Genomic DNA, 144,179 nt, shown 5'->3' with positions numbered 1-144,179 from the left:
CAAGTCTTGTTCCTGTATTTCAAACTCTCTGCAGATGATGGCGATCCTACCCCTACCCACCGCCTCAGAGGTAAACAGAGACCAGCCAGAAAACCTCCCCCCAACACCAGTGATGGTGGTGACGGCCTCCGGAAGAGCCGGAACCCCTCCATGTGTGGGCTTCTTCCTGTCCGTTGGCTCCAGTTGGCCCGTAGTAGCAGCCAACGGGGCTCAGACCATTCCAACACACATCCAAAGATTTGGCTTGGCACGCTATTATTTGATCTTAAAATCCAAAAATACATGAGCAAAAGCAGGAAAGAGAGTAATTGCTTGTTTTCGTTTTGCTAGGATAGCCTAACGATTGAATTGGGCATCTTCGGACCTACGGATGAAGACGGAGGGAGGGACCTATGTTCTCCTGGGAAGTGACGGGAAGGTAGAATTTTCTGAGCCCTGGGTGAGGGCTCCATTCATAACAAAACAGCCCTCTCCTTTTCAGGGGTGTGGCGGGCAGAAGGAAGAACTGAGGCCTCCAAGCATTCTCCCCTGGAGCTTCCAGAAGGAGCGCCACCCTGCAACACCTTGAGTTTAGCCCGAGATGGCCGTGTTGGACTTCTCACCCACAGAACTGTAAGATGGGTTGGTGCTGGGTCAGGCCACGACATTTGTGGTGATTTGCTGCACCATGAATAGAAAACTAATACACGGGTTAAAAGATCATGGATGTCCGAGTCCTTTGGAAAATGCTCTCTAGATGGAAATCAGAAGTGCTCAGAGGTCAGGAGGGGTGTGGACGGCGACCGACTTGATATCACATCCCTGCAGGGGAATCTGTCAGACCCACCCACCCGACCTATTTGGGTCCCTCTATGGGTGGATAAAACTCTCAAAGACCTAGGTGTTCAAAATCTCCCCTCCTGTTCCCACGGAGGCATGTGCCATCGCCCCTGGCAGAGGGGAAGGTCACGGGTCAAAAACAAGGAGCCTGTCCCCTCTCCTCCCACTCTGGGAACCTTGGCCTCAGCCAGTGGTTCTCAACCCTGTTGCCACATGAAAATCGCCTGGCGAAGCTGTAACTCAGAGCTTGGTCTGTGGTGTGGCCCGGCCATCAGCATTTTTGAAACACTCCCCCAGGAGCGTCCAATCTGCAGCTAGAGCTGGGAGCGGCTGGCCAAGAGGGGCCACCTCACGGTCTGCGGGAGAGTCGTCTCTCTCATTCACAGGGACTCTGGGCTCCAATTTCTCCCAGCCTCTGCAGCCTGCTCCTCCCAGACGGGCAGGCTCAACCATAAATTTTAATTCAAAACTTTTCCTTTTTCTTATTTTCAAGTGCCCAAGGCCCTAAAAGTGGTGAGAAGCTTCTCTCGTGCTGTGACCTGCAGAAAAGCAGCGTTCCTCTGCAACAAGGTGCATCCTGTGTCGGCAGCCCCGCCCCCTTGCACACACGCACAAGCCCCCGTGCACATACACACTCGACTGCTTATTCTTTGCATCCGCGGATACTATTCTATCCAGTGTGAAGTCAGTGACTTCACTCTGCTAAACTCGTTGTGTGGCGGCTCCTCCTCTGGGGCCAAATGGAAAGAAAATCCAGATAATCGTGGATAATGTGAGCGCTGACAGGTACGGGCGCATGACTCCACCTGTACAGGCCGCCTCCCCGGTGAAACGCACATAACTTGTTACAGCACGAAGTCCTGCTGCTCTACGGCGGCATGAGCTCACCTGCATTCCCAGGGTGTTGTGTGTCTTGACTGGGCGCCTGACGCCGTGTGCCTGGGAGTGACCGAGCCCCCTTTTTCCAGCTGGCCTCCTGCCTGGAGTATTGGAAAACCTAAGCTGCAGCCTTGCTTAGCACCTGGAGAGAATGCGGGGTTTGGCCCCTGCCCTGCCCTGCGTGGCCTGAGCTTGGGAGTGGGAGGGTCCGTCCTCGAGGTCACATTGCCCCCAGGCAGTGGCCACTGTTGGCCCAGAAACCCCTCGGGAAGTCACGTGGCTCCGGTGAGCCAGAGAAATCCGATGCGGTGGGTGTGGGGCAGGCCCGAGGTTCTGCGTTTCTAACAAGCTCTCTGGGGATACTGATACTGCTGACTCCTGGACCACGCCTTGGGTAGCAAGTTCAGGGGGGGCTGGGTTCCAGCTGGCTCTGGGTCTAGGTCCAAACCCAGCTAGAGCTTCTGTGGGAAGATCTCTATTTTATAGGCAGAAAGGTACAAAGAAAGGGAGCCCAAGGGCTCGGTGGAAGGATGCACAGCGGTGTGACCACTCATAGCTGTGGCCGACAGGTCGCCATGATGTTGCTGCCAAGTGGTCAGCGGAGGTGACCCTCCCTTCACCCTCCCCCCACCCCTTCCAGCCTCCACTCTGCAGCCTGGTCACCAAACACCATTCCCTTGTTGGCTCCGTCTGTAGCTCCTGTGCACAGACGATCCCCTTCCAGTTGCTGGAGCGACATGCAGGCCCCCCCCCCACCGCCGCCCTGAGGTCACAGTCCACCTCTCCGGCCTCAGCCCCTGGCCCGCAGTCCACTCTCTCTCAGGCCCGAGCCCAGGGACACGCCGTCATCCTCAAGCCCCAGCGGCAGTCACCTCCCCTGTGTGGTCTCCCCACTTTCGGCTGGAATCGTTCTCCAGGCTCTGGGACACTTCGTACGCCCGCCCGCTCTGGAGCTTTCCTTGGGGTGCTGCAGCTGTCTCCCCTGCCAGCCTCTGAGCACCTCAGAAGTAGCACCCGCCAGGCCTATGGCCGGCAGGCAGTCAATGCCTGTTTGTAAATAGTGCGAGCATCTAGTCACTCTGGCTTCCGGCTGTGCGGAGACCTCTTTCCCTCACCAGATAGGGAAGTGCAGCCCGGCTCAGCGCTGGAGGACACACAAAGGGCATTCTCAGTCCAGGGGAGCAAGCAGGGCGGAGAATTCACTGCCCTGAGAGGAGAGGAAATGGGTATAGAGCTCTTTCGGTCACCCCAACACTCCCCCTAAGTCCCCTTTTCCTGAAAGAAAGTCCCAAGTCTGCGGCCCAGGCCCGGCATACCTGCCAGGTGTGCGGACACCTGTGAGCTCAGAGGATCCCTTGACCATGAGGTGTATCCCCAGAGGCGAGGTCAGACCCTCACCTGTAATATCAAACAGGTTAAACACATCTCTGCCGATACTCGAACATGTATGTACATAAATACCGAAGTAGAGGGATGGTGAATTCTAGACGTGACAGGATGCTTCGTAGGCATTAAATTCAAGATGTATTCATTTCAGTTTTGTATTTCACTCCCTCTCTTTGAAGGGGGGGTGTGGCTTAAACCCTTTCAGAGGGTCTGGGTCCTAAGTAAGCCCCATGCCAAGAGAGCCTCTGCAGACACGCCCGGCTGAGGGGCCCGGGGGTGGGGGGGCGGTGGGCAGGGAGGCAACACTATTTTCTTCTGTCGTCTTGGACAAGCATCAGGGCCCAGCTAATGTCTTTTCTGCCTCCAAGCTGGATTCTTCCTCCAAGCTCCCTCCTCTCCGGGAGGGAAGAGAAGGTCTCTTTAAGGTAGAGTAATGTAGTTGAAGCCAGGAATTCGGTGACGGCCACCGGGAAGCCACGAGGACCAAGAAATTCAACTTACGGTGTGCACTTTGCTTTGAGAGGGGCTCTCCGGAGGTGATGGTACAGAGGCTTCTTGGTGTCGCAGAGCCCGAAGCCCTTTCCAGAGGCCTGTGCTGTCCAGGGTGCTCACGCTCAGGGGCCGCCCCTCCCCCACCTCGCCCCAAGGGTAGGAGCCCCTCTAACCCCAGGTGTCTTCAATGCGCGGCCCCTGCCAGGCGCCCCAGGAAACACACCTGCAGCCTGCAGCCTCCTGACCTGGGCTGGGCCGGGCAGGTGCATGTTCCTGCAGCCTGCGCCGCTCCACATTCCACGGTGCCTCACCTCCGGGCTGGCTCAGACAAGCCGCTCCCCCCACCCCCAGCTCCGGATGCCCAGACAGAGGCCTCTCCCTCTCCTCTAGGCTGGGCCTAATTGCAACCTGGATGTGAGCGTCAGGAGGGACCGGGGAGAGCGTGTTAACCAGCCAGGAGGCTCCTGCTCTGAATTCTTTGGCAGTCGGGACTCCTGCACCAAGCGTGAGGCCGAGAATCAGAGACGGTGCAGGGACGGGAGCTAATTAAGCTGTAAACCATCCCCAGAGCCCCAGTGCATTTGTAATTATGCTCTCTGATCTCAGAAGCGCCTCGGGCGCTCTGGGAGAGCTGGGGGGGGGGCGGGGGGACGGAGAGCAGATGATTGAGAAGTTCATCGGGGCTTTTAGAATGGATTTTCACGAAACTGACATTTACACCGTTCTTGGAGAATCTGCTCCCTGAAAAGAACCATAAACCGTGCCTAATTCTGCCACGTGATCTGAGGAGCTCCAATCGGCTGGCCCCAGGGGGTACTGACTTGTTTTATGTAGGTCCGGGGACCCCTGTGTCATATGATTTCGGAAGCCCCCCTCCCTTGCTCCTGCCTGCGGAAATACCCCAGCTAAATGCACTGGTGCTGAAAATCGCGTAGCTCTTTAATTCTGGTGCTTTCAACATGGCCAAAAAAAAAAAAAAAAAAAAAAAAAAAAAAAAAAAAATCCAAACATTGTGCTTGCCTTATTGGAGGCTGTACCTCAGTAGGAAGGGAAGATGGGACCTCATCGCTATATCCCCAACCTATACTTTTTTAAAACAGTCAACAGACCAAAACATGACCTAATATTTAGATCTAATTTTTCAAGTGGGCAAACTGAGGGCCAGAAAGAACCGGGGACTTCATTGTATGTCACATAGGCAGAATGTGGCAGAGTAGGACTTGCATCCACGTCTGGCTTCCGATCTAACAGACGCTGCAGTTCATAAGAAATGGAGGAAAAAGAAAAAAAAAGCTGAGGACTCGTCAAGCGTCCTATTCCAGAGGCCGGTACTGAGCAGGGGTGCCACGCACAAAACTGGAGCCCGAACTCGGTTCGCATTATCACCTTTGGTCATTTCTTGATTTGTTGACTGTTAGAAAAATCCAGGTTGGGGACGTAGCCTCGCTCCAAAGGATAAATTACAAGCAGAAACGCTCACGCCCACGAGCTTGCATCTGTTAAGCACATCCCCGTGGGTCGATGGGCCTGGCTGACAATGGACTTGGGTCTGGGCTGAGCACACCCTCTCCCAGAAACCCCGTTCCCCAGACAGTCCCACATAACTAGCAGCAGCTCGTCCGTGCTCAGCCTTTGAAGAAAACCAGATAATACTGGGCTCAACCCAGTTTAGGCCGTGGCCATTTCTTTTAAAAACAAAGAGGGAGACAGGCAAAATGCCTGCTTGAATCCGTTCACCCTGCCCCTGCGGCCAAGCCCCAGGAATTCTGTCCTGGCCGGGAAGACTCAGGCCTCAGCACTTTTCCAAGCGGTGGGGACTTGGCCCAGAGTCTCCTCCCGTGATTCTGGTTCCCAGAGTGGCAGCAAGGCATATCAGCGGGAGCCGGGCCTCCAGAGCCTTCCAAACGTGTGGAACGAAGCTAGGGAATCTTGAGGCTTTTTTTCTATTTTTATTACAAATCATAAAATACAAACAACTGCTTTCTTCATAAAATTTTAATAAAAATTTAAGAGTTGAGGAACTCAGCCCGGTGCCTGGCCTAGAGTAAGCACCCCCAAAATAGTCATTATAAAAATAATACCTTTCTGGTTATAAGGGTAGCTCTGAATTAGCAAATAAACAAATTTGTAAAACGCCGAGAAGAACAAAGAACATAATTAAATGCATCTATAACCCAAACTCTCAGACATGGCACCTGGTGGATATATATCTATATCCTTCCAGAATTTTTTCTACCCATAAACTCAGTATGTCTATAATATAAACTGGTTATGTCGATCTCACACATCATAAATGGGATATATCTATTCACACAAGTGGGGCCGTGGCCTATGTGTTGTTTGACTGTGTTTTCACTTTACGGCATTTCATGAACTTCTTTTCATAGTAACAGTAGTCGCCTAATTCATTATTCTTCACATCTGCAGGGTATTCTGTTACCCATAACAGCTCTCCGATAAGCATCCTTGCATCCTTCCCCCACCTGCCTGATGATTTTCTCTAGATAATTCCCAGAAGATGAACTCTCAGAGTTAAAGATTTTAGGGACACGTGGGCCTCCCCTCCAGAATGAGACACCAGTTTCCTTCCTAACATCTTTTCAGGCGTCACCAATACATCGACACGCGTCCATCCTCACTATTCATGGATTCCATGTTTGCGACTTCACAAGAATTGTTCCAGAAAGTCTCTACAGAAAATACAATTCAATTGTTTAACTTGCAATACCCCTCGTATGTTGCAAGCACTCTCTAAAGACAGTGCGTGTTGAATGAGTGGGAAAAAAGTCAGAGGTTGTTATACAATTTGGACCCCAGGTCAGGATACTGTGTTTTCTTTCTCTTTCTTTCTTTCTTTTCTTTCTTTTCTTTCTTCTTTCTTCTCTTTTAACATGTATTTATTTTTGAGAGATAGAGGGACAGAGTGTGAGTAGGGTAGGGGCAGAGAGAGGGAGACACAGAGTCTGAAGCAGGCTCTAGGCTCCGAGCTGTCAGCACAGAGCTTGACGTAGGGCTCGAACTCACAAACTGTGAGATCATGACCGAAGCCAAAGTTGGACGCTTAACTGACTGAGTCACCCAGGTGCCCCAGGACACTGTATTTTCTATTTCTTCTTTTTTTAACCAGTATCTCTCCCTGTCCTGCCTTTAGCTGGTTCTTAACAGGCACTTCTCTGAGGCACAAGCATCCCTCACAGAAAAGCAAACTCCAGATCTCACCCCTGATCTTTCACCACTCATTAAATTTGAAGGCCACCAATGGCCTTGAAAAAAGTGGTGATGTAGCACGGATAATCATATTTTCCCAACGAAAGAGTGGGAAACAAGGATGTTTTCTGATTTATAAATCTATTTATGTGGAAGAAGAAAAACATTTGCAGAAGAATAATATTTTGTGACACATGAAGATTATACAGAGTTCAAATTTCAGTGTCCATAAATAATTTTATTGGAACATAGCCACGCCCAATCGTTACCCATCATCTATGGCAGATTCTGGTATATTACGGCGGAGTGGAGTAGTTGCTACAGAGAAGGGGCAGCTCACAAAGCCTAAAATATTTGCTCTCTGGCCCTTACAGGAAAGTTTCCCAACTTCTGGCCTGCAGGTAGAAAAGGATATTTGGTCACAACGTACTTTGAAGTCTATATGTGTGTGCACCCAGTCACCAGTGGTGCAAAAACTCTTTGGTTGATTTGCTCTCCAATTACTTGGCCTCAGAGCCCTTTTTAATCTTGAAAATCACTGAGGACCTAAAAGAAGTTTGGATGAATGTGGGTTGTATGTGTTAATATTTGCCATATTTGAAAGTAAACCTATGAAACATTAAAAAAATTCATTAACTCACAGTAACACCATAAGCCCATTACATATTAACATGCCTAACATTTTTATGAGCAAACAACTATGTTTTTCAAAACAAAAATGTCTGCTGAGAAGAGTGGCAGAGTTTTTACGTATTGGCAAATCTCTTTAAAATCTGGGTTAAGAGAAGACAGGCAGAGTCTCATCATTGCTTCTGTATTCACTCCACTGCAATATTACACATAGCCTCTGGAAAACTCCACCATGAGGGCGAAAAAAGACAAATAACATCTTAGCATTACTATGAAAATAGTTTTAACATGGTGGATCCTCGGAATGTTTCTTGGGGAACCCCAGGGGTTCCCAGGCCACACTTTGAGAACTGCTGGTTTAGAAACACAAGGGCATATATATGATAATAGTCGCAGGGTGAAGCCTCTAGGAGAGGACTGACTGACCTGGAGCAAAGAGGACCCCTTTGCCCCCGCTTCCAGAAAGATAACCAGAGTCTCAGACACGGAAAAGGTTAGGACAACCCGTCCTCTTTCCATCCTGCAAAGCTGGGAGACGACCAGCCGCTTACTTGCAGTCCAGCAGCCAAAGCCATGGGAGAAGGAGGGGTGGCTTCAGAGATGGCAGTTCCTCCTCCCGTGGCCCCCGCCTTCCACGAGCCTCCTCCGTCTTCCTTCCCATTCCCTCTCCTTCCTCTACCCTCTCCAGGAGCTGTGGGAAGAGAAGTGAGGTGCAGTGTCACCCTGGGTGGCATTGGGAAGGACCGGGGCAGTTCTCATTTGCATCTCCCACAGACGTGTCTGTCTGAGACCCTTCCGTTAGCTGGAGGAGTCACTTCCCTGGAGCCTGCACCTCAAATCACTTCCCAGGGCACCCACACCACCCACTGTGCCAGCGCCTCTGACACCCTTTGGGTGCAGCTATTTCCTCTCACGAGGAACACGAGATTCGGTCTTTTCCCGTGCTTGCTTTTGCTTTTCTCCCTTTTAAACTGTTGTCACTCCTCTGTGAAAACAGAATAGTCCCTATACTGAACCTGAGCACAAAAGGGTTCCGAGCACGAAGGTGCGATCTATCACGTGCTTGAAGCATGACCAGCTTCTTCCAATATGGCGGCACTCTGGTAAGAGTATTAGTCTGCATTTCCCGTCTGCTCACGAAGCACCATGGAACTGGTTGGAGCCCTGGAGACACTCGAGACTGCAGGCTGTACATCTTGATACTGCTCTTCCCCTTTCCTTTAATTCTAGAAGCCATGGTTTTAAGTGAGGCACAAGGCTTCCCAGTTTAGAGACAACATCTGCAAGCCTCCCTTGCATCCGGGGGTGGCCACAGGACTAAGTTTTGGTTCATGAGATGCACAGAGTGTGCCCTTTGCCTCTCTTCCTCCTTCCTGCTAGCTTCAGTGAGGCTCTGAAGCACCAGTGGACCATCTCGGGTTGTGGAGTGGAAGCCACTTTTTGAAGAAGGTAGAGCGACAAGTTAGAAGGACCTGTGTCCCTGACACTGGGCGATATGCCAGCCTGGGTGCCCATGCCGCCCCCTGCGCCAGCCCCTATGGAAGGAAATAACGATCTTTCCTTTGTTTTAAGCCACCACTTTCTGTTACAGTTCAACACAATCCTAATACAGACATCTAGGAGCCATTACTTGTAATCCTTATGACAACAGTACGACATCACCATTTTCCAATTGAGGCAGATAGAGATTATATAACTAACCCCAGGCCATATGCTGGATGAGGGAGGAAATGAAAATCCGAGCCCAGGCAGTCAGAGTTCAAATCTGGTGCTTTAGCAACTCTACTTGGCTCCCCAATAGTTCAATCAATGACTGGCCTTCTTCCTTTTGGGGTTGGTTTTCCGACTTCCTTCATTTACTGTTTACAAATATCTGTTACTGTTTGATACTAGCTTCTGGAGTAGAGCCGCTGGGTTGCCAGCTACAACATGAAGAAATGATACCTCTAACGATTATATTCTCAACTCTCCTGTGAACTTACAGGTGTATAGGCACACGTGCACACACACACACACACACACACGTGCACATGCAAGCACTACTGAGGATACATACCCATTGCAGGGTGAAAAGCCAGGTGTCCACCTAGCTCATCAGACATTGGCTTTTAGACTCTCTACACACTTATCATGATCCTGAGCCCAGAAATATATCCTGGTTGAGTATAAACTATATTTGCTGTACTTCTATTGTGTCCAAAGGAAACATCCTTTAGAGGCCACTGGCAGTCCCATGCTGATTTTCCCTAAATCAAAAGTTAGGTGGCATTCTTCCCACCAGCAGAGCAGTCTTGTACCCCTGTCCCCACGCCATGTGGTCCTCTGCTTAGAAAGGACCACTCAGCTAACCTTTCATGAGAACGTGGCTAGCTCCCAGTCCTATTCGTTAGGTTAGGCTATACTACGACAATTAATTGACCCTAAAAGTTGAGCGCCTTAACGTAACAAAGGTTTAGTCTGTTCCCAGTGTGGGGTGGCGAGAGACCAGGGAATATTCAAGGGTGGTAGTACTCCACATAGTCATGTAAAGACCCAGGCTAATGGTGGCCCCCTGCATCCTACAGCTATACTCTCTGGAACATCTGACCTCCACGATTACCATGGAAGGGGAAGAGACCACTTGGAAATCCGGCCCCCTCAGTTTCATGCTCCAACCCAGAAGTAACAGGCCACTTCCTCTCACAACCCATTGGGCAGAACTAGTCACGTGACCTGACCTCTGTCCAACGGGGCTGGAGGAGGGAACACGATAGATACATGAGGCGCTGGAAAGGTCTCTGCCATCCCATGTAAGCATCAACATGTCTACAATCCTGAGTCCTACTAAAAACATATTCTGAGTTCTTTCCTTAGTCTTTGGTGGGCACAGGTGAAACATGCTAAGCTCCAAATAATGAGAAAGCGCAGATGCGTAAGGACTTCCATGGGCTTCTCTGCCCTAGTGACAGAATACGTTAGGATTTTAATATCTGATGGTTAAAGAGCAATCGACAAGTGGCGCCTGAGAATTAAAACAGGATACTTTGTGGCCCGAGGAGAGATAAGTCAATTGGTCCATCTGGCTCTGTCTTACAGGCCGTGAGGAAACCTGGAGCACTGCCTGTGGTGCTCACCCACTCTTCTACCCACTATGGTCCTCCAGTAAGGATGGGAAGAAATACAGACACAGATTTATGGCCTGCGGAAAGAGATAAATCAAGAAAATGGAGCAAGAGAAACGTGCGTTATTATTTATATCCTGAGTTCTCCAGGACTAAACACATTAGATTTTTTTTTAAGTTTTATTTATTTTTGAGAGAGAGAGAGAGAGAGACACAGAGCACAAGCAGGGGAGGGGCAGAGAGGGAGACACAGAATCCAAAGCAGGTTCCAGGCTCTGAGCTTTCAGCACAGAACCCGACGCGGGGCTCGAACCCATGAATCAGGAGGTCATGACATGAGCCAAAGTCAGATGCTTCACTGACTGAGCCACCTAGGCGCCCCAAACACATTAAATGATATTTAGAGGTCTGAAGAGGAATGGTCAGCTTCTCTTTTTTTATGGTTGGCTCACTACAGCTGGTACCTGAGGCCCTAGCTGAACCAGGGGCGGGCTTGTTTTGGCTCTGGATCACGAATCAAGCAGACATTTACTCTGACCCTACCATGGGTCTGGTACAATGCCTACTAATATTTTGATGGTTGCAAAAGGAAAGTAGAGTGTGCTACAAGGCAGTAAGAGGGGTTTTGTAGTAAAACATGCCACTTTTGTAATGTGCACAAATAGCCCAGAAGAACTCGCCCTTCACACGAGTCCTTTTAGACGTTTGCACGCCTACGACTGAGAGCAGGTCACGGTGTCCTCTTTCGGAACTGTCTTCAGGCCCCGGGGAAGGACGCATATGAAAGCTGACCCCGTTACCACTGTAACGTCTCCTTTTCTGGTACTATTGTTATCCAGCAGAGTTATCTACTAGGTAGTTTACTAGAGTCGGCTTTCAATACCTTTTGTGTATCCTCAGAAATCAAATGCGTGGCTCAACAGAGGAAGGGTAACCGTGCCAATAGAATATCTAGAAAAATGTGCTATAGCCTCTGCAGGCAAATCCCTAGTCACATTATAAAACTCCATGGCAGGGGCGCCTGGGTGGCTCAGTCAGTTAAGCATCTGACTTCGGCTCAGGTCACGATCTCACAGTTCATGAGTTCGAGTCCCACATCGGGCTCTGTGCCGACGGCTCAGAGCCCGGAGCCTGCTTTGGATTCCGTGTCTCCCTCTCTCTCTCTGCCCCTCCCCTGCTCATGCTTGTGCGCTCTCTCTCTCCCTCTCTCTCAAAAATAAATAAACATTAAAAAATTAATGTTTTAAAACTCTATGGCGAGTTACATTTTCCCAAAAGCAATATCTCTCATCCCATTTCTCATTCTGTATACCTTTCAAGAGATTTACTCACCCACCAGGAGGTGGAGTCTACTCTCTGTCCACCTAAAAACCAGATGAGTTTTTGACTCGTAACCAACAGAATGCAGACACGTGATACTCTCTGACGTCAGCGTGAGGCCATAGAAGGCACTTCGGCTCTGCCACGTTGAGTCGAACACCATGTAAGCGCTCGCCATGTAAGCGCTCGACCATTTCTGTGGTGTCAATAGTCCCAGAATGGCCAACCTTAAGCTACCAAAGTGGTGAATACAGAGTTGAAAAGAGATGCCCACCGCGGGCGTGCTGACCATAGAGCTGGAGCAGACCCTGAATCAGGTCAGCTCTGCAGGGCCAACACGTGCTGCTGAATGGGTTTCATTTTTATTGATTTTTAAAATTTTTTCAAAGTGTATTTATTTCGAGAGAGAGTGCAAGTGAGAGAGGGGCAGAGAGAAAGGGAGAGAGAGAGAGTGAGAGAGAGAGAGAGAGAGAGAATCCCAAGCAGGCTCCATGTTTTCAGTGCAGAGCCGGACGTGGGGCTCGAACCCACACACCGTGAGATCACGACCTGAGCGGAAATCAAGAGTCAGACGCTTAACGGACTGAGCCACGCAGACGCCCCAAAGGTGTTTAAAGTTCCTTCCCATTTATGGGATGGGAGCCAGAACCAGGAAGACTGACATTTGTGGAGCTTTGTCTGCGCTTGCCTCTGGCCAAGATAGAGAATGAGAGTCTCTGGGTTCACGGTGGACAAACAGAACGGAAACCTCTGAGCAGCCCAAATGGACCCCTAATGTGACAGTATCTTTCCCCTGAGACAGAAGAATGTGGTGCCGATCAGATCCCAGGGTAGATATGCAGATGGCTGTGGGGGGTTAGGTCATCCGCTGTTTGGGGTTTTGAAGGTCCTGCCCCCCTAAGGGGAAAATCCACCCTGAAGGATGTGGCTAGTGAGGAGCAAGCTGTGAGGGGGCTGGGCCTGCTTTGTGAGAACACGGCCCCCCACCCCTACCTGGGAAAATACCCACCCCCCCGGGCCAACACCAGAGTCTGCGTGAGGGGGTCAGACAGGGAAGGTCTTGCTATTTTCAACAACTTGTTTTCGATCTTAAATTAATCTCTTGTATTTTGGGGGAAAAAAACACATGAAAGGAGAACATTAACATGGTGCCCGGTCCCCCACTCTCCCCGCTGAACACGTGGCATTGTTTGCATGAATTTGCATTATTGGCTTCATTTCCATTTTTGATGACCGCTTGGAGACACTTGGCATGATTGTCGACCGTGTGTATTTTTGCCGTTTACGGGTGTTCTTTTTCCTCTTAACGCTTGGGTCATGTTTTGCAATAGCCTTTCACGTAAAAGTACAATCCGGTGTGATATTTAGCACACACCTCTGCACTGGGTTACTGAGAGCCACATGAGTTCGTGTTTCTGTGGTCAAACACAATCGTCTCCTACTTTTGAACTTCCATCTCAGCTTTTGTATCTCCAAAGTCCCTCCCTCAAGATCCAAAGTGTACCTACGTCTTCCAGGCTTACGCTGTCCTTGCATATAACTCTTGAATGCATGTGGACTTTATTTTGAAATATAGGGAGAGGGGCGCCTGAGTGGCTCAGTCGGTTGGGCGTCCGGCTTCGGCTCAGGTCATGATCTCACGGTTCGTGGGTTCGAGACCCGCATCAGGGTCCGTGCTGAAAACTGGGAGCCCGGAGCCTGCTTCGAATTCTATGTCTCCCTCTCTGCCCCTCCCCTGCTCATGCTGTCTCTCTCTCTCTCTCTCTCTCTCAAAAACAAACATGAAAAAGATTACTTTAATGAAATATGGGGAGAGCTAAGGATCATCTCTCATTTTTTCCGCATGGTTGGTCCGAACATCATTTGTGGCGAACCTCCCTTTCCCCACGGATCTTAACCATGTGCTGATTTTCTATGTGCAAGTGTCTCTATTCGGGTCTGCGTGTGAGACGCTCTGTTATCCCCATCCATCTGCCGATGGTTTGATTTGGCCATTGAAGCTTTAGAATATCTTTGGTTCTCTTCTTTCCCCTCAGCAATATAATACTTTGAAGCACGGGTTCCACCTGCGTCTTTGTCACTAAATTATCTTGGGCACGCCGCTGCCACGCTCTGGAATTCGGCCACACCATCTGTAACACGAGGGTTCCAAACTGGACTCCCTTCCAGCTCTAACGCGGTACAGCCAGTGGGAGGCGACTGCATCCAAACCTCGCCGCCTTTGTTTCCCTGAAGCCCGCATCCGTCAGAACGTTCCGCAAGCTCTGAGTTCGGACATCTTCACATTTTTCCTGAGCCTTCTGACTTTGTGAACAGGCCCTTTCAAGACCCAAGGAGTAAAAGCGCCCCCAAAGCAGGAAGCAGATAAAAAGCAACAGCTATGCCGGAGAAGAGGAAAGTTGCGCGTGTGTTTTCTCCCTCTCGCTCTCATTAGGGTAACTTCTGACCGACTCAAACATTTGTTACACTTTTCCTGGAAACGTACAAGTTTAATTTGGAATACAGTCATGGAGAGAAAATTCTGCTCGGTGCAGAATGTAAAAATATGGTGGCTAATGAGTGGCACTGATTTCACAGGAAATAAGGAAGCAAAATACAAATTTTGGAAGAAAATAAGCAATTTCAAAATGTTTCCATTTGCTCCGAATCCAGCTTCATTGCTTCAAGGGGTAGTTTGGAAATTCTTCTCATGAAAGTGCAGTAAATATTACTGCAGACTGTCCTATTTTCTGGCCCGGAAGAAAGGGGTAGATATGACAGATTTCCTAGAACAACTTCTGGGAAATTTGTGTTGATGGTACTTCTGATTTAAAAAACTTTTTTTAACGTTTATGTATTTTTTTGAGACAAGAGAGAGACAGACGAGAACGGGGGACGGCCAGAGAGGGAGGGAGACACAGAACCCGAAAGAGGCTCCGAGCTGTCGGCACAGAGCCTAACGCAGGGCTCGAACTCGCAGACCGTGAGATCGTGACCTGAGCCGAGGTCGACGCTTCACCGCCTAAGCCACCCAGGTGCCCCGCTGGTACTTCTGATTTTAAAATGCTTCGCTCTTTCCTCCAGCAAGACTGCACCAAATCCTGCGACAACGTGCGACAGAGTGGCAAATGCCCGCTTCTTTACTTACACACAAAAAAGGAACCTTTTTGTTCTTTGGGTCCGTACTGCTTGGGTGTGAGTGGCTGTGTGTTGTGTGTGACATAGATTTTGAGATCGTTTCGGGAGATACCACAAAAGAATCTCCTTCCTCCCTGTTAGAAATTCCGATTCTACACCATTAATTGGCATTTTCAAAACACCAAGCACCAGGTTTGAAGTCTACAAATAAAATACAAGCCCAGATGCTGTGTTTACGCTTGCGTGCATTAACACTTCATAAGCAGTTCATTAAACTGATAACACTTGAAACAGTAACACTGGCTCTTTCAGACCCTCTCAGCCTGTAATTGTCCTGAGGCACCAAATGAACCCTTTTGAGGCTGGGAACCACAGGAATTTACATTCTTGACGTGTGTCTCTTAATTATGGACACCCTGGGCCCCGGCTGACTCAGAGAGGGCCGGGCTCAAGCCTGCACGCCCCAGTGACTACACACACAGGGACAGACCCAGAGGACTTGTGTGCCGGGGACACGGCCCAGGGAAACGGGCCTCAGGACCGGTCCTGGCCGCAGGGGCAAGGCTGTCTCACTACTTTCCTGAAACACCTCGGCCAGGTTTGCGCTGAGCCTCTCGTTAGAAACCAGTTTTCCAAGAACAAATCTCCCTGTTGATAAAGATCTGGGGAATGAACAGTCACCACCCTCTTGAGTTTTCCTTTCTCACTGCCCTAGCACTCGCTAGAAGTCGGAGAGCCTGGTGCGGTCTGGGACCCATCCCCCTGGCATAGACTTCTAGGCCCCTGGGGACTGTCTCATCAGAGGGGACATCTTGGCCGCCTTGACGTCCCCGTATCCGCGCACGGTACTCTTCCTTGAACAACGTAAGGGTTAACTGTCCTATTACCACTGTGCGAGCTCTCCGCACGCATTTCATTCAGTTCGACAACCCAGGGAGGCTCTACCTCTTTGGAATGATGACACCGAGGCCACAAAGGGATGATGGTATCAGTCCCCCTTGTACTCTGCCCAGTAAGCCTTTCCTAGCATCGCCTCCCACATCCTGCCAACTGGTGGGGACCTTATCACCCTCCCTTTGCAAAAGAGAAAGGGGAGACAAAGGGGAGGGGGGACTGAACTGGAACTCAAGTCCACCCGGCTCCCACGACCGGGCCAAGGCCTCTACGAGACAGTCCTCTCTGAGGACCCGGGGTGTGCACAGCAACTTAGAGGCTCTCTAAGCCCAGCTCCTGGGGCTTCACCCCCAAGGGCAGTGAGAACCAGGCCCCTCTCGCCCCTCCTGCCAGGCCAGTGCGTGCTGCCCTGAGTTCCCACGCCTCCTACCCTGGGAATGACCTCCAGCCCCACGGAACTGATGGTAACTGATCTGATGAGCAACTGATGGGTAACTGATGCATAACTGACCGGCTGCTGATTAACCTCAGCACGGGTTTCGCGAGCACCCTTTCCAGACCCGGAGGTCTACGGGCTTGGCTGCTCGGAGGCGGACACCTAACCGTGAAGCCCTACCCTGGAATCCTTGGTCCGGAGTCCGAAGCCAGCACGCTCCGGGACCTTGAAGCACGGATGTTCCGCGGCCGGGCGCACAGCGCCATCGCGTGGCCAGAGTGGGTAGCGCAGCTAGAACCTCCCGCTCAAACCTCCAGGACCAGGATGAGTTAGTCGGGCGATTCAGGATGGGGAAGGACCACTTCATCCTTTTGGGAACCTCCCCTAGTCTGCAGCTGTGGGCTCTGGCGGCTTGTGTGGCTGTAACAGCAGGGGGAACGGCCCCGTGCGGTCTTGCTCAGCGGAGACGCTGTGGTCGGTCCCAAAGCCTTCAGTGGGGAGAGCAAGTCACCCCCACCTCTCCTAGTGGGGCAATGGATTTCTTCCTCCTGAAAAAAGGAGCATGGATAGCCACGGCTCCCGAGAACCTTCTGCTCTTTCAAGGATATGTGGCTCTTCGAAACGGGCAAGGTCGTATTAAGGCCCACACCACTATTCATTCATTCGTTTTACGGTTCATTAAGTCAGCCAGCAAAAATGTAGTGAGCACTTCTCATGTGCCAGGACCCAAGATGCATGCCGAGGGTACAAAAGAGAACCCCAGGGTTGGCTTAGAATGTGGCGGGCCCTTTACCGGTCAGCGGAGGCCCCTGGGCTCCTTCTCAAACCATTTGAGAACACATAAGGAAAGATACACAGAATCACAAAGCAACCAATTATCCTAAAACACAGTCACCAAAGTATTTTTTTAAATTGTGAAATAGTCGTGTTCTTTGTTAATATATGATGTAACAAGGTCTACAGACCAGAGTGCTAACGGCCGTCATTTCATATAGTGAGGAGCACAAGTGACATTTCAAGTCAATTGCACCAACTGTAACGTGATGGGAAAATAGCTGTGATTCCCGTTAGTGACAAAGTCACCAGCACTGCTAATACGCTGGGACATATTGCCTGTATTCATAATTGAAGAAATGTTAAGTTGAAAACAAAGATGTAAATGCTTCCTCATCCGAGTTCCCGGAGCCCCTGGAATTTACCCATGTGCGGCTTGGTTAAGAAGCTGGTGAGTGAGCAGATAATAGGTAAACAGGGTGAGTGTGGATGGTGCTGAATGCTTCGCAGGAAATCAAGAGGGGGATTCTGGCGACAAAACTGAGGTGGGGGGAGTGGGTGCATGTCACATGCAATGGTCCCGGAAGGCCGGGAGAAGACATCCGTGAAGAGGCTCTTATAGAGGCAGGAGATGGCCACCAGGGGGCGCACTTTAACCCATAACCCGCGCATTCCGCAAACTTGACTCTTGCCTGCAGGACTGGTCTCCAACCTTTGCCCACAGTGCACTGCACCCCCGCCCCCCCAGTTCCTAAAGCCTGGTCATACTCGCACCCCTGCCTGGGCCCTGAAGGCATTGATTTTGCAACTTTGCCCCCCGGGGCAACCCAGCCATGAGACAACAGTGATCTGCCCTGTGGAATTGAACCCCTCAGAACTGAACCTTGAAGAAAAAGCTCAGGATCTGAGTTGTATTTGGGAACCAGGCTCCTTTAAGGCCTGGAGGTCCCCCGAGCCTTCCGGGTTTGTGATTCCTAAACCCCCTCAGCTCGCGGGTCCGGAACCTCTGTTCTCATCCTCGGGGTCCAGGCCAGACGGTGTCTTGGGGAGTGGTTGGTGAGCTTGGGGCCGGGTCAGAGGCGGCCTTTGTAGTTGGTTGCGAACCAGTGTGGCAGGCTTGCGGGGTGATGTCAGGGGCTGGCACCAGCAAAGAACAACTTTGTTGACAAGAAGATTAATTAGACAAATGTAGCGCCCATCAGTTACTGCCGCCCCCTCCTCAGGGTTCAGCTCTAGTCAAGCCTTTGCTGGAGGGTTTTTCTTCTCTCTCTCTCTCTCTCTTGTTTTCCGTCTTTTTAAAAGAAAGCTTAATCTTCTAACAAGGCAGCCAAAAAATAATTCAAGGCGTGCCACAGGAGCAAGTACATACAGGCAGGCTCTGAAGGGAAGGTTCCTGCCAGGCCTTGGGCTGGCCCAGCCTGGGAGCCGACTGGGGCCTCTTCCTCCTACCTGTACAGACCCGACCCCAGGAAGCATGTTGAGCCCTGAATCCTTCCTCACGAGGGGGGACGCCCTGTTTGTGAGCTCTCTCGGTCTCTCTTCCTCTCTGCCTTTCATGACCGCGTGTCCCCAGAGAGTGGCTCTGGCAGCCAGCCATGCTGGGTCTTGAGGACGTGAGGCTTCTGCCGTCTCCACCTCTCCTCGTTTCAAATGCCGTCTTTCTCCGGCAGGCACCCGTCCCATTGTCTCATTACGGGAAGCGACAATGAATCACCGAGTCGTGGTGGCCTCATTCATCATTCCACAAATATTCATCGAACCCGTTAAATGCCAGCATCGCTAGGGAGAGAGGGGTGATCTTGATACAGCAGGCCCTCCTCGCCTTGGGGGTGGGGGCCTTATATTCCTGAGAGGGAGATACAGCAATGAGTAAAATACACAAGTGAGCTAGTTACTGCCTGTGGTAAAGGCCAAGAAGGAGCTAAATGATGGGATGAGGTGGAGAGGGCTTGGAGGTGGCAGCCATTTTGGGAAGGGCGCCCCTGAGGAGGTGAAATTGCAGTGGAGGCTCCAGGAGGGAGGGAATCTGCCTGGGGAGAGCTGGTTGTTTTTCAGTCACAGGAGACAAGAGTCTCCTATTTACGCTTTGTCAATACCTGACGGTTGGATGAATGAAAAAATATTTCCAAGTTGTGCTTCTCACACTGTTAGCGAACATTGGAATCTTCTGGAAGACTTGTTAAAATTCAGATTTCCAGCCCCACCGATTCAGAAACGGTGGTGTGGGGCCAGGAAGCTGCACCTCAACGGCCCTCCCCTCCTGTGCACCCCAGCCGGGGAGATGGATGCGGGCTGCCGCAGGTCCCGGCCTGCCGAGAGGCTCTGCTCCCCGCCCAGCTGGTGGCCATGGCACAGCCCACCCCTTCGGCCTGAGCTGCAGTCCCTCCTCGGCCCCCTCCCCTGCTCAGCCCTGGATTGCTGCCATCTCTGTCCCGTCAGGCTCCCTGAGATTCGAGAAAGCCCTTGCACGGCTGTGGGTGCCCCAAACCAACCAGTGTAGCTTCAGCAGGCCTGTCCCGGGAGCTTTTGATAACCCAGGGCTTTCACTTCCCACCCTGCCCACAGCACCCAGGCCCGGCCCGGGGTGAGGCCCGTGTCCCACTGTTAGCGAGGCCAAGACCCCTGAGCACACCCAAGGCTCATAGCAGATCTGGCCTCTTTAAGGGGCCTCTGAAAGCCTCCTACGGTGGGGGGCAGAGCTGGATGGCCACTCAATTGTCCTGCCCAACTGTCACCCCTCCTAGAGATGCCCTAAAGCCCCCAGAGGGTCCCCAGAGCCTCCTGGGCCCCACATCAATTTTTTTCTCAGAAAGAGCTGAGGATCCCACCTGTGGGAATGAGCTTCGGTAGCACACAGGAGCCCAGGGCCTGATGAGGACACGGCCACGCTGAGGGGCCCCTGGGAGTGCAGGAGAGAGGCCGGGCCTTTGAGGAGTGGGGCGTGGTGACCCAGCGCCGAGCACTGGGTCGTCCAGGGAGGAGGAGCCCGCATTGCCACCCCTGAGGCTGTCTTGGCCTGAGGCCCCAGGGCGGGGGGGGGGGGGGGGGGGGTCGGGGCTGGGACCTGCTCTGGAGCCAGGCCCCTGTCTACTGGACAAGGAGCCCCGGGGCCAAGATGGGACCTTCATCCTGACCTTCCAGAGTTCATCTTGGGTACCTGGCACCCTGAGCCAACCCTCGGTCTGTGTGGCCCTCTCTCCCTGGGTTCATTCTCCCGTGGGTAACAGAGCCAGGATGTGTGGGTGGTGGGGATGCGGGCACGGACAGGGCTTGGACATGTGGGACGTGCATCTCACACACGAGACAAAGAGCTGGGGCTGGGCTGAAGCCCAGCTCTCTGCCCTGCATGTTCTGATAGGCAACTCTTGAGATTTCTTTTTTTTTTTTTTTTAGTTGTTTTAATGTTTATTCTTTAAAAAAATTTTTTTTTCACATTTATTTATTTTTGACAGAGAGACACAGAGCATGAGCGGGGGAGGGGCAGAGAGAGGGAGAATCCGCAGCAGGCTCCAGGCTCCCAGCTGTCAGCACAGAGCCCGACGTGGGGCTCGAACTCACGAACCACGAGACCATGACCTGAGCCGACGTTGGAAGCTTAACCGACTGAGCCACCTGGGGGGCCTTTAGATTCCTAAAGTCAAACCTGGCCTTCCAGATGAGGAGGAAGATTCATTTATCGAGGTAGAATAACACATGTCTTACCTAACAGCTTATTTTAAATACCCTGTCAGTAATCGGCACAGGGCACGGGGCCTCCACTCTTGCTCTTGTCCTGGGCATCTCAAACGTCAGGGAGCTCAGAGACAGTTGGAGGAAGTTGCCAGAACCAAGGAATGCTCCTCATGGAGGCTGGGCGATTCTGAGAACAGAGACAGGAAACTGCCAGTGTTGGTCAGGCCTCTTTTCTTCCCTGCACCCTGGTTTCACCGCAGCGAGTCTCCCGGTGTGGCTGGGGAAGACCAGCCCGAGTCTCGTGGGGGCCTGATTAACATGCAGATTCCAGGGCCACCTGCCCCCCACCCCCACGCCCAGACCTGATGAATGAATGGGGTCTGGTGACTCAAAGTCTCTGGGGATGGGAGAGCCACCGCCCCTCATGGGCCCACACCGGCAGATGCACACTTGGAAAAGGAGCATGGGGCTCTCTGAAGACCAGCCGGAGGGGTCTGATCCCAGACTGGGATCATCTGCTGTCTCGAATAGATGTTTGGGGACCCCCCAGAGACCCGTGACAGGAAGCCGGCCCTCAGGCCACCTGGCCTGGTTCTTTTCTAGGAGGGAATGTAAAACTCACAATGGGATGGAATGATAGGCCTGTGCGTTATCCTGAGCCTGCCACAATGTGTGGCCCTTTCTCCCTCTCCAGGCCTCAGTTTCCCTGCGTGCAGGACTATAAAGGCAGTTTGATATCATCTGACTTGAATAAATAAACTGCCATGTAAGGCATCAATTTACCGGTCCTAGTCACGAAAGAGAGCACACATAGATTGGGACATTTTTGGTTTCTTTGGCCAATGGCTTTTGGAGGGCTGAGGGGCCAGACAGATCTGATCAAACAGAAGGCACTTCAGAATTCCGTGGAGGGGTTGAGCCGCCCAAATAACGCCATTTCCGGATCTCTGCCGCCCTCTGCTGTCCAGTGCTTGCGAGGACACACTGACAAGGCAGCCCGGAGCCACATTCCAAGGGGTTCTTGGAAGGGACAGCGGTGTCCTCCAGGGCTGCTGCCTCCCCATCAGCCGGGCAGAGTCCTCTGGCTCACAGAGGCTTCGCAGGTGGTGCCGGGACCAGCGGTGGCTGCAGCACCACCTGGGAACTGGCTAGAAATGCTTTTCAGGTGTCCCCCGAGACCCTGTGTATCAGAAACTGTGGACGGGACTCAGCATTCTGGTAAATTCCTCCAGGTGATTCTGATGCACACGCTAAAGGAGGAGCTTCGCTTCTCTTTGGAAACAGAAGCCCAAAGGAGAATGGGTGTATATGTATATATGAATTTATTTATATTTACATGTATTTTGTACTCATATCGTGCATCTTCAAAATTAAAATGAGACATGAAAATGTAGTTTGACTAGTTTGTTTTTATTTCGTATTTGGGTAGGTCAGTGCTGTGAGAACATTAGGATCCCCACATCACACAGGCGGGCTCAGTCTGAGCTTTTGCAGAGAATGAGACTCCTGGGGGACAAGCATGTAGGAAGTTTTCTCTAATCTGGGTGATGCATGTGCCACTGCAGTGAGTGACAGAGAGCCTCTGCTGTCCAGCAGGATTTCTGGGTCTCAGCAAGACCCATCTGATGGCCGACATCATCAGCGACAGGGATATGGACTTTCAGAGACAGTCTTGATTTGAATGCATTCATTCCCTCGTTTAGTGACTGTTTATTGAGCACTAACCATGGATTCTAAAGACGGAGCCAGCCGTGTGGCATTGATTCCTGCCCTTGTTGACGTAGTCCCATGGGGAAGACCAGAACTAGCACAGAAGAATGAAGTCGCTGAAATTAATTGGTCACAGCTATAACGAAGCACTGTGATGGAGACAGTCCGAGGGCGCCGCCTAGTGACAGGGAGAATTATAAGGCAGTGGGATTTTCAGAAGGAGGTGGCCCCAGCGCTGTGAGGGAACCTAGGACACCTCAGCCTCCGCCTTTCCCTCTGTGGGCTGCAGGGGGTGCCCCGAGAAAAGACGTCGCAGAGGCTGGGGGTTGGTGGCCTGAATCTTTCTACCCCATCAGAATTAATTATTAGTCATTATGGGACAATTTGTATTGTTTAAAAACTTTAGAAAATGTGGATCATACAGAGAAGGTGAACATTTTATTTATTTTTTTTCAATGTTTATTTTTGAGACAGAGAATGAACGGGGGAGGGTCAGAGAGGGGGAGACACAGAATCTGAAGCAGGCTCCAGGCTCCGAGCTGTCAGCACAAAGCCCGACGCGGGGCTCGAACTCATGGACCGCGAGATCATGACCTGAGCCGAAGTCGGTCGCTCAACGGACTGAGCCACCAGGCGCCCTGAGAAGGTGAACATTTTAAACCACCAATGATCCCATCATGCAGACATAACAACTGATAAGAGTTTGTTGTAGAGGCTTTTAAGTTTATTTCTTTTGAGAGAGAGAGAGAGTGAGAGAGAGAGAGAGAGCCAGTGGAGGAGGGCCAGAAAGACAAGAGAATCCTAAGCAGGCTCCACACTGTCAGTGCAGAGCCCATTGCGGGGCTCGATCCCACAAACTGGAATCGTGACCTGAGCCAAGATGGAGTCGGATGCTTAACCCACTGAGCCACCCATGTGCCCCAGCTTGACTTTATTTATGTAAACATATGTGATATTACATTGCATTATATCAATTATACTAGCCATCATGCTATATATTGTTTGGTACTTCACTTTTTTTTTTTTAATTTTTTGAGGGAGGAGGAAAGTGTGAGAGGGGAGGGGCAGAGAGAGAGAGGGAGAGAGAGAAAACCCCAAGCAGGCTCCGCACTGTTAGCTCAGAGCCCAACTCGGGGCTCGAACCCCACGAACCGTGAGATCATGACCTGGGCCGAAGTCGGACGCGTAACCAGCTGAGCCACCCAGGCGCCCCAGTAATTCGCTTTTCAAATGGCCAGTGTGGCCTGGTGTTCTTCCTTTCTGCCCTCCGTCCACCTGTGACTACCACGCTGTAGCACGTGGCCAGGCAAGGTGCCTCCAAGGCTCATTTCACTGTGACACCTGTCAGGTCGTCCTCCCACGGCTCCCAAGCATACCCTGAACTGAAGGGGCTTGTCTTACTGAAAAGTCACTTTAAGAAGAAGGTGGCCCTGGGGCGCCTGGGTGGCGCAGTCGGTTAAGCGTCCGACTTCAGCCAGGTCACGATCTCGCGGTCCGTGAGTTCGAGCCCCGCGTCGGGCTCTGGGCTGATGGCTCGGACCCTGGAGCCTGTTTCCGATTCTGTGTCTCCTTCTCTCTCTGCCCCTCCCTCGTTCATGTTCTGTCTCTCTCTCTGTCCCAAAAATGAATAAACTTTGAAAAAAAATTTTTAAAAAAGAAGAAGGTGGCCCTGTTCTGGGGCTTTTGTGTGAACGTGATCCTTAACTTTCAGAGGTAACTTTCAGAGATAACGATGCCCCGAGGGCCAGGAGAGCACAGACTTGGGACCTAGGAGGGACAGGGAGACGGGGTCACACTGGGAACCAGAGCTGCCTGGAGCCTGGGAGGGGAGCCGAGAGGTGGTTTCGGCGTTCAAGGCCCAGTCGCCTCCGTGAGGGGCATTTAAGGCGTCATTGGTAATAAGGACCAAAACCTCCTTTCTGCAGGCTGTGCCCGTCATCAGTGAAGCCACGTGCCAGCCCTGCGCCTTGGCCCAGACACGGCCTCCCCCCTAGGCTCTGGTGACAGCAGGGCAGGAGTGAGGAAGGGCCTGTTGGAAGCCGCGCGGGAACATTTGCTGGGGAGCCAGAGCAAGGACATACAGAAAGGCCTGGGGGCAGGAGGAAACTCAGAAAGCCCGCCTGGGGGTGTGCACCTCACTCCGCGGCCTACCAGCTGCTTGTGGAAATTCGCATGTCGCCAGCAGCAGCCTCCCCGACCTGGTGAACGCGGGGAGATGCAGATCTCGGGGCAAATTGCAGGATCCGGGCAACGCGGGGCAAGAAGGACACCGCTCGGGGCGCCTGATGCCACATCTCATGCTCTTGTCCTGTCCCTGGGATGGGTCTGGAGAACGGGCCGAGAAGGCCATGGAGGGACGGATGCACCCCTACGGTGGCAAGATGGCCCGTTCTCGGCCATCAGGACCGCTGGGGTACGGAGGGGCCGTCACAGGCGAATCGGCTTTCAGCCACCGTCACTCCAACGGAGGGATAGGAGACGGATAAGGAAAGTAAGCTCGATCCCGACCGCACAGGGAAATGGCTGGGGGCTCTGGGCACAGCTCACGTGTTCAGGCGCCCCCTCGGTCCTCCAGCTGCACGACGCTGTGTGTTCGTGCCTAGTTTTCAATTTGCTCATACACTTCAGGAGACCAGGAATGAGGCAGAAACACCTGGGGCGCATGCTGGCGGCCCACGTGTGCCCAGGTGGGGCCACAGGTCGTGCAGTGAGACCAAGGTGGTCCTAAGAGTTGAGCGTCTTTGCTTACGAACATAGCGAAACTACAAAATAAAGCACGGTGCTGGTTCTTTCTCGGTTTTATGATTACAAAAGTCAAAAACTGTCGGCACAGGAGTTGAATTTGGCCCGGGGTCGTATTTTGTCTGGCTTGGATTTTTTTTTTTTTTTTTTTTAATCAAGCCAACACTTAAAAATCTGGATATTCTATGAAGTGTTTGGCCTTCCAGCTTCTTCTGAAAGATCAGATCTGACGCTCAGGGCTGGGGTTCTTCTGCACCAACAGTCAGCTGGCGCTCAGTGGCTGCTACTGATTTGCTTTCCGGAGCCTGCGGCCCCGGCACCCCCCGCACACAGGGTGGGCTCGAGCGCTGCACCCTGTCTGTCTCCCTCACACTCATGACTGCTCGCCTGGGCAGTGTTTGACTTTCTGACTTGTTCTAGAGCCTGTGGGTCCCAAAACATAAAAATGTTTTGGTGCCTCTGGACTTCCTCCGTATTAAAATCAAGCAACATGAATCAAGTTGTTCAGGGGCTCTTTGTGCATCTGATTCTAGCCCCTGAGTCAGCGACGCTATACGTTTTCATCTTGCAAATACGATAACCACAAGCAACTCTAGGGAAAAAGTTGTGGATCCCAACACTATTGGTCATTTCCGAGCACCCCGTTAGACACCGTACCTGTCCCTTTGCTCAGGAACGGAAGGTGAGCATTGACGGAACGGAGGGGAGATCTGACCAGGACGTGGCTTCTTTGCTGAATGAGGAGGAAGGCGCCTTATCTGGCAGTTACGCCCAAGCTCGTGGTGGCCTGCAGCCCAGTCCGTGGAGGCACCAGGGCCACTGGAGTCTTACCGTCTTTTCCAAGAAGTGGCCAAAATGGATTTTTTTCTGTGTTTAAAAGGGGCGACAGAGAGGCTGTGAACCCAAGTGGAGGTTTCAGTGGACAGCCTGGGGGTCCTGAAAGGCTCACTACACTCTAAAAATAAGAGTCAACCAGAAGTAGACTCAAAGCCCAGTTTGGGGTCACCTCATTTCCCAACTGGATTAAGTTCAGGTAATCTGGCTGGCGCATCTCACCTGACTGCCTGCAAAAAGCAAAAAGTAACCAACCCCCAGAGGAAGACAGCCCCATCCACAGCTCCAAGTTATACCAAAGTTTTTTTATATACAATGTCCGACAATCAAAAATTATCAGGCAGGGGCGCCTGGATGGCTCAGTGGGTTAAGCGTCCAACTCTTGATTTTGGCTCACGTCATGATCTCACGGTTCGTGAGTTTGAGCCCCGCGTCAGGCTCTGCACTGTCATCGCAGAGACTGGTTGGGATTCTCTCTCTCTCTCTCTCTCTCTGTCTCTCTGACCCTCCCCTGCTCTCTCTCTCTCTCTCTCTCTCAAAATAAGTAAATAAACTTAAAAAAAAAAACTATCCAAAAATGATCAGGCATATTCAAAGGAGCATCGGTAAGGCTGACGACTGGTTCCTCTGTAGAAATAGTGGATGCCGGAAGACGATGGAGTATGTTCAAAGTGTTGACAGAAAATCATCGCCAGGCTAGACTCCGCGGCAAAAATATCCTTAAAATGATGGAGCTGAGCAATGATTGTTTAAGCTGGGTTATGGGTACACAGAGGTTTATTTCATTGTTTTCTCTACTTCTGGAGGCTTGACATTCTCCAGAAAAGAAATGGAAGCAAAATGAAAGACAATGAAGGTAAACAAAAGCTGAGAGACTGCCTTACCATTAGACACATACTAAAGAAAAGAGTGGAAAGTGTTCTTCAGGCGGAGCGAAAAGGATCCCAGATGGCAGCTGGCAATTCAGAAGGAGCAATAACGATGTGGGCAAGTCTGAATGGATATTGACCACATAAAATAATAATTATGTCGTGAGGAGGTTTGAAATATACATAGAATTAAACTACATGATAACAATAGCTCACGAGCCGGAAGAGGGATAAACGGCATTAGAATGTTCTAAGGTCCTTTTCACTGTCCGGAAGGTGGTAAAAGCATTCATTTATGTTAGACTTTAATAATGAGTCACGATGAATGCTGTAATCCCCCGGATAATAATGAAATGAGAAGAAGAGAATATATAAGTAACAAGTGGGGAAATGGAATATTAAAAAAACACTAATCCGAAAGAGCAGGGAGGAGGGGGAAAGGGTATAAAACAAGTAGGGGAAAGGACAAAACAAAGAGTCAAGATAACAGATTTAAACTGCATTGCATTAAGGAACGGGTGATATGTAAGTGGTCTAACACTCCAACTGAAGGAGTAAATAAAAACCAAAGCCCAGGGCGCCTGGGTGGCTCCGTTAGTTAAGCATTGACTTCGGCTCAGGTCATGATCTTGCAGTTCGTGAGTTCAAGCCCCGCGTCGGGCTCTGTGCTGACAGCTCAGAGCCCGGAGCCTGCTTCGGATTCTGTGTCTCCCTCTCTCTCTCTCTGCCCCTCCTCCGCTCATGTGCACACGCACGCTCTCTCTCTCTCTCTCATTCTCTCTCTCAAGAATAAATAAACATTTTAAAAAAAGAAAACAAATCCCAACCCCATGGTACTTAGAAGGGATGCTCGGTGTATGTAGAGGCACAGAAGGCTAAACATCAAACAGTACAGGCCCAGGGAAGGAAAAACAACGTAGATGTGCCAACAGCAAGCCCGGAGGACTGTGAGGCAAGAAGCGGTGAGCAAAGACCCAGTGGCTATGCACCCGACAGCCTGTCATGGCGGTAACCTCACCCTCTAGTGAAACGTGGTTTGTGCCTGTCCCAGACCCTGACTCATCATGAAGAAGCAGGCGTATGGAAACCTGGACATGCCTGGCGCTGAAGAAAATGCCGGAGATGCTGGAGCAGGGCCTACGGCCCAGTGGAGGAGACAGACTGAGGGATGGGGTGTTACGGGGGAGAGTGGCAGGTCTCGTGGTGAGCTCAGAGGTGTGAGATGGGGCGGGGGGCCCTCGGCTGTCAGGACAGGTAGACGGGCGAGGCAGGAAAGGTGTGTGAGACAGCAAGAGTGACGCCATGATGGTGTCGCACGGTCAGAAGCCACCAGTACGTCAGGCTGGTTGAATGTGTCATCGGGTGCAGGTGGCAGGTGCCGAGTGGCCCTGCCCTGGAGAGGAGAGGTGGCCTGGCCCTGGGTTAGGGAGGACCTTTCGTGTCATCTGAAAGTGACCAGTCTGTGGAGAGAGACCTGGTGAAGGGTTCTGGGCTGGAAATCAGCATAGAACACTGATTTACGGGGAAGACGAGAGGGGCAGAGTGTTGTTTTTTTTAAACTTGGAAGAGAAAGCCCTGGCAGGAAAGAAGGAAGGGAGGGACGTCCTCACTGCTGAAATGCAGGAGAGCACAATCAGCGAGCAGCAGGCAGAACATGGAAAGAACCTGTGATCAAATAGGATTCGGAATCCCAAAGTCCAGATCCTTCGCCTAGACGAGCACAACTTGTAGCTGGCATATTGAAGATCCTGAGAAGGTCTGCAATAAAAAGAACTTATTTAACCATATTCATTTTGGCATTTCCCAAACTTACTTCATTCTGATGCTTTTAAAAATGTTTATTAATATTTTGCAGGACATTACAGTTCCAAAAAAACACAGACTGGGATACATTGACCAAAAAAAAAAAAAAAAAAAAAAAAAATCTTGACTCCAGAAGCCTGGAAAGCTAAACCCACAGAGATTCCTACCTCTGGAATCTTCCCCAAGCCACAATCGTGGGTCTGGATGGCTTTGACTGCCAAGCAGACTTTCCTGGGCTGTGGGTTTTGGAATCACTGGTGCCCGAATCCTTGTGATCAGCAGCGGGCAGCAGAAAAAGCCAGCAACATGTGGCGGGAGCTGCTGCAAACAAGGGGGCGGATGCAGAAGGCAGAGAGCCTGGCCGTGCAGATCTGGCTGAAAACCAAATTTCTAGGTCCAGAGGTGCAACTGACAGCCATTGCTTTTCTTTTTAGAAAGCAGACGCCGAGAGAAACACGCAAGCTCCAGGCCCTCCGCCAGGAGACTCGAGTCAGAATTCCTACTTTTCTAGGGAGGAGGGTGTGCCGGCCCTGTGACGTGAAGTCCCTGAGGAATTCTGGGTCCTCAGTCTTGGTCAAAGGCAGGGTAGTCATGTCCTAGGGCCACCGTAACAAGTCACCACACGCTTGGTGGCTGAAAGCAGAATTGTGTTTTCTCACAGTTCTGGAGGCTTCCTGGCTTCTGGTGGCTTCCGGCACTCCTTGGTGTCCCTCCACTGGCAGCTGCATCTGTCCAGTGTCTTCCCAGGGCCATCGTCTCTGTCTCTGTGTTTCTGTGTCCTCTCCTCCCCTCCTCTCCCCTCCCCTCCCAGAGACACCAGTCATGGAGTGATGATCTAATCACCAAGGACTACAAAGACCCTGTTCCCAAAAAAGGATACATTCTGAGGTTCCAGGTAGGCATGAATTTTGGGAGACACCATTGAGCCTCTGCAGGAGGGCTGGCGGTCCCACCAGCAGGCTGTGTGTGTGGCTCGGGCGCGGGAGGATGGCCGCAGGCTCTCTCTCTGCTGGGATCCACTGGGTTCAATCACAGTCTGAAGGTCCAGGAGTCCAGGGGCCGGCTGCCCATGCTCCAGGCATGGCAACTACTTTGCAAAGAGCCACGGGCCGCTCACCTCCCAAACGTGGCCCCTCCATTTCCCTCTATCCCGACCACTCTATTACAATCGAGTTAGCACAGGGGTGCCTGGGGGGCTCAGTCGGTTAAGCGTCTGACTCTTGGTTTCGGCTCAGGTCGTATCTTACAGATCGTGTGATCGAGTCCCGTGTGGGGCTCTGTGCTAACGGTGTGGGGACTGCTTGGGATTCTCTCTTCTCCCTCTCTTTCTCTGCCCCTCCCTGGCTCGCACTGTCTCTGCCGGGTTTGCTAACTGAACCCAGCCTGACCCCGGATGAGGAGAGCGTACAGGATTCCAGCTCAGCTGTGGATGGAACCCTCTAAGATCCCCTCATTCACTCGGCTGGCCCAGTGCACGCAGTGCAGCCTGAGGCAGCAGACAGGCCTGTGTCTTACATCCCAGCTCTGTCGCTCACTAGTCGGGTCACCAAACTGTCCCATTCTGCACCATGCTGGCTTTAGCATCCAAAATCCAGTGTCTCAGAAAATTCCCCACTGGGGAACAGTCCAAGACAGAGGGCCACCCCAGTTGTCCTCAACATCTCTGATTCGTAGTTTGCCCTTCTGTGAAATGGGACGAGACTGTCTACCGTGAAGCTGTAGAATCGGAGCACGGCTTGGCTCGCGCGTGCAGGTGGGAACTTGGCTTCCGGAAGCTGAGAGTCAGGGGCTCCCGGGAAGGCACTCATTCTCCAAAGCAGACCCACCAGGGCTGCCCAGACATTTACCATCCCCGACCCACGTGACCCAGTAACGAGACCCAACATTCGCCGTGCTGAGCTCTGTGCCAACAAGGGAAGTGCTGTCACGGTGCTCACTGCGCTGATGATGAAACTGAGGCACGGGAAGGCTAGATTAACGTGTTTAGGGGTCACACGACTGGCTGATGGCAGAGCTGGGATTCAGAGCTGGGGTGGGCTTGGGGGTGAGTGGGGCGGGTGCTGCCGAGAGGGGGCAGGGCAGACCCAGGTGGCGGGTGACAGAGTTCAGGCCGTCCCCCCATTCCCGTAGAAACTGAAATATTGGCTTTTCAGGACAGAGGTGGCTTGGTACCTACAGATTTCAGAAAATACAAAACAATGACACATCATTTTCCTTTCTCGAAAGTGCTTCTGTTTTGTATTCATTGACCAGAGGATGTCGTCAGACTAAACACTCCAGTTAGTCAGTTTTCAGGGAATTGCATTTAATTAAAACACCATGTGCATTTGCTAAAGGACATGAAATGTGACGAGAAAAAGGAGCCCTGCTGCATGTGCCAGGAAACATGGAAAGTTCCGGAATGTGATTACTCCACACCTGCCGGTAACCCTTCTAGAACACTCTGCAGAGTCTAGGGGGCTGCCCGAGGACACGGTCAGGTGGGGAGGCTCTGGAAGGCTGCCCTGAGCTCCATAGCCGGGTAGGGCTTCGTCCTCCCTGGGCCAGAACCTTCCTTGGGGACCTAAGTGTGTGTCTGTCCCCCCATCACATGGGCTGTCTCCACCTGGCACCAGCTTGGACTTCAATGCAGTCCCCTCTCTGGCTTTTCCCAAAAAGCCAATCACATGGAGCATACAGTGGATTTCCTAATTTTAGATTCGTGAGGTCATGGGGTCAGGGCCGATTGCACAGGCTGTGGCATTTCTGAGAAAAATCTCTGTTTCATGTGTCTTCTCCCAGGGCAGCTGGATGACATCGGAGGCAGGGTGACGTGGGCCTGCGGTCACTAGACAAAGGCAGGGTGAGTGGGCCTGCGGTGCCCAGCAGCACGTGAGAGTGATATGGAGTGACATCTGTCAGCAGCCCACGGCTTGGCCCTGCCCCGAGGCAGGGACTGCTGGAAATGAGCCCTTCAGACCAACTCCCTGTTGCTGCCGTGATGGAAGAGCAGCTCCTGGGCTCATCCCCTCAGGCGTTCCGAACTTCCTGTCCCCCTTGCGGGCTCGCTGGGCACTTGGGCCAGGAAGCCTCTGCATCTGTCCTCTCTGGGATGACGGACGTGGGGCCCCAGCATACTGTCATGCTCATTAAAGGCTCACTCACCTGAGAAAGAGTGTCGGAGTGAGTGCTTGGAGAAGGGGCAGAATCCTGACAAGGGGTGGCAGTCCCCCACTCCTGGGCCCTGCTCCTCTGCCTGGTTTCATCTGGAGCAGGACAGGGCAGGCCAGTCCCGGTCCTGAGTGCCTCGTACCCAGGAAGGGGGGCAGGGCTCCCACTCAGATGGGCGGAGGCAGATCGCGGACCTCACATGGCCCCCCCTGGTCTGAGGCCCTACGACCCTGGCATGCGGTGCCACTAAGCACAGGATCCTGAGTAGGGGACACAGGGCAGGCACCCAAAGAGCACCTTAGACAGGGAGGAGAAGACACGCGCTGTCAGCTCCTGCTAGGACGAAGGAGCACCTCCTTTTCCTCTACCTCCCTGCCAGGCCCTCTGTATTATGCATCCATTCATTCAACATTTATTTATCGATGGTTCTCTGTGTGCTAGACCCTCTTCTGGGATCTGAGGACTCAGGAAAGAACAAGAGTAACCCAGTCTTGCCCTCATTGAGCCTGCAATCCAGTGAGCAAGCCGGGTCAAATGCACACAACGCTGGGGTTTCTGGAGATAAATGAAGCGGGTCAGGGAATAGAGAGAGATGGGGTGCTAGTTACAGGACCTGGCTCAGGGTCGGCCTTTCTCATAATGAGGTGATTTGAGTAGAGAGAGGAAGGAGGAGACAGAGAGCCATGCAAATGCCTGGGGAAGACAGCTCTGGGCCAAGGGCACAGCAACCACAAAGGCACAAAAGTGATGAGGCGGGGCCATGATTCCCGATTGGCACGGTCAAGGTCAGAGATGTGGACAGAGAGGTAGGAAGCCAGGGGCTAGATCAGGCAGCGCCTTTTAGAGTCAGGCCCTGGTAAGGACTTTGGATTTCACCCCAAGGGTAGCGGAAGCCCCTGGAGAGATGTGGCCAGGGCCGCATACGCTGAGAATACGTGTCCAGAGGGTCACTAGCTGCTTTGCGAACAGAAAGCGGGGCTACCGGTGAAGCAGGGAGCCGTCAAGGCTGTTGAGTCCCCCGCCTCCACACCTGAACTTCCTTCTCACGTGCAGTTGGCTGGGTCCCACTACCGTGGTCTGAGGACCCCAGCAGGTTCAGGAGGTCCTGCCCCTTCCTCCTGGCCCGTCTTTCCCTCTGTCCCTGGCTAGTGATGCCCGCAACGCTCCCTGGGCCCCGACTCCGCCCACCCAACCTGGAGGACCCATTCCAGCACTCCTGAGAAATGGAACCAGCCACTTGTGCTGGTTCCAGGGCCATTTTCATGACCACACCTTTTCCTGTGCTGTTCTATGTGCCTGGGCACTCCCGGCTCGTGCTTGCTGGTCCTAATTCTGCCCACCGTTCAGGGCCGTGCTGATACCACCTCATGGGAGCTTCCAGGGAGTTGGCCTGCTCCCCGTCACCCCTGGGCCCTCTGCACCCGCAGCGCACCGCCCCTGCTCTGTCTTCCGTTGCGGCATCGTGCCCTTTCATGGTCACTCCCCATGGATTCTGTCCAGCCCCTCCCTGGTGAGGGTGAACTTGCCCTGCTGCCCAGTGCTGCCCTTCACCTCTCTGCCCCCTCCAGCCCAGCCTACCTAGTTTTCCAGAAGTATCCGGTGGTGGCTGTGCCAGTACTCAGAGGGTGGTGGTTCCCACGGGGAGAGACAGAGCAGGGGCAGCAACAGAGGATGGGGACGTAGGAAGAGGCTTTGGAGTCTCAGGCAGACCTGTTGCGTGTGGATTTTCACGACTGCTAGAAGCTGGCAGAGGTTTCTAGAGGTGCCTCAAGAGACAGAAGGCAACCCAGCGGGCACCACACGAAGTTCTTTCCACGAGTTTTCCACAACGCTAGAGTGGGTAAAGGCAGAGCTAAGTCAGGAATCCAGCCTTCCTTCTTTCCGTCTGAATCCCAGCTCCTGCCCAGGTAGCGGGGCTCCGGACGGTGAGGGAGAGCGAGCCACGCCATCCATCCTCAGCGAGGTCAGGCAGCTACACGGCAGAGCACGCTGTCCCAAGCTCCACTGTCCCCTTTGCCCCCACATTCAGGTGCTGGGCACGATCACCGAGTGGGTTCAGAGGTAAAGAGGTTCGGCAGAGTTCCTCTGCCGGCCAGAGTGTGGCTCCAGCAGGCCCTCTGAAACGTGTCGGCACTTCTCAAAGCACAAACTTAGATTCTTACCATCACCTGAACTAACCTACTTTGGAGTCTTGCTAGAACATTACCCTCTGGGACGGCTTCCTAGCTGCTTGACAGGACACAGTCCATTGTCCTTGGCCTGCTCTTGGCAAAGACCGGCCACTTAAGACGAGAAAGGGCCTGTTGTTCGATTAAATTCCCCACTGACATGCACGCTGGAAGACCGCTAGGAAGCAAACGGTCTGTAGAACTGAATGTTGTTGTTGGACAGGTAGTTACCAAGAAAACCCTCCGTCATTCCCTACAAATCAGCCTGAGAAATCTCATTTCTTGGGCCTCCCTCCCTTCCATAACGTGTTTGTGCAAATTCCGATTAGCCGATTCCCTCCTGAGCTTTCCACTTGATTATATTGCAGACTCGTCCATTTTCCACTTCTGGTTACTGTCCCACTTCCCGGTTCATCCACGTGGATGGCAAGCCCTAGCCATCAGTCACTGCGACTCCTTTGACCCAGGACTCTCTCCCCAGGACGATCTTCATAAATGTGTGCACCCTATGAATTCACATCAGCAACAGCAGTACCTACCACTGGCTTAGGACAGAAGTATTTTTCATCTTCTACCCTGCCTCAAGTATTCTGGCTAAAAAATGATGGTGAATGTCAAAAGACTAGAGTGAAGTGAGGGTCTTCCTAGGGAAGGACACGTTGGGAGGTATCTGAAGTAAAACTGCGATTTGCTTTGAAATGCTGATAGGTCAGCGCGCCTGGGTGGCTCAGTCAGTTAAGCGGCCTACTTCGGCTCAGGTCATGATCTCGCCGTCCGTGAGTTCGAGCCCTGCATTGGGCTCTGTGCTGATAGCTCGGGGCCTGGAGCCTGTTTCAGATTCTGTGTCTCCTTCTCTCTGACCCTCCCCCATTCATGCTCTGTCTCTGTCTCAAAAATAAATAGACGTTAAAAAAAAATTAAAAAAATAAAAAAAAATAAAATGCTGATAGGAAACGGCTCTTGGATTTAAACTTTTATATCTACGGACGCCTTTAGTCTCAGAATTGTCAGGAGTAAAACTAAGGTCACCCCAGGTGGTACATGTCGTATGTAGTTTCCCAGATCCACCACCATGGAGATCTGGGCCCGTAGAGGAGCCAGATGGGAGGGAGCCCAAACAGCTTTCTGTAAAGAGGTTGGTTCTCGTGCACCCGGTCACAGAAAAATCGCAAAGGGCTTCATACTGATCCGTGACCAACAAGGCAGTGGGACACCTGAAATTTCATCACAAGGAAGCGCTTGGGTCCTTGAGTAGGCATGGGCAAACTTTTGCCCATGAAGTGCCAGATATTTAAATATTTTAGGCTTTTCAGGCCATATGGTCTCTGTAGCATCTACTCAACTCCACTGAATGAAAACAGCCACAGACAACAGATGGGCAGGACTGTGTTCCGATAAAACTTTATTTACAAAGCAGGCAGTGAGCAGGCTGGTCTGCAGACCCCTAACCTAGAGGAACGGTTCCAGGGAGAGGCCCCTTCCGGATGACCCTGCCTCCTCCCCCAGCCTCCACCATCAGCCCACTTTCCTGCAGTGTTAAGAATACCGTTAACTGCAAAGGGAAAACTGACCTGAGCTACATTTTGAAGGTAGTGACTGAGGAAGGTCTTTTTGTCCGATCTTAATTCTCCACTAGCAGTTGAAGCCCGTCTTTCTGAAGCAGTACATCACAGGGTTTTGAAGAGCCCTCTTCCGTAACTGCACTTGGCTGTGCTAAATATAAATATGGAAGCCGGGAAAGCTAAAAATCAACCCAAATTACCTGAAAAATGCAGAATGTCTTTCCTTCCCTGACATTTAGAACCGTTATCTTACCTGTCTGACTAGGTCTTTATTTCTCAATATCCCTTAAAAAAAAGAAGGGGGCTGCGATGGTGTTTATTTGGCCTTTTCAGGCGAGAGAGCCAAATGCTGAAGGTAAATGCTTCAAAGTGCCAGAAGGGACTCCCGTGAGAGCTTCAGAACCACTGGAAATCCTGAGTGAGACAAAAGTGAGGCTTTCATGGGGTTATTTTCAGTGGGTCCTGCATGGCTGAAAAGCAAACAAACCGAAGGACCCTCTAAGGACAGGAAAGACAGCGGACAATCTGCTCCCCAACGTGTCCTCCAGACCTGCCTGGCTACTTAGCTGCCAGCAGCTCTCAGAAGCGCGTTCCCAAGACTCAGCTTCTTCGCTCCCCTTCTTTTAAAACAGCAACACCTCGGGGCGTCCGGGTGGCTCAGTCGGTTAAGTGGCCGACTTCAGCTCAGGTCATGATCTCACGGCTCGTGAGTTCGAGCCCCGCGTCAGGCTCTGTGTTGACAGGTCAGAGCCTGGAGCCTGCTTTGTTCGGATTCTGTGTCTCCCCCTCTCTCTCTCTGCCTCTCCTCCGCTCACGTTCTGTCTCTGTCTCTCTCTCAAAAGTAAACATTAAAACAAACAAATAGTAACACCTTCAAGGGTCCTCAATCTCAAGTGCCGTTTCATTTTACTGGAGAGTTCTTTCACTCACAAACCGTCTGGAGTCCATCAAATCAGTTACAAGAATGTGACCCAGAGCCCTGCTGGCTGGAGGCCTCTCCCGGCCGTGCCTCTGCCCTGCAGGACCCCTTCTGCTGCACGGTGACAAGTTCGCGCCTCAGCCTGACGTGGGTCACGTAGCGCCGCTGAGAAGAACGAGCTATCATGGATGACCACAGAGCCCAGGAGTCCCCGAAACAGGACACTGTCCTCACGAGAGGTGGCGTTTCCGGGCAGTAACCAGCCGGGAGGGGAACTGGTTTCATACCAGCGTCTATTCTGTGGATTTCTGACCAGGAACGGCAGTGAGGGACGGGAGGCTCGTACAGATGCCACTCTGGTGTCGATTTCAGAAGAGCGAAATGTCCTGCTACCACTTGCAAAGCAATGGACGTACCTGCAGCAAGGCTGCGGGGAGGCCTACAGCATGCCACGGTCGGCAGAACATCAGCCACGGAGCAGGAAGAAGGGAAGGGTGAGCGGCAGGCAAGGGCCCTGCAGGGGCCAGCCGGGAGGCAGGGGTCACCCAGGGGCCTTCCTCCCGCCTCCGCTGGCCTGGCGGCCGAGGGGAGGGCCAAGGCCCAGACAGTGCTCCTGTGGGCACGGGAAAGGGAGGCGCCTGCAGCCCCGAAGCCACTGTCGCTCTCGTCCCAATTCCGGCTGCGGGTTTCATCCTGGGAAGCCTCCCTCGTAAGGCCCCGGTAACACCATGCTCCTGAAGATCCTTCGTGAAAAGATAAGCGGAAGTGCAGGCTGACGATGAAGGTGATTCCTCCTCATCAGCTCTTGACCCTGAACGCGCAGCAGAGGTGAGTGTAGCTAAGGGCCAGCTTCCAGCCCACAGGGTCACCAGGGAAAGGGGAGCCCAGGTTCTGTCTGGAATGGGACTTTCAGGTGGATCTTGACAGACCTGGTCTCCGTCTTGTGAGGAGTAACGACTGCCACTCTACCCAGCTGGACTGTGACAGACCTCGGGCCCTCGGCCGTCCCTGATTAACGGGTTCTCCCCGCGCTGCTGTGCCTGGCCGTCCTCTCCTCCATCCCCACAGGCCGGCAGCGCCCCATTACTTAGTCACTGGCCTCGAATCCAAAGCATATTTAATTTTCAAAATGCCCCACTCTGGAGTACGATTTCTTATTTTTCCTCTTGGCTTAGTAAGGCCAGCATTCTTTTTCCCTTTAGCTAGCTGATGGCCGAATAAACACAATATATGGGGGCAATCATTTAACTAATAATATACAGAGAGTGGTGTTTGCCCATGGCCTTTAGGTATTCAGATGTAACCTGCCTACAGGACAAATGGATGGATCCTGTATTTCCTCTAGAACCTTCAGCCAAACTGCCAGTCTCGGAACAAGCATTCCTTTTGACAGGCCCGTCCTCCCCATGGATTCCAGTTCCTTGTCGGAGGGGCTCAGATTGACCTCTAAGGGCAGAGGCCATGATTCTATCTAAAAACCATATGTGGACATCCAGGAGGGATGACAGGAATGCCACCCCCTCTCCTCACCTCACCGAGAGCTGCACGCCGAGCCCTGCTCCCTCTGGAAATCAGAGCAGATCTGCCCAGGGGGCAAGGGCTTGGTCCAACCCTGCACCACACTCCCAGATTTCCTACTCCAGTTTCTCTGGACTCGGCCCGCAGCCTGGACTCTGCAGGGTAAGCACCTGGACTGACTCCTGAGAACCCAGCACAGCCCCTGGCCTCGTGCACCGCAGCTCGGGGAACACAAACGCCTGGCTGCAATCTCTTTTTTATTTATCATTTCTGTAAGTCACAGACAGCAATAATTTATAATTGTCACATCTCACGTATGTCAGTTATTGGACAAACACAAAGACAGAAAATTCAAGCACAGATACTTCAAAAAGGAGGTTAGCGTCATGCATCAGAGAAGGAGTTAAAATTCAAAATACCCAAGATTCCACATCCTAGAATAAAACATAAAGCTTAAAATTTCCCTGTGAGCCTATTAGCCTAAAATTACAAAGTTTAGCAACTGCCTAAAGCAGAGAATCAACCGTTCTATGTTCTCAAGGTAAGAAACAAGGAATGCTTTGGTAAAGTCATCTTTACTGTTTAAATATTTCCGCTCTGTCCCTTGAATGACTGTGTATAAACACAGGCACAGCACATATCTGAGAATTAAGTCTCACAAACTCTCTATTAGATTTTCCAAACATCTTTACATTTAGTCAATGAGAAAAGCAATTCAGTCACTTGAATTTTAAGTTTAAAAAAATTAAAAGTATTTCCAGGGACTCTTAAGGCTGTCTCCAAAAGTATAAAATGTTATATACCCTTTCGAAATCTGAAGCGTTCACATCTTTTTCTGAGATCAACACGGGACGTGGAAGTGGCCCCTAACAACACACATGCTCATTTGCTGCTGTGCACGTGAGCAGCTCCCGGGGACCCTGGCAGGGACGGGGTCCTCCGCAGTCTGGATCGTGACCGTGAGCACGGCCAGACCAACCTCCTGCCCCGCCCTGCTTACGAGGTCAGGTTCCCCAGCACAGATGGACTTGTCACTCTTCAGTCCGTTCTAGCTTGGGGGATTCCAGCTCCTTCAGTAAATCGCTGCCAGCTGCTCCAGCTTTGGAAGCAAAAAGAACCGCTCCCTGTTTGAAACCGAGGTTCTTCAAACTTCGGGCATAATCTGCATATATAGCAGAGATGAGTTTCTGTAAACCACAGTTAAGGAAAAGAAGGGCAGAAAAGGCTGTAATTATATTCCACCAAGCTCCCATGGGCAGGAAAGAAAGACCAGCTCCGTGGGGGGCTGCTCAGAAGGGACAAGGGTGCCCTCAGGAGGGCGCAAGTGCAGACACCTGCTTGGGGGAGGCGAAGTCTGAGTACAAAGCTATTCCTTCTAAGGAAGATCCAACTAAATCCTCCTAGACTCCCTCAAAGCCTAACGCAGCCAAAGACTAGAAGAAGAAAGGTAAGATGTAAGTGTACACCCTGTGGCATCCGAAAGGCCCAGAGGTGGGTGGTTTGGGGGCAGATCCAGCTTAGGAGAGAGGTTCTGATGATAAAGCCCGCCCTGAGGCAGGAGCTCTGGCTACCTGGGGCGGGGGGTGGGCGGGAGGAGGGGGGGGGGGCGTTCAGACAGCCCTGTTTCATTGCGCTCTGACATTCCAAATGGCCCCTTCCAACTAGAGCCAAGTTCACCAGTGCCTGGAGATAGGATGGTGAATAAGTTCAAGTTCAGTTTCATTGTCTGTAAAAAAAAAAACATATACATATATATACACAGAAGACCAAGTATCTGGCAGAAATGAGGCCACAATGTAGTAACTCAAGAGGAGGTGTGATGAGAGCAAGCAGGGCTCAGCCAACACGAGCTCAAGCCCAATCTCTTCAAAGAAAAACAAGTGACTCATGTGAGGTCAGAAGTAAAAGTTCCTGCTAATACGTGGGCCACCGTGACTTGCCTGCATGACGCACATCTCTGAAGTGCCATCATGGTTTCCCATTAGACTGTCGCTTTGGGTAACAATATCTTTTTTACCTATTCCAGAATATATATTCCCAGGTAAATATACACGTTTTATTCCACGGAGTGCACTCTTTTCAACAGCACTACTTTAAAGTAGCACCACGGCTCCTGGACCTGTCCTCAAGTATTTCCTTTAAGTTCAAACAAGCCTTCACAGAATGTGGAGTCCTGTCCCTTTCCAGTCCTTCCTGCCTCCCCGTCCATCTGACAGCTGATGCCAGCGACGCAACCACCTTCTTCCTGACCCTTCCCTCCCATCCTCCCTCCTTCCTGACTTCGGTGGATCTGAGTACGGACCTTTGAGAAGCCCACTCAGCCACTTGCCTCCCCTCAGCATAATCCACCCAGTGAAGGATATCCGTGTCCTCGGTGACTTGGATCACACCATACTTGAGACAGGCTTCCACAAACAGGGCAGCTCTATCGAAGTATCTCATGCTGCTCAAGAGAACAAAGTGAGTTCAAGCTTTGGGATTTACGGCAGTTGGGGGCAGACCTACCCAAGGGTGTATTTCCGTACAAAGACTTGTTGTGCCCGTTCTCCCTGGAAACCTAAGTGCCAGTAGGTTATACTAGCACCTTCCAATCTCTGGCTCATAGAGGAAAGCAGGGGACAATACTCGTATCCCCACCCCCAGGCTCTTTTTAATTAACATTTACAAAAACTGTGAAATAGTTGAAATACACACGAATCTACAGAGATAAGACAAGCATCCACATATCCACTGACCAGATTTAACAAGGAATTTTTGGCCATATTTGCCTCAGCCTCCCTTAATTTTAAATGTCCTGGAAGGGATACATATTATTTTCGGATATTATTTTGGGACATCTCCCACCCACAACGCTGACACCCTTCCTGCTGCTCTCTGGCCTTCATTTTAGTTACACTATTCAAAGCTGAATTCTCTGAAGACTTCTTTTATATTGTTTTACTTTTTTTTTTTTCTGTTTATTTATTTATTTTGAGAGAGAAAGCGCATGCATGAGTGGGTGGCGGCAGAGAGAAAGGAGAGACTGAATCCCAAGAAGGCTCTGCTCTGTCAGCACAAAGCCCGACTTGGACTCGAACCCACGAATCGTGAGATCATGACCTGAGCTGAAATCAGGAGTTGGACGCTTAACGGACTGAGCCACCCAGGCGCCCCTTTTATATTGTTTTTAAATACATGGTACCTGTTAGGTCTGGCTACTATGCTGGCGGGAGCCCAGAGCTCCCAGGCCCAGTGAAGACGGGTAAGCATGGACTGTTCCATTCCTGCAGGGGTTCATAAACCTAACCCGTAAGCTTCTCCTTTCACCCCGCACGGCGAGTGCTCCACCCACACCGCAGAGCCTCAAAAGAGCACGAAGCTATCAGTCACCCCGACTTGCCACAAAGCACTCTGGGTGTACCTGTGAAGGGTCTCGGCCACGCTGTAGAAGCAGCCCAGGGAGAGGAGGACCAGGAGGGCCTTTGACTTCTGGTTGACTTGTGGAGAGCAAAGGTGGTCCACCCACCTCTTTAAAACATCGGCACACTCTTCGGAATTTAAACGGACCTGAGAAAGAGGCCCACGTGAAAAACAAAGACATCCTGCGCTACGTAGAGAAAACTGTCACGTGATCAAAAGGGGATCTGTTCCTAGGAAGCAAACTCGAGGCCCGGCTCTGCCAGCACGCTGCCGCTCACCATCGACAGCGGTGGGAAGCCCAGCCTGAGGAGCGGAGGGCCCGGCAAGGCCCCGGGGCCGGGGCTGGGCTCGCACCCCGGCGGGGAAAGGGGCCAGCTGCTTTCGCTTAACTGCTACCACAGCGATCCATTTTTCATTAAGAAGCCACGGAATTCATACTCCTAAATAGGAGCACGGGAGTTGCAAGAAAACATTCGCACAGCAGCTCTGCAGCCAAAAACCGCTTCTAAATGACAAGGCCGAACTTTCTATCCCAAACGCTCAATGCACCTCCTGGGGTGACCTACTTTTGCAAGCCAGGCGGCCCGGTTCCACTCGCCGTATGTCTGCAGGTAGCGGCAGGCGTCCGCGGCCTTGTCGATCAGGCAGAGCAGCTGCACGCCCTCTGGAAGACAGAACGGCAGCCGCCCCGGGTGAGCCGGCGGCCCGTCCTCGACAAGCCACCACTGGACCTCATCTGGTCTCACGCATTTTATACCACTGCAGACGTTCTTCACTCACATTTCAATGCAAAATGCTAACGGAGAGTTTTACAACGTTACCACGCGAGGATGGGGGGGCGGCCAGCGCCAACACAGTGCAGGAAGCAAACGGGGAGAGCGCGGGGCTCCCGCCCTCGCCTCCCCTGTGGCGGCCGGACCGCTGTCCCGGGAAGCGTTAGCGGTGCCCCTTTCCCACCTAAGACGTGTTCCGGTTCAGATGATTATGAGACACGGTCATCGTATAAAGAGCTAGCAATCACTGCCTATTTTTCTCCAGCATATATCAAAAAGCAAGAACTGCCTTCAGAATCCAATGCTCTGCTGGGAACAGGCTGGATTTTCGGGAACTGAGCACCACACCCCCACGGTGTGCCTTACCTGCCAACTTGCCGTTGGCAATCATGTTGGTCGCCACCAGCTTAATGGTGCTCTGGGAGGGGCCTGACGAGGTGACAGTTGTGACCAAACAGGCTTTCAGTGAGTCACAGTAATAGTGCTGGTTATCCGCACTTGTCTCCAATAGCAACTGCACAGCTCTGTCTGTCTAATGAGAGAAACCGTTCTTGTAACTATGAGACTGTTTTCTTCCAACATCATCTTACCGAATTTATAATCTGGAACACTAAAGTTTACAGCTTAAAGAAGACTTTTATTTTCAAAACTGGCTGGTCAATGCTGTGTTTATGCACAAAAACAACAAAGTCTCCCACTGCTTCTTTGAAATAAAGGCAAAATCACAGTCTGGCTGATGCAAACGCTCAAGAAACTGCTTACTTTAGCTTTGCATCTGTCAATTCTGAGACACAAAACCAGACCACACCCAAACAGTTAGGTCTCATCGGACATTTATAGAAGTCAACATTCCAAGCTGGTCAACTACAGATTTTTGCTTTCTCACAGGTTTTGTTGGTCTTATTTTGAAAGACAGCCTAAATTTACATGTATACTTTCAGAGAAATACTCTGATCTATCTACCCATTTGTGTGTGTGCGTGTGATCTAACGTAATACTCTGAAATACTAATCAAAGAGCAGCTCCTTGAAACACGAACGAGTTATAAAAGTTGACGTACCTGACCCAAGAGAAGTAGCTGGTCTGTACATTTCCTTGTATGATCATAAGTTGACCGCTTTACTTCCTGGAGATTAACCCTTTCCAGCTGAAATTTCTAGAGTAGAAAAAAAAAAGAAAGAAAATTGAGCCTGGATTATAAGACTTGAATTAAATTTTACCATACTTAAAAAAATCATTTTATAAACCCTATTTTGACTTCTGACGTTATTAGATAATCAACTTCATAGAAATCCAACCATTTAATAAGAATTTGATTAGGAAAATTGTTGACATGAATTCTCATTTGTGTGCAAGTTTGCCCATTTACAGAAACCGGGCGTCGGGTGGAGCTGGGTGAAAGCCCTCTCAAGTACTGAGTACTGAAGTACTGAGTACCAAAGTACTCTACTGCAGTGAAAACATGAAACCACCTTTTTATACACAACACGGCAAATTCAAGTCAAGCGAAAGAAATATTTGTTATTTATAGAAAATAAAATGAGAGAAATTAAAAAGAGTCTTCTAAGTGAACAATTTTAAGAAAACAAAGGCTTAATAATAAAATTCTAATGCGTATTTAAAGACTCAGTAAGCATTTATGAGCTTTTCCAAGCCGGAGTCAGGCCTTTTTTAGGCAGGGGTGCCAACGGACGCATTTCTGTTACACGATTTCAACTTAGCTGGCACGTTTCTCGAGTTCAAGATACTCGCAAAGACCTAAGTGATCAAGATGAGAGCGTCACAGAGTTTAACACACGAAACAGAATACCTGGAAATAGGCATTTTCACAGAGTATGTCATAACATATATCCAGCGGGTTGTTCACTTTGTCCCGAGGGGAGGCCTCTCCAACGGCTGGGCTGCGCAGGGACGAGCTGTGCAGGTAGTGTGCGGCGACGGTCCAGAAGTGCAGCTCCGACTCGTCGCCGTACAGCCTGAGAAGGGGGACACCGAAGCCGCGCTGAGCCCACACGGCAGACGTGGGTGTGGCCAGGGGCTCCCCCAGTAGCCTGGGGAGCCAGGAGCCTGGCGCCGTCAGGTGGAAAACCATCTGGGACACCGGCCTGGGCCGGGCGGGGAGAAAGAGGGAGCGGCGCCGTGTCCAGCCCCGTCACTGGGCCTCCCACAATGTAGGTGCCTGCGCACACGGCCCCTCCGTGCCCCAACCTCCCGCTGTGCCGCGGGAAGATGGGCGCCATGGTTCCGAAGCCTGGGCAATGGTTCACCCAGTTTGCCATTAGCACATGTTTTAATCTGGACCAGAGCTTCACATTAAAGAAATTAAAGAAATTCCTCTGGGAAAACTGGCTAAATAAGGTATGGAAATAGTTGCAATTTATTCTCTGGGGAATGGACGGAAGGGTATTTTTGTGCAAGTGACAACTCTGGTACAGTAAGGAAGTTACAGGTTACTGCTTCTAAATACAATTTATCAGCGTATTTGAGGACATACCCTTTGTGCCTGATACTTTAAAACATGTATTTTTAAAAAATTTTTTCATGTTTTTTATTTATTTTTGAGAAAGAGAGACAGCACGCGAGCAGGGGAGGGGCAGAGAGAGAGGGAGACACAGAATCCGAAGCAGGCTCCAGGCTCCGAGCTGTCAGCACAGAGCTGGACACGGGGCTCGAACTCGTGAACCACAAGATCATGACCTGAGCCAAAGCCGGACGCTTAACCGAGCGAGCCACCCAGGCACCCCTAAAACATGTATTTTAAAAAGCTGTCCATAGGAGGCGATCTTTTCAGTAGAGAAGGCCTAGATCTCATGTTAAAAATGTAATTGTTTTTCCTATTTGTATTACTTGTTTCAAAGTTACTTGTAAATCAAATCTAAAGGATGAACTGATATGCCGTTTTATAGTCTGAAAAGGTTTGGTCTGAAACAAAAACCCTTAATAAGAGAAATGAGTTCATCTGAAATACTCTTGTCTCTTACACAGAGCGTTTCAGTGTTACCTTGAAACAAGCAGGCATCTCTGCAATAGAGTGAATTCCGGATCGAGCAAGAGTTTCTTTATGTCACTGCAAACAAAAATCCAGACAAAGGCAAGGTAAAATTTTTGAATCAAACAATAAAGGAGATAAATCACTATACTCTTGAAAGGGGAAATACACTCAGTACTGTTAATCTACTTAAAGTTTTGTTATTCCTTAAATTTTTTGTTCTTTTTGAACTAGGTAGTATGCCTAGAAGGAAGTTGCTTTGCCAGGACACTGAAGTTACAGATGCTTTAGAAGGCACAGAGTGTGTCTGGGCTTAGAGAACTAGAACCTGTCAACCACAAGGGCGTGATCTCTGACTCTGGCTTACACCCTGGCAACAGGTCAACTCATGGTTTTGAAAACAAGAACAGATGTCTAACAATAGGAACGAGGTCACTGTTGATAAAATGGTTTGCTAATCATCAGAAACAGTATACACTTTAGGAAAGATACATTCAGAAACTGTTCCCAAAAAATACATAAGGAAAAAAAGCCAGGTTTTTGTAAGTTGGTTTTTCTAAAATAGCCATATATAGAATATTCATAAATCAGGGGAGGAAAAGAGGTTCTTTAAATCTTTTCTTTTCCACTGAAACACAAATGTTAACTTTTGGATGCAGAAAACAGTAATTACTTTGAATCTGGCGTCAATAAAACATGGTAAATTTATTACATGTGATAGATTCTAAGATTGCAAAAATGTATCATGTTTTACCAAGAACTCCTGGCGGACCCATACTTTTCCACTTCCTTTGCAATGTTATTCCCAATGCCAATTAGAGGGTACTTCTAAATGCCCTCCCTCCAGGGAGCACATTAGTTTCTCAGAGTTGTACACGCGCAGCACTGGACACAGAGAACTTATTTTAGAAAAGGCAGCTGCCACACAAGAACCACCCTGTGCGTGGCCTCTAGCACGAGGCTTCGCAGGGCACTGCAGGTGGAGGTGGGCGGAGCCACAGAGGTCTCAAGCCGCAGCCTCCACCCTGCCCTGACCTGAGACCACAGCAACCTGATGCTTATAGACTTGGCGAAGGTAGATGTTGTCCCTGTAACTATTGACTAACTATGTTTCTGCAAAACAAAGATCCTCAAGGGAGATAAACCTCTGTGAACAGAACGGTCTCGCCTTGGGGCTACTATTTTCTAAACACAACTTACTTTAACTTCAAAAAGCCTAAATTATACTATTTTCCTTCTCCTAGTCTTATCTTTTCATAAAACGTAGCCGGAGTGCTTACTTTGACAATGAATTCAGCTGTTCTTGAAGGAGACTCTTTATTTCTTCATTTTCTGGATAATCACTGTACAGAAAAGATTGTGAGTCAGCTCATGCTGTTACACATGTAATACAACCATGTATTTCTTCACCAGAAAAAAAGTTGTGCCAATAAATACCCTTTGCAGTAGCTGGTTTAAAAAGCTGGTTTCAGACCAAACAGCAACTACTCAAGAACCTATCAGCCACCTTTCGTGACTGCTTTTAGTTTTAGTTAAAACAGAACAAACAAACAAAAATGAGTAAAGAAAGTCTCATTGGCTTTCAAGAAACCAGAAAATTTATCAGTTGGCTCTAAAAACAATCATTTTAGATTCATGTTAATAAGGAACCTAGCAATGACTAAAGGAATTTGTTCTTTCTGCTCTGCAAAATGGACATTCACTTCTGCAAGGAGATACTTCTTGGAGAATAGATACCCATCACATTATTATTATTTTTTTTTTATTCCCCTAACCCCTGCCTACCTGTGCACTCGACATGACAGAAGTCCAATAACACTCGCAGATTTAACTAATAACCATACTACTAGTTACCGTATGTTTTTGGAGTGAGGCAGGCGGGGACATTCATAAAACATACAATACCTCTGCAGTAAGCCCATTCTTGCTGCTTTTAAAGTGGATTTGAAGCCTGGCTTCAAATTCCTCTTGGCCTAATTGGCCATCTTCACACTCATCATACATCCCACACTCCACATTTGGACCACAACCAGAGAGCTGCTCGTGTACCCAGCCCCCCCCCCCCCCCACCACGCTCCCGGAGGGTGGGGACGAGAGGCACATCAGGGATTGTTCCAATGTGTCTGCCTCAGCTTGTCTTTACAGGCTCCCGCTGTACTGATTTTCAGGGTGCCCTTCAACCCCAAGGAAATTAAGAAAGGAAAACAGCAAGTGGTAAAAACTTACACATGAGAAATGTCCAGAGAATATTGTCCGTTCCACGGCTGGTGTAATAAGAAAGCTTTCAAGGCAAGAGAGGCCCTTGGAATAAGGAGATAGGGGCACCACACAGGCTCTAGACAAAAAAAAAAAAAAAAAAAAAAAAAAAAAGAAAAAAAAATAAAATTAAAAATAAATAATAATAAATAAAATAATAAAATTTCTTTCAAAATTTTGTAGTTCTGCTACAAAGCTTCAGCTACAGCAGTTTACAGAGAAGTCAACAGAGAACAAAGTAGAAATGTGGTGGCAGCTGAGAGAGGGTACTCAGTGTAATCACTGCTTAAAGACAAGCAGGCTAGGAGTGGGGAGATTCTCTTCATTCAAATGATTAATATCTCTTTTTCCCCTTTTTAAAATGTAACTGTCCTTGTATGGTATGAAAACACTGATCTTAAGTGAATAAAAGATTCAATGTAACAAAACTCAACCGACATTAAGAAACCTCATTATTTTGAAATACTAAAAACAGTACTTACCTGTGTCATCTGATACCATTTGCCATCTTTGCTCTTCTGAGACTATTAGACAACATGGCCCATCAACCTTGAGCCTGTCACTAAAAGCCACCTCTGATCAAAGGCATTTTCAGGTCTCACTTCTAAGGGCAGCCCTTGAACAGAAGGATCATCTTCCTAGACCACGGGCCCTAGCATCCCCTACGGGCAACAGCTGGCTGACTTAGGACACAACAGAGATTTGCCTGTTGTTCAGCACGTTCTAGCCTAAAGAAGCAGAAGCCCCAGGGCCTGGTGTCTACGCAGCTGTGCGGCAGCTAACTTACACAGCCTGCTGGGTCGGACACTCGAGCGAATACAGTTCTTCGGGACTTCATTTCAACTTTAATGAATTAACCTTAATTAATTTCAACTAACTTAAATTTAAAAACTAATACTTGATTCGGTCATCGGATAACTTTTAAATCTATTAGGAAGAAGATGAATAGCTTCGTGGCCACTTTTTCAGTTGTAAATTTTATAGAATCTAAAAACAGCTTAAGTATTTCTGCTGAAAATTTGTCCTCTGAATTAAGATAAGTTCTAATGTAAAATACATACTGGATTTTGAAAACTGAGCACTCAAAAATGTGAAATATCTCATCAGTAATTTTTTAATTTTTTTTTTTAACATTTATTTATTTTTGAGACAGTGAGAGACAGAGCATGAACAGGGGAGGGGCAGAGAGAGAGGGAGACACAGAATCGGAAGCAGGCTCCAGGCTCTGAGCGGTCAGCACAGAGCCCGACGCGGGGCTAGAACTCACGGACCGTGAGATCATGACTTGAGCCGAGGTCGGACGCTTAACCGACCGAGCCACCCAGGCGCCCCTCATCAGTAATTTTTAATACTGACTATATGCTGAAAAAATTTTGGATATGCTAGGTTAAATAAAATTTTTATTAAAATTAATTTTATCTGTTTCTTTTTACTTTCGTTAAAGTGGGTACCAGAAAATGTAAACTAACATATGTGGCTCACATTACATTTCTACTAGTACTGCTTTAGAAAACTTCATTCTATGTTGTTAGCTAAGAATTAAATCAGAGATAAAATACCTTGTGTGGACTTTTCAAAGTCAGAACATGGTCAGAAATATTTCTTTATAAAAATTTTTTTAAGTTTATTTTTATTTATTTTGAGAGAGAGATAAAGAGCAAACGGGAGAGGGAGACAGAATCCCAAGCAGGCTCCAATGCTGTTTGCGTAGAGCCCCACGCGGGGCTCAGATTCACAACTGTGAGATCACGACCTGAGCCGAAGTCAAGAGTCGGACACTTAACCAACTGAGCCACCCAGGAGCCTCTGGTCAGAAATATTTGTAATACTACTTTTTTTCAAACCCAAGAGTTTTAATATTGACTCATTAAAATCACTTAAACTGCAGTCCATATTCAGAGGACCTCTGTTACTTCCTTATCCTGACAGGTATATTCCTTGTCAGAAGCCCAGCATCCATCCAAGGCTCCTGCCTGCACTGGCTTCTCATGTCTCCTGAGTCTCCCCTAATCTAGAACAGTCTTCTCACCTTTTTGTTTTTGGTCTTACACAATGTTTTCATTTTGGAAAAGTCCTGGCCCATTCATTGTCTTAGGAACTGGTCTCCATTGTGATTTGTGTGTTTTCTGAGCCTCAAACTCTGGTCAAACATTTTCGGCAAGAACGGGATACAAGGGATGTTGTATACTTCCCACCACATTCCATTGGAGGGAGCATGTTGGCTGGCCTCCTGTTAACAATGAATCTGATCATCTAGTTAAGGGGAACTCATGGGCTCTGTCGTAGTCAAGGCACGGTTTCCTCTTTACAATTAGTAGGTAACATGGCGGGTGGGGTGCAGCATGGGGAGATACTGTGAGACCGAATTTCCCATTCCCTTCCACCCAGTGGTCTGACACCCACTGATGACCCTGGCTTGAACCAACTATACATTAGGAAGGGGAATTGGTGATTTTCTAGTTCCATCTTTCTGTTTACATTTACCAACCAGCATTCTTCTACAAATAGAAGCCTTCTCTTCTTGCCCACACCCGTTCCTCTTTCTCTTTGAATATTACTAGGAAATAACGGATTAAAAAAAAACAAAACAATACAGCTGTTATTCTTTGCAATGTTCAGACAGCCCCACATTTGGTAGTGGAAGCCCCTAAATGCTAGTTTTTATATCTTTATGACAGGTTCTCATTAGTCTTTCAAATCCTTCCTTAGTTTCTGGCAACACACAATGTCCCAGACTCATCTTGTAACTTTCTTGCCTCTGTCCTGGAATAAACTGTCCAAGGAGCCCTGGTTCTTTTTAGTTGGGAAATGGAATTTATAAACCAAATCTGGGTGCCAGGAACGCTCACTGCCATCTAAATGTCATTGCTTCTAGGTGTGAGATCAGTATACAGAACCAGGATATGAGGAAATAAGGAAATAACATTAAAATTAAGGAAATCACATTAAAAAAAGAAAAAAGTCACGAATTTATACTGGTATCTCCAATGCAGATCCACTCCTGGAGGGTTCTTCCTCCGCACCCCCCATTCCGTGTCTGTATCTCCCTTTTCCCTCAATAGGAACCCTGGTTCCCCTAAATTGCATTTACTGGCCTGTTCCAGCTGATAATATGCACAAAACAGTTTCAGAATGACTAGTGCCACTGTCAACGAGTGGACTGGTGCCACCACCCAGGGCAAATTCCTTTGCGGCTCTTTGTCCCCAGTATGAACCACTAAGGTGCACCGGGAGAGTTCTGGCTTTCAGTTATTTGAACTATTCTTACCAATTTGTCATATGGTTTGGTTGAATGGTTTGTGTTCAATTCTAGAGTTTGCTTTTTCTTTCACCCTTGTTTTCATTTTGTGGTTGACCTCTGAACAGCATGGGTTTGAACCACACGGGTCCACTTACAGGTGAATTTTTTTCAATAAATACAGCACCATACTGCAAATGTATTTCCTCTCATAAGTTGACAAAATTATGATTTCACGAAAATCTCCTATGATTTTCTTAATAACATTAATTTCTTTTCTTTAGCTTACTTTATTATAAGAATACACATATAATACATATAACATACAAAGCATGTGTTAATCGACTATTTAGGTCATTGGTAAGGATTCTGGCAACAGCAGGCTATCAGGAAAGTTTCTGGGGAGTGAAAAATTATACTTGGATTTTCAACTGCATGAGGGGCCGACAGCCCTAAGCCCCATGCTGTTCAAGGGTCACTTGTATTTTCTGAGTACGCACAACATTTACGTGATTCCGAACTTGAAACTACATAATATTAGTATATTCACTGAAGTCTCACCCATCCCGATTCTCTCCATCTTTCCTTCTACCTCCTATTACTGCTTTTACTAATCATGTTCTTTAGATCTTGGATCATTCTGCGTTGCTGTTGTTTCTGTAAAATAAGCAAGTGCAGAAGCAGACCGCACACACCTTTACCCTGGCATTGTTCACCTACCCATCCCCTATCACTCCACATCCGTTCACAGAGACAGCCCTCATTCTAGTTTACTGCTAGACTATCCCATTGTGCACATATTCCCAAATTTATTCTCTCCAGAATTTTGCTATGGTCACAGGTATGGATGGACACATCCAGGTAAATCATTAGTAGTGGAACTGCTGAGTAAAAAGGTAAATATACGTGCACTTTTGTGAACTACTGCCCAATCCCCTCCTCCAGGGAGTGCTCCGTGAGTACTGCACGAGTTCCTGGTTTCCTCAGATCTGCAAGAGCATGTTTTCAAGCTCTCAATTTTTATTGATCTGACAGTTGAGAAGCAGATTCTTAGTGTAATTTTAATTTGTATGTTTCTTATTAGGAATAAAGTTGAGCATCTTTTCATATATTTAGGGCCATTGGTATATATATTTTTTCTTCTCTGTGGATAGTCTATTAAGGACTTGGAAATAACTTCTAGAAATACCTTCTCCCAGGTTGTAATTTGCATTTTGCTTTGCTGATAGTTTCTGTTGCTATGAAGTTTTTAAAATTTTTCCATTCGGTAAAATTTATCTTGTACACCCAGGTTATTAAGGGAGGAATGTACCTGGTAAGAGTGAGACTCACCTACATACCTACAGAACCATTAAAACCAGCACCGGAAGAGACGAGCGTGGGTTTACTTATTAGCACACTGTCTCTACTCATCCTTACTAGACACCCACGTAATCCTCCAGCTCTCAAGTCGGCCCCTGTCACTTTCAGACGGTAGTGGCTGCTGGCATTAGGTTACAAAATGTTTGGAAATAGTCCATGTGAGGACACAAAGACTTAACGGTACAAATTAAGCTTGGAAACAGAGGAAGTTTCCAGGTTAAGTGGTAGTTTCTTCACTTGATCTTAGCCAAAAGGCCGAGAAGCGATAGTGGTAGTTTCTTAATCAATGGACAATGAAAAGACACAAGAGAATATTCTTAAAAAGCAGCACTCCACAGTTTTTACGTAACGTGAGCAAGACAACCTTTACCAAGCCAGGGCAAACGGAGGGAAACGTCTGGTTTTTAAAAACAAGTGTGTCATTTCTCCGAAACGAAACATTGCTGATGGCATCCCAATGGGGGTGAACAAATTGCAAGTGAACTCCACTCCCTCCTACCTTTCTTCTCAAGGGCAAAGATCAGCCATGAGAACACAACAGGTGACCATCTCGCAGCTGGAGAAAGTCAGCTACAAGAGCTCGTTCACGTCTAGAAATGACAGCGTAGAATGAAAAGGCGGCTCCGCCCTCACACGTTCTGCTTGGTCTGGGCTACAGCTATCGGGGTGTCAAACAGAAGCACGCCCAGACTCTTGGCTGCCTGTGTGACAGCGGTGCAGAAAACACTGAAGAGCTGAGAAGAAAAGCAGGAGGAAGATCGCTCCCCCGCCAAGCGGAGGTGGCAAATGGCAAGGCGCGCAGGCGGTCTGGGAAGGAGAGGACCCTGCCCTGGTGACTTTTTCACTATGACGCAATGAGGGGGGGAAGAAGGGACACAAAAAACACTACTGACATTTTGGGCGGGACCATTCTTCATCGTCCAGACTGTTCCATGCACTGCATGCTGTTCGGTAACCCCAGACCTCCCCCCTGCCCCCGCAAGTCATGACACATTTCCAAATACCCCAAAAGAAAACCACTGGAAATGACTGGAAAGCAGAGGCAGACGAAGAGGCAGGGTTTGGGCATAAATCTGACTGCAGAAAGCCTCCTTCTATGTGTGCTCCCTCGGGGAAAAGCGTGTCGTCCAGCAGTGGCCCGAGCAGCCGGGAGGAACCGGACTGCGGTCTCTAACACCACACCGACGCCTTTCAGGGTGTGTGGAAACTGCATCCAACTGGAATGTCATTAAACAAGTCCCACACTCTTGGATTCCTTCTTGACGCCGCTAAAAAAAAGTCTTACGATTTTTTTTTTAATGCCATTTTATGACCCTGATGAATAAGGCAGCAAAGATTCTCCAACTCAAAAACAGGGCCCCCCGTCTTCTGTGTTTGTCAGACCTTCTCGCTTATTGAGGTGGGGAGGGCTGAGACAAATGTAAACGGGGGGACAGGGGGAGAGGACTTTCTAAGCTGTTCTAAGAAAACCGACAAACCTGAACCAGTAGGATATTCTCCACTTGTTATTAAGGAGAATTAAAGACAATTTATTAAGTATATCACTGCATATGACCTAAAATGATTTTTCATCCCATATTAAGAAGCCCAAACTGTCTTTCTAATTCCCCAGAATAAGAATATATTAAACATAATTTTCCCAGACCATATCAGCATGTATCTGGAGGTAAACACAGAGACCTCTTCTTGCTAACTCCGTATTTACACTGCCACCAGTTTTGATTCTTTAATGTGTATCGAATGTTGTTTAAAGGTCAATATTGACCTTTCCCCATTACTATTTTAAAGACTTTCCCTTTCTGGCTGAGGGTACATCACTAGAGATTGGATAGGAATGATTTAACGATGGGCTCCGATTCTGTAGTCACTTTAATTTAAGAAAGAGCTACCTTGGCTTTGGTAGACTCGAATTTTAAATTAATTGTGACTGAAAAGTTTTCAAACATTTGGATTATACTGGTGCACCTCTTTAACCTACAACTAGTAACTCAATTAGAAAGAAAACCATCTCGAAGTTCCCTCGATTTCCGCAAGAACTTGAGGTGTGTTACGGAAGGAAGGAGGGGATGGTCGCCCCTCTGCGGAGCTGGCAAACGTCTCAAGGACAGATGCGGGCATGCAGTCCTCAACCCCTGGCTTCAGCAGGTGGCCATCACAGTCACACAGGAGGAAGCGGCGGTACCGAATCCACCGGCAGGGGTGGGGAAGCGACAAAAACAAAGCACACCTAACAGAACTTCGAGGGAGCCCGGCCAGCATCCGCAGCACGCTGGGAGCACCTCAAGCAGGAACGCAAGGTCCAAGGGCAGGTTTCAAAACACTGTCTCTGAATGTGCCAAAGACCGACCTTCCAGAGGTACAGACAGTTCCCAGAGCTGCCAGTTCTAGGCTGAAACTCAGCAAATGACCAAACAAGTCTCTTAGGAAATGCTCTACAGATCAGCAGCCTGGAGTGCACACCGCAGGGATGCCTGGAGAATACTTAATGCAGGAAGTTTCCTGCTTCGCTCCAATTAGGATCAGAAGGTCTGTCTCCCTCCAAAAGCACATTCCAAGGATGAACGCTGTACTTCATTGGACACAAGCTGCCTTTCAAACCGACAATCCCATTCTTTTTTCAAAGTCACAGAGGTTATAGTTACTAAAATATTCTTCATTCTGATAAAAACAATCTAAAAATAGGTATGATAGAGCAATCATCTAATTTTATTTTGACTGGCCATTTAACCTATCTTAAGATAGGTATCAAAATTCATGACAGAACACTGTCTGTCCTTACCAAAGTACCTTTTCTATGATACATGCTCGCCCCTTTCTTTTCTAACATGGTTTGTTTTCTCCCTTCCTTTCTTCCTTCCTTCTTTCTCCCTTCCCTCCTTCCTTTCTTTTTTTCTTTCTCTTTCTTTCTTTCTTTCTTTCTTTCTTTCTCTCTCTCTCTCTCTCTCTCTCCCTCCCTCCCTCCCCCCCTCCCTCCCTCCCTCCCTCCATCTCTCTGCCCAACATGGGCTCCAACTTGAGAGATTAAGAGTCACATGTTCTACCTACTAAGCCAGCCAGGCGCCCCCAGTGATATATGCTTGCAAAAGATATCAAGCTCATTAGGAAAAAGCCAGCAGCACCTTACCACTAGATTCACTTCCTCTGATGAGTTCTCCTGAATTCTAAGTGTATCATTTTTATGTAAACATCTTTGATCTTTTGACAAAGCACTCTGCAAAGGGTCAAAGAAGGGGCACTTGTCAAACCAGAGGCGGAGAATGACTGGCATCTGCAGTTACAGAGTCCAGCGCTTACTCAAGCTTGAAGTTAATATATTTCCTTAAACTCAGATGGTTAGAAAGCAAGACCGAAAAGAAACACAGGCAGCTCTGTCTTTGGAAGAGAGCAGCCTGGACGAAATAAAGGCGTTCCATACCGGTTAGCTCTTGTTCATCCATTCTGAAACATGTGGACTTCATAGACATCTCCAGGACTCGGATACACCCATCATCTGATGCCAAGATCACTTTATCTGAAGTACACCAGTCCACATCCAATATCCGAAAGGTCACGTTTCTTCCGCTTCTTAAACTGCTCACCATCTGAACCTACAAGAGTGAATTTGGTTGTCATTTTCAGAAAGAAAAGGAAGATGTTTATCACAGACGATGCCTGTGGCAAAGACCAGCGAGAGTTAAAACCGAACAGTTGGGGCGCCTGGGTGGCGCAGTCGGTTGAGCGACCGACTTCAGCCAGGTCACGATCTCACGGTCCGTGAGTTCGAGCCCCGAGTCAGGCTCTGGGCTGATGGCTCAGAGCCTGGAGCCTGTTTCCGATTCTGTGTCTCCCTCTCTCTCTGCCCCTCCCCCGTTCATGCTCTGTCTCTCTCTGTCCCAAAAATAAATAAACGTTGAAAAAAAAAAAAAAAAAAAAAAAAACGAACAGTCTTTGGCAATCTCCTTTCCACATGCAGGTTGCATTTTAAAGATTCCAAAGACAGTGATACCATTAAAAGCGAGAAAATGGTTTTGAGAAGCTTGCTAAACCCATTACACAGGCTTCATTTCTACATCAGAAGGAGGGAGAAGAATACAGCTCCTGTGGCCAGCAGCTTGGTTGGAGGGCCCCTCCCGGGGCTGAGCCCACCTCTTTCGTGTCCCACACTTCCGCACCATCGCTGTACATTGCTATTAGTTTTTGGTTTCCTTTACCAGGGGCAAAACGAATCTTCCTCACCCAGCTGCGGTGTGTAGGTATTCCTCTGAGGACACACAAAAACAAAATGCCAGTATGAAGCAGGGTAAGATCTCGTCACCAGAAACTATGTCCAATGACTCTTTCTAGGTCTGTTTTTGACAAGGTCTGGTGACACGAGAACCACTGTGCTTTCTGGGACAGGGGTCCCATCCGACGGAAAGGGTCTGCCTTTTCACAACAACTCGAATAATGTCTCAGCAAGCACTTCTGCCTGCATACTGAATGTCTCCAATGAATGACCCAGAGCTTGGCTCAAGGCCCTTCCTCCCAAGTTCAGTGACAAGAGACCCAAGGGTGCAAGCGACACTGGGTCATGTTTAATGATCCTACTTACCACGTCACAAGCCTCCAAAGGAAACGTAACAAGAAGCTACTTTTTTTTTTAATCAAATAATATTGCATTCTTGAATCATACCTGGATACTCTGCCTTTCAAGTCCCAAAAATTTAAATTTCCATCCATATCTCCAAGAACTAATGTGTCACCTTTCCAAGCGATGCAGGTAATACTACCCATACTTCCCTAGAAAACAACAGCAACAAATCCACATGGTTTTCACTACTTAAGAGCCATCAAAACAGAGAAATGTTTTTACCTAATGTGATAAAATAATACAGGTATTTTAATTAAAACTTCATTATAAACGGTTTTGCTTTAGTATGAATGCCATCAAATACTAACAGACTTCGGACACTAAAAGTGCCACCCACCTAGTTCATCAATTTCAACTATGAAGAAACAGGAGATTTCAATTTGACAGACATTAAGTTATCCGAACTAAATTTATAGAGAAAAGATATCTTTTAAGGAAGAAATTCCTCATAGAAAGCAAATTAAAAGAAATAAAGAGAAAGAAGAAAACCTTTTCTAGAGACCTCTTGTCTCCAACTTATCATTCACTGCAAAAGGATAAACCAATCTATTCCAGAGGAAACTACTCAAAGCTGTTTCATAACGGATTGTGCAGTTTTTCTACTGAAAAGGGGACCCAGAGCTTCACGGATACCTTCAGGAATAATGAAGGTAAAAAGATACTGTAGATTAAAGGCGTCTGCACAATCTGAATTCACAGAAAGCTTTGCAAAGAAGGTACACATGGAAACTCAAAATATAAGAAGGTAACACTATTGTAGTAACTCCGAGGCGGGGGAGAAAGGAGCCTACTGCTCTAACAGACGCACAGAGGCAGTGTGACAGAGACCCTAGGAGTCCAGGCTCTGGAGTCAGCTGCCTGGGCTTGGATCTGAGCTTTATCACTCATATCTGTTGTGTGTTTTGGGGCGCATTCACTTAATCTTCCTGCCTCTTGAATTTATTACGGATCAAGTAGGTTAAGCTCATGAAACTTGAGGAGTTCCTGTTACTATTAATGAATTTCTACAGGAAAGGGCTCAAAACAATGCCTGCTACACAGCAGTCAATACATGCTACTATTAAACCATATTATTGCTTATTTATTTCTCCACTTATTAAATCTGCTTTTACAGCTATAAAACAAAATAAAAATAAAAATCCACATGCTTAGTTCTCATGCTATCCATAGTAGGAAGTAGAAAGCTCAAGGTTTGCCAAATTGACTATTAATAGACTGGCCCACACGTCAAATACTGCATAAATCCTAGTGGTAGTCAAGAAATAAAAGAAAAAGACTGGATTAAAAATGAATTATTTTAGGGGCACCTGGGTGAATCAGTCGGTTAGGCATCCAGCTCTTGATCTCAGCTCAGGTCTTGATCTCAGGGTTGTGAGTTCAAGCCCTGCATTAGGCTCCATACTGGGCATGGAGCGTACTTTAAAAAAAAAAAAAAAGTATTTCAAAGAATTCAATAATAAAAAACTTAGAAAGTTATGTTAAACAAACAGAATTCTATATAGCATGAAGCAACACTGCAAGGTCTTATTAAAAAATTTTTAATTAAGAATTTGCCTTTAGGGGCACCTGGGTGTCTTAGTTGATTAAGTGTCTAACTCCTGATTTCAGCTGAGGTCGTGATCTCACGGTTCATGAATTTGAACACCACATCGGGCTCCATGCTAGCAGTGTAGAGCCTGCTTGGGATTCTCTCTCTCTCTCTCTCTCTCTCTCTCTCTCTGCCTCTCCCCCATGCTGTCTCTCAAAAATAAAGAACTTTAAAAAAAAAAAAAAGAATTTGCCTTTACTATTTAGTTTTAAAAACTTTCACATTTTATAACTTTACTTCCTAAACTCTAAAAATTAAAACGTAAAAGTTTAAAATTTAAGCTCAGAAATCAAATTAGAATTATAAGTGAAGATATTAATACAACCATATAATTAAACAATCCAGATCTTTCTACCTAAGAGTTTGTTGGTGGGATACGAGCCATATGGAATACCAAGGTGCTTTCAGAGGATGTGGCATAAAGCTGCTTTGTGGCTCCAAATAATCCTGAGAGAACTAAATGTAAGATTAAAACTCAATAGACTATTATTAGCTGACACTGTTATGTTCCTGTATATAAAATGCGATGTTCCAAAGATCAGAAGTAAGGCTGGCCACAAAGCAGGGACACTCATTCTCTCCCACTGTTCCAGTTTTGTGAATAAAGGCAATCAACTACAGACACTCCAGAATTTAAAATATGCCAAACTTTCCTTTTCTTTTTACCGTCTGTATATACACTATAGTTCTGGGGCCAACTGAAAGCAAATGTTATTACTTCACATTTAGGAGGAAGGTAATAAATATTGGATTAAGACAAGCAAACAAAACCCTGCCTAAATTCTATATTAGTCCCTAGAAAATATTTAAATTCCAGAGAATAAAAATGATGAGCCAATTCCTTGTGTATTATTGAGAAGATGCTCAAATCCCTTTCCCTAACTGCTCTAAACTGCTCTAAACTACATACGCATTTCACCGGAGGCCGGTCATTCCATGAGAAAGTGGCTTCTAGCCATGGAATAGAAGGCTCTGGCAGGCAGATGGAGACTTGCTATACCCTTACTTTAGACTTCCACAAAAGGAGACAGAATCTTACAAGTCCTGAGGCACAATTATCATCCTGAAAGGAATACTTTTAAGAGGGAAACTTGGGTCTAATGTCCAAAAGTTTTAAACTTTTTCTGGGGTAAGGAGGAACTGGCATCTCAATTACCGGATCGTTTCTATATCCTCATCGCAAGCGTGGAGCAGATTAGCAGCAGACGGAACTGCCTGCGAGTGGCACTAGCAGCGCTGAGATGGGGCCTTCTCTGAGCTTCTGGAGGAGGAACCTTCTATTTTCTAAGACAGCAAACAGACTCCACAGGACAGCTACATGACACTGCAAGTCTTCCGTCTGCACTCCTTAGTGGTCTTTCATTCTATATGCTTAAAGTAAGTTACCTTTCTGTTATGACTACCAAATATCAATCTTTCACACTCTCATTACCACTTCCATCCTTTCAAACTAGTGACAATTGGAAAAATTTCAAAATAGGCATTACTAAGTCTCAGGTATGACCTGTTCTATATAACAGTAAAAATGAAACTGGTTTGAAAAGTACTTTCACATGTTAGTTTCCATTTCTAGGAGAGAAGGTTGTTTGGCCTCAACTCTTCTGTTGTTTACAAGGAAGATGTGGCAGCAGTCTCTAAGAGGTCCCACTAACCCTGCCTTGAGGACTCATGTCCCTTGGCAGTCACCTCCCATGATGAACAGGACTGACCCGTGAACCAACAGCACACTGAGGAAATGATGGAGTGTGATCGCCCAAGGTCCTAAACACTGCAGCTTTCTCTGTGTTCTCTCTTGGATCACTCGCTCTGGAGGAAGGCACTCAACCCTATGGAGAGGTCCACGTGAGGAAGAACAGAGGCCACTCGTCAACAGCCTGCATTATTTTGCAATGGCCCTGTGAGTTAGCCATCTGGAAATGGACCTTCCACCCTGGCCACCATCCTGACTACAACCCATGAGACTCTGAGTCACCTGCAAAATATGACGGTTGGCATTCAACTAAAACATTACATTTTTAGACAACAACTTTAAATGAATAGAGGTATTTTATGCCATCATCTCATCCCTCCACTTAACCATTATAATAGTATTAGTTAACAAAAACATTCTCTTAATCTATTCATTAAGAACAACCTATGAGATGCATGCGGACACAAACTGTGAACTACAGAAGCTCTGAGGGTCTCACAAGGTCATAGAAGGATATACATAAATTAGCAAATATTAATAATACTATTGCACTTACAACCTGATTACTATTACCCCAAAATAATGCTAGACTGTAAGTCAAATCCTTCAGGGTAATGCCTGAAATGGAAAGAGGAGAGATACTGGAGTCAGACGACAGACCTGAGTTTAGAACTGCCATGTCGCTAAGCTGGGTAATGTTGGGAAAGTTACTTATTCTCCCTCAGTTTTGTCACAGATAAAATGGAAATAATTCCTCATGGATTATTAAAGGGATAAAAAGTAAGTAACACGTAGTAAGTATTTATGCTAAGTAGTTACAATGTTATTCTCTAGCAGTACGGGACAAGTTTATTATCAATGATACTATCTCCTTAAATAGTGAAGTTTATTATTTACATTAAACTTTTCTGAAATAGTTTCACAACTTAACTGTGGCTTCCCTGGCTATGGAATCAACAGAATCTTTGATCAGAACTCTCAATGAAGATTTAACCAGGAGTTGGACTCACATCCGGTGGAATCCGAGCACTATCTTTCACGGAGTTTCCTTCAACCGTGAGATGATAAACTTGGCCGTCATTATCAGTAAACACAAAATGTTCTCGGGCAGAGATGTTCTGGCTGAGTTCAGATTTACTTTCTGCCTCCTGCAACAAGCTTTGGAATAGAGAGAAGTAAGATAAAGGTATTTCTTTTCCCTAGAGTGACAGTTAATTAACTTGCCCAAAATATAGATGCATTAACAAGAGGTCCAAAATGATTTCAAAGAAACAAACAAACCAACAAACCACAAGAAACAAAAAAACAAAACAAAAGGCTGAAACGGATCTTTGCCCAGCTAATAATATAGAAAACACAAATTAGGGGCGCCTGGGTAGCTCCTGATTTCAGCTCAGGTCATGATCCCAGGGTTGTGGGACTGAGCCCTGCTTTGGGATCTCTGCTTAAGATTCTCTCTCTCCCTCTCCCTCTGCCCCTCCCCCACACTCACAGGCTTACTCTCTCTTAAAAAAAAAAAAAAAAAAAAAAAAAAAAAGAAACCCAGAACAACAACAAAACACAAATGACTCCCAACTGGTCACACTATGAGAGAACACTTACCCCCCCCCCCCCCTCCCCAGAGGCATGCGGTCATCCAGACCTCACACAAGGAACTTCTTCACCATTTCTGCTGCAGAACACTCCTCAGCAGAAGAGAGGCCTTACCTCGACCCATCATTCTTTCTGAAGTTTTTTATTTGTAAAATTGATGGGAATGGGGATGGGGACAGTCCATAAATCTAGAATTCTCTCTGTATTTTCTTTGGTGTACATAAAATGAAAATATGATGTATCTAGATGTTCATGCTACACTCATTTGAATTTCAGCAGCTGAAGTTTATGGAACACATTCGCTAATGGATGCTGACACGTGGATATTACTGGCTACGTTACTGACCGCACTAAGAAATGAAATAATAGAATTCACTCAGTCTTCCGGGTATGCACTGAAGCACAACAAAGTATGTTCAAAAGCAGACTGCACCTTGCTGCTAGAGATGCCTTTGGGTGACACTTGTCAAGTTCCCGAGCATGACACTGGTATCCCAAATGACCAAGGCAGGAAAGAGCACACCGCACCTGATCACGGATGATTCGACGACACTCAGCTCTGTATCTGAGACCACAGTCTGGCGGGCCATGGCCTCTCGGGTGGCCAACTGTTTCTTTCTCAGGCTCTTCAAGTTGTGAGATGGTGACCACTCCTGGGAAGCAAAGACAGGCACACCTAGAAATGCTCAGTTTACTTCAGTCAAAGAATCCTTCCAGAACAGCTGGGCATGCTCGCCACTGCCTGGCATCACTTCTTATTACTGCACATGAATTCACAATTTGTTCTGAGGTTTTATCTGTTTACACAAAGGTTGAATGAATGCATTTTAATTAGTGCTTAAGGCAGATTTTAATAGTCTACCTCTTACCTCCTTCTACCTCTAATCTTTAATGAGAGCTTAAGGTTGAAGAGTTTAATGGCAAACTTCCGAAAGGTCTAACTTTTTGGTGCTTTCTTTTTCTTACAAAATGAAAATAATAAATATAATTATGGGATTTCCTCTTCCCTACTTCTACCTCTCCCCTGCAGGTGCACAGGGCGAGATTCGTGTTCCTCCAATCATGGCCCACTGTCATCCACAGATCCACCTCAAATCTCTGATTTTATTTACTTATTCTTTTGCATTCCCACCTATTCTGATGCATTCAATCTAATATCCTCTCATGTGCACAGATTCTTCATGGTAGTCATTTTCCATGCATGTATTTGTACCTTAGATAAATAGGACCGCGTCCTATCCTGCCCTGTTCCTAACTCTTCTCATTTAGCACAATCTAAGTCCCACCTCTGTGTCTTCTGCATGCTATCCAATACTCCACGAGTGCATCCGCCGATTTTTAGTCTCTCTGTTCTCTCAGCAAAGGATACCCAGACTGCCTCCAAACTCTCACGACAAATAACACTGCAGTCAGTACCCTCACAGAAGCTCCTTTGTGATCAGGGGCTGAAGAGCCGGCACACAGGGGATGTCTGTCTGCCCACGCGCAGTCGGTCTGCTCCGCAGAGCGCCTCACTGATCTGCTTTCCCACCAATAGTTGCATAAGGATTCCTGTGTCCCATACCACACCCGCATCTGGTTTCCCAGTTTTTGCTAGTCTAAGAGTTATACCATGGCTATTTTGTTTTGCCCATCTTTAAAAACAGATGAGTTCGAATCTTTCTTCATATGCTTCTTGGCCTTTCAGGTTTCTCCACCAACCGCTCCCGTCCTGCGGCCATCTTTCCACGGGGGTTCCTGTCCTGTCACTGTATAAGTGCAGGACTTCCCACGATCCCAACCCCCTACAGGGATTAGTTGGTCCTTTGTTGGTTGCAGACACCGGTAAATTTCTTTTTCCAACTGGTCTTCTATATTTAACTTTGACATTAGTGTCCTTCATTGAATAGAAAGCATCAACCTTGACATAATTAAATGCATGAATTTTTCTTTTTTTGCCTTTTGGTTTGAGCTTCTATTGTCCTTTCCTGCTTCCAGGACACAAAAATATTCTTCTTTGTTTGACTATATTAATCTTACAGCTTTACATTTTTACATTTAGGTCTTTAATCCTGGAGAGCCCACTTCTGAATAGAGTATTAGGTAGAGATCCAGTATTTTTCTCCATAAAGTGAGACCACTTTCCCAATACTGTCCTCCACTTTTTTCAAGGCTGAGTTAGCTGTTATGATTTTTATCCTTTCATAAATCTTTTGGAGTATGTTTATCATGTTCCTCAAAACATTTAAGTAAAATTGTAATGGGAATTCCACCAACGTAATATTATCTTAACCGAACCAAGAGAATAAGAGTTATCTCCAGGTATTTAGATCATCTTCTCTTGAACACACATTTTTAACAAGAAAATACATGGCAGTAATGACTTCAATTCGAGCTAAAGAAAAATACCCACCACACACACACATGCCTATGTCCTTCACGCATGAAGAACATTTAGTTCTTCAGCTGGAACTTACCAAAGCAGTCACTGCAGGGAAGTTTTTCGACATCTCTCTCAGAATGGTACAAGTCCTAACATCCCATAACTCCAGGGGTTTATCTTTGAATACAACTGCCAAATACTGCCTAAAATAAACAAAATTACTAAATAAGCCCCTTATTGCAAGATTTTCACCATAATACATATAAAAAGTTGAGTAAATCAGAAAACTCACATGACACATTCTAAATACAGACAATATAAATTAACATTTAGTTCTCATGGTTAATAGTCATAAGAAGGTAAAACCCTAAGATGACCTTTGAGAGCCATACAGCCAAACTTACGTAAGGAGCCCAGCTCAGAAGACAGAATAAAAAAAGGCACAAGTTCATATCCTGGTGAAACAGTTTATAGTAATATGGTAACCCTCCCAAGATTTAATTTTCTGGCACGTGACATGAGAATACCCCTACCCAACCCAATGAATTGGTATGAGGATTATGGTAAAAATTAAATGAAAAAGTAAAAGTTTTCATAAAGTTTCTATCATGCTGACACTGAGGAAATGTGAGAATAGAAAGACCCCGACATTCAGTGCAGCCAAAGACTTATGTTCTCTTGCTCAGGACAAAGTTTGCCACTTGATAATTATGTGGCCTCAGACAACCCATGTAATCTTTTGGAGTTTTAGTCTACTTATCTTTGTAATGGTGTTAATAACACCTGTCTTACCTCCCTCACTGAATGCTCTAAGAATAAAAAGGGGGAGGGGAGGGGAAAGCGCACACGAATTAATTTTATAAACCATGATGGACTATACAAATGAAATATGTTACACTTTTTACAACGTCTAACATAAAGGCATCTAATGGCTTGTATGTAAATAACTAATATAAGACAAAATCTGGTGAATGCTATAAAGATTCACTACGAAAGAAGAGATTTACTTTGACAATCAGGAAATGGCATTCCAGGCAGAGTGACAAATGTGACAAATGGCCAAGACAAGAAAGGACACAGAGCGGGGGAACATGCTACCTGAGATGCAGAACGTGCGACAGCAATCATGGGAGAAAGACTAAAGTGTGAATTTTGGATCACATTACAAAAGACTTAAAACACTTGAGTATGTCAGACTAGGTTATAAAGAGATTTATCTTGCAGAGAATAGTTGATCACTGAAGGCTTTAGGATAGGAGGGATAAAGTGATCAGTTGCTTTAGGTGTATTAACTTAGCAGGTGTATATAGAGTCAAGACTGGCTGGAAACAGGAGAGACTGGAGTCTAAATAGTTTAACTGAACAATTCTGAAAACTTTCAGTCTCAGGACTCCTTTACATTTTTAAAAGTTACTGAGGACCTCCCACAAAGAACTTTTATGTGGTTTATAACAATTGACATTTTGCATATTAGAAATGAAATCTAAGAAATTAAAAACTATCCTTATTAACTCATTTTAAAGTAAAAAAATAGAAAATAGCAAGGTGGTAGATTTCAACATAAGTCACATTGATGATTACATTAAATAGGAATAATTTAAACACTGTCATTTGAAACACAAATTACCAAATAGAAAAACAAGCCCGGACTACATGCTTTCTAGAAGAAATCAACTTTAAATGTAAAGACATAGGTAAGACACAAGTAAAGGGAAGAAAAAGATACACCATGCAAACTTTAGTCAAAAGAAAGCAGGAGTGGCTATACTAATCAGACAAATCCGATTCTGAATAAAGAATAGGACCAAAATAAAGAGGATATTTCATAATGATAAAGAAGTCAATTAATCAAAAGGACATAATAGCAATACCAAATATGCATGTACCCAAGAGCAGAGCTTTAAAATATCTAAAGCAAGAACTCAAGTTCTTCAAAAGAAGAATACATCCAGAACAAAGTTCATTTCAACACTCATCTCTCAGTAATAGAGAGAAAAGCTGGCAGAAAATCTGTATGAATGTGAGACTTGAATAACTACAAACCAATCTTTTCAAGTGCATATGGAACATTCACTAAGACAGACCACATTCTGGGCCACATAATAATCACATTAAATTTATAAGGACTAAAATAATATAAAATATGCTGACTCTAATCAAAATCAGAAATTAACAGAAAGATATCTGGCAAACCCCTAAATATGTTGAAATTAAACAATGTATCTCTAAATACCCACAGAAATGTTAAAGTATAAGGGCGCCTGGGTGGCTCAGTCGGTTAAGCGTCCAACTTCGGCTCAGATCATGATCTCGCAGTTTGTGAGTTGCAGCCCTGCATCGGGCTCTGTGCTGACATGACAGCTCAGGGGCTGCTTCAGATTCCGTGTCTCCTTCTCTCTCTGCCCCTCCCCCCGCTCAATCTGTCTCTCAAAAATAGACATTAAAAAAATTATTACACAGTGAATTAAAAGAAAACTCATCACATCAAAAAGTGTAAGGTACAGAAAAAGTAGTGCTTATGTAACATTAAATGCTCATATTAAATTTTAAAGAAGAACCTTAATTCAATCATCTACAGTTCTATCTTTTTTTTTAAAAAAAATTTTTTTTTTTTCAACGTTTATTTATTTTTGGGACAGAGAGAGACAGAGCATGAACGGGGGAGGGGCAGAGAGAGAGGGAGACACAGAATCGGAAACAGGCTCCAGGCTCTGAGCCATCAGCCCAGAGCCTGACGCGGGGCTCGAACTCACGGACCGCGAGATCGTGACCCGGCTGAAGTCGGATGCTTAACCGACTGCGCCACCCAGGCGCCCCTACAGTTCTATCTTAAAAGGGCGAAAGATTTATACGATCTGAAGAGAAACCAGAGTATACAGTTCTATCTTAAGAAACTAGAGAAAGAACATATTAAGCCCAAAGTAAGCAGGCAAAAAAAAAGATACCTATGGCATTCGATGAAACAAAAACTAGAAAACCATAGAGAAAAATTACAGAAACTAAACGAGTTTTTTTGAAAATATCAACAAAACTGATCACTGTAATTCACTAATATCAGAAATGAAAGAGCCATCATTCAGGTGAAACAGACATTAAAAGAATATCATGAACAAGTTTTAATCAATAAATTCAACAATTTCATTGAAATGGACAGATTTCTTGAAAGCCACTACCAGAGTTCATTGGGGAAAAACAAAAAAACAAACCCTAAATAGTTATATATTGATGAAAGAACTGAATATGTATTTAAAAGCTTTTCCACAAAGAAAGTTCTAGGCCCAGGTGGGTTCCCTGGTGAAATCTTCCTATTTAAGTAAGATATAATACCAATTCTACACAAATTCATCCAGAAAAAAAGAAGAGCAAGAAATATTTCGCAACTTGTTTTACAAGGTCAACATCACCCTGATTCTAAAACCAGACAAGGATACTACATGAAAACTAGGTCAGTATCTTTCATGAGCACAGATGCAAAAAATCTTTAATAAAACATTAGCAAATCAAACCCAGGAATATACCAGAATATTAGCAAATCAAATGCAATAATATATCATGACCAAGAAAAACTTATCCTAGGGATGTAAAGTTGGTTTAACATGAAATAGAGGTCCATGTAATTCACCATATTAGCTGACCTAAAACAAAAACCACCATCATGGTGATGTCCATAAATGCAGAAAAAGCATCTGACAAAATCCATCACCTACTCAATACAAAGTTTCAGCAGACTGGGAATAGAAAACTTCCTCAATCTAATAAAGGGCACCTACAAAACATCTACAACTAACATTTTACTTAATGTTGAAAGACTGAACACTTTCTCTGTAAAATCCAGAAACAGAACAAAGATGTCAGTTCTCATCATTTCTATTCAACATTGTACTGGAGGTCCTACTCAGTACAGCAAAGCAAGGGGGGGGAAAGGCCCATACTCCAGAAAATAGAGATATAGAAGTGTCCTTACTGGCAAACGACAGGGAAGTATGTCTATATAGAAAATAGTATGGAATCAACAAAAATGCTACTAGAAATATTACTGAAAGATATTAAAGCTGTAAATAAGTGGAGAGAGACACCATGTTCATGAATCCCAAAACCTGTTAAGATGTCAATTCTTCCCCACATTGATCTATGGATTCAATGCAATCCCAATCAAAATCCCAGGAAGCTTTTTTGGGTAAAATTGATAAGCTAATTCTAAAATTTATATGGAAATGCAAAGATCCTCATAAAGCTAAAGCAATTTGTTTTTTTTGTTTTGTTTTATTTTTTTTTTTTAATTTTTTTTAACGTTTATTTATTTTTGAGACAGAGAGAGACAGAGCATGAACGGGGGAGGGGCAGAGAGAGAGGAAGACACAGAATCGGAAGCAGGCTCCAGGCTCTGAGCCGTCAGCCCAGAGCCCGACGCGGGGCTCGAACTCACGGACCGCGAGATCATGACCTGAGCTGAAGTCGGACGCCCAACCAACTGAGCCACCCAGGCGCCCCAAGCTAAAGCAATTTTGAAAACTATTGTGGACAGCTTACTCTTTCTTTTTTTTGTTCTTCTGATTGGTTTTCATTCAGTCTCTATGTTTAATAATCTTGCTTAACATGTATTTTCTCTTGGAATGAAAAACTCAAAACTTACTAAAATTAAAATTATAAGGAAAGAAAATCAGTTCTTTCACTCAACAAACCCATGCTGAGATAGAAATGCGTAAGAATTTCATTAGGTAACAAATAACATTTTCTTAGTGGGTGATAGGTATTTACAATAGAGCTATAGAAGAAAAAACAGATTACTGGTTTTACCAATCTAATGAAATGTTATCTCATCTTTTTAAGTAGAAATTAAAAGCAATAGGGGTGCCTGAGTGGCTCAGTTGGTTGAGTGTCCAACTCTTGATTTCAGCACAGGTCATGATCTCACAGTTCATGGGATAGAGACACACGTCAGGCTCTACATTGACAGCACAGAGCCTGCTTAGGATTCTCTATCAGTCTCTCAAAATAAATAAGTAAACATTAAAAAAAAAAAATAAATTAAAAGAAATAGCAATTTAATTTTGTGATCAAAATATTTTCTTGGATAGAGCTGCATAGCACCATTTATTATCATTAAGAAATTCTATACGTACACTTTCTTCAAGATTAAAAGAAATTTTTAAGATTCCATTGTGATAACACTAGATTTTTTTTGGTTCATACTTACTTCAAATGAGATACTTTAATCATTTCGATGGGTGACTCATCATTGCCTCGTTCACCGCGAAAAGCAATGCTCCTACCTTTATTGCAAATATTAAAGAAAATGTAAAAAACCAGATAAAACATGTAAGACACAAGAACTTATCCACACCAATGGAATCTGATCTGGGCTGCCTCTACTCTCCCATTCATTCTTCCACTTGCTTCTAAGTTGTTTCAATTACTCTAAATTTAAAACATATTCTTAGAAGTATTACAAGTTAAAGACAAATTAATATATTACTTGTATTCAAATATCTATTTTATACAAATATATTTTCCTTTGTTGTAGAGTTTTTTGAATACCTTCGGTGGTTTCTTACAGTTATATTTTAGAAATTAAGAAATCAATTTCTAAAGTTTCAACGCATTTATGGTAAAGGAATTGTCTACTATAAAAACTACTGGTATATTTAAAGTAATATAAATATTTTCGTGCTCACAAAACTAACTAGTGGGGAAAACACTCTCTAAATTGGTACTTAAGATTCCTTGTCCCATGAACAAAGCTCAACTGAAAGACTTTGACATGTTCCTGTCAAAAGCTCTCTACGCACTGAAATTGGGGAATGATAAGAATTAGTTAACTGCCAAAGAAGCTACGTGGTTTTCCGTAATTAAAAAATGCAAATTCTACTTTATGTTGGAACAAATATATTTTAATAACTTTCTCACATTTGTATTTACATTAAACAAAAGAGAGAAAGTAATCAAAGACAAGTGAACGCCTGCATGCCTCCCTCCTCCCCAGTGCCATCAAATGAGATCTCCCTCTTCTTATTTGCCAAACACCCCACATCCTTTCCTGACTCTGCTGGTCTGCTGCCCTCCTTTAGAAGACAAGACTAAAAAAGTCAATCGTCTATGAAGTCAAATATCCCACTTAAGCAAGTCAGTAACTATGACTTAGAAATTTGTTCGTGAAAAATAAATACGTGAAAGAAAGATTTTAAGTTAACTAACAGTCTTGAACTTGAGCTGACCGGGGGGAAAAAATGGGAAAAAAATGAATGACACTAGAAAACAGCATTTCACCCCCAGGCTACCATGTAATTAGAGAAACCCCAATCTGGGGGCAGGGTTTACTAGGCAGGCCACTTCCAATGAGACCAGAACACTGAACTGATTCCAGTGGGGCTAATTCCCTGAGGTTTAGTAACATACTCTGATAAGTAAGAACAACCATACCCTGGAGATACATACGGAGAATACAAAGAAACAACTATATACTTGATTTACCGCACACACATGTACACACATACGTATCTTAGGGTTAAACCATCTACATATATATTCTCATTGCCACACCATTTTAAAGAAACTCAGGACTATTTTGTTAAGAATTCTATTTGAAATCATGCATGTGCCATAACATAATTTGAAACTCTCACCTTATTCTTTCTTCAAGTTCTTCATTTTGAGATTCACTGGGTTGTAGGTTTTTAAACAATTCTGAACAAGTTACTTTACTGGAATGTTTCCTATTGTAGTCTTTAAACTCCCAAATTTCCCCATTCAGTCAGCCAGAGACTACCAAAAGTTTTAAATATGAGCACTTAACAACAATCCTTACCTACAAATTTATAAAGGTTTTCCTACAAAGGCCGAAAGTTATAAAAGAGAATCTAATAAAGCCTAATACAAAGATTTATTTTAAAACTGTACTTCTGGGGGCACGTGGGTGGCTCAGTCAGTTGAGCGTCCGACTTTGGCTCAGGTCACGATCTTGCAGTCTGTGAGTTCAAGCCCCACGTGGGGCTCTGTGCTGACAGCTCAGAGCCTGGAGCCTGCTTCGGATTCTGTCTGTCTGTCTATCTCTGTCTCTGTTTCTCTGTCTCTCTCTCTGCCCCTCCCCCACTCATACTCTGTCTCTCTCTCCTTTAAAAATAAATAAAACATTAAAAAAATTAAAAAAAAATAAAACTGTATTTCTGGTTATCTATAACAATGTACTTAAAAGTATAACTGATACCGTATTTAATTATGAATTTGTCTGTTCAGGCTAATGGTATGCCATTTACCATGCATTTATGTTAACATAATTTGCATACAAACAAGTCTTTCTAGGGCAATTACTACAGACAAAACAACAACAAAATGAATATACAAATACAGAATACAAGAAAAAAACTCCAAGTTGAAAGAAACTTTTTTGGAACATGTTTTATAAATAGCAACATCTTTGATCAGTATGAAAAACCATTTTCAATCTTTTAATAGACTAAATACACAAACCTGTTGGAAGATCAACCAGCTGAAGTTCATTTCTCACTAATCCCATATTGTTCGGTGTTGACGTAGCAAAGGAAAGAAAACCAGTCAAACTTGTCCATTCGATACCCCTAACGTGAGAAATTAAATAAAGTTTAGTGAAATAAACTTTTTTGTTCCTAAGACCTAAATTTTCAAGTTAATTAAAAAATAGTAATATTAGGGGCACCTGGGTGGGTCACTTGGTTCATCTCAGGTCAGTTGGTTCACCTCACGGTTCGTGAGCCTGAGCCCCAGGTCAGGCTCTGTCTGTGCTAACAGCTCAGAGCCTGGAGCCTGCTTCGGATTTTGTGTCTCCCTCTCTCTCTGCCTGTTCCCCCAGCCCCCTGCCCTGCTTTCGCTCTCTCTCTCAAAAATAAATAAACGTTAAAAAATAAAAAGGAATAATATTAACATGACCTTTCATTTGAGCCTAATTACCATACATTTCCAATATATGTGAAATTATTTCCAATTAAAACTTTATCTCCAAATGAAATGATAAGATAGTTCAGTTACCAGGATTCATAGCAGCATTAAAATGACTATTAAAATGTGGCAAAGGAGAGAGTCACTTATCACAGTAATTTGCAAGAATTCCACTGCTTAAGGAAGAGTGGTACGGAAATATTCTGAGCAATCTCTATCAAAGTTAACACCAGCATTCTTTCACAGGGCTAGAACAAACAATCCTAAAATTTGTATGGAATCAGAAAGACCCCAAATAGCCAAAGCAATCCTGAAAAAGAAAACCAAAGCCTAAGGCATCACAACTTCGGACTTCAAGCTGTATTACAACACTGTAATCATCAAGACAGCATGGTACTGGTACAAAAACAGACACATAGATCAATGGAACAGAGCAGAGAACCCAGAAATGGATCCACAAACATATGGCCAACTAATCTCTGACAAAGCAGGGAAGAATATCCAATGGAAAAAAGGACAGCGTCTTCCGTAAATGGTGTTGCGAAAACTGGACAGCGACATGCAGAAGAATGAAACTGGACCACTTTTTTACACCATACACAAAAATAAACTCAAAATGGATGAAAGACCTAAACATAAGACAGGAAGCCATCAACATCCTAGAGGAGAAAACAGGCAACAACCTCTCTGACCTCGGCTGCAGCAATTTCTTACTTGGCATGTCTCCAGAGGTAAGAGAAATAAAAGCAAAAATGAACTACTGGGACCCCAAGATAAAAAGCTTCTGCACAGCAAAGGAAACAATCAGCGAAGCTAAGAGGCAATTGACAGAAGGGGAGAATATATTTGCAAATGGGTTAGTATCTAAAAATCTATAAAGAACTTATCAAACTCAATACCTAAAAAACAAATAATCCAGTGAAGAAATGGGCAAAACACATGAATAGACAGTTTTCCAAAGAAGACATCCAGATGGCTAACAGACACATGAAAAAATGCTCAACATCACTCACCATCAGGGAAATACAAATCAAAACCACAATGAGATACCACCTCACACCCGTCAGAATGGCTAAAATTAACAATTCAGGAAAAAACAGGTGTTGGCAAGGATGCAGAGAAAAAGGAACCCTTTTGCACTACTGGTGGGAATGCAAACTGGTGCAGCCACTCTGGAAAACAGTATGGAGGTTCCTCAAAAAATTAAAAATAGAACTACCCTACGACCCAGCAATTGCACTACTAGGTATTTATCCAAAGGATACAGGTGTGCTGATTCAAAGGGGCACATGCACCCCCATGTTTATAGCAGCACTATCGACAATAGCCAAAGTATGGAAAGAGCCCAAATGTCCATCAACTGATGAATGGATAAAGAAGATGTGGTATATATACACAATGGAATATTACTCGGCGATCAAAGAGAATGAAACCTTGCCATTTGCAACTATGTGGATGGAACAGCGTGTATTATGCTAAATAAAATAAGACAATAAAATAAAATAAAATAAAATAAAATAAAATAAAATAAAATAAAATAAAATAAGAAATAAAAAGATCGTTATGATCTCACTCATATGTGGAGTTTAAGATACAAAACAGATGAACATAAGGAAAGGGAAGCAAAAATAATATAAAAACAGAGAGGGAGACAGACCATAAGACTCTTAAATACAGAGAACAAACTGAAGGTTGCTGGTGGGGTGATGGGTGGGGGGATGGGCTAAATGGGCAGGGGGCATTAAGGAGGACACTTGTTGGGACAAGCACTGGGTGTTATATGTAAGTGATGAATCACTAAATTCTATTCCTAAAATCATTACTACACTGTATGTCAACTAACTTGGATTTAAATTTTAAAAAGTTGTAAAAAATTATAAAAAAAAACAAATATTCTGAGCCAGACTGCTTTTAAAGTTGGGTACACTGAAGAATTTCATCAAATCTCCTAGTTGGCTAGGAGGCAGAAATTCCTGAAGCAAACAATTTGAACTTAGCTGTTAGATTTGGAAGCGGCTTGCAGTTCCAAATGGTTTATTAATTAGAGAAAAGCACAAAAGAAAAATCTCAAAGAAACGAGAAGACAGCAACCTGCCAACCAGAGGCCTGGAAGTCTCCTTTATGGGGACTGACAGGAGGTGAATCCACAGTTTCTCCCACTGACATCATCTGCAGAGTGCTACCACCATGGCTTATAGAGAATGGAGGTGGGGGCAGGTGGGGAGCCACAGGACAAGTGCACGGTCAGAATCATAAGAAGGAGAAGGAGAAATTTTGCACTACTGCCCTACCTTGGTTGCAAGGTCATAGAGGCTGGCTGGGAGGGACGTCTAACCTTTGTCCTATATGCAACTGCTCATCAGCATTTATGGGACAATTGTTGTTTAACAACATATCATCTATGACTGCTTTCCTGATATGACAGAACTGACTAGCTGTGATAGAAATTTTATGGCCTGCAAAGCTTAAAATATTTACTATCTGGTCCTTTAGAAAAAATGCATGCTAACCCCGATCAAGTTTATCCATATCTACTCCAATTCGAAAGCTATTGTTAGATTTAGCATTACATGCTGTTTCGAACAGGTCTCTCATTTGCGCATGAAGATATGATGGCTTCCTGCATCATATCCAAACTCCTATGTAACTTCCGAGGCCATCCAGCCATTTGCTCATCCTACCAAATTTATCTCTCAATCCTCTGAATCTTGTCTGCTACTTTAACTACAGTAACTTTCCTCACTGACCCGTGTGTATCCACCGATTTGCCCTCCTCAGAGGGGCAAAGATGGTCCCAAAGGAGCTGAAAATAATATTTGTTAAACCAAGGAACTGCCATAGTTATCAAAGATTATAACTCTTTAAGTGTACAATTGTGCTGAAACACTCAAATCAGGCGCTTAAAACTGAGTGCCCTTAAGAATTTCCGTGCCTTGAGGGCACCTGGGTGGCTCAGTCGGTTAAAAGTCCAACTTCGGCTCAGGTCACAATTTCACTGATTTCTGAGTTCGAGCCCCAGTCAGGCTGTCAGCACAAAGTCTGCTTTGGATCCTCTGTCCCCTTCTCTCTCTGCTCCTCCCCCTCTCATGCACACGCTTCTCCCTCTCTGTCAAAAATAAACATGAAAAAAAAAAAAAGGGGGGCACCTGGGTGGCTCAGTTGGTTAAGCGTCCGATTTCGGCTCAGGTCATGATCTCACAGTTCGTGAATTCGAGCCCTACATCGGGCTCTGTGCTGACAGCTCGGAGACTGGAGCCTGCTTTGGATTATGTGTCTTCCTCTCTCTGACCCTCCCCCATTCATGCTGTCTCTCTCTTATTTCTGTCTCTCAAAAATAAGTAAATATTAAAAAAAATTAAAATTAAAATTAAAAAAATGTCCATGCTTGGCCTGAAAAGACCTCTCTCCTTCCCTCTTCAAATACTACTTGAGTTCAAATCCTGGCTTCAGCACTTCCAGCTCTGTGCTCTCTCTACACCTTACCTGTTATTACTGCAGGAATAATAACACTGTGTACATAAAGAATGCCTGGCACACAGTAAGCGCTGCATGTATTAGCAATTACCATTATTATCATTACTATTCTTATTTCCAGATCTGAGTCAAGCCCTATTTTCTTCGTGAATCCTCCTCATTTACTAAACTCAAACCACACCTATACTGAACACAATATAAATTTGGTTAATCATTCACTGAAAAGCCTCATTGTCTCATGCTTCTCGTTCCCTTCTCTAACATGTCACAGTACTCATTAAGTTTCTACTTAGAGTGAACAAAAGAAGTGAGAAATCATCTTGGACTTACGGTGCTTTGTAAGTCTGGCAGCTTTGAGCAGATCTGTTCACCGACAAACCTAAGACACACTCTCCAAGGCTCGTTGCTGGCTATCTGAACACCTATGCTCCAGCAGTGATGCCACGACCTTTGGATACCAAGAATCCCGGTCCCCCTTCTTCATTCATTATTTTTACAGAGGTACCTGTGAAGTACCCAGTGTGTACCCGTGACTGTGCTAGGTGCTGAGAGTACCGCTGTGACATGAGTCGGGCTTTCTGGAGCTTATGATCTAGCGGAAAAAAAGACATTACGTAAGTGTGTTCTCGATTCCTTATTACAAAAGACAGTGGGACGGAGTTCCACAGAAGCTTGTAAGAATCACACAGAATCTGGTCTCTGGGGCCTGCCGAGACCCAGAGGGCAAACAGGGTGCTGCCTGAAAGTCTAAACAACTTGAGGAAATAGTGCCACTGGCTGAGAGACACTGCCCCGGATTGTACTCTTTGAAGGGAGGCACCACACCATGCCCCTCCATGTGACAGGCACTCAGTCCGTTCTGTCGGATTAAATGAAGGATATCCGAGGAAAGCCAGCGTTCCTCCTTATGACTGTACCACATGCATTCGGCCTGTTTTCCCCACTGTTTACAAGACATCCCAGTGCTGAGCGTAGAAGAGAACACGGAGTGGCTGCTTACTCGTAATCAAGCACTGTGAGCTTGTTGCCTTTGAGCAGAGTCCAGCAGCAGCTTTTCTATCTGATTCCTACTGATCAACTGAAGAAAATAAAAATCAAGTTGGACTTCAAAGAAAACTAGATAAGGGCGGGATTATTTCTCAACAGAAAAGAATGAAAACTCTTGTCAAACAATAGTGAGCACCACACTGCTCTCAGGATTAGAAAGTTGCTGTCTGGGTTTAATTGTACACTGAGCTCTATTAAAAACTCCTAAGAAGAGCAGTTCACTTTCTGACTCAATCTAGGATGGTTCTGCTGGGATTAACCAGTGAACAACTGTAACCGTAGACTCTGTCACTAGGTATCTGGGGTTCTCCCGGGCCTGCTGCAGAGGCTACTTCTTGACAGTTAGGTGACTGGCAGTCATGGGGGTGGGGAACACCCACCTCGGGAAGGCCTTGAACTTCTACAATGCCAAGAAACTAACTTGTGCAAAATTACAGACAAAACAGAGATTATTATTTTACTTTCCAAAAATCACTCAATTTGCTCAAAGTAATAGTCAGTCAACGTTCTGAAAGTCATATAAACCGCTGTTGTAATAAGTTTTGACACTGAAAATGGTATTGTGCTTTATTATTATAAATGTGGCCTACTGGACAAAGGCACAAACCAGTAATCTAAAAAAACCTGCATGTACTACTTATTTACTCCTAGGTTTCCTCCCCTGGACATAAGCATCAAGGTTTTGTTTACAGGAATACAGAAGATGCTCAGTACCTATCAGTAAAGCATAACTGGCTAAAACATCATGGCTTTAATTTCTTTTTATGTTTATTCATTTTTGAAAGACAGAGAGAGAACACAAGCAGGGGTGGGGGAGAGAGAGAGGGGGACACAGAATCTGAAGCAGGCTCCAGGCTTCAAGCTGTCAACACAGAGCCTAATGCGGGGTTTGAACTCACGAACCGTGAGATCATGACCTGAGCTGAAGTCGGATGCTTAACCGACTGAGCCACCCAGGCGTCCCAAACATCATGGCTTTAAAACAACACACAAACAACTACCTGCAGTTAGGCAGTCCCTCTCTGCCCGTGTGTGTGCATAAGATTCAAGTTTTGTAAGAGCAAGTGGTTTTTAAAACACATTTAGTACAAAGTAAAACCAACTTTCTAAAAGTTGGCCTAAATGTGCATATGAATATCTAGAATTATTAGGTTTATTGCTAATAAGTTCAGCAATTTTTATAACACATGTGTGAAATTTTCATAATGGTTTTTAACTGTAATACTATAATTGCATTAATAGAAACACAAAGATGGAAGGATTTTAGCATCCTCCTGCACGTGATCTCCGGATATAAAATGTGAGTTATTTTCAAAATGGCAATTAAAAAGGAAAATTCATATTAAAAAATGGAGGGGTATCTGGGTGGCTCAGTCAGTTAAGCGACCGACTCTTGATTTCGGCTGAGATTATGATCTTACGGTTTGTGGGACTGAGCCCCACATGAGGGCTCTGCACTGACAGCATGGAGCCTACTCGGGATTTTCTCTCTCCCTCTCTCTCTGCCCCTCCCATGCTCGAGCTCTCTCTCTCAAAATAAATAAACTTAAAAAAAATGGAGCACATTTGTGTGATCATTCACAAATCAGCCTGAGTAGCACATCCATTATTTGGTATTCCAAGTAACACTTTATAATTCAGCATCACTCAATAACAAACATTATCACAGCATGTGTAAGTCATGTACTTAGTGACATATACCACATGACTAATCCAGGATAACAAATCTCGTTTAAAACTAATAGCTTGATCCCTCCGACGGGTCTGCCTCCCTCCTGTTGCCGCAGGGCCCCTCCCGCAGCGGACCACCAAAGGCAAAGCGAGCTGAGCCTGCCCCTCCTGCCCCTGTGCACCTTGCAGATCCACCCCGGCTAATACGCCAGATCCCATCCAAGCAGCACCACAAGCCTGGCAGTGTGCAAGTAGCCCAGACAGGGGCCACACCACTCCACAGTGAGTCCTGTCTCTGGGAGAGGGGAAGCTAAGGTACACACCAGTCGGACTGTGGCCCCAGCAGTGGGCTGGGGACAGACATCAGGTCTGATTGCGGCCCCGCCCACCAACGCAAGTAACTCCAGACAGCATAGAGGAAGAGCCCTGCAGTTCCGCGCCACTCCAGGGACTATCCAAAATGACGAAACAGAAGAATTCTCCTCAAAAGAAACTCCAGGAAGTAGCGACAGCTAACGAACTGATCAAAAACGATTTAAGCAATGTAACAGAAAATGAATTTAAAATAATAGTCATAAAATTAATCGCTGGGCTTGAAAAAAGTATAGAGGACAGCAGAGAATCTATTGCTACAGAGATCAAGGGACTAAGAAACAGAAAGGAGGAGCTAAAAATGCTATAAATGAGCTGCAAAATAAAATGGAGGAGACCACAGCTCGGATTGAAGAGGCAGAGGAGAGAATAGGTGAATTAGAAGATAAAATTATGGAAAAAGAGGAAGGTAAGAAAAAGAGAGATAAAAAAATCCAGGAGTATGAGGGGAGAATTAGAGAACTAAATGATGTGATAAAATGCAATAATATATGCATAATTGGGATTCCAGAGGAGGAAGAGAGAGAGAAAGGTGCTGAAGGTGTACTTGAAGAAATCATAGCTGAGAACTTCCTTAATCTGGGAAGGAAAAAGGCACTGAAATTCAAGAGGCACAGAGAACTCCCTTCAGACGTGACTTGAATCGATCTTCTGCACGACATATCATAGTGAAAATGGCAAAATACAAGGATAAAGAGAAAATTCTGAAAGCAGCTAGGGATAAACATGCTCTAACATATAAAGGGAGACCAATGAGACTAGTGATGGATCTATCTACTGAAACTTGGCATGCCAGAAAGGAATGGCAAGAAATCTTCAATGTGATGAACAGAAAAAATATGCAGCCAAGAATCCTTTATCCAGCAAGTCTGTCATTTAGAATAGAAGGAGAGATAAAGGTCTTCCCAAACAAACAAAAACTGAAGGAATTCATCACCACTAAACCAGCCCTATAAGAGATCCTAAGGAGGATCCCGTGAGACAAAGTACCAGAGACATCACTACAAGCATGAAACCTACAGACATCACAATGACTCTAAATCCGTATCTTTCTATAATGACACTGAATGTAAACGGACTAAATGCTCCAACCAAAAGACATAGGGTATCAGAATGAATAAAAAAACAAGACCCATCTATTTGCTGTCTACAAGAGACTCATTTTAGACCTGAGGGCACCTTAAGATTGAAAGTGAGGGGATGGAGAACTATCATGCTACTGGAAGTCAAAAGAAAGCTGGAATAGCTTATATCAGATACTTATATCAGACAAACTAGACTTTCAATTAAAGGCTGTAACAAGAGATGAAGAAGGGCATTATATAATAATTACAGGGTCTATCCATCAGGAAGAGCTAACAATTACAAACGTCTATGCGCCGAATACGGGAGCCCCCAAATATATAAAACAGTTAATCACAAACATACGCAACCTTATTGATAAGAATGTGGTAATTGCAGGGGACTTTAATACTCCACTTACAACAATGAATAGATCATCTAGACACAGGATCAATAAAGAAACAAGGGCCCTGAATGATACATTGGATCAGATGGACTTGACAGATTATTTAGACCTCTGCATCCCAAAGCAACAGAATATAATTTCTTCTCGAGTGCACATGGAACATTCTCCAAGATACATCACATACTGGGTCACAAAACAGCCCTTCATAAGTATACAAGAATTGAGATCATACCATGCATACTTTCAGACCACAATGCTATGAAGCTTGAAATCAACCACAGGAAAAAGTCTGGAAAACCTCCAAAAGCATGGAGGTTAAAGAACACCCTACTAAAGAATGAATGGGTCAACCAGGCAATTAGAGAAGAAATTAAAAATATATATGGAAACAAATGAAAATGAAAATACAACAATCCAAACGCTTTGGGAGGCAGCAAAGGCAGTCCTGAGAGGAAAATACATTGCAATCCAGGCCTATCTCAAGAAACAAGAAAAATCCCTTGGGGTGCCTGGGTGGCGCAGTCGGTTAAGCGTCCGACTTCAGCCAGGTCACGATCTCACGGTCCGGGAGTTCGAGCCCCGCGTCAGGCTCTGGGCTGATGGCTCAGAGCCTGGAGCCTGTTTCCGATTCTGTGTCTCCCTCTCTCTCTGCCCCTCCCCCGTTCATGCTCTGTCTCTCTCTGTCCCAAAAATAAATAAACGTTGAAAAAAAAAAAAAATTAAAAAAAAAAAAAAAAAAAAAAAGAAACAAGAAAAATCCCAAATACAAAATCTAACAGCACACCTAAAGGAAATAGAAGCAGAACAGCAGAGACACCCCAAACCCAGCAAAAGAAGAGAAATAATAAAGATCAGAACAGAAATAAACAATATAGAATCTAAAAAAACTGTAGAACAGATCAATGAAACCAAGAGTTGGTTTTTTGAAAAAATAAATAAAATTGATAAACCTCTAGCCAGGCTTCTCAAAAAGAAAAGGGAGATGACCCAAAAAGATAAAATCATGAATGAAAATGGAATTATTACAACCAATCCCTCAGAAATACAAGCAATTATCTGGGAATACTATGAAAAACTATATGCCAACAAACTAGACAACCTGGAAGAAATGGACAAATTCCTAAACACCCACACACTTCCAAAACTCACACAGGAAGAAATAGAAAGCTTAAACAGACCCATAACCAGCGAAGAAATTGAATCAGTTATCAAAAATCTCCCAACAAGTAAGAGTCCAGGACCAGATGGCTTCCCAGGGGAATTCTACCAGACATTTAAAGCAGAGATAATATCTATCCTTCTCAAGCTGTTCCAAAAAATAGAAAGGGAAGGAAAACTTCCAGACTCATTCTATGAAGCCAGTATTACTCTAATTCCTAAACCAGACAGAGACCCAGCAAAAAAAGAGAACTACAGACCAATATCCCTGATGAATACAGATGCAAAAATTCTCAAGATACTAGCAAATCAAATTCAACAGCATATAGAAAGAATTATTCACCATGATCAAGTGGGATTCATTCCTGCGCTGCAGGGCTGGTTCAACATTCACAAATCAATCAGTGCGATACATCACATTAATAAAATAAAAGATAAGAACCATATGATCCTGTCAATCGATGCAGCAAAAGCATTTGACAAAATTCAGCATCCTTTCTTAATAAAAACCCTCGAGAAAGTCAGGGTAGAAGGAACATACTTAAACATCATAAAAGTCATTTAAGAAAAGCCCACAGCTAATATCATCCTCAATAGGGAAAAACTGAGAGCTTTCTCCCTGAGATCAGGAACACGACAGGGATGTCCACTCTCACTGCTGTTGTTTAACATAGTGTTGGAAGTTCTAACATCAGCAATCAGACAACAAAAGGAAATCAAAGGCATCAAGATTGGCAAAGATGAAGTTAAGCTGTCACTTTTTGCAGATGACATGATATTATACATGGAAAATCCGACAGACTCCACCAAAAGTCTGCTAGAACTGATACATGAATTCAGCAAAGTCGCAGGATACAAAATCAGTGTAAAGGAATCAGTTGCATTCTCATACACTAATAATGAAGCAACAGAAAGACAAATAAAGAAACGGATCCCATTCACAACTGCACCAAGAAGCATAAAATACCTAGGAATAAACCTAACCAAAGATGTAAAAGATCTGTATGCTGAAAACTATAGAAAGCTCATGAAGGAAATTGAACAAGATATAAAGAAATGGAAAAACATTCTGTGCTCATGGATTGGAAGAATAAATATTGCTAAAATGTCAATACTACCCAAAGCTATCTACACATTCAATGCAATCCCAATCAAACTTGCACCAGCATTTTTCTCCAAGCTAGAACAAGCAATCCTAAAATTTGTATGGAACCACAAAAGGCCCCAAATAGCCAAAGTAATTTTGAAGAAGACCAAAGCAGGAGGCATCACAATCCCAGACTTTAGCCTCTACTACAAAGCTGTCATCATCAAGACAGCATGGTATTAGCACAAAAAACAGACACATAGACCAATGGAATAGAATAGAAACCCCAGAACTAGACCCACAAACGTATGGCCAACTAATCTTTGATAAAGCAGGAAAGAATATCCAATGGAAAAAAGATAGTCTCTTTAACAAATCGTGCTGGGAGAAATGGACAGCAACATGCAGAAGGATGAAACGAGACCACTTTCTTACACCATTCACAAAACAAACTCAAAATGGATAAAGGACCTGAATGTGAGACAGGAAACCATCAAAACCCTAGAGGAGAAAGCAGGAAAAAACCTCTCTGACCTCAGCCACAGCAATTTCTTACTTGACACATCCCCAAAAGCAAGGGAATTAAAAGCAAAAATGAACTATTGGGACCTCATGAAGATAAAAAGCTTCTGCACAGCAAAGGAAACAATCAACAAAACTAAAAGGCAGCCAGTGGAATGGGAAAAGATATTTGCAAATGAGTTATTGGACAAAGGGCTAGTATCCAAAATCTACAAAGAGCCCACCAAACTCCACACCTGAAAAACAAATAATCCAGTGAAGAAATGGGCAGAAAACATGAATAGACACTTCTCTAAAGAAGACATCTGGATGACCAACAGGCACATGAAAAGATGCTCAACATCGCTCCTCATCAGGGAAATACAAATCAAAACCACACTGCAATACCACCTCATGCCAGTCAGAGTGGCTAAAATGAACAAATCAGGAGACTACAGATGCTGGAAGGATGTGGAGAAACAGGAACCCTCTTGCACTGTTGATGGGAATGCAAACTGGCGTAGCCACTCTGGAAAACAGTGTGGAGGTTCCTCAAAAAATTAAAAATAGACCTGCTCTATGACCCAGCAGGAGCACTGCTAGGAATTTCCCCAAGGGATACAGGAGTGCTGATGCATAGGGGCACTTGTACCCCAATGTTTATAGCAGCACTCTCAACAATGGCCAAATTATGGAAAGAGCCTAAATGCCCATCAACTGATGAATGGATAAAGAAATTGTGGTTTATATACACAATGGAATACTACGTGGCAATGAGAAAGAATGAAATATGGCCTTTTGTAGCAACACGGATGGAACTGGAGAGTGTTATGCTCAGTGAAATAAGTCATACAGAGAAAGACAGATACCATATGCTTTCACTCTTATGTGGATCCTGAGAAACTTAACAGAAGACCATGGGGGCAGGGAAGGGAAAATAATGTTAGAGAGGGAGGGAGCCAAACCATAAGAGACTCTTAAAAACTGAGAATGAACTGAGGGTTGATGGGGGTTGGGAGGGAGGGGGGGGTGGGTGATGGGTATTGAGGAGGGCACCTGTTGGGATGAGCACTGGGTGTTGTATGGAAACCAATTTGACAATAAATTTCATATTTAAAAAAATAAATAAATAAACATTAAAATAAATAAATAAATAAATAAATAAATAAAATGAGATAAAATTAGTTTGCCATGGCTTTATAAAAAAAAAAACAAACTAATAGCTTGCTGATAAACTAGCTATTGAGTCTTTATTAAAGATTTCAGTGTTCAGAAAAAAATGAAAATGACCTGATTTTCCAGAAGCAGGTATATGAATCCCAGATCAGTCAACATTTTTATCTTGTTGCCAAAATGTGTGCTACACGCATTTTTTTAGCTGGAGACGTAGCCCATGTACTATAAATAAAGGTCAGTTCTGAAGCCTGAAACGCCCAGGTTAAATTCCATCTACTGTTTCACACATTACAATACTGAGTTTTTTCTGTAAGATGGGAATAAAAATAGTGCCTACCACATAAAGTTGTAGTGGGGATACAATGAAATGGTCATGCAAAATATTAGCACTTAATACAATCCTCAGAACACGTTGTGATTAAATGGAGAGTCTGACTGGCTGGTGTCACCCACAGAAGGAAACACTACACAAAGGCAAGGGTGAAAGGGAATGTCAAGAGAAGAAATGCTGACAAGAAAGGGAGAGAGCAGATATTAGCAGTGGCAGAAAGGTCTACCGGAAGAAAAGACGAACAAGAGCCTGAAATGGGCCAAACTCAGACCTGTGTCACTGCACCCGACACCCTAGTGATTTCTAAAGACATTACGACTCCACGGAAAGGTATTTAAGGGGCTGCTGGAGGGCACAGCATAAGGTGGCAACCGACAGTCATTTGGGCTGCACCACAAACAACACTTGAAGGCAATGTAAGCTTTCCTGGAACTTCCATCACAATCAGAAGTGGTGATACTTAAAGGGTTAACCCTTCCCCATTTGGAAAACACAATTAGTCAGAATAACGTGTTCACTAAGGGATCATACGAATTTTAACATATGCGTGAGACCTATAATTACATAAAGTACAAAGGACAGAAAATAGCCTTTCTTATGTTTGTTAAAAGATCAAAAATGGTAGAAATGTGATAAATTTATATTATACATGCATAACTTCACAATCCATCTTTGCTGGGGCAAAGAAAAGCAGTCATGCCATCAACAAAAGAAGCTATCTGGGTGCCTGGGTGGCTCAGTCGGTTGAGTGACAATCTCACGGTTCGTGAGTTCGAGCCCTGCATCGGGGTCTGTGCTGACAGCTCAGAGCCTGAAGCCTGCTTCAGATTCTGTGTCTTCCTCTCTCTCTGCCCCTCCCCCACTCATGCTCTGTCTGTCTCTGTCTCAGAAATAAACATTTCCAAAAAAATTAAAAAAAAAAAAGCTACGGAGTAGATAATGCGCGCACATTAAAACAGGAAGCAACCTTCTTCCCTCAGACATCTCTGAATGCACAGAACTCATAAAACACATCACCTCTCAAAATGAAAGAAGAAATGCCATACAGTTTGGTCCTTTCCTCATGGTGTTGAAACAAAAAACAAATCAGATTTGTTAAGAGTTAAAACAACTTGATTCAAATTTTTCAGGAATAGTCTTACTGATGGATCTCTATAGACATGAAAAACAAATAATAGAAATATGAACAAGGAAACGCAGTGATATCTAGTGAGAAAATATCCTAGACTGTAGAAATAAGATGCAGCCATAAAAGGTAGAAAGAAAATTTCCCACTGCATAATACCCTTTCACAAAGCAAACAATTAGTGCTCAGCCTTGATTAACATAACCATTACTCTAAACCTGAATAATCGCTGTTCAAAGTTTCCAGGCAAATAATCACCTCTGCAGAGGATTCAATGTAGAAAATTCTACCAGAACTTTTTTCCAGTATTCTTATATTTGTGATGTCAATGTCACAACGACATACTCACTTGACTTCACATGAGTGGACGCTTAACTCTTTGTGCAGCAGCCCACTGGTGAGATGGTACACCAGGACAGAACCATTACCTGTACCTATCGAAATGATGTAAAAGAAGGGTATTAATCTAATGGGAGTTCCAGATCTTTCCAACAAGTCTTTTCTCAAGATTTTCATCATTTTATAAATTTACCTTTTCTAAAAGGAACCCAAGCGATGAGTGAAGAAAGAGTTAATTTCTCTGTCTTCTCTCTTCTCAAAAAATCTTACGTGGTCTGAATCCTACCTAAATCCAGGGATAGGTTTTTACAGAAAGACTTCAGAACTCTAACTCAATACACACAGGATTTGAAGAAGCATTTTGCTGAGCTTTTTTATACATGAGAACTCATACTTTCTGAGATTTGGAGTGTTTACTATATAGCTGGTCCTCAAAAAGGCAACCTAGCAGAACTCATTAAGCAGGACTTTTGCATTCTTCTTTACAAAGATTTTTTTGTTTTGTCTTTTACATTACATAAATCATAGAGATGGTCAAGTATGGCGGTTCACTGTGGATTACAAGCCTGAGGTCAAGCTCTGGCTCTGTCTTACAGTCTTACAAATCACCTACCTATACTAATCTGTGTTCTTATTCCCATAGAAAATCTATGTGCTGGAGAGTAAATTAGAAGACATATTTTAAACACTTAGTATAGTACCTAGCACAAACTAAGTACTATTTCTGTTATCAGTGTAAATTTGGTTTATAGTTATTATTATGCCTAATGCTTTTCATGGTCTCAGGTAGTGTGTGTGTCTAAAATTTAATTTGAAGGGACATGGCCATACTTAAAAAAGTAAAGTTTCAGTCCTTAAAATGTTTTTATAAATGAAGCCAGAAAAGTCAACAGTATAACTTGTTGGCCAATCACTTTCTCACTGCACATGACTTAAAAAAATGAATGGATTCATGCAAAGTAATCGAATGTAGAAATAACAGAAAAATAATAATAAAAGAAGTAAAAATGCTAGGTAAGCTCCAATTTTAGCTCACCTGCTGAATAAAGCTTCATTAAATATTTTATAAAACTATTTTAGGAAAATACACTATCATACTTGGGTGCATTTATCATCTATTCCACAATAATTAGTCACTTCTAGTGCTGAGACAATATCTAAAAAATTACTAAAATCTTTCAATTAACAGATCTTCATAATAATCAAATGATTTCTATATTCTGCAAGTTTTGATGACGCTGAACCTATGATCTAGCGCTGAGACACTAGCGCTGAGACAATATCTAAAAAATTACTAAAATCTTTCAATTAACAGATCTTCATAATAATCAAATGATTTCTATATTCTGCAAGTTTTGATGACGCTGAACCTATGATCTAATCTTCTAGGGGTGCTATAGGAGGAAGAATTCCACAGTGGAACTCTGCCTCTTTTCCCCTAGTGACTCTACAAAAGCTTAGGCACTTCTTTATGTTTTTTCCTTTTACTTTGTGATTGTATTAAACTCAATAAATGACTTGACTGTCACGACACACCAGTACAATAGAGCTTCTTCTACAACAGAAATCTCAGATCCTGGGGCGCCTGGGTGTCTCAGTCGGTTAAGCATCCAAATCTTGATTTCAGCCCAGGTCATGATCTCACGGGTTTGTGAGTTTGAGCCCCACATCAGGCTCTGTGGTGACAGTGTAGCGTGTGCTTGAGATTCTGTCTCCCTCTCTCTCTGCCCTCGCCCTCTCCCCCCCCACCCCCTTGCTCACTCGCTCTCCCAAAATAAATAAAAATAAACTTAAAAGAAGTTGTAAAAAAAAATTTTAAAAAAGAGGGAAACCTCAGATCCCGACTCAGCTCTTATTATTTAGCTGTGCCAAGAAGTAATTTTCTCCAAGAAATTGACCAAATCCTATTTCACAAATTAGGTATACTGACACTGTACATGCACGTCCATATAATGTACACTGACAAATTCCAATTAAAATTTCTATAAGAGGCTTAATAGTTTCTGAAGCAAAAACTAAATATTTGATTTACATAAATGTGGACACATGTACACACAGACTACCAAACCTTAAAACGCAAACCACTTTTGGAAGACAGTGATAGGAAAAATGGGAAAATCAGAACACTGACAAATAGAATTACTCCAGTGAGCCTTCAGTACTCACAAGTCAACTGTTAGCTGAGACGCTGAGACATCCTAGCAACAAAATAACTGTGGGTCAGGTTTTCATTTTAGGATAAAAAAAAAAAAAAATCACAAATCGTGTTACAGGCCCAGAGTGAAAGCCAGAAGCCAACCAACAGCCTCTTAAGAAAAAATGTTGACAATTTCAAATGAATATACTTTTTGAAATTAGAGAAATGGACTTTAACCTTATATACTTAATAGCAAATTAAAATTTGCTTTCCTCTATAAAGGAAGTTAGGTTACTCACATTACTATAAGTTAATGTGACAGCAAGTTGAAACCCAGACCAATTTTCTATCTATACTACAAAACTTTGCAATTTCAACCCAAAAGGCAAATCTTATTTTAGAGAGACCACAGTCACTTTAAACAACATTTCATACACAATTCATACCAGATGAAGAGCACTGCTATCATTAAAATACTAGCTGTGATTATGTTATTCATTAACAAAAACCCAAAACAAAACGACATGCACAGAATAAGCCTTGGGTAGTCCAAAAGAAGACAAGGAATCTGGATTCAGCATCACACAGGGATTATCCTCTTAACATTTCAGAAAGATACCCATTGTGTCAGGGGCTCTATCACCCAGGGTCAGGTGGAGGAGTGAACACTGCGATCAAAATGAATGAATAGGGGTGCCTGGATGGCTTGGTAGGTTCTTGGTTTGGGCTCAGGTCATGATCTCACAATTCATGAGTTCTAGCCCTACATTGGGCTCCACACTAACAGCGCAGGGCCTTCTCAGGATTCTCTCTCTCTGCCCCTACCCTGTGCTCACACTCTCTCTCTCAAAATAAATAAACTTAAAAAATTTTTAAATTAAATTAAATGACTAAAAAGGGTGGCTTAAAAGGACAGAAAAAAAAAAAATGTTAAGTTTATTTTTATTTTGAGAAGAGATAGAGAGCAAGCAGGGAAGGGGCACAGAGAGAGGGAGACAGAATCCCAAGCAGACCCCACGCTGTCAGCAGAGCCTGATGCGGGGCTCAGACTCACACAGTGAGAGATCATGACCTGAGTCGAAGTCAAGAGTTGGACTCTTAAGTGACCGAGCCACCCAGGCGCCCCAAGAAGCAAAATACTTTAAGATGTGTATATACGTGATTTCACTGGGCCTCTTCGTCCTTATCCTCAAAGGAAGGATTTTCCAGTAACCAGCAAACTTAAATGTCTTATAAACGAAAGGAGGCATGAAGGACTAAAAAAAGAACAGGTCCAATACGCACCAACAGCAAGCAGTGGCTGATACACCTTGATGTTTTTTGTGGTCAGCGGTGGGCACATGCGGATGGCGAACTGAGGTGAGGGCAGCCCTGAAAGCAGTCCCGTCAGCAGGAACCTGAGGTGCACTTCCTGCAGAACGGGGCTTTTAGGATGCTCCTCCCCGGCGATGGCGCTTTGTCCTGATCGGTAATCAAAAATACAAACATATTCATTATAACGTATGCTGAAAGGTAAAGAAACTTTTCAGTGGAAATACTCTTCAGACCTACAGGGTATCACGCAGCACCCGAGGGGCTACAGCTGAACAGTGGTTCTGTACTTGGCTATGGGACTTAAACCGCACCGTCTACCATCTCAGAGGACAGACCACTCCGGAGTACTGCTGTCCGGACTTCAGGGACCTGTCATCTAAGAAGCATGATTTCAGCCTGAGTTCCGGGTACGAGGACACCAAACAAAGCCAATGAGGGGACCTGGGTTCGAGAGCAGCTTCTACGGAGTGGGATATTGCAGTACATTCCCACCTTACCTCCTGCCTTTTTAAAGGGTTGCTTTTCAAACTGATGCACTTGCTCAAGTATACATAAAATAGTAATCGCCAACTGCAGGTTCAAAGAACCCATCTAGATTTCTAATGGGAAATCTTAGTGTGTCAATGTAATTATAAAATTTAAGCCTTATAACTAAATACTTCATATATGAACATATAAAATAACACATATAAATAAGTTATATACGTTACATACAAACATGAGAATATATGTTAATATATGGTATAAATAATGTGTAAACTGTCATGGTTGACAGTTAGATGGGCATTATTTTCAGATATAGCATTTATACTTAGGTTATTAAGTCTCAAACTAAATAGATTCGGTAAAACCATTTTAACAAAACGTGAATATGAAGAGTACAACAAAATCAAGACCACTCACTAAAAAGAGTATAATATACAAATTTTCTTCCTATAAACCACTACTGAATACTGGGACATAGTCGTCAAGAACACATAAGAAAGGATACATGAGTCCACGTGGGTGTGTGTAGACACATACATATACATATGTATGCACACACCACACATACACTGTGAAAGGGGAAAATGTAAATAATTACTGTAAGTGGATGATGGGACTCTGAATGTTGACTATAACTTTCTGAAGCTATAAAGTCGTTTTAATAAAGCGACACTTTAAAATTCATAAGACGTACAGGAAAAATGGCCATCAATTTAATCCAAACAAAATGATCCCTTAAGATCAGTGATACAATTGATATCAGCCTTTGGTAACAAAAAACAGAGTCTAAAGGAATGTGAAGTTCAACATATAGGTACCATGTTTACCAACCCTCTGTAGCTTGGAGTTGACTTCTGAGAATGGCCATATTTTTCTTCAAACTTCTCCCATAGAGGCAATTCACAAGGTAGGGCAGATTAGGTCTTAAAAAGCAGCAGGCTTTACCCAATGAATATAAATCAGGCCTCTGTATTTAAATGAATTGCTTTCAATTATCACTAAGGACATAGTGAATTTCAAATTAAAAGTTTAATTAAAAGTTTTAATTAAAATGTTTTCAAGTAACAAAGCTTTATTTATTTAATGCTTTTAAATCAACTACATTGTCAGGAATTGTATACAATCCGTATCCTTTTGTCTCTTAAAAAAATGTAATTTATATCACTTAGATACCTAAACAGCATGAAATTTCAGCCTCCTGTGGGCTTCATATTACTGATTAGTTCTATGCATGAGTGTTTATAATTCTTTTCACTTTAATATTTTATATTAAGTGAAGACAAGGTCAATTAACTCAGCAAACTGTGTTACTGACAAAATGAATTCTGCAAAACAAGTATGTGTCTAAACTTCCTCATATGGATTATGTTTGGAAGATGAGGAGAAAGAATTTTAAATATACAAGTTAGTGTCATTGAGCAAAAGGATTTTGCAAATGGGAAGAATCGTGAGAAAAGCAAGGCCTGGAGAAGTCAGGTCTTGCCTAAGATCACAGTAGAGCAGCCAGGACTGGAGGTCATGGCCAAGGAGCAGATTCCAGACCAGGTGACTGGGCTCACATGGGGGCTCTTCCACTTACTGGCTGTGTGGTTTGGGACAAGTTTTTTAAATCTCTCTGGGTCTCAGTTCCCACTTACATAAAATAGAAATAAGAATAGTATTACCCACCTTGCAGGGTTATTAAGGTAACATGCAGGGCATTTAGCACAGCACCAATAAATGTCATCTCTGATTTAAAAAAAAAATTTTTTTTTAAACTTTTATTCATTTTTGAGAGACAGAGCACAAGTGGGGGAGGGGCAGAGAGAGAGTGAGACACAAAATCCGAAGCAGGCTCCAGGCTCCCAGCTGTCAGCACAGAGCCCAACGTGGGCCTCGAACCCACAGACCGTGAGATCATGACCTGAGCTGGGTGTCAGATGCTTAACCAACTGAGCCACTCAGGTGCCCTAAATGTCATCTCTGATTAAAAAGATTAATAAAGGAGGAGTGCCTGGGTAGCTCAGTTGGTTAAGCATCTGACACCCAGCTCAGGTCATGATCTGATGGTCCGTGGGTTCCCCTGCTCGTGCTCTGTCCCTCTCTCTCTCTCTCTCTCTCTCAAAAATAAATAAATGTTAAAAAAAATTTTTTTTAAAGATCAATATGGTAATGTTCTTTCTAGTATAATCATCATCAGCATTTAAAAAAAACCTACTAAATAGTATCAATTTTACAAATAACGGTACAGAAAATCCTTTATGAGCCAGAGCCACAATTTTCAAAGAATTAGACATCAAAACTCCTTGGCATAGTTATAATTTCTAGTTGTACAATATTTGAAATCATAAATCCTCATTCTTCCTCTAGTATACACTGACCCTATAATACTTAAATAACTCTGAAACAATATTTTATCTGTAATTAAATATTTGTTGAAAGAATCCCCAACATGAAAATTTTAAAATGTACATCAAAATGTTTAAAATAACCTTTTTCTAAAACTGCTCACTTTGTTCCTTCAACAAATGTATACTGCACATCTTGAATGTACAAGGCTCTTTGCTGAGTGCTCAGGATACAAAGTGGAATCAAACACTGACCCAAACTTACAGGGTTTATAATTTACTGGAGGAAACAAAATCACTACAATCAACCGACCACTGTTAGGGACCACAAATGAAGACCATTTAGGTCAGGCTAGGGAGACTAAAGAAAGCAACACTCAAGCTGAATCTTGAATTAGGAGTAGCAGAAAGGGAGAGAAAGAAAGTATGTGTTCAGAGTGAAGGGACCAGCCAGCATGAAGGCCCTGGGGAGGTAGGGCAGGACTCAGCACAGACTACATCTGGCATTCGGAGACCTAATGTCATCCCCTTCATTTAAATCAGAATCTCTCATGAATGAACATTTTCTAATTCTAATAACTGTAATGCTCATCTAGGCTTTTATGCTTAAATATTTCATACTCTCGGATTTATTGAGGGAAGAATGATTCCACATTTTAGTTTTCTCAAGTATTAACTTTGACTTTATAATAATTGCAAACCAGAGACTATTAATTTTGCCCTTCAAGAAGAATACCTAACCTAAACGTTAGAGGAAAGAAAATAGCTTACCAATCATGTTGTCTAAGGAGAGGTCTGGGAGTTTATTCTGTAGCACTCCTACAGGAATTCCACAGAAAGACACTGGTGAATATAAAGGTGACACACCAGAACTACTGCAAAGACATAACAATTACATGATTTCACATATTTAAAACCGACGTCACATTTCAGTAACTCAAATTACCATTTTCGGATCATGGCATTCTACCCACTTTTACAGTACTTATTAATCTTACCCATAGGCAAATTTCCCTGGCAGATATACACAATTCCCTGATAATCTAAAGTCTGAATTCTCACTTTAAAAATATTTTCTGTAGGAATAAAAGTCCCTGCTATTTTCATATGACTCTGGTAATCTTTTAAAAAGAGGAAACAAACCAGAAAATGATCCCGTTGATTCATTTACCTGTTCCGTGAGCTTCGGTTACAAACAGCAGACTTTAGCTCCCATATCATGACCCTGCCGTCACTCACAACGAGGGCAGCTGCATTCTCATTGATAGGACAACACACCATACTGAAGGGACGCACGGTTTTTGTCACCCTGATGGCATCGCATTGGCTTCGTAAATCATAGGTAAGTTCCTGGACAGGATCTGGATCTTAACACAGTATTGTTTTCTTTTAAATGTTTCTTTTAAATGTTTTCTTTTAAATTTTCTTTTATTGTTTCTTTTAAATAGAAAACAACCGCAGCAGTATCACTATTTAGTTCAAATCAAACCGCAACTAAAAAGAACATCATTCCTTCACTAGTGCAGAGTCTGTCACACATGCCTTCTCTCTTTACAATTACTACTAATTTCAGAATACAAATATAATTCATTTAACGACGGTCTACACCAAGTTTAATTTCCAAAATAAAAACTATAATCAATATGGCTTGTTTTTTAATATTTTTAAAAAAGGAAATAACTTTGAAAAAGGATCAACAGTGATATGATTAAGTAATGTACAGTACACTATAGAGCATCATAATTTACAGTGGTCTATATAATGAGCCCGAAAATAATGGCTCTCTACAAAAGATGTGAAAGTCACCTTTGCCTTTATGTATACATCACTTTACAAAACACTGCTTTCATTCTCCAGGAGAAGACTGAAAATGACAACTGAGTACCCTGGTGACTTATTAACCCATGTCATTTTACAATGGAAATGCCTAAAGCAGAGGTGAAGTCAGGGAGTGTAATGACAAAGGTATTTTACTGGGTCTACTTGTGCTGAAGAAAAATTCACAAAGATAATACCTACTTGGCTCATGGATACAACTGAGAAGGAATTACAAATCATTACTTTCTTTGCTGTGTAGGACGAACACTATTGTAACACCAAGAGATGAATCTTGGGCTTGTGCTTTTTTATGCCCCTATTATGACCATATTCTACTTTTTTTTTTTTTAAGTTTATTTATTTCGAGAGAGACAGAGACAGCATGAATGGGAGAGAGGCACAGAGAGAGAGAGAGAGAGAGACAGAGACAGAGAGACAGAGACAGAGAGAGAGACAGAGACAGAGAATCCCAAGCAGGTTCTGTGTTGTCAGTGTGGAGCCCGATCCAGGGCACAACCATATACTACCTTCTCAAGGCCAGGATTACCACTAACTCTATGCTTTGGCTGGTATCTGCCACATGAAGGTTTATGAAATTCTAAAGAAAAATACATTAATATTATCCTGAGATATAAACTCACCTGGCTCCTCATTTGAAGTGGTAAAAATGCTGTTATAAGATCTTCGAACACGTAAAGTTATGCAACCATTTTCATGTAGGCAAAATAAACCATCTCGTTGAAAGCAGGGTATTACCTTTAAAAAGATAATATAATCATTTTTAAAAACACAATAGATTAAAGAGTATATACTGGGAAGCTCAGAACTCATATTTAGAGAATATGGGCAAAAGAAAAATAAAAGGAAAACAAAAATACACACATAATCTCCAAGCTTTAAACTAAATGAACATTCAAAAACTCCACTTATATACATAAAAAATTTGTCTTTGTCTAGGTAACTTAAATAGTTCAATACTTATCTCCAGACCAGTCAGAAGAATTTCTAGGGTAAATCAAACCAATTGAAAGTGTAGAAAAATCGGAACATATGACAACATTGTTAATTTCTAAATAAACAGAAAAGAGAAGGTGGAACTAAGGACATTTCTACGATTATGTTTTTTCTTTCTATAACATTCATAATCAACTTTTGGGGATGTAATTTATAAATCACAGATACCTGCAGAAATGGAACTCCCGTTCGTTCTATTGCAATCACACCCACTGTTTGATTCACCTCAAGGTCAAGGATTAAAATCTCCCGAGGATAGAGTAACAACATGTGATTTCTTTTGGAAGGCAGATATGCCAACTGAAGGCAGTCATTGAGAGTTATAAATTCAGCACTGAAAAAAGTAAATGTATTTTAGGCATCAAGAAATGAGTCAAAGACTTTATTCATATCAGAAAAAGCTAATAAAATACTGAATTTTGTCCTTTCCACAGAACTGTCAATATGAATGTACAATTGTTTCCTGAAATGACCAACAGGGACTAGCATCTAAAACTATTTCTCTACTATGTGCCCAAATCCAAATTTATGACAACAATATTGCATAGATTAGAGACATTTCTAAATTTCTGAGAAATGTAAAGTACGAAGTCTGTAAGACGGTAGGTGACAAAACTGTACTGGCATTCATAAGAGAGTTTTATTCACTTATTTAAAAGTTTTAAATTTTGTTTACTTTAGAGAGAAAGAGAGCATGAGTGAGGGGAGAGGGGCAGAGAAGGGGAAGAGAATCCTAAGCAGGCTCCATGCTCAGTGTGGAGCACAACACAGGGCTCGATCCCACGACTCTGGGATCACAACCTGAGCCGAAACCGAGTCAGATGCTCAACCGACTAAGCCACCCAACCGCCCCAGTAGTTTTATTTTTATTTTGCAATTAGAAGCACCAAACAGGGGCACCTGGGTGGCTCAGTCAGTTAAGCATCCGACTGCTGACTTTGGCTCAGGTCATGATCTCACGGTCCGTGGGCTAGGGCCCCACATCGGGCCCCGTGCTGAGAGTGAAGCCCGCTTGGGATTCTCTCCTCTCTCCCCAGCTCGTGTGCTCTCTCTCAAATATTTAAAAAAAAAAAAAAAAAAAAAAAGGTACCAGACAGACTGCTGAAATCAAGACTCAGCATCAAAACAAAAATAATTCGGCCAATTAGGGCCCCTGGATCAGGAGTCAATGAACTATCTGTATGGCCTTGGGCAAGTCACTTCCCCTCTGCCTTCATTCACTTTTAAGTAGTCTTAAATCTTTTTTGAAACAAAGAAGGGCATCATATTCACTTATCACAGCATTTTCTTCTGTGTAAATAAAATTAATAAAACTATATAACGATTGCAGAAGACTGTTCAAGAGACTCAAGAATCATTTTAGTCGTTTGTGACTTGCATATATTTAATCACAACTCTTCATATTAAACATATTTAAATAGGAATAAACATAAAATTATGTGCTGTTTTCCTTTTCTATAATGATTAAAACATTTCAAATTAAAATAAAGTTAGACTAGAGGACTAGAAGAGGGACACAGCTTGCATTAAAATCCTGGCTCTGCCATTTCCTAGTTGGGCAAGCTTGAGGAACATATTTCAAACAATGTGGAACTCAATTTCCTCACTTATAAAATAGGCACCGTAATGCTGCCCAGAACTGTAGTTGGGTATGTAACGATGGATGTGAATGTACCTGGAATGGTTCTATTTGAAGGGACTAGGAATTCATTTCCCCAAATCATAACATAAAACAATTCAGACTTCAAAAGATGTATTTATAACACAGAATCAAACAAAAAAAAAAAAAATAGAAAATTCTCTTAAGGCATTTAAGGAACAATCTTAAATTATTTCGGCACAGGGTGGGGGATAATTTAGTGAATGTAATCAGCCTATGGCTGAATACATAAAAATGATACTTATATATAAATTCAGAATATATTTGTAGAGCTATTTGTATTTTAGCATATATTTTTCAGGTAATTAACCATAAAATCTAGAGAGAATAATTTTAGCACATTAAAAATAAGAGCCTTTTTAAAATGAATGCCAAAAAACTGCCAAAGCAATAAAAATATAACAACAATCATAGCTCTCTAGGGAAAAAAAGGACTAAAATCTATTTCTAATGCATAAAATTAGCTACTTAAAATAAAATTTTATTCCGTTCCAATTTCTGAGATAAACAACAGGTAGCATTTACCAAATAAATGCTTGCTAAGTATCAGCCACTACATTAAGTACTTAAGTTACTGTATCTATTAATCCTTACAACGACCATCTAAAATCCTTTAGAACACTGTTTTAGAGATTGGGAGACTGAAATCTGAGCAACATTAAAGAACTTTCTGAGTCACACAGCTATACTGTTCCCTAGAATCCTGGTCCTTTACCAGTATAGGAAACATCTTCACATGTGTAAGAGAAACACACGTATTTTAGCAGCTAATGAGACTGCACGGCATTTATGTCAGGAAAATATATTTAAAATGAAAATCCAGCTTTTCCCCCCAAATTTTTAATGTACTCAACAGCCAACTTTAAAATCTTCATCTTATACTTGCAGAGATAAAAAAAAAACTGAAGTCAAAAACTGTGATCTGTAAAAATTAGTGGGGGAGAGGTTAGCACAATGAATAGAAATGAAGGAACCGTGTTTAATGCAGAATCTCCTCTTTGGGGAAGAGACAGAACATTCTCCTCCTGTACATTCAAAACCAGAAATAAGAAAGGGGGAGGTAAAGAAGAAAACCAGTATAAGTACATCTTCAAAAATGATGCTGCATGAATGGATGGCAGATAAACGGTGAATAGATGAAGGTTATTAGTTTTACACTTGTAACTTACCTAGGTTTCTCTTGAGTAATTAAGATTTTTACTTTATTAAGAGCCTTCTTGGCCCCTGTGGCTGCAGCCAGCTTGTTATGAGCTGGACTGGAGTGTGGGCTGGATATGTAAACTTTTTTCCCAGGGCCCGAGGGAGGCTTGGCTGGAGAGAAGTCTGAGATGAATACAATACCCTCGCTGGTGAGTACTATATTGAGAGAAGCAAAACTCTGATTAAAGTTTAATCAAGTTTAGCGCAGAGTTTTATTCCAATACAAGCCTGAAAGCAAGGTAATGATAATTTTAGTAATATAGAACTGGCAGTGTAATGTAGTCATAACATAACTGGACTGTTCTCCAAGTTGAAGTCAAACAGGTGGTCCATTACAATTCATCGGAGGCCTCCAAGCTCAGTGTTTTAAATTAATGTTTTATATTAAAACGATACCAGACGGTTGCCGGCAGAAAGAACAAATGTTTGTTCTTCCAAATAAATTCAGTGCACGGACTTTCATTAAAAACCTTTCTTCATTATATCCGTTAACTTCAAAATCCAAAGACTTTTCAGAATATAAAATTCACAGACGAAAAAAAAATCCCATATATAAGAGACTCTACATATCACACGTAGCTAAGTTCAAATATTTGATGTGTTATTAATTTTTTATGATTATCATGAGCTACTCAATCTATTTCCTTTTTCTTCTGGAGCACTGGACTGAACCTCAGGAAATATGAAAGAGTATTCTTTTTCTCCTTATATCTAGAGTAAAAATAGAGTGCCAACAATGGCTTACTAAATGAATGTACAGGAAACAGAAGTATTCAAGAAGGCAGCACCACATTTACCAACACAAATTATGCCTTTTTATGACTGAAAAATAATCTCCCTCCAAAACTGGTGCCGTTACAAGGATATCTGAACAGAGAAATCTTGTCTACCCTGGCTTCCTGCAGACAGTGAGGCTGCCTTAAGCACAGAGAGCAAAGAAGTATTCAAGAGTTATGACAGCCTTAGCACATTCAATAGGAGTAAATCAAAGATGTTGGGTGAACTGAAGCTTTGAAATATACAGTGCTTTTATCAACCAAATTACAGAGATGCAGTAAGTTAGCCTGAGGCCTTATCTCCTTTTCAGATGACAGAACTCACTTTCCAAGGTCTCATTCATTCCCCATTTTTATGATGCCCTCCCTCCCCGAGTCGACCAGCTAACGCAGCCCTCCCCTGCGTCCCCACGGCACCACACAAACTAGGCAGAGAGTTCGTGTAGGCACATGATCGTATACACAGATAGAAACATGCAAAGCCTAACCACACACTGCTGGAGCTCCATGGCCACACTGCCCATTTTAGTTTCTGTTTGTACACCCTTCTCTTCCTTCTCCGACACACAAATATACACTCAGTAAGAACACACTCCGGTAGATAAAAGTCAGAACTCTGATTCATTCAAATTCAGGGAAAACATTCTTTACCGCAGCTAATTCCCTTACCTCTCCAGTTTTTGATCAAAAATCAAAATGAAGTCTATTCTGACCACTTTGTCTAATCTGACAACCTGCCCATCCCACCCCCCCTACCCCTTCATTTCCTTTATGCCTGGCATGTAGTGATAGCTCAAGAAATACCTGTCAGATACTGAATAAGGAATCTCTCCTAAATCATTTAGTTACAAAAATACATGTCTGACAACAACTCTAGTTTTTAGATCAGCAGCTCAGTGAATTATCAAAAGCACACTGGCAAAAACAACCTCTGCAAGAAAAAATCCCCTTGGGCTTATTCTGTTCCTCACATGCATCTGTTTATGGCACTCAAGACACATGGCATGAATTTAAACGGTTTTTTTAAAAGAGGAACTGAATTTGGCCACATACTAAATGAAACTCTTGACTCAGGTTCTTTAAATGTCCCTAGAAAAACAAATTTAATTAAGCCTGAATTAGCATAGCCCAGCAACTCCCTCTCCCTGGCTAATCTAATTCTATTTACGAATTCAACACAGTGAAGGTACAGCTTGCTGATTTAAATTTCTAACCATCAAAATACTTGCAAATGATACGGGATTATGATTTAGTGTCTGTATTAGGAGCTGCAGATATATGGACTTCTCCGCTTTGCTCAGTTGTTTTCACTTTATAGATGTACGATGCGGGTTGTGCATATTTTATGTATATAGTATTAACTATATTATGAAGAACTCATTTTCCACCAGAGACTATTACTCACAAGTTAAATGTGAGGGATCAAAAGGGTCAAAAGAAAAAGAAAGAATGTTATCTGCATAGCTCTTCTTCCACAGTTTGGTGCCGGTATCTGCGTTCCAAAGCACAATATAATTTGGTGGATGGATAGCAAGTAGTAAATCTCGGGAAGCATCTTGATTCCACAACCACTGAACATCTGTAAAGACCGGATAAAGGCAAAATTCAGAAATCACTTCAGAACTCTTGGCTAATGTATTCTTGACATTTATTTTGTTTTGTTTTGTTTTGTTTTTCATAATCCTTAAAATCCCAACTTCCCTTCTCCCTATGTTGCATATATGGGTATTTATGCGAAGAATGAACAGAAAAAGTACAATTTTATATAAAAATGAGCTGTCTGGACAGTAGAACCTCAAGGTCAACATTTTCAAATTACTTCAAAGAAAATACAAGACAGTTTTCACTAGTCATTACTTAAAACTTTGTGCCTTAGACTGTGCTGGCCATGATCAAGGTCATATTCTCCTAACATTTTTGTGGAATTACTTAATAGAACTTTGCAGAGTTTCAGGTGTATTCTCACAATAATAAACAATAAACATCTAGTTCAGCACCTAGTATAAAACACTCGACAAAACATTTTTAAATGAATTTTTAAAAAATTCATTCAGTCAGGAAAGCCACTCAGTCAAAGCCTGGAATCTAAAGAATACCACATTGGTTTTAAGTCAGTAACATAAACAAACAAATGATCTATAGGCAAATGAAAATAAAATGTGGATCATCTCTATTAATAGAAAGTAAGCACTGAGGGCTAATTCAAAATAGCAGTTCAGCCAAGTTTACGTCTGTTATAGCTTAGATTACAATATTGTTTATAGCAGCTTCATTTTTCTCATCATGCTTGACTGAAGTCAATGTTAAAATCAGCACAATTTACAGAAGCACAGATCAGCTGAGATTTGAGGAAACGTACAGAAATACACTGATAAGGAAAAGAAAGCTAGATTCAGGTCAACAGAACAGGCTAAACACAATCAAGCGTTAACTGGGAAGTGATGAAATTAAAGGGGGAAAAACCATTCTAAGAGTAAGTGTATTAACACAAACACTTAGCAGAGCACAGACTTTCCTCACCCTGAATAGGTTTGGCATGCTCTTGGATCTCACACTGAGCTACTCCCGCTGCTACATCCCAAACGATGATCTTTCCATTGATATCAGCAGAAGCTAAGCGCAAGGAATATGGTGAGCCAATGTTATGGTGATAGTTTTCCCTGGCCCATTTAACCTAGTATCAAGAAGAAATCAAATCAAGTAAATACTTGTACTGGATGAAACTAAACACAATTTTCATAGAACATCAACCAGAACCCCAAATACAGTCTGCACTTATGTTACAAAAATATTTAGAAAGAATAAACAGGAAACTGGTTTCTGTCTCAAAAATCAGACTTATTATTTGTGATGTTTTTTAAGTTGCATTGCAATCATAAGATCTAATCATGACAAGACATCTAAAATCCTAAACTGCTAAGCAGAATGGTTTTCCATATTCTCCTCTCCTAATTAAAAGGAGAAAACTTAGAAAGACCAAAGCCTTGCAGAGGAAAAAATAGGAAAAAATAAAAGCAAGCAAAAAACCTCTAACTGTCCTTTTCCTAAAATTGGGGGAAAAAATGTTAATTTTTCCTCTCTGGAAAAAAAAAAAAAGGAATGCTTCATACCTCAAGCAACATCTTGAGAGGAATTTAAAAAAAAAAAAAACACACACAAGAATTCTGGCACAAATCAGGTTAATCCTGAGCATTAAATACCGATGGTTAGAGACAGGAATAAAACATATGGTCTTCATTTTGCCCGAAGCCATGGCCTTCCAAGGCCACGATCTCTCCACTGTCCTAGCTCAGCATCCAGCTTGTTTTCTTCAAAGTATTTTCCAAACAACAATTGGTAGTTGCTTCATTTACCCTGTTCTGACCTATATCACCAACCCATGAATTGTAAGCTCCACGAGGCAGGATCAGTCATATTGCTATCCCCAGACCTTAACACAGTGCCAAAGCTAGTGCTCAGCAAGTATGTGTTTAATAAATGAACCCAAATGCCACAGAATCTTCCAATATATACATACATAAACATATGCATATAGATACTTGTGCGTATATATACGTAAACACACGTTTATGCCTAATGCTAAGGCAGGGAAGTATGAAACCAATTCCTACAGCATTCACGAAAAAGATAGCAACAAAACATTTCCTGAACTTTAGTGTTGAGAAGGCTTAAAATTCTATTGTAATACATCTTTTCCTCAGGCCAGAATTTTTTTTAATAAAACATATGTGTATAAATGTGTACGAGCATACATGTTTGAATGTGCATTTATGTGTATATTTTTGTGTGTATACAGTCAGGACTCATTATTTGCAGATGCTGTGTGAGTTTGCCTCCTCACTGAAATTGATGCTTTTATTTAAAAAAATCAGTATTTGCAGGGCTTTCACTGTCATTCACAGACACATGCACAGGGGTGAAAATTCCCACATAAAACAAAATGTGCTTGTTTCAGCTCTCATAACGCAAACAAGCAGTTTTTTTTTTTATTTACTTTTTAATTTACATCCAAGTTAGTTAGCATATGTGATATAATGATTTCAGGAGTAGATTCCAGGGATTCATCCCCTCTGTATAACACCCAGTGCTCATCCCAACAAGTGTCTTCCCTAATGCCCCTTACCCATTTAGCCCATCCCCCCTCCCACCCACCACCCCTCCTTCAACCCTCTGTTTGTTCTCTATAGTTAAGAGTCTTTCACGTTTTGTGCTTTTTCTTGAGGATTTCATTGTTCAAATTCAAAATGGTCCCCAAGCACAGTGCCCAAGTGCTATCTAGTGGTCCCAAGCCCAAGAAGCTGTGATGTGCCTTCTGGAAAAAACACGAGATAAGCTCTGTTCAGGCATGAGCTTTAGTGCTGCTGGCTGTGAGCTCAATGTTAATGAATCAACAAAAACACATATGAAACAAGGTTATATACTGATCAGTTGATGAAAATGTTATGACAGGAGGCTCACAGGAACCTAACCTGTATTTCCTCTAGAAGTAATCAACATTTCAGTATTCACCAATTTCAGCGTTTGCATCAACTTTACAGAATAAAACTATCATAGATAAGAATTGACCGTATGCATGTATGTAAGTGCTTGAATTCCATTTATGTAAATGCCAAGCAGTGTGTGTGTGTGTGTGTGTGTGTGTGTGTGTGTGTGTGTGTGTGTTTAAAATCACCTAGATATATCCTAATCTAACTGCTAAAACTAAGGATAAGGAGAAAATCTTGAAGGCAGCCAAATGAGAAAACATACATTGCATGTAGAGAAATAAAGACAAGAATTTCTCTCAGAAGTTATGCAATGCTGTGTGTTTGAGTTTGCACATACAGTGGAATATCTTTAAAGCATTATAAGAGAAAACAACTGATGAAATACCTTTATAGACAAATAAAAGCCAAGAGAATCATCCTATATTATACATATACCTCAAGAACTTGAAGGAATTTCTTCAAGCAAAGGGAGTATAATACCAGACTGAAACATGGATCCACACAAAGAAGTGAAAACTCCAGAAATGCCAAAAAGAATGGGGAGTAGGTGAGAGAGAGAACCTATTTTTCTCAAAATAAAACCCTGTACCTAACCTCAGACTTAACAGTGAAAGACTGAATGCCCTCCCCCTGGGCTCAGGAACAAGAGTATTTTCTCACCATTCCTATTCATTATAGTAGAGGTCCTAGCCAATGCAATATGAATATGACGAGAAAAAAAATAGAAGACATAATAGATTATCAATGAAAAAACTAAACTGTTATCTGCAGATAACATGACTATGTAAAAAGTGTCCCCAGAGCTACTAGGTCTAATGAGTTTAATAACAAGATCGCAGGATACAAGGCATCTGAATTTTCCCTACTTCACATTATATATAAAAATTAATTCAAAATGGATTATGAATCTAAATCTAAGAGCTAAAACTTTAGAATTTCTTAGAGGAAAACAAAGGTGTAAATTTTAACAACAGAAAAAACAAGAAAAAAATGGACATATTGGACATCAAAATTAAAAACTTTCATGTTTGGGGCGCCTGGGTGGCTCAATCGGTTGAGTGTCCAACTTTGGTTCAGGTCATGATCCAGTTTGTTCGTGAGTTCAAGCCCTGCACTGGGCTCTGTGCTGACAGCTTAGAGCCTGGAGCCTGCTTCAGATTCTGTGTCTCCCTCTCTCTGCCCCTTCCCTGCTCATTCTCTGTCTCTCAAAAATGAATAAACGTTAAAATAATAATAATAATAATAAAACTTTCATGTTTTATGGGACACCATCAAGAGAGTGAAAGACAACTTACAGAACGAGAGACAATATTTACTAACCATATGTCTCCTAAGAGACAACAGTTGATGAACACACCTGTAGAATATATAAAGAATTCTAATAACTCCATAAGAAGATAACACAATTTTAAAATGGGCAAAGGACTAAAATAGACACTTCTCAAAGAAGATATACAAATGGCCAATTAACACACGAAAAGATGAAAAGATGTCCAACATCATTAGTCACTAGGGAAATGCACGCCAAAACCACAATGAGAACCACTTCATACCCAGGAGGATGGCTACAATCAAAAGGACAGAGAAAAACTGACATCGCTGAGGATGTAGAGAAACTGGAATCCTCATATACTGCTAATAGGAATGTAAAATGGTGCAGCCTCTTTGGAAATAGTCTGGAAGTTCCTAAAGAAGTTAAACACAGAGCTACCATGAGTCAGCAATTCCACTCCCCAGTATGCACCCAAGAGAAATGAAAACACATGTTTGCATGAAAACTTGTACATACATGTTCACAGCAGCATTATTCCTAATACCTAAAAAGTGGGAAACACCCATATGTCCATCAATACATGTGGTATACTCAGAGTGGAATATTCTTTAGCAATAAAAAGGAACGGAGTACTGAAACATGCTAAAACATGGATGAACCTTGAGTGCGAGGTGAAAGAAGCTAGGCACAAAAGTCCACCTATTGTTATTACTTCATTTATATGAGATGTCTAGAATAGGCAAATCTACGGAAACTATTTTACTGGATGCCTAGGGATGAGGAAACGGAAGATTAGAGGCAGCTACTGATAGGTACTGGGCTTCTATTCAGTGATGAAACTGCAGCGATGGCTACACAATTCTATGAACATATTAAAGACCATGGATATTGTACACCATAAGTGGGTGAATTTTATGGTAGGAGTATCTCAATAAAGCTATTACCAAAAACAAACAAACCAAAACTTCCAAACCTCTAGCTCTAATCCTCTCCCCCAAAATTTCAGGTCACTAGAATTCAAAAGTCAAATGCACCAGGCATCTGAGACTTTGCATGTTGAAAATTTAACTCACTGATTTCATACCTACTCACCTTGTCATAGCAACATCATTCACTTATTCAAAGAGAACTTGGAATCATTCTATAGCTTCGACTCTCCTTAAACTGACTACTATAAAGGCTATCAAGTTTTTTTGTTTTTGTTTTTGTTTTTTTTGAGAAAGAAAATCCCAAGCAGGCTCCACGTCCATGCAGAGTCCCACGCGGGGCTCAATCCCACGACCCTGAGATCATAACCTGAGCTGAAATCAAGAGTCAGACACTTAAACCAACTGAGCCACCCAGGCACCCCTATCAAGTTTACTTCTTAAGCAGCTCCTGAATAGGACTCCTTCATGCCTTGGCTTAATTTTAGGCCCTTCGAATTTCCTGCTAAAATTACGGCAAAACTCTCCTAAACGATCTCCCTGCCCCATCTTGCCTTTTCTCCAAGAAATCCTGCACTGCTGCCAGAGTAAGTTTTCCGAAGATGCCAATAGGACCTTATCAACCGCCTACTTAAAAATCCTAATTCCTTGAGAACCTTGAAACACTTGCAGGAAGGATGAATTTCTCTGGCTGCCTCCTCTTGGATCACCCCTTTAAGCATATCCCCACTTTTAGCCATCTTTACACACCTACTTACCTTTGTGCCTATCCTTCCTTTTTCCTGGGGTGCCTCTTCCCCAATTCCTCACTTGCTAACCACGGCTGACCAGTCCCTAAACTGGAAAGACTTCTGTGACTCTCCCCAGATCCCAAAACTAGGTGATAGGTAGCTCCTTTGTCTTTCCAGAGTTCACTTATCAAACTGTATTTGTGTTTTCATTGTTCCTCATTAGACAATGAATTGCTTGAGGGCTTTCATCTGTAAATGCTTAGCATATGCTAAGTGCTCAAATCTTGGCATATACTAAGTATTCTGGTAAATGGTAGAATTGGTGTTGACTATTAGCTTCAAAATCACCTAAGAGCTAGTATCTAAAAGCTCATCTAGGATTGCCATTTATACCCCGATAAATTATCATATTTAAAAGCTATTCAACATTTACACGTATGACTTGATGAGAATCTAGTGGCATTTAAAACTTCTGAATAGACAATACGTTATAGGGTGAAAGCGGAATTTGACTTACCTTGACCACATCAGCTTTATGTTTTTCTAAAACTTGAAGAGTTTGCGCAGTATTGGAATCGATCACTACTACAAGCGAGTGACATCCATAAGCAATTAAACCTTGCCAGCCCCTAACAAAACAGTGACATGAAAACTTAAGTACAAAACAAAGACTTAAGTTCTCTCTTGCCAAGAGACATGCTAAAATAAATCGCAAATCTAATATATACTACCATTAACAAAATTATTATTTAAGCATAAAGGTCAGTATTTTACCTTATCTCATTTAAATAAAACGTCTAGCTAACTTGAAAATGTTGACATTTGTTTTTCACTTGGATAAAAAAAAGTTTCTAAGAGACATGCGTATACAGCCGTAAGCATGTATAAGGCAACACTGGACAGACAGGAGGTTTCAGTCCTCTGGCTAACGTGCCATACAGAATTTTGCTTTATGCCTCAGGGTTCACGGTCGGAGTTGCGGTGGTTTACAGTGAAAAGGTAAAGGTGAGATGACAGGTAAGGAAACAGGCGCCTCGTCTGGCAAAGCTGTTGAATAGCTACAGGTAAGAAACAGGTATAAGACACAGAAGGAAGACACAAATTGGGGAAGAGAAAGTGGGCAGGGGAATTGATGGCGGAGGGAGACAAGCTGGATGTCAGCGGCGAGGGAAAGAAACGAGAAGGGGATGGGGGCGAAGGTGCGGGGCGAAAGAGCAAAAAGCAAGAATTTGGGAGAAAAGGGGCAACTCTGTTTGCACAGGGAGGGTTCGCCCGTGGGGCATTTACTCCTTTTATAGGAACAACAAAAACCCAGCATGAAAAGAAAGTCTCTAGCGTGAAGGCAGCCCCCCCCCGGCTTGGCGAGGCCAAATTAACCAGGGGGGTGAAATCTCTCGTTCTTTCCCCTTCCCCTACACACTCCTGGCCGAGCCCGGCCGCCTCGGAGCGCGGCGCCCTCACCAGTCCACCGCCGCCTTGTTGTGAGCATTGAGGGCCCCGGTGAGGGTGCGCGCAGACACCTTGAAGTTCACCGTGAAGGGCAACATCGCCTCGGTGAAACCCCGGCCCTCGGCGCCCACCGGCAACCCGGAAGCGGCGGCCGCTGCGCTTCCGTTCCAAGCAGAGTCCGGGTGGCTCCTTGAGCGCCGCCGTTTGGTTCCGTCGGATGCAAGGTCCCACCACCTTGGATTTCGAGGTTCAGCCTCCTTCAGGGTCCGGCCGCCCAGGTCCGGGCTGCCTATCCCTGTGGGGGCGGGGCTGCTTTCCATGACGTCTGTTTGCTTTGCCGTGGGGGCAGCATTGGCCTCTGTGCCCTGCTGGAAATCGTGAAAAGCAAGGGCTGAAAGCCCCACTTAGCCTTTCTGACTTTGATCTGTTGATTTAGGACAGCTACCGAGTGCCAAGCCCTGTCCTAGGCATCTGCAGTGTAGCCAAGAAGAAACCGTCCCCGCTCTCAAGAAGTTTATAGGACAAACATAGGAATAGGACTGGGATATAGGAATATAAAATGGATAGAATGGATGAGATGAGGGGCGCCTAGGTGGCTCAGTCGGCTCAGGTCATGATCTCGCGGTTTGTGAGTTCGAGCCCTGCGTCCGGCTCTGTGCTGACAGAGCCTGGAGCCTGCTTCGGATTCTGTGTCTCCTTCTCTCTCTGCCCCTTCCCTAGTCATGCTCTGTCTCCCTCTGTCTCTCAAAAATGAATAAACGTTAAAAAAAATTTTTTTTTAATAAAAATTAAAAAAGCATGGATGAGATGAATGGCTCTGATATACACAATTTCTAAATATGGAGAACACTGCGTGTCTGGTCTTGAAAATATTTGAAACAATACATTACCCCTGAGGCCACCTGTCAATTTGCGGGCTTGTTGGGGTGGCTTTCATTGTGCAGTTTTTCCTCTGCGGCTCTCCTTTAAATCAAACTCCATCTCTCTCTCTCTCTCTCTCTCTCTCTCTCTCTCTCCTCTGTGCTCAGCACATCATCTGCACTGTTGATCAGCAAGAAGAGGTTTGTAAAGCAACTAAAGCATTTATTTATTTGGGGTTTTAGGGATTGTAATCCATGGGACATAGGATCCACTCAAATCAAAAATATGCTCTAAATTGCCAGGGAGCCAGAGTGCACTCTTATAAAGGGGAAAACAGCAAGGTTCCATAGCTTGTTTTGAAAGAATTAAACTTGGTGCTGGCAGAGTTTACGCTGATCATCTGATACACAATCGGCTATGTAGCTAACAAGTGTTGCATTCTTTTTATTTTGGCTCAAAATAGAAGGCTGTATTCCCGGAGGTGGTGAAGTTGCGACTGACAAAAGTCAAAAGTTCCTGGTATTCTGAAGATTCAAACAGGAGAGGTGCCCAGGTCTTACCACTTCCATTCCATGACCTTTTCCACTCTGTTCAGAGTGACTCTCTTAACAGCCCTGACTTTATTTTGAGTCTTTGCCATGCCCTTTACTGTAAGATTCGACATGATTTCTTTCCAGGAATAATTTTTGTAGATGTCTCTTTTTTCCCCAATGCATTCAACACAAGGTACAAAACCATTGGTAATTTTTGTGTCCATCTTATCGCTCTTGGAAAACAATGTTCTCAAAGATCACCTCCAATACCATCTCAGCTGTTAAAGCCAATGAACTCCTTTTTCCTTCTAGTCGCTCTCTGGCAAGTGTTGCTGCTTCCCTTCCCGCCCCACATCCTTCCCTACTGATGCTTTTGGGGGCATCCAGAGGTGCCAATACCCATAGGTCTACATTTATCACCCCTTTATTGCACATCTTTGATGTTTCCTATGACAGAGATTGCTACTTGGCTCCCAAAATTCATTCTCCTGTTCTTTCATAGAAACAGAACCACAATTTGCATCTGAGCACATTTTCCCTCCATTCAATGAATATATATCCCAGCTTCCCTGACAACTGGATCCAGCCATGAGGCTAAATTCTGGCCAATGTGATGTAAGTCGACATATTGTGTAGTGACCTCTGAGAAATCACTCTTCTGTGTTATTTCAATATATATACTCCACGTGATTGTTATCCATACATTTCTGTCTAGCAGGGAAAGTAACACGTTTTTAGGCAACTGTAATACAGGGGAATAAATTCGTCCTCGTAGACTTAGAACTCCTTTGAGAAAGGGACCAAATTCCAATCTTTCTTTCTCTGCAATGCCAAACACTTCTCAGACATGCAGTTGGTCCTCAATAAATGACTAAGGGAGCAGGAGCTTGAAATGGCCATAAGCATAAGGCCAATCAGGTTTCAGGTGACAATGAGGAGTCAGTGATGGCACTCACAGACAGAGAGGTGCAGCAAGTGACCCTCTTGGAGGAAGAGGGATTCACTAGTTTAAATCTGTAAGCTACCTTGAGGACATGAATGTTGAATATTCAGGGCAAGGGTGGATGACCAGCCGGGGCTGGGATAGCAATACGTCTCCCATGGTACAAAGTGTGAATTAAATATGTTAATGGGTTTCTATGGCCTTCTCTGAAGCATCTGTCTTGGCCAGTGTGGCGACAGAGTATTGGACGCACTGGACTATTGATCTCTTCAATAGGACAGAACCTGTGCTCCTCTCCCATGCCTGAAAAACTACTTATTTCACCCCATGCCCAGGCCAGAAGACATCAGCTCCAAAGCGTGGTAATAGGGCCCAGAACATCCTTCCACTGCTATATCATTTGCATCCCTGAACTAGAACAATTTTTCTGTCTTTCTTTTAAAGCTGGTGGAGATAAGAGTACAGATGACCCTTGAACAACACAAGTTTGACGCAGAATTTTTTTTTCCAGCAGATATAGTACTATAAATGTATTTTCTCTTCCTCATGATTTTCATAATATTTTCTTTTCTTGGGGCACCTGAGTGGTTCAGTCGGTTGAGTGTCCTACTCTTGATTTCAGCTCAGGTCATGATCCAAGGGTCCTGGGATCGAGCCCCATGTCAGGCTCCAGGCTGAGCATGGAGCCTGCTTAAGATTGTCTCTCTCAGGGCACCTAAGTGGCTCAGTCGGTTAAGCAACTGACTTCGGCTCAGGTCATGATCTCATGGTTCGTGGGTTCGAGCCCTGCATCGGGCTCTGTGCTGACCGCTCAGAGCCTGGAGCCTGCTTCGGATTCTGTGTCTCCCTCTTTTTCTGCCCCTCCCCAACTTGTGCTCTGTGTCTCTCTCTCTCTCAAAAATACATGAAATGTCAAAAAAAAAATTTTAAAAAAGATTGTCTCTCTCTCCCTCTGCCCCTCTCCCCTGCTCATGCTCTCTTGCTCTCAAAATAATAACAATAATAATAATAATAAACTATTATTTTTTAAATTATTTTATTTTCTCTGGCTTACTTTATTGTAAGAATACAGTATAGAATTCATACAAATACACACATTTGTATTAATTAACTGTTTATGTTATTGGTAAGGCTTCTGGTCAACAGTGGGCAATTAGCAGTGAAGTTTGGGGGATCCAAAACTTATATGCAGCTTTTCAACTGCATAGGGGGTTGGCCCCCAAGCCCCTCATTGTTCAAGGGTCAAGTGTATATTGCTGATATCTCTGATAGCTATTCCGCTCAGGTCGGGGGAAGCAGAGAAAAGTGATGAAGATGGAAATCATAGATAACTGAACACTTACCTCATAAACTTTCCAAAGTCACATCAGAAAGAGCACTGCGGTGGCACCTGGGTGCCTCAGTCAGGTAAGCATCCAACTTGTGACTTCAGCTCAGGTCATGATCTCATGGTTCACGAGTTCAAGCCCCGCATCGGGCTCCGCGCTAACAGTGAGGGGCCTGCTTGGGATTCTCGCTCTCTCTCCTCCCTCTGCCCCCCTTTCAAAATAAATAAATAAACTTTTAAAGTAACTTTTTTGAAAAAAAGAAAAAGAGCACTGGGTAAATAGATCTGAGCACGGATGGAGATGTTGACGATGAAGCTGAAGCCAATACCTTACTGCTGACACTCATAACGTGTCAGATACGATGATCTACCTTTTACCTGTATCATCTCACTTAATCATCTCAAAGTCACAAGATTATGATCACCAGCGTCCTATGGATGACAAAATTAAGACTCACAGAGTTATTTGAAGTTACACGGCCAACAGAAAGCAGAGCCAGCATTGGAACCCAGGTGAGTCTGATTCCAAAACTCATGCTTCTGACTCCTGGTGGTACCATACTGCCCTCCCACCCCATGCCACAACCCACTCCACAGCCCAGGTGCAACAAATTCTAGCTGCCTGGGAAGCACTGGATTAAGCAACAACACAGATTTATACAGATAGAATGCATATACCCTACAATTCATTTCTTTTTTTTTTTTTTAAATTTTTTTTTCAACTTTTTTTTTTTTTTTGGGGGGACAGAGAGAGACAGAGCATGAACGGGGGAGGGGCAGAGAGAGAGGGAGACACAGAATCGGAAACAGGCTCCAGGCTCCGAGCCATCAGCCCAGAGCCCGACGCGGGGCTCGAACTCACGGACCGCGAGATCGTGACCTGGCCGATGTCGGTCGCTTAACCGACTGCGCCACCCAGGCGCCCCTACAATTCATTTCTTTAACTTGCACAATTTGCCGACGTTTCCAGAGCTTTGCAACCATCACCACAATTAGTTTCAGGATGTTTTCATCGCCTCATAAAGGAAACTTGTACCCACTAACAGTCACTCCCCATATTTCCCCAACCTGCCTGCCCCCCTTCCCATCCCTAGGCCACCACATGTCTCCATAAACATGTCTCTTCTGGACATTTCATATAAATGGGATCATATGCCACGTGGCCATTTGTGCCTGACTTCTTCCTCTTGGCATAATGTTTCCAGGATTTGTTTAGGTTGAAGCACGTGTCAGTACTTTAGTCCTTTGCATTGTCGAAAAACATTTCATAGTTCCAATGTACCACTTTTTATTTATCCCTTCATCTGTTGATGACCAGTTGTGTTGTTTCCACTTTCCAGCTGCTATGAACATTCCTGTACGCTTTTTTGTGTGAACGTGTCTTCATTTCTCTCGTGTGTATACTGAGGAGTGGAGTTGCTGACTCATGTCGTAACTCTGTTTAACTTCTTGAGGAACTGAATGACTGTTTCCCAAAGAGGAAACGTTCTCATCGGCAGTGTAAAAATTCCAATTTCTCATCATCTTTACCAACATTAGTTATCTCTGTCTTTTTTTTTTTTTAATTATTATAGTCATTCTAGTAGATGTGAAGTGGTTCTGATTTGTATTTCCCTAATGGTTAATGCTGTTGAGCATCTTTTTATGTGCTTATTGGCTGTTTATGCATGGTCTTTGGAGGAATGCCTATTCCCATCCTTTGCTCAGTTTTAAATTTGGTTATTTGTCTTTTTACTACTGAGTTATAAAAGTTCTTATGTACACTAGACACAGTCTCTTATTAGACTTGAAAAAAATTCCCCTGTTCTGTAGGTGACAACATAGACTCTGAGCCACTTGGTTGAGCAAATATTGCCAATAAGTTTAAGGACTGTCGCCAAGATCTTATTTCCAAAACTAAGAAAGATAGTGGTGGCCTGGTTCTGGCGTAATTGTGGAAAGGGAAAGGAACATAATTCCGGTGCTAAAACAACGTGTATAAGAGCACGATACACTTCCAGGAATGATGAAATTAACTGAAGGGAAAATTTGTGGATCGTTTTTTATTTCCTTTTTTTTCCCTTTTATATTTCACCATTTGTGCAGTTTTAACTTGTGTTTTTGTTTTTACTTATTCCACTCAAAATGGCAGGATAATGGACAACTTCAGGAACACTGTTGGCAGTCCTGCTCAATTCCTGACCTTCACACTTGACCAAATGTCTTCTAGCACTTCTGTGTGCACAAGTCTGTGGAAACCATGCCCTGTATGTAATCCTTCGCAGATCTTTTTTAATGCCTTTCTATTACTAATACCGGGTCCCGTTTGTTGAGGTTTGAACCACGTGTTAGACAGTGAGCTAAGGACTTTCCATGTTAGCTAAGCCTTTTCCAGTCTTTAATTCTCATGCTGGATTTTCTTCTCCTGGCCCTCCTCTCCTGGGAGAGTCATGGACAGTTATCATCAGTAATAGAAGGGCCTTTGCTGTGACCCTGGACAGATTACTTGACCTCATTAAACTTCCTTTTTTTTTCTTCTATTATTTACAGGGAGAGGAGTAACTGTTCTTAGATGATTAAAAGCATTACCTTAGACAACATATTTTAAAAGCCCAACATAACACTTAGATTCCTAAGCACCTCACAGAGTTTGGGGAATAAATCTAGGCCTCCTGTTTTCATTGACGGCACTGGCCCATCGAAGCTGTAACACCTTGCATTTGAAGAAAGCTCTTCCCTCTTTAAGGTGCACCTGGCAAGAGAAGTAGCAATAAGAATTTGGATGAAAGTGGAGTTGAATTTGCTGTCCGTCATCAGGACACCAAAACCACAGTGGCCAGCTTTAAACAAAGCCTTACCGGGTCCCCACAGTGAATACATCAGACAGTGTTTGGAAATCACAGCTCTGGACAGACCATGCTGAAGTTGGCTACAGGGGCCAAATCAACACTTTCTAAAAGGTGAGGGTGTCCTGACACAGCCAAAGACATAGGCTGTTTGAGCTGTCAGGCAAGCCCTGAACTGTGCTCCCCACCAGGAGCCATAGGTAGGGACAGCAGTCCTGTAAACCACATCCTGCCTACTGCACCAAATGCTGCTTGGGTCTCACCTCTGGTGGTCACAGGTATTGGCTTTATTATTTATTTTTTCTTAACACCTATTTACTTATTTTGAGAGAGAGAGAGAGAGAGAGAGAGCGAGAGCAGGGGAGGGGCAGAGAGAGAGGGAGACAGAATCCCAAGCAGGCTCTGAGCTGTCAGTGCAGACCCTGATGCAGGACTTGGATCCATGAACTGTGAGATCATGACCTGAGCCAAAATCAAGAGTCAGACACTTAGCCCACTGAACCACCCAGCCCCCCGCCCCACCAGGGATTGGCTTCTAAATGAGGGGGGTCTACAGCCTGAATGCCTTTCAGAATGATGTTACCTAGTGTCTCTTCCAGGCCTAGATCCCTTGAGTGCCGTTCTCAGGCTGTGTCCTCACTCAAAACCTTCTCTGGACGTTGGTTGCTCAGCCCCCCACCAACTATGGCACCAATATGTGCCAAGACTTTTACTGCACTTGTTATTTTCCTTATAACATTGGTATTTCAAAGTGTATTTATTTTGAGAGACAGTTGGGGGAGGGGCAGAGAGCAAGAGCGAGAGAGAAAGCGAGAGAGAGCAAGAGAGCGAGAGAGAAAGCGAGAGAGAGAGAGAGAGAGAATTCCAAGCAGGTTCCACACTGTCAACACGAAGCTCGATGTGGGGCTCAAACTCATGAACCATGAGATCATTACCTGAGCCAAAGTTGGATGCTTAACCAACAGAGCCACCCAGGTGCCCCTAGAACATTGATATTCTAACTTGATCATTTCTTTATTATTTAAACAAAAGCACTTGAATTCCAAACTAAACCTGTTTTGTTAGTGGTGGGTATCACCAACCCCATGTTCTAGATGAAGGAACTTGGCCTCAAACAGGATCAGTGACTTACCCAAGATCACACTTCCGGCCAGTGGCATAGGGGAACCTCCACCAGGTCTTCTCACTCCAAACCCCGGCATCTTCCAGGATACAGAGCTGCTCCACATCAAATGTAGGGATGGTTGTGAAATTCTCCAGGGGATGGAATGAGGCCTGGGAGTGCACACTTAGCACAGTCAAAACATTTGAAAAGAAAGGCACCCAGTGATGTGGGCAAAGTCAGAAGGGGAGTGGGTGACTGGCCAAATGGGAGGGAATTCCGGGCTGATAGCCTAGACTTGGTATCTATTCAACTTTCCTTGGATTTTTCCTTAAACACGTTCTGCCCACCCCTTACTTTGTTGAGAAGGATCATCAATCTGATTATTTGGCTACTGTCCTTACTGATCTCCTTTCATGTATACATACTACACGTACGGGGAGCTTGGGTGGCTCAGTTGGTTAAGCTTCTGACTCTTGGTTTCAGCTCAGGTCATGATCTCATGGCTCCTGAGTTCAAGCCCCACGCCGGGCTCCACGCTGACAGTGTATTTGAGGTTTACCTGACTAAAGGATGTTTCTGAGAAGCGCAGTCCTGATGAAATGGATTTCTTCCAGGTAGGTCATGTGAGGGATGTGCTTCTCTTACACGGTCAGCACAGGAGGGGTGGTTGGATGCTCAGATCAGGAGTGCTTTACAGTTAGACAGTCAGGCAGGCGAGAGCTCTGGTCTGGCCCGGCCACCCTGAGCCCTGTGACTGTGGGTGATTTTAGGGCATAAAAATACTGCATGTAAGATTCTCCAATGTAATAATGGCTGTCCTGGCTATTAAGGATGAGGACCCATGTCGCCCTTTGCCTCTCAGTGGCCCATTCTGGCCCTTTATCTCTTTCCAGCTGGTCTCCGTAATTGACCTGCCAGCATATCTCATTCGGAGGCCGCTTGGGTTCTGTCAGTGTGTGTTCATCCAGTTATTGGCTGTTTTTTTGAAAGGAAGAATAAACTAGAGAGGGCTTTCTTATTTGATTTCTTCATCAATTTTATTAGTCCAAGTAAACAGTGCCTTTAACAATGTGGTCATAGAACAGCATTTCATAAACTAGATTAACCTAACAAGATTGTATCTGGTATATGACCATGATTTCTGGGGGGGAAAATGATTCTATTGATTTCTTCTCTTAACGAGCTTGAACTTTGGCGGAAGTGGAGTGTGAGATGCTCTGACAGGTTTAAGGACTTTTTTTTTTTTTTTTTTAACGTTTATTTATTTTTGAGACAGAGAGAGACAGAGCATGAACGGGGGAGGGGCAGAGAGAGGGAGACAAAGAATCTGAAACAGGCTCCAGGCTCTGAGTTGACAGCACAGAGCCAGACGCGGGGCTCGAACTCACAGACCGCGAGATCATGACCTCAGCCAAAGTCAGCCGCTCAACCGACTGAGCCACACAGGCGCCCCAGGTTTAAGGACTTTTTGATGTCGTCTGGTCTTTCACAGAATCTACTAATTGTTGCAATTAAAAATAAATGCCAGTTTTCTTCTGTGAACTTTGAATCTCTGAGTGTTATACTTGTGTTTCTGCCCAGGGCAGATGAACGACTTATAATTCAAATCTACCCTGTAATGAAGCTTGAGTGTGGACAGGCTGAATCAAGAGGCTGAGATGACAGCGGAAAACCAAGGGGGCTCACAGCACTCAGACCTGTACCCAAAGTGTTTGTTCAGAACTATCTTGCTTTACTCTTTTGAAATATGAAGAACAATATAATTTTTAGAAATGTATCTGTAACTTTCATTTGCTAATGTTTTTATTTTTATTTACACATTTTCTCGCAGTTGTTCAAATGAAGGTGTATTTCACATAGTTGTGTAATACACATACATCTTGTCAATCTTTTCCTTTGAACATTCTATCAAAATTATATTTATAATATTTATGTAGTCATCATTATCATTTGAATGATTTCACAATATTTGGTAGAGTGGATTTATTTAGCTAGTCTACCCTTCCTTGCCTGATACATAAGTTATTTCCATTTTGTTAAATGTTTATTTTTGAGAGGAGGGAGGGGCAGAGAGAGAGGGGGACAGAGAATCTGAAGCAGGCTCTGCACCGACAGCACAGAGCCCAACGCGGGGCTCGAACTCACGAACTGCGAGATCATGACCTAAGCCGAAGTCGGATGCTCAACTGACTGAGCCCCCTATTTCCAATTTTTTAAATAATGAAGATAAAAAACTACAGTAAATATCTTTATGCTTATAGTTGGTTTTAATTCTATCATTCGCAGGAGTGAGTATAACTATCTTTGTTTTGCTAAAAATTTCTAAATCATAAAACAAACAAATGCTTATTGTAGAAAGCATGGAAGTTTCAGAAAAGCATAAAGACAAAAAAAATTAAGTATATGGTCACTGGTAGGATTGGCTTCTTGTAAGTGACTATGTCTTCCTTTTAAAATGCATACGTTTGGGGCGCCTGGGTGGCGCAGTCGGTTAAGCGTCCGGCTTCAGCCAGGTCACGATCTCGCGGTCCGGGAGTTCGAGCCCCGCGTCAGGCTCTGGGCTGATGGCTCAGAGCCTGGAGCCTGTTTCCGATTCTGTGTCTCCCTCTCTCTCTGCCCCTCCCTCGTTCATGCTCTGTCTCTCTCTGTCCCAAAAATAAATTAACGTTGAAAAAAAAAATTAAAAAAAATAAAATAAAATAAATAAAATGCATACGTTTTATTTTTCAGAAAATTGAGATCATACTATAGGTGATATTTTTACTCTTCTCTTTCCCACTCAATAACCAGATACAATCATTTGTAAATATTTTCCCCTCAGTAACCAGATACGATCATTTGCAAATATTTTCCTAATTTAATCTGCCCTTTATTTTGTGATTTTTTTTAATACAGAAATTTAACAGTTTTTAATGGAATAGAACGCGCTGCCCACTGTATGCCCCTTTCATATGATAAAAGCATGTCTTTCATTGCTTGACTGCCCCATTTCCATTTGACAACGCGGTGTTCTAGATCGGTAGCGGCATCGCTGCGTCTTAGGCCTGATGTCAGTCACAGAAGCTAATGAAAAGGAGCCATTTTTGAAGTCCTCAGGTGATGAGCCAGGTGCCAGCCCTGGGAGGTGCCAGCCCTCCTCCCCTCTCACCCTGCTTCTCTCAGTGGTCTGCTCAAGTTCCCAAGAGGGCTTTGGTATAGTAGGAGCTGAATCCCAGAGTCTGCACTCACTGTCTACACAGACCCTGCAGGGAGCCTGGGCTTCACAGCCTCACCTAGATGTCAGTCATTCAGCCCCACAGCTGGGAGACTGGTTCAGGTAGCCAGGGACGGCCACCAGACCCACGCATCTGCCTCGAGACGCACCTAGCTGGGTGCTTGCCAAACAAGCCAATTAATGACAACTTGGCCCCTTCCTCTGAAGGATGCTCTCTTGAGGGCCAAGTTAATGCTCAGGGGTTTCCAGCCAAGGAAAGTCACATCTGACTTCGCTATGTGTCACATCTGTCTCATTTGCATGAAGGGTTTCAACAGACAGTAGAGAAGGAAGACGGTCATTAATCTTCTCATGGCAGAATGTAGCAGTTATAAAAGTCAATTCTCTGCAGGATCAGGCTGAAATTTCACTTAAAACATTTTTAAAAGGGAGAACCACTAGGATTCTTGGATAATTGTAGAAAGGAGCATTCTATAAAGCTTGATGAGCTAAATAATGCGGTTTATTGAGAAGCAGTTTGGTAAATGGAAATTCGTGCTTCTGATTAGATATGTTATACATATATATGTATATGTATAAAATCACAAATATAAAATATATATATAAAATGTTTTAGCTCCGACCATAACTTGCCATGTGGTAAATGGCAGTGATATTAAAATGTTCTCATTTTAAGTCTTGCCTTTCCTAGCTGAGCGCTCTCTGGGGGCTCTGGAAGTGGGGGATGTGAGTTACTGCTGAGAGCCCGAACAGAGAGGGTGAATAGAGCAACCATTATCGAAGACGTTTATGGTGTCTATGATTGAGGAATCCATCGCTTCCCTGCTTTAGTTAGCCCATAAGAACAGTCTTTACATGGTAATATGTTCGTGTCGGGGTTATACTGCCATTGCAGAATTTGCATTAGGGCTCATTAATCTACAACAGGAGGTAGTAGGTGCTTTACTATGAAATTTAATGATTCAAGGAAGTGATAATAACACAACATCAGATTTTAAACTGTAGGGGAAATTCTCCATCCCTGAACAGTACCTTTTCTTCTAAAACAGTGTTTCAGGTAGTGTAAAACATTTCCCTTATGCTCTGAAAACTGTATCCCGATGCTCACCTCCATCAAGTCTATCCTCCAGGGCAATGCTCTCCCTTGACCACTGCCCTTCTCCCCCTTCCCTCCCTCATGCATCCTCATTCAATGTCACACGTGTTCGCAAAGTATTTGCCAGGGCTGGTGCTACGGGGCCAGCTGGTGGCCATCTTACTTGTCCATCATTGCTGGGGCTACAGCAGTGAGGTGCTTCGTGGACCTCACTGTCAACCAAGGTCATGTCTCTTGTCTCCCACTGCTGGGTCTTTGCTTACCCTGTTCCTTCTGTCTGAGACACCGAGTCGTCTTTCTTTGACTGGCTCTTCCTCCTCTCTTGAAAAATCAGATCTGGTATCTTCCTCTCGGGGAGGTCTTTCTGGAATCTCCAGATTCACCATTTTCACACTGTCGTATTTTTTCTTTTAAAAAAGGGTATTTCCTATGTTCTTCTCATTATATAAGTAGCATGTGTTCATGAGTGAAATATTGGTAAATTTTTAAAATGTATCATTGAAATATTGGTAAATACAAACACGTATACAAGAGACAAAAGTTTCTATTAATCGCATCTAATGATAATATTCATATCATTTTAAAAGTTTCTTTTAATATGCCTGTTCCCTTCCCCTGACCTCTTGGGGACACATATTTATGTCTTATTCATATTATGCCTTTTTCTACCTAGCTCTCTGCCCGTCACATAGCAGCTCTCAATACATGCTTATTGAGTGGATCCAGATTCATTCACCTCTTATTGCTACAAAGAGAGAGAGAGAGAGAGAGAGAGAGAGAGAGAGAAATGAGCAAATTAAGCATTCTATTTGGGGCATTAGGAAAGAAACATAAACTCTTTCCACCAAACAGAAGGATATAATAAAGACAAAAGAGAAATAGAGTAGAAAAAGAGTATAATTAATAAATCAAAGCAATATTCTTTTGAAAAAAAAGTATATGGATTACTCTTTAGCAAATCTTGAAGACAAAACAGTGAAGAAAAAATACAAATAATAGAATAGGACTGAATTGTAGGTATGGAAATATTTAAAAAATTTTAAGTACCATATATATATGTATATATAACTTGAAAGGCTAAATTAAATGGATAATTCTGAAAAACACACATTGATACCATAGTAAATTTCTTTTCTAGATCAGAAAAGATAAATAAGAAGAAATGAATCAAAGAAGTGAGGCCTCTTCTTTAGAGCCCACTGCTGACCTGGGCTACTCGACAAGTGAGTTCTTACACTGTCAAGACATTGATAAAATCCATTATCTAGAAGCCATTTGTAAAACATATGGCCCAAGACGTAGATTTGTTAACATGTTGACTTGCAAGGAACAAAACCGACCGCGTGGCTTACCAGAAAAGAGACTGTTCCAAGAGTACCGGAAAACTAGTACACTCGCTAGAAAACAGGAAAACCAGGTTTGACTAGGAATGTGAAGGAGGAGCAGCTTACCCCAAAGCATGCCAGCAATCTGCCCAGGACTGCACTGCTCCCCAGCTGGCCCCACGCCACTGCTGGTGCCACCAGCTCTAGACATCTCTCTCTCTGCCACAAGACTCCCTCCGCACGGTGGACTCTGGTCCACAGCAACCACCACGAAGAACATTCTCTGACTGACGCACCCTGCTCGGTTATGCTGGGTGCCCATGCACACTTCCTCCTCTACTTATGCTTACGAATAATGGCTCCTGGCAAGTAGGTCCACTCTCTGTCATAACTCCAAGTAGAACAGTGCCCACCCACAGGGAGGGTTCATCCAAATCCCACCAGTTTCTGGACTGAATCATATGAAAGTGCCATTCTTCTTGATCAACAAGTGGTCGCATCTGATCATTTTCTTGTGGTTCACACTGACATTATACTCAGCTCCCGTTTCTCCAAACTAGCAGAACCCTGGGTTGCAGATGGGACAATGGCCCCTAAGACTGGTATCTCCTAAGGGCACTTCTCTCACCAAGAAGGGAGCTCCTTGAACACAAGTTATGCCGCGTGGGCTGCCAAAATGCATCTGGTAAGACATGGAGTTTGGCCCTGGCAGAAGCCTGCTGGGCCAGGAGAGCAACTCCAAGTTCAGCAAGAGGCCCGTTCCAGGGAGGGAAAACCTCTGCTCTTCCATGATGGAACGAACCTGGCGCAGTTAACCTACTGCTGGCTTGTTATCCCCTAGTGGCTTTTTAGGTTTGGTTACTGCTGATATCAGATTGTGCCGGCGGCACCAGCGGTGTCACGGTCAACACCAGAGAGAGGAAGTTCACATTCTTGAGCCCAAACAGAGCCTCTGCTTCACGAGCAGGCTCTGGGCTGGCTGAGGAAGGAAGTCAGCTGACATCCTTAGGGCCCTTTCCCCATTACCTCTCTCTACCTCCAAGAGCCTCTGTCACAGAGGGTAACTTTTGATGAGGCACAAATACTCTCATATTCCGGGTCCAGTCGTAGAGGTCTACCCATATATCTCTCCCCAATACTCCTGTGACGCCATCTCAATATTCATTAACTGATTGAGTCAACTGCATTTTCCGCCATATGCTAGCAATACAGCCTTCAACACAGAGCAAGAGGAGGCCTCGATGATACCAGAACTGAACTTGTATGAACTCTCACATGCTGTTGCCTCCTTCCCTCATTCTTCTGCCTAGTTCTATCAGTCCTTCCGCACTTAACCAGAAGAGACACTTCTCCTGGAAGCCTTCATTGATGTCTGCTGCACATCGGGTCTTCCTAAAGCAGACGCCGTGACAGAGTTTGGCCAACGAGATATTTATCAGAGATCAACACCTGTGTAAAGGGGTGAGCAGAAGCAGGATGAGGCCGATGTTGAGCTGTGCTGGAGACCCAACAGTGACCTAGTCCGAGGCCCATAGGTTGCCCAACATCTCAGATCCCTTCCAGGGCTGAACAGACGTTTAAGAAGTAGCCTGACTCCAAGAAAAGAGTTTTTTCCCAGAGGGAGGAGATGTGGGCTGTCCCCAGGTTTCGGAGATTCCACAGGGCAAAACAGAGTAGCAAGTTGCAAAGCCTGGGGCTCAGGAAGAAGAGAAAGCACACGGGGTTTCTGCTGAGCTGCAGTCACAGGCGGGGCCCTTATACTAGGGTTTTATGAACATGATCCCTAGTTCTTGAAAAGAGCCTTCCTTCCCAAAGAGATGTGTATAATCTCTACCCTAAAACCTCAACCCAAACCGGCAAGTGGCAGACACACAAAGTTGTTCAAATGTGTACCACTCAGTTATTTCTTGACTAATCTTTGCACAGTTCAGAACAACTAGGAATATAAGGCGGAGGGCACCTGTCAAGTTTGCTCTCGGTCCAGGTCTTCCCGGCATGATCTAAGACACTCTGAATCTAAAATAGAATTGTTTCTACCAGCCTGGTTGGAGGACACTGCTGACCTCATGGTGCTCATTTGCAGCATATGGTAAGCACAGCCCACAAAATTCAAGTCAGCTTTCAGAAAATTCGACACAATTCAACCCCCCTCTACCTGCACTGACACCAACTCTCAGTCCCTCAGCGATAACTTCTGAGCATCTTTTACGTAAAGGCTGTGCCTAGTAAATCACTATGGCCCCTCATAACGCTGACCAACAAAGCCTGGGCATAGGGCATAACTAAACACTTCCACAGTAGTGTGTGGGGGGGGGGGGGTGGCGGGAGAGAATATGAGATGTGGAAGATTTAATGCAATATGTTTTATACTTTGCTGTAAACAGGAGTATGGTGGAGCAGTTAAGGATGTGGGTTTTAGAGCCTGGAAGACCTAGGTTTGACAGTCTGCTCTAGCTACCTAGAAAGTTCTGCTCCTCAGAGGCCCCTCCCAGCACCGAGAAGATGAGCCCTTCATGTTTGACTCCCCTACCTGCCATGTTCCCTCCAGAGCTCCCATCACTACTGACACCATAGCGCATGTTCATCGTTTTTATTGTTCCTATCTTTATCGAGTGCCTTCCCACCCAGTTGTAAGGGAATCTATCTCTTAATTTATTCAAGGACTAGATCAGTGACAGACATAATGCATAACTCTTTGTGGGTGGATGAATGAATAAAATCGTAAGGACAGAAACTAGCCTTATGCATCTTTCGATCTTCAGCCTCCAGTGGGCACCCATGATTTGTTGAACTCATTACGTGAGTACCTTTATAAACATATATTTCTTAATTGCCCTGCACTTCAGTTCTCTTATCTGTAAATAGGGATCAGCTTCCTCTTAAGATTGTTGTGAAGACTGAATGGGTTCATACCTGCTTAGAACATGTGGCATATGGAAAGCTCCATAAAAGTGTTAGATGTTCTACTTATTATACATACTGTATATATTAATTATAATACGGTTTCAACATTATCAAAATGACATGTTAATTGATGTTACTCTCATGGGATATACCTAAAATTAATCCATTTTCTGCCTTGCGCATTTTGACACATAGATAGAAGCACCCAATGACGGCCAGCCTGGTGTGAAGCCAGGAGTCAGGAGGACCTATAGCGCCTCTAGGACCCCTCACCCTCAAAGCCTAGCATGGGATCCCCACTGTGTGGTCCTTGTTGATGAGGAAGATTCCACAAAGGACGCTCTAAGTAACAAGCATCCCCTTCAGATTTTCTTTTCTAGTTCACTCCATCTGAGGAAAAAAAGAATCAACCTAGTGTGTCAAGACCTCTAAGGCCGAGAGGATGAGCCGGGATAACATTACAGCCTGAGGTTAGCATGACAGGATACTGGTGCAAGGGCTCAAGGTGAGGGGCAGTGCTATGGTCTGTTTGCTTATGTGCCCCCCTCATTCATATGTTGGAAACTTAACCCCCAATGTGATGGTATTAGTAGTAGGTGGGTCCCTTGGGAGGTGATCTGGTCATGAGGGTGGACGCTTCATCAATGGGATTGTACCTTATAAAAAAGACCTCAGAGAGCTAGCTTCCCCCCCCCCCCCCCCCGCCATGTTGAACACACAGCAAGAAATCTACAACTCAGAAGGAGGCCTTCAACTCACCTCACCAAGCTGGCACCCTGACCTCAGAGTTCCCACCCAGAACTGGAGGAATAAATCCTGTTGTTTATAAGCCACCTGGTGTCTGGTATTTTGTTACAGCTGTGTCAACAGGCAGGAAGTAAAAGGGAGGGGAGGCAGTCCACACAGTGAGCATGCGCATAGGCTTCCTCAGTCACTGATTAGGTACGTGACCTTGGGCCCATCTGCACCTCTGATTCCTCATCTATAGATATGAAATAATGATAGTGCCCAAAGAATAGGGCTACCATGAAGATTAAAGGGGATGATGTATGTGAAGTATTTAGGATGGTGTCGGGCATGTTGTAAGCTTTCAATAAATGTTGTTTTCCCACTGCTCAAAGGCCTTAAAGCCTGGCTGAGGAAACAAGACACAAACTTAAGTGGGCTTCAAAAAATGATTAAAAAAAAACAAAACCCAACTCTGTATATGGATCCCAAACAATGGACTGGAATTATACTCACCAAATTCACAGTCGTACTCGGTCTGGGAAGAAGGAATGGGAAAGGAAGCCTCAATGTTATCCATCATCACCATTTATTTTTCTGATCAAAGGAAAAGATCTGAACTAGTACTTAGAAAATTCTAAATGGTGGTATGTGAGTGCTTGTTGTATTATCCTGCATACTTTCTGATACCTGTATGAAAAAAAAATCTTTAGGAGTAATAAGAGAGAAAAAGGGCAAACTCTCCCATGTGTCTTCTAGAGCATTCCACCCTCATGACCTAAGCACCTCCCAAAGGTTCCGCCCCCTAATACCATCACACTGGAGGTTAAGATTTCAATATAAGAATTTTGGAGAAGCACAAACATTCCATCCACAACAGACAGAGAGGTGGGACTTGAAGAATTGAAAAAGAAAGATATTTGTAATGAAATGCCAACCTAGAAAGGAAAATGAGTTATTCGAACTTCTGGCTGGTTATCATTAGCTAAATATATGACTGCCTAGCTATGTATTTTTCCTGTGTTCTTTTCTAATAGCACTCAGACTTGATTCAGCTATCTACCCCTTCCCAAATAATCCTAATAAGTCAGGATAAACTGCCTTTGCCACCTTTGGGTCTAGGCATGTGCCTGATTGGTCCAAGTGGGGTTCCTTCCTCCTCACCAGGAGGTAGTTAGGAAGGAGCATGTGATATGCTTCTGGTTAATGAAATATGATAATTTTTTTGCTGGAAATTTCTGGTAACATTCTTCTTTGCTCCTCTGAAAGGAGCTCCTCTGAAAGGCTTCCAGAAGCTGCTCTCTCTTTGTCCTGTGGATATGAACAGGGAGAACATTGCCTGGTTGTTGCTAGAAGCCACCTTATCATGAGGAGGAAAGCCAGCTTTAGGACGCAGTTGACTATAAACAACAGAGCACAATCACAGAGAGAGCCTGGGTCTCAATTATATTATGAGCCTGATTACGTCAACCCACCCAAAGCCCACCCGTCTTTGGATTTCCTCTCACGTAAACAATAGATCTCTAGTTTAATCCAGTTTGAGTTGATTTTCTGTTACTGCAGCCTAATGCACTCAAATTGACATGTTTTGACCTTGGAAAGAAGACACACTTCAAAAGTTAAACTATAGCATAAAATACTGGTACAAGCAGCTCCTGAAAGCATTCTTTGAAAAGAGCCAATGAGCAGTCCACACTCTCTGCTAGAATGGCATGAAATGCAGAAAGCACACTGCCTCCTACCTGGAAGCATCCGGCTCCTGTGAAGGCAGTGTGTGCTTCTATAGTATTTGGGTTTGGCAGACCCTCTTCTGACCAGTGTTATAGCCACTCGGCTATACTGTGGACACTTAGCTTTGAGTTGCACCATTGATATTTTTTAAGACCTTGTTCTATTTTTTTCTTTTTCCAGTGCTATCTCAACAGGCAGAGCGGGGTGGCAGTCACTTACCTTGAGAAACACTTTCATTTATATTCATGATTAATTTGTGGGGAGCCAGCTAAAGGACAGCAATAGCTGTTGCCTGGGAAACAAGAGTCTTCTTGGCATTTTTTTGAGAAATGTTGGGTCTTTGATGCTTCACAAAACACTCAACTTAATCTAATCTAAGAGCTGAGCAACCAGGGAAACCCTGCCCACCCATGCTAGGATGCAGAACTCCAGAGCCAAGAGTCATTGTTGACTTTGAACTCTGCCCAAATATTTTCAAACTAGCTGAAGGAGAAATTCATACTCTTTTCTTACAAAGTTAGGTCCACTTTGTAATAAATTCTGCACTTACAGACAATAACTGAAAGCAGCAAATTCTGAGAAATTCCAGACAGTTGGGACTCTCCGCCTGCTGGGCTGTTGGTGACTTTCTCTCTAATATTCTTCTTTTTCAGACCCGCACAGAGAGGGTGTCTTTTCACCCAGAGATGTTAGGATTATGTACCCCTGAGGGACTCCCAGTTTTTTTCTGAGGGTAACCGCATATTGCAACAAAAGTGAATTCCAAGGGTAACATAACAGTAGGTTTAATAAAATGCTAAAAACCATGCCACCCAACAGTGTACAAGTATTCTAATTCTCTACATTTTCACCAATATTTGCTGTCTTTTTTTTCTTTTGAGAATAGCCATCGTAACAAGTGGGAGAATGATAACTCATTGTGGTTTTGATTTGCAATTCCCTGATGATTAGTGACATTGAGCATCTTTTCATGTACTTGCTGGCCATTTATAAGTCCTGTTTGGAGAAATGTCTGTTCAAGTCCTTAGCCCATTTTAAAAATTGAGTTATTAGGGGTTTTTTTGTTGTTGTTGTTACTGAGTTGTAGGAGTTCCTCATATTTTGGGAACTAAACACTTACCAGATAGTTGGTTTACAAATATTTCCTACCATCCTGTTGGTAGACTTTCCACTCTGTTGGTTGTTTCCTTTGCTGTGCAGAAGCTTTTTAGTTCAATTAGTCCCAAGTGAGACTATTTTTGCTTTGGTGTCATATCCATGAGATCGTTGACAAGACCAGTGTCATGAAGATGATACCCTGTTTTCTTCTAGGAATTTTATGGTTTCAGGCCTTATGTTTAAGTCTTTAATGAATTTTGGTGTGCAAGATGGTTTGGTGTTGATCTGGCTGCATTTTAGGAACGAGAGACGCAAAAAAACTTCCATGCTGTTTTGCCATCTTAGCCCCTTCCTGTTGTCTCAAGTCTTTAACCAATTTTGAATTGAGTTTTATGTATGGTGTACGATAAGTGTCCAGCTTCATTCTTTGCAAGAGAATATCCAGTTTTCCCGAAACTATTTATTGAAGAGACTCTTTTCCCCGTTGTGTATGCTTAGCACCCTCGTCAAAGATCGGTTGGTCATTTATGCATGGATTGATTTCTGGGCTCTTTGTTCTGTTCCACTGTTTTTACTTACTGTAGATTTGTAATATACTTTGAAATCAGGAAAGGTGATACCTCCAACTTTGTTCTTCTTTCTCGAGACAGATTTGGCTTTTCAGGGTCTTTTGTGGTTTCATATGGATTTTAGAATTTCTATTTCTGAAAAAAAAAAAGCCATAGGGATTTTAAAATGGATTGCACTGAGTCTATAAATCACTTTGAGTGGTATGGACATTTCAACGATATTAATTCTCCCCATCCACGAACAGAGGATGCCTTTCCATTTGTTTGTGCCTTTAATTTCTTTCAGCAAATGTTTTGTAGTCTGCAGTATACACACCTTTCATGTCTTCAGTTAAATTTATTCCTGAGTATTGTATTCTTTTTGGTGCTATTTTAAACAGAAATATTTTCCTAATTTCCTTTCCAGGTGGTTCATTGTTACTATAGAGAAACAGAAGTAATTTTTATGTGTTGCTTTTGTATCCTGCAACTATAGAATCCACAGGAGGACAAATCCTTCATGAGTCCACTTATACGAAGTATCTAAAGTAGTCAAACCTAGGTAGTCAAAGAATAAAATGGTGGTTGCTGGGGCCTCGGTATGGGGAAATGGGGAGCTGCCGGTCAATGGGCATACATTTTAGTTGTACAAGATGAATAGTTCAAAAGGTCTTCTGTACAACACTGTGCCCGTAGTTAACAATACTGTACTGCATGCGCGAAGGTTTTCTAACAAGGTAGATCTCATGTTAGATGTTCTTACAATAATTAAACAAAATAAAGACGACCATGCCATCCCAAATAAGCATGAAGAGTATTTGGATCAAATATAAAAAATGCTCCAAGTGAGGGTTTTTAGTTGTAAGTGACAACAAGAGAATTCTTTGGCTGAAAGAATCCAAGGAAGGAAATATCCAAATGGTAGGAAGGAGAGGGGTGCAGGGGGCATCTACGACATTGGAATAAGAAAGTCAGGTACTGACTAGACTGGACTCTCCCTGGGTCTTTGTTCTCTGCTTCTCTCTGTGTGTTGGCTTTTTTTCTCTCATTGTGGCCTGTTTTCCGCCAAATGGCTGTCAACAGATTTTGAGCTGTATTTCATTGCTTCTCATTGCTCTTCCCCAATTCCAGAACAACTCATGGAGAAGAACACTGATTCACCCACTTTGGTCAGGTGCCTGTTAGAGCTACTTCGGGCCCAGTGAAGCTAGGCCACGTAATAACAAAAAATGCTGTATAGCTGTGTAGAGGAGGGCACATTTTTTAAAAAAAGTTTATTTATTTTGAAATAAAGAGAGCAAGCAGGGAAAGGGCAGAGGGAGAGGGCGAGGGAGAGCGAGAATCAAGCGGGCTCCATGCTCAGTGCCGAGCCCAACACGGGGCTCGATCCCGCGACCGCGAGATCATGACTTGAGCCGGAACCGAGAGTTGGACATTCAACCTACTGAGCTGCCCAGGCACCCCTGGGACGCATTTCTGGAAATAGAAGGCATTCCGTCAAAAATCCCTGAAAGGTCCACCACTCTACAGGGCCCCAGCCACCTAAGAGGACCGGAATCTTCCAACAACAGAGCTGGAAGTCACTGTGAGGATGAAGTTGTCCGGGTAACCAGGGGTCAGACCAACCAGGAGCCTTCTCAAAAGTCACAGAGAAAATCAGAGGCAAGAAGCATTGAGTGTGGTTCTCTTCAAAAGAATCATACTTGTCAGCTTCTCATAAACCCGCAACAGTGTGCGGTAGATTGTTGGTGCTGTTTAAAAAGGAATTGAGAATTCCCTCCTTCGTCTATGTTAGAAGGCAGGAGAGGGCCGGGGGACAACTGTCAGGAGGCATGCACTGTTCTCCGTGCTTCAGGTACCTCGTGTCATTGGATCTTCAGAGCACACACACCATGCCTCGGCCTCCCCACTTTACAGATGAGGGAAGTGAGGATCGGTAAAACAAGGTAACTTGCCTAAGGCCTCCCAGTGGGGAAAGGATAGCGCTTGCTGGCAGACACCAGGTTAGAGACCCTCTCTGTGGGCCCCGCTGTGTGTAAAGTGTGGGAACGGATGGAGCTGACTGAGAATCTTCTCGGCCCCGATGTGGCGAAAACAGACTCCTTTCTGCCACCCCTGGGATAGATTCCTACTTTGTCTCTGGGGGATATTTACAGATTAGGAGTAATTGCCCCCTGTCTTTCCTACCTGCCCCACCAGAAAAGACAGCAGACTTGTCCAGGAGATAAAAACTCAGATTTCCTCATCCCTTGCCCAGGAATCTGGAAGCTACCATCAGCCCTAGACCACGGAATCGGCCTGAGACGACTCTAACCAAGCCCACCACATTGCCTGGGCCTTGAGGTCAGCAGCACCTACACAAACCATAGTTTGGAAAGTTATATGTATTTTTTTTCTCTTTGATAATAACCAGGACATATTTTTTCAGAGAGACAGACAGAGAGAGACACACAGAGAGAGACAGAGACAGAGCATGCCCAGGGGAGGGGCAGAGACAGAGAGGGAGACACAGAATCTGAAGCAGGCTCCAGGCTCTGAGCTGGCAGCACAGAGCCCCACGCGGGGCTCGAACTTACAGACTGTGAGATCATGACTTGAGCCAAAGCCGGATGCTTAACCGACTGAGCCACCCAGGCGCCCTGGGACTATTATTATTTTTTTAGATATTTGACTTTCAACCATAAGCACATCACAATGACAGTAGTGGCTTGTCCATGCTGGGCCTTATTGCAGTGGCTCACAAATTATATTAAAATATTTATTTATTCCCTTAATAGTCTCCAGGGTTGCTAATTCCCTTCATAACGTCACCTTGTGCCAAAGCTGACAAAGCTAATGAAATTATCCTCCCTCTTTCCCCCTCCCCCAAAGCAATCATATCTTATAATCATATCTCAGAAACTCTTCGCACAAAGTCATTTGAAGTACTTTCTGGGACTGTATTATAAAGATGGATGTGTGCTGTGAGTGTGGAATTCAATTTCTATGTTTTCAGCTGGTTGTCCAAGTATAAGAAGGCTTTCCTAGTCTTTAAGGGAGCCGTTTGTCTCCAGAAATAAGCACTAATGCGATGTGACACGTACAGCCCTGGAGCTCTGCCTCGTCCCTCTGGCATGAGCACCCAGTGGGGGAGAGAGGCTCTGGTATCACTGAGAATCACGAAGGGCCACTTTTCTCAGACAGACTGCGTGACTCTCCAGGGAACTGCAGCAATGGCCAGGCTGTGCATTCTCTTTGTCGAGGCGCTTAGATTCCTGATCTAGAACATTCTCTTCGGTGTGGTTCTGGATTCTGATTGTAGGGCCGCTTGAAAACGAAGAATGTCTGGAATGGAGATTTAGGAGAAAGGCTGGCCAGGATTAGAGCTCTCCCCTACTAATCTTACTGCGATTCCTGGGGCTGTTATTATTATTACTGCAATCTTCGGTAGAAATTTGCCAACTGTTTATAGTTATTTTATGCAGAAAAACAAGAACAGACTGAGTATTGCTAAAGCACATTCAAAGATCGCTGATAACTAAAGAAAGACCCGGTCTATTGAGGAAGTACACAACCTGATTGTAGAAGTTGAAATGATTAGATGAAATAGAAGTTGAAATGATAGAAATGATTAACTCATTTAATCCTTACAACCACCTGGGTAGACAGGTATTACCATCATTCTCATTTTTACAGATGAGGAAACTAAGGCACAGAGACTTAAAAAAAAAAAATAAAAACAGAGTCAGTTACTCAACCTCTGTTATTTTTGCCCAGTCAATACCCACACCTGCTTCTGGCCACAGGACTCCATTTATCCTTAGGGAGCCACCTCCCCGTCCCCCCACTCTCGAGCCCACGATTTGCTCGAGGTTTGCTAACTCCCTGTGCCCCATCCCCCCACCAAGGGGACTCGGGCCTAGGCCAATCAGCACATTCCACGCCCCTGACCACAATGTCCGGTTCAGGGATGACCACGGACAGTCCAACTGGAAACTTCCATGCAATGTTAAGAAAGGAGAACTTCCCTCTGCACTCCCCAAAGCCGGGAGGAGGTAAGCGGGGAGCCGCAGGAGGCGACCGGAGGCTGGGGCCACCCAAAGCCAAGCAGAACTGCAGGTGGAGAGAGATGGGCCAGATGATCTGTGAGGTCCTGCATCCAGCCACTCCCAAGGCCTGTGCTGGATTCTTCTCACTCTTGTTTTTGTTTTTTACTTCCCTTTTGTTTTCAAAGATCATTGCAAGGTTGCAGAACCATTGCCACCAATTCCAGAAAGTGTTTGCCTTCCCGAAAAGAAACTCACTAGCCGTCACTCCCCATGCTCTGTGCCCACCAGACTCTGCAGCTGGCATTGGGGCCCTGACTGCCCCAGGTTTAAAACAGAAGTGACACCTTCCAAGAGGTGGAAGGCGACGGAGTGGCTGTGACCTGTGGGCTCCCCCGCTGACTGGGACGTTGCCACCCCCTGTGGTCTATGCAAGATTGTCATTGAATCCCCCCCATTCAAAGCCTTTCCCACAAAAAGGGAAATCACTGATGGGCTCAGGGTCCCCAGGTTGCCACCCCTGTGACGAGGCTCCTGCTTCTGGGTGTGCAGATTGCATACCGTTTGCATCGACATAGAACTTGCCTCCTCTTTGACTTTTGTTTCTGCTTAAGCTCCATTTGCACAAAATTTACTAGTAGAATCGACTTGACTGAGAAGCTGAGTTGGGGGAGATAAGGGAGGGAAGATACACACAGCTCCAAAATGAACAACAACCTTCCCTGCTCTCACCACAGACACCATTCTCAGAGACTCCTCAGGTTTTCCTTTCACTTGGGGCAGCTCCATGCCACCCACTGACTACTCTCCCTACGCACACTCCTCTCCCTGTCTCTCTCTCCGCCTTCTGTTCCTCGGCATCCCCTGCCCCTCCCCCACAGAGCCCAAAGAGACTAATTCAGCTGCTCTTGAAGAAAAGCTTACCTCCCATTTTGTTCCTCAGGCACCTGACCTCAGGGCCCCATGTTCTTCCCCGAAGAGCATCTTCCTGTTTGCCCCAACAGCAGTTCCCTTCCAAAGCCCCACACACTGCATAGCTGTTGGGCAGGGTCACATCATGACTTTGGTGGGCCCCGTGCACTTTATCTTCCTGGGCCACTTCCTCCATAAATAGAAATAGAAATAGAAATAGAAATAGAAATAGAAATAGAAACATATAAAAGGTTTTATTTATGACCGCATTGGTATAATAAAAATATAATTCCAGCTGGGTTCTATTAATTAAAAAAAAATCTGATCTGAAGAGAAATAAAACTTGTTCATGGGTCCCTAAAAAGTATCCTGGGCCCTGGGTGCCAGTCCTGTGGTTCCTGCTGCCTAAGTTGACCCTGCTGTTAAAACAATATGTTCTTTTCATCCTGCTTCGTGTCCGAGTGAGGTCGGATCTCCCATCAGTGAAGAGGGGCTCCCAATACTGAGACCTCCCTCACAAAGTGACTTCTTGGTGCTCAGTGCCCGCATACATGCAGGCTGGGGCCATGGTGAGTCTCCGTCTGCTGTGCCTCTTCTGTTCCCAGCAAGGAGACAGTACAGGGTCTGGCTCCCCTGTGCTGATGGAGGAAACCATTAGAAAGCTCAGTGCAGGCACCCTGCACTCCCCAGCAAAGTCCTCGCTGAGGTTATCGGAGGAAGAAGGACCAAATTACGGCAGAAGTGGGAAGGCGCGGAAGGGGGTATGTGAGCTTATTGGGACGTGGTGGGCAAGCCACCAAGCATGGCTTCATTTAATTTGCATGAGTGTCTGAAAGGTGGTCAGACATAAATATGTGTAGGGCCTTTTACAGTGTCCTGGAACTATGCTGAGCACACTAATTAGTTTATTCAATATTTGTAGTCAATAAGAAGTAGGCATTATTTTTGTTTCTATCTTACAGGTGAGGATGTTGACGTTCAGAAAGAGCGAAGTAAAGATTTATAAGCACAGTCAGGGGTAGAGGCAAAGCCCAGGACTGAGTTTCAGGGAACATTCCAGGACCAGGAATGGCTCATGTCCTCTTAGCATATCACTGGAGAAGATTTTGACACAGAGGGACCATCAGCTGGAGCATGGGCCACCACGTCTGACCAAGGGTTCACACATTCTAGTCCTGGGCTCATGGGCTATGCAGTACCCATGTCCCCGGTTGGGGCTTAGGTTAGATTTGGGGAGAGATGGGGTTGTGCCAGAGAGGTCAAGCTATGTGTTAATTTGGAAACTCCCTATGTCATGAGTTTCAAGAATCTTTTAATATGATCAACATGTACCTTTTTGATTATCAAATCAGGTACCAAAGAGGCAAGCTTCCAGTAGAACTACGCGGCACCTCCAAATATTTATAGGCAAAGTCTATGTATTTTTCTTTTAAAGGGTCCATTCCCAAGAAACCTGACTTGCCTTCAGTGCCTTCCAAATACAGCCGCCTATTCAACCATCACATGCCTCTGTCCAAGGCCTAGTAACAATAGCATCGCTCATCATCACTGATGCCCTATTACTGCTGTTTATTGCATGCCTCAAATGCATTAAATGCTTTACATGTCATGTCCCTTCTAGTCTTTGTAACTGCCTTGGGAGAGAGGGATATTTTTTACCCACATACACATGAGAACACAAGCTCAGAAAGGTTGAATAACTTATAAGGCTACATAGTTAGTATGTGGCAAAGCCACATTCAAATCAGTCTGACTCTAAATCTGGAGCTCATGACCACCAGTATATTCTTCCAGACCCAAAGGGAAAGGTTTCAAATTTCCTGACTTTGGGTGCTATTTCAGGTACCATGACTGTCTGAGGCTGAACCCACTCAGATTTGTACATCAAATTTTACTGTAAGACGTACTACCTTGGTGCTCCTCAAAGAGGGTCGGTTTTACCTTCCAGAAGATATCCAACAATGTCCAGAGATACGTCTGGCTGTCACAAACGGGGGCGGGGAAGAGGAGGAGGTCTACCAGCATCTATCACATCTATCAGGTAGAGGCCAGGTATGCTGCTAAACATCTCACGGCACACAGGACAGCCCCACAACAAAGAATTATCCAGCCCCAAATATCAACAGTGCCGAGGCTGAGAACCCCTGTGCTACATAAGCTAACATTGGATTCTAAGTCAAAACGGGAAAAAATTATACCATTTTCTCCCTCTTGATGCAGTGTGTTATTTGCCAGGGATGCAAAGTACAGTCTTAATACCAGCCCCTGGATGCCAACTCTGAAATGAATGGCTTCTCAAGGGTCCCACTGGGTAGGGAGACCAGATATTTTATCATACAAACCAGACGCTGACTGCAAACGGAGACATGATTCCACGAAAACAAGCCTAAACCTGGATGAACAACCCCGGTGCTGTTGAGTTCACTGGCAAACACATGCTCATGGCAGAGGCTAGTGCAGTGGTAAAGATAAAAGCCTGCCATGTAAATCTTGGCAATGACTTCAAACCCTTCCAACTTCAAGGCACGTTTTTCTTGCGAGAGCCATATGGACACCTTAGATTCCCAAAGGCTGTTCCTGGGTTCCTCTGTCCTCCACGTGAGTGATACCTAGCTAGCTCCATCTGTTGGTATCAGGCAGAGCTGAAAAGACTTTCTCGACAGCTAGTTTTCGTGCTATTTCTAAGAGCTCATCATTGGAACTTTGGCAAGTTGAGGATCTCCTGTAGTTCATTTTACCTTGGCAAGCAACCCGTGAGGGAGGTCATGTGTCATGGTCAGTTTTTCTCTTTACTTTTTTTTTTAATGTTTAATATTTATTTATTTATTTATTTATTGAGAGAGAGACACACACAGGGTGCAAGCGGGGGAGGGGCAGAGAGAGAGGGAGACGCAGAATCTGAAGCAGGCTCCAGGCTCTGAGCTGTCAGCACAGAGCCCGATGTGGGGCTCGAACTCAAGAACTGTAAAATCGTGACCTGAGCAGACGTCGGACACTTAACCAACTGAGCCACCCGGTCGCCCCTCGTTGTTAAGAAGTGTCAACCGAGACATGGAGAAGCTGGTGCCTCTGGGGAGCAAAGCAGGTTGGTAGATCTAGGGTCTGTGTTTCTAAGGCATTCAAGCCCAGGGACTGTTTCTGTCATAAGACAGGAGTCATGTGATGTCACATTCTTAATATACCCCCATGGGTATAACCAGACTTCACCCCTGTCAAGCCACCATAATTGTTAATGGGATATCAATAAAGGTGCATCCTGAGCCGTGGAAGAATCCAAGGTGGTCAAAATCTTCTGGGTGTGCCGTCTGCACTTTACCCTCCTTTCTTGCACTCACGAGACTTTATCAGAGTGTGAGTGAGTGAAAGTAATTTCATTATACGAATAACCTTGGATACGCCCTATTCTCTTAGAAAGATGTGCATCCAGAGACGTTAGTTAGTAGTGGTAGTAGCCTGTGAGCCATCTCACAATCCACCACGACTCACCCATGTGCTGGGCACCCTGCCTGAGAGAGGGGCTCCCGTCCACAGTGCCCCGTCTCTGGGGAAATGAACAGAGACACCAAAACACCATCACTAGTTTTGTTCTTAGGATGGTTTTTCTTGATTTCTCTTCCGAACTCAAAATCAAATCCCTGGCTAAAGCTCATGGGTTTTAGGAGATACTCGGACAGTAGAGAGGTCTAAGGCATCTGGCCATGCGGGGACTAACGACAGAAGGGTGGCCTGGCAGACGGAACATACTAGTGAAACATACAGACGCTACAACTTGGGGGTGAGGTCTTATGAAAAGACGTGAGCTCTCCCCCAAAAATAAAAGATTAAAGACAACCAGGAGAGGAAGGTGGATGATCCTGGCTCCTTGGAGAGTTTGTAACAGAGTTTTCTCCTTCACCGCGTTCCATTTTTCCTTGCCCCTAAGTCCTTCCTTCCCTCCCCCACCCCGCCCCCGTCAATGAAATACACTCCCTTCTGTTTGCAGATGGCAGATGTGATAGTGCAGTGAGCTGTGGGCTGTAATCCAATCTGATGGGCACCCTGGTCTGTGAGTGGAGGCCAGAAATAGCTGGGGCGGAAATGAGAACCTTGGAGTTGAGGTGGCCTCTAGGGGCGCTAGAGAGGCCCCAGAGGATTCTGGAGGGCGGGCTTGCAAATCAGTCTTCTTCCTCTAGCCTCCCATTCCCCAGGCGACTCTTGTCTCCTTTTTACCCACCGCCCCTCTCCCTCATCGCAGGCTACCCTCTCCTTCAAGTTCAGAGCGCAGCTGTAGCACTGCAGGAGTCCCTCTAAACTGACTTCTGTTTGGGGTTTATGGAGAGAAGTGTCTGTCTCCACAGGACCCGCTACTCAGCTGAGGCAAGGAAGCTGAGAGAAGGAACGGGCCCTGGGACATCAGCCAGTCGGGTCTCAGCTTGCAGAAATTGAAAGCACATCCTATCACAAGCACCATGAATGTGCGTTGGATATGAATATTCCTCTACATCTGTGCACATAAGAAATGTCACAGTGTTTTTATTTTTCTAAATCAACTTTAATCGGCTCTGAGTTCCCCCCAGCCAAAGTGGCAGGGAATTCAGTCTTGGTTATGGAATAGGAGCCCCTTTTCCCTTCCTCTGAGTTGTACCCAGGAACCTTGAAGTTCAACCTTGAGTTGTACCTTGAAGATATGGCAGAGTCCAGAACATTCAGCAAATGCTCCTCTGGTCTTTGGCTCATATTCCTTATTCAAAGAGTACAATGGGATGCCCTTGAAATTGGTAGCTTCCTCGGCAGGCATCGCATGTAGACATTTGCTGGGATGGGGAGGCTCATTCCTGACTCAATCCCATGGGAAGTTCTGCCAAAGCCCCACCCACAACCCCAATCCCAGTGCTCCAGCTGGGAGCAGGACTTGGGTTGCTCTTACCCATGCAATCCTCAAAAGCCCCCAGCTCCTCATAGAGCCCGGTGAAGCTCTAAGTGACTTCATTCCCTCTGTGGCTTCACCGTCCCCCAACTGCTTCAATTTCACCCACCCCTTCCCTTGCCTGCAACCGTCTAGCATGATTTCTCTGTGAGCCCAGACTTTTGTAAACGAGCAACATGCTGGCAGTGTCGGTTCCTTCTGAGGTCTGTGAGGGAGAATCTTCCAGGACTCTCTTCTCGCTTCTGGTGGATTGCTGGTGATGTTTAGGTCCTTGGCTTCTGCTGTAATCACCCTGGTCTCTGCTTTCATCTTTACATGGTACTCTTCTGGTGTGCATTCCTGTCTCCAAATTTCCCCCTTTTATAAGGACATCAGTCACATTGGATCCAGGGCTCAACATACTCCAGAATGATGTCATCTAATTATTAATTAATTACAGTTGCAATGGCCCTGTTTCCAAATAAAGTCACTTTCTCAGGTACTGAGAGTTAGGGCTCCAACATTTTTTGGGGGGGTGGGGTGCAACTGAATCGATAACAGTCGCCAATTTGCCTCAATTTGTCGGAGACTCTCCTGGTTTCAAAGCTGAAAGTTCCTTGTCCCAGAAGCGTCTTCAGTCCGGGACAAACCTGGTGACAATTGGTCACCCTAGTTGCGGACGATGCTGAAAAAGTGTCCAGTACATATTTTCTGCTGCCTGTATTTCTCAGGACACCACAAGGAAAGGTTGGCTAAGTGGCAGACAAATTTGGGTGCTCCTAGGTTCATTGGATGAATGTCACATAACTCGACACAAAGCCATCACCAAGTGTTGATGGAAATGGAAAGGTGATGAGCCCAGAGGGGTGGGCTTCGGGACCAGGGTGGGTCGCAAAGGAGGAGATGGAGGCTAGAGTCAGGTGAGAGGAGTCATTCTTGGAAAGGAAGGGTCTGAGGGAGGGCTAAGGTGAGGCAGCTGAGATGCTGGGTTGCGTACACTTAAGGCCCCGCTTCTCTAAGGGCGGGAAATCCTCAGCTGTTGAGAGAGAGCCATCATGCCCAGGAAGCTCAGCGTCCAGCTGTTCTAATGGCTGCCATGGTTTCAGGTTGCTCTCACTTCCGAAGAGTGGGAACAACTTTAATTCTCTCACAAATTGAAGATAATGACTATAGTGTGTTTAGAAGGTTATATTTATTTTATTTTTAAACATTTTTAAATGTTAATTTATTTTTGAGAGAGAGAGAGAGAGCGAGAGAGCAGGGGAGGGGCAGAGAGAGAGGGAGACACAGAATACGAAGCAGGCTCCAGGCTCTGAGCTGTCAGCACAGAGCCCAATGCGGGGCTTGAACTTATGAACCACGAGATCATGACCTGAGCCAAAGTTGGACGCTTAACTGACTGAGCCACCCAGGTGCCCCTAGAAGGTCATGTTTAAATCATGCTTAGGACACATGTGTTTTGCAGAGTGGCTGGGTACAAGTCTCCACCAGGACACGTCTTAGTGAAAGCAGGGAGAACTGAACTTCCTGTAGACAACCCATTCGAGTGGCTGTAACGAGAAAGGTCCCCCTGCCTCTGCCGTGATCAGCTGTTGCTGCTGTTTACAAGTTAGGTTTCAGGAAGCTTATGCAAATGCCTCCCAAAGGATCCTTGTGTTCTTTGACAAGATCTTGAAATAATCCCTCAAAGCAAGTTTTCTGATTACTGATCCAGCTAACAGAGAAATAAAAATAAACTCGTTTCATAAACACCGCTACCGGGGGGATGCAAAAATGTGGTGAGCACAGAAATAATTTCAGGAAAGAAAAAAAAGATGTGATTTTGACAAACTATGGCAACTGCTCTTGTTAAATAAACATTCTCCTTTCATAAGACCAGAGATAAATCATAGTTTAGGTGAGCCACAGTTGATTAAAGCAGCATATTTTCTTGTTTACAGTCTATCGATAACACTATTCTCAAGCAACTATTAGGTACAGAATAAGATTTTTAGAGGTTCCAGATACTTTGCCCAGAGTGGATTTTTCCTCCATTACCCAGAAACTTATGCCACTGTCCATATTACTAATAGCCCAGTCCTAAAAGACAGCCTCCCTGGTTTAATGAAAACATCATCTAGATTGGTCTGTGGTGATCAACAAACCTATTTTATAGATGGAACGACTGGGGTACTCAATGCCTTGTAGAAGTATGATTAGAGAACTGGAAGAAGAAAAGTTGTCTCTGATCTCAGCCTTAGAGGCTAGGAGGTGCTGTATGTAAATTTCTATAGAACAGGTGAATAGTCTAATAATACTTGAAAATACTCTGGGATGAGTTTAGGAAGTAGAGTAGATACACAGACTTCACTTAATTTTGTTTTGGAGAATATGGTATTTTTCTTTGCATTAAAAAAATTATTTTTAATCTTTATTTATTTTTGAGAGAGAGACAGAGTATGAGCGGGAGAGGGGCAGAGAGAGGGGGAGACACAGAATCCAAAGCAGGCTCCAGGCTCTGAGCTGTCAGCACAGAGCCCGATGTGAGGCTTGAACTCACGGACCGTGAGATCATGACCTGAGCCGAAGTCAGACGCTTAACCGACAGAGCCACCCAGGTGCCCCAGAATATGGTATTTTTCATACAAAATTATATCACTTATCTTAACGTGGATTGGGCTTATGGTTGTTTTAAAATGAATCAATCATTTTTTAAAATTTCTTAGTTTTCACTTCTAACATGATAAATATTGATATACAACCCACAAAAACAAACACTCCTTGCAGTCTTCAGTCTTTTTTATGAGTGCAAAACGATGCTGACACCAACAAATTTGAGGACAACCTTCAAAAGAATGGGTCATCCAACTTTCATTATGTTTGTTCCAGGAGCTGACTCGAATCCAATCACCCAAGTAAGCTACTGCACTAATTCTCAAATGTCAAATAAAAAAGAAAGAATAAAATTAAAAGTTCAACATTCATTTTTTTAAAGTAGAAATCTAGGAATAGGAGAGAACGTTATTACCTGATAAAGAGTCTACCTAATATAGGCATAAATATACCTAAAGTGTGGGGCATTTCACATATTCCCTTTGAAGTAAGAATAACACCTGTGTTGCTTCAAGCACTGCTTCTACTCAACATTGCATAAAAGGTTTTAGGTCAGTGCAGTAAGGAAAACCGAAAAAGGAAAGGAAAAGAAATAAAATGTATAAGGACTACAAAGGCAGAAGCAAAGTTGCCATTATACACAGATAAAATTTCTGTTGACATCACATTTTAAGTGGATGTACAGAAAAGTAACTAGAACAAAAAAGACAACTCTATATTGTTGTTGGACAGAAAATTGCTCTGAAAAAATCCATAGCATTCTTAAGTCCCAGGGACAATTAAGTAGAAAATGTAATTTAAAAAAACCCTGAAACTTATTCATATTCATAATAGGCATTTGTAGGAAAAACAAAATTGAACAAAAACTTTATTGTAAGGTGAAAACCTGACTGCCTCAGTCAGTAGAGCATGAGACTCTTGATCTCGGGGTTGTGAGTTAGAGCCCCACGTTGGGTACAGAGATTACTTAAAAAAATGAAATCTTGTGTGTGCTAGTCTCAGCAATCAGCAAGAAAAAGAAAAGGCATCCAAACCAGCAAGGAAGAAGTCCAACTTTCACTCTTTGCAGACGACATGATACTCTACATGGAAAACCTGAAAGACTACACCAAAAACTTTTAGAGCCGATACATGAATTCAGCAAAGTCACAGGATATAAAATCAATGTATAGAAATCAGTTACATTTCTATATAGCAATAATGAAGCAGCAGAAAGAGAAATCAAGGAATTGATCCCTTTTACACTTGCACCAAAAACCATAAGATACCTAGGAATAAACATAAGCAAAGAGGTACAAGATCTATATGCTGAACACGATAGAAAGCTTATGAAAGAAATGGAAGAAGACACAAAGGAATGGAAAACCATTCTGTGCTATGGGTTGGAAGAATAAAAATTGTTAAAACGTCAATACTACTCAAAGAAATCTACACATTCAATGCAGTCCCTATCAAAATAACACCAGAATTCTTCACAGAGCTAGAAAAAACAATCCTAAAATTTGTATGGCACAATGAAAGACCCCCAAAAGCCAAAGTAATGTTGAAAAAGAAAACCAAAGTTGGAGGCATCATAATTCGGGACTCTGAGCTGTATTACAAAGCTGTAATCATCAAGACAGTATGTTATTGGCACAAAAACAGACACATAGATCAATGGAATAGGATAGAGAACCCAAAAATGGACCCACCAATGTATGGCTAACTGATCCTCATCAAAGCAAGAAAGAGTATCCAATGGAAAAAAGACAGTCTCTTTAGGAAATGGTGGGAGAACTGGACTGTAACATGCAGAAGAATGAAACTGGACCACTTTCTTATACCATTCACAAAACAAACTCAAAATGGATAAAGGACCTGAATGTGAGACAGGAAACCATCAAAACCCTAGAGGAGAAAGCAGGAAAAAACCTCTCTGACCTCAGCCACAGCAATTTCTTACTTGACATATCCCCAAAAGCAAGGGAATTAAAAGTAAAAATGAATTATTGGGATCTCATTCAGATAAAAAGCTTCTGCACACTGAAGGAAACAATCAACAAAACTAAAAGGCAACCGATGGAATGGGAGAAGGTATTTGCAAATGATATATTGGATAAAAGGTTAGTATCCAAAATCTATAAAGATCTTACCAAACTCAACACCCAAAAAACAAATAATGCAGTGAAGAAATGGGCAGAAGACATGAATAGACACTTTTCCAAAGAAAAGAGCCACATCCAGATGGCTAATAGACACAATGAAAAGATGCTCAACATCACTCATCAGGGAAAAACAAATCAGAACCACAAGGAGATATCACTTCACACCTGTCAGAATGGCTCACATTAACAACTCAGGAAACAACAGATATCGGCGAGGATGCAGAGAAAGGGGAACCCTTTTGCACTGTTGGTGGGAATGCAAACGGGTGCAGCCACTCTGGAAAACAGTATGGAAGTTCCTCAACAAATTAAAAATAGAACTACTCTACAACCCAGTAATTGCACTACTAGGTATTTATCCAAAGGATACAGGAGCGCTGATTCGAAGTGGCACATGCACCCCAATGTTTATAGCAGCACTATCAACAATAGCCAAAGTATGGAAAGAGTTCAATTGTCCATCCACTGATGACTGGATAAAGAAGATGTGATATATGTATACATACATACATACATACATACATACAATGGAATACTACTCAGCAATGAAAAATAATGAAATCTTGCCATTTGCAACGATGTGGATGGAACAGAGAGTATTATGCTAAGCGAAATAAGTCAGTCAGAGAAATACAGATATCATATGGTTTCACTCATGTGGAATTTGAAAAACACAACAGATGAGCATAAAGGAAAGGAAGCAAAAATAATATAAAAACAGGGAGGGGGACAAAACATAAGAGACTCTTAAATACAGAGAACAGACTGAGGGTTGCTGGAGGGGTGGTGGGTGGAGGGATGGGTTAAATGGGTGATGGGCATTAAGGAGGGCACTTTTCAGGGTGAGCATTGGGTGTCATATGTAAGGGATGAATCACTGGGTTCTATTCCTGAAGTCAAGACTACACTGTATGTTAACTAACTTGGATTTAAATAAAAAAGATAAATAACTTTCACAAATAAAACCTTTACAAAAAATGGTTGGAATGATAATTCAAAAAACTCTACTGTAAGATGTAGGAGATCTCAATATTAGTTTATAGATGGGAAGATCCGACATCATAAAGAAGACATATCACTTTATTATTTTAATGATAGTCTAATGAAAGTCCTAATGACGTTTTTGCACACAATATGACAAGGATGAAGAAACACTAAGACCAATTTGGAAAACGTGGCCATACTCGTGGTAAGGGAAAAATTTGGAACGGGGAGCAAAACTTGCCTTAGGAGACAACAAAGCTTAGCCATACAGGCATGGTAACTAAGCCAGGGCAGCACTGGTCTGGGGATGAACACAAAGGCTGATGGTACACCCCAGGCAGCCTGAAACCATAACCACATATGTGAGCTTGGTACATGACAGAGGTGGCTGAAAAATCAGCATGGAAAGAATGGACCAAACAACTAGTGATTCTGGGATAATGAGATGTCTTCATTTTGAAAGAAGATAACATTAGGTCATTATTTCTGACCACATGTGAAAATAATTTCCATTGTGTAAAAGACCCAGCTGTGCAAAGCAAAACTGTAAAACTTCTCAAAAAAAGGCATCAGCAAATACCATTAAGATAGTGGCGTAGGGACAGATTTTTTTTAATGATAGGAAAAGTGTAAGTCGCAGATAACAAGTTCGATGAAGTTGTCTAATCAAAATGATAAATTCTCATGCCAAGAGGCAAGAAAAAACATGAAGAGGTAAAAGCAGATTTCACAATGCATGTAATTGACAAAATATCAGTGACTAGAATATATATATAATTCCTAGTGAAAAGGGCAAATCTAATAGAAAGATGGGGAAAATAATATGAACAGGCAATTTCCAGAGGAAGAAAACTTCATGGTCAATAAATATATTAAAATATTCTCAACCTCTCACAAAAATATGCAAATTTCAAAATGAAACTGTAATGAAATACTATCCCACACATCATTAGGACAATTTATAAGCCTGTTCATACCAAGTGTTGGTGAAGATGTAGAGAAATAGACACTCTGCACCATTGCTGGTGTGAGTGCTAATCAGTAGAAGTGACCACACCAGAGAGCAATTTGACATCTCCTGGTACATTCTCCTCCAGAGAAATTCACATTTGCACACAAGTTATATGTGCATGGGTGTTCACCACAACTCTGTGATTCATAGCATATAAGTGGAAACCATCCCACAGGAGAGGACTGAATAAATAATGTAAGGTCTATTAATCAAATGGAAATCTAAGCTGGATCTACATGGTACCAAAATGGGTGCATTTCAAATGCAAA

At 44.2% G+C, this 144,179-nt stretch overlaps 1 protein-coding gene across 2 annotated transcripts; it reads right to left on the bottom strand.

The window, feature by feature from the left end:
* Positions 1 to 38,246: 38,246 nt before the first annotated feature.
* On the bottom strand, positions 38,247 to 107,289 carry WDR11 (WD repeat domain 11). 2 transcript variants are annotated; one of them, XM_047824997.1, is made up of 29 exons: positions 107,133 to 107,289; positions 106,189 to 106,300; positions 100,775 to 100,928; positions 99,660 to 99,833; positions 97,448 to 97,634; positions 94,787 to 94,952; positions 94,246 to 94,360; positions 92,958 to 93,153; positions 92,558 to 92,661; positions 88,944 to 89,120; positions 85,533 to 85,617; positions 71,329 to 71,435; positions 69,059 to 69,134; positions 63,956 to 64,064; positions 62,028 to 62,152; positions 60,917 to 61,064; positions 56,671 to 56,777; positions 56,145 to 56,259; positions 55,435 to 55,606; positions 47,390 to 47,498; positions 46,444 to 46,506; positions 45,176 to 45,241; positions 43,985 to 44,150; positions 43,235 to 43,330; positions 42,541 to 42,706; positions 41,968 to 42,065; positions 41,403 to 41,548; positions 40,366 to 40,445; positions 38,247 to 39,191 (listed from the first exon to the last, which is right to left on the bottom strand). In XM_047824997.1, exons 1-29 carry the CDS (start codon positions 107,216 to 107,218, stop codon positions 39,034 to 39,036), a joined length of 3,663 nt encoding a protein of 1,220 aa, XP_047680953.1. In that variant the 5' UTR covers positions 107,219 to 107,289; the 3' UTR covers positions 38,247 to 39,033. The 2 variants fall into 2 exon arrangements, 1 of the variants encoding a protein (XP_047680953.1); XR_007145301.1 differs by lacking the exons at positions 38,247 to 39,191; positions 40,366 to 40,445; positions 41,403 to 41,548 and having other exon boundaries at positions 42,541 to 42,702.
* Positions 107,290 to 144,179: the final 36,890 nt, after the last annotated feature.

This window comes from Prionailurus viverrinus, chromosome D2 (assembly GCF_022837055.1).
Source record: "Prionailurus viverrinus isolate Anna chromosome D2, UM_Priviv_1.0, whole genome shotgun sequence".
NCBI lineage: Eukaryota > Metazoa > Chordata > Mammalia > Carnivora > Felidae > Prionailurus > Prionailurus viverrinus.
Note: the sequence above shows the minus strand (reverse complement) of the source record. Positions and strands in the feature narration are given on the sequence as shown.

What these genes read in the sequence shown, in the direction of transcription:
- WDR11 (XM_047824997.1), bottom strand. Translation starts at nt 107,218, where the DNA reads ATGTTGCCCTTCACGGTGAACTTCAAGGTGTCTGCGCGCACCCTCACC. An exon ending in TGATCCCTCACATTTAACTT is followed by an intron (nt 97,635 to 99,659) that starts GTGAGTAATAGT and finishes CTCTCAATATAG; the next exon opens with TACTCACCAGCGAGGGTATT. An exon ending in GCTGGTTGATCTTCCAACAG is followed by an intron (nt 69,135 to 71,328) that starts GTTTGTGTATTT and finishes TTTGCAATAAAG; the next exon opens with GTAGGAGCATTGCTTTTCGC.